This window comes from Mauremys reevesii, unplaced genomic scaffold (genome assembly GCF_016161935.1).
Source record: "Mauremys reevesii isolate NIE-2019 unplaced genomic scaffold, ASM1616193v1 Contig78, whole genome shotgun sequence".
Taxonomy (NCBI): Eukaryota; Metazoa; Chordata; order Testudines; family Geoemydidae; genus Mauremys; species Mauremys reevesii.
In genome coordinates, this window is record NW_024100893.1 from 96,411 (window position 1) to 238,736 (window position 142,326).

A 142,326-nucleotide genomic window follows, 5' to 3' on the forward strand; every position below is an offset into this window, starting at 1 on the left:
AAATTTTGGTGGGGCCCAGAACCCGCCCCCAACTCCGCCCCCCCCAACTCCGCCCCCACCTGCCTAAGGCTCTGGGAGGGGGCTCGGCGGGGGAGGTCTGGAGTGCAGATCCTGGGCTGGGGATTAGGGTGCAGGAAGGGTGCTGGGTGCAGGCTCTGGGCTGGGGCAGGGGGTGGGTGTGCAGGAGGAGGTGAAGGGTGCAGGCTTTGGGATGGGTTTTGGGTGTGGGATGGGGTGTGGGGGATGGGGGAGGGAGTTTGGGGAGAGGAGGGAGTGCAGGGTGAGGACTGTGGGGCTGTGGAGGTGGGGTACATGTTGCTGGTGGGGGCTCAGGGCTAGGTAAGTGGGTGGGGGTGTGGGTGAGGGCTGTGGATGAGGGGTTCATGATGTGGGGGCACTCAGGGCTGGGGCAGAGGATTAGGGTGCAGGGGGATGAGGGGTTCATGATGTGGGGGCGCTCAGGGCTGGGGCAGAGGATTAGGGTGTGGGGGGATGAGGGCTCTGGCTGGGGCTGAGGATTAGGGTGCAGGGGGTTGAGGGCTCTGGCTGGGGCTGAGGATTTGGGTGCTGGGGTATGAGGGGTTCATGATGTGGGGTGCTCAGGGCTGGGGCTGAGGATTAGGGTGCAGGGAATGAGGGCTCTGGCTGGGGCTGAGGGTTTGGGGTTGAGAGGCTCAGGGTAAGGGCAGCCTGCCTTGACAGTACTGGCAGAGGGCAGGCACTAGGACCCTGCGGCAGCAGACAGCAAATCTGCTGGGAGCCCTCCCGGCAGCAGCACGCTGCGTTCTGTCAGGCAGGGACGCAACACAACGCGGCGGAGGGGGGGGGAACACGCGGAGGGGGGGTGGCAGGCGGGGGCTGGGACCTGCTCCAGGCAGGGTCGCGGCGGCGGGGGGAGACCGGGAAGAGACCCAGCTCCAACTATTGCTGGAGCAGGGCGCCCAGCCCTGAATATTGGTGGGGCCCGAGCCCCACACAAATATATAACCTGCCGCCCATGCCCGCTTACCACAGACCTTTCTGCCCCACACACAGTGCAGCAGCGAGAGGGGAACTCGCCGGAAGCCCTCACACAGCGTCACCCGTTCAGTGCCAGGGGAGCAGCAGTGGCAAGGTCAGTGCAGCAGGCGGATAACCAGAGGCAGGGGGTGATTAGGGTCACTGTGGAGAAGGGGTTGCTCAGCCATTCCAAACACCATGTCAGTAAATACCCACCACCACCTCCAAGAGTCATGGGCGGCAGGTTTGCATAATTTTTGGTGAGGCCCAAGTGGATCCGTTCCATCCATAGGACAGACCAGGGCAACCACCCTGGGCCCCGCACTTTGGGAGGGCCCCCTGCTTCGGGGGATGGGGGCTCTGGGGTGGCCTGGGGGGGTTAGCAGGGTGCCTGGCCCCAACAGCAGTAAGCACCCCTGCTCCACCCCACCTCTTCCCACACATCCCCCCCTCCACCTCTTCCCCAAAGCTCCCGCCCCTGAGCAATGCCAGGAGCTGGCGAGGTGAAGCAGAGGGGGCTGGGGCCAGGTCCCGCACTAACTGCCCAGGCCCCCTGAAGTACAAGGCAGAGGTAGGCACCACTATGTTGTGTGACAAATACTTGACAAAATTACACGACTTAGTGATGGACATCGGGAGCGGGGGATATTATGTCATTCAATCATTCAACCCATAAAATAGCACACATTTTTCCACACGGGGGGGGGGGGGGGAACAACAGTAACTTAACTAATACAAAAAATTCAACTCATAATTAATGAAAAGTGTGTATACTGCATATGAGATGATATGAGAAATGAAAACGAGCTTGCTTTGGAATTTTACAAGGCACTTCTATCATTTAAACACATTTGGTACCTTGAGTAACGATAAGACTTCTTGCAAATCACAAATAGGGAATTCATGGTCCCCTTCACGCCCCCCATTACAAAGGCACAGGGGTTATTGCTGGCTGCCCTAGGGCTGCAGAAAACCCTATGGGCAAAACATACGGAAAGAAGGGGATCAATTTATACACAGGGCTAAAGGGGACTCCCATAGTGCATTAATTAACACTTAAAAAAATATCAAAATTAAATACTGTAGGGAGGCACCCTGGCTCCCTGCCGTGCCTGAGAAGGACAAGCCAGACCAGGCGCCGGAGTGGGTGGACCCACCATCGCCTGTCCCCGCCCCCCAGAAATAAAGGGGCGGGACAGAAAGTATAAAAGCCCGGCCCCAGCCCTGAGTTTGGTGGAGGCTGCTGGAGAGTACAGGTGCTGGTGCTTGAGCGCCTGCCGGGGCCAGCCTTCCCGGGCCCGGAATCCAGAGGAGTCACCTGAGCTCCCCTCCGCTCGGTAGCCAGAGGAGCCCGTGGTCTGGGACCCAGCAGATGACGCCGGCGAGGGACAGGTACCTAGGGAAGGGGGAGACTGGAAGTGGCCCGGGGATAGCTGACCCTAGTCAGGCTGCAGATATACCTGAGCCTCTGTCAGTGTATTGCGGCCAGGATCCCCACTGACAGCAGTGAGTCTTTGCCACTGCTAGGGCCCCGGGCTGGGACACAGTGGAGCGGGAGGGCCTGCGTCCCCCCTGCCACCCTTCCCAGGGTGGCAGATTCCCCCTCCCCCTGGCCTGAGGAGGCCTTTGCTATTGTTTAGTTCCCTGCTCAGCCCCTGCCTGAGGGTCTGAGCCCTACCCCTGTTTGTTGCCCCGCCCTGAGCCAGGGCTTGGGCTATCTAGACTGCTACTGTTCCGCTCACTGCACCGCCACGGCCTGAAGGGCCTGGGCGTAGGCTACTGTGTGTGCTCAGCTCCTGCCTGGGGGTCTGAGCCCCAATTGACTCTCTGTGTGTGCTCAGCCCTGCTGAAAGGCCTGAGCCTGAACTAACATGTTGCCCCACCTGCTTCAGGGCCGGGCGTATAGATACTGGGTTTACTCGGGCCCTGCTAAAGGGCCGGGACTCTGCCGTGTGTAGAGACTATTGGTTTGTTCAGCCCTTGCGGAGGGGTCTGAGCCCGAGACGGACTGCTGCCTGTAGGGAGGCGCCCTGGCTCCCCACCGCGCCTGAGAAGGACAAGCCCCTTACCCGACCCTTACACATGGTACCAGAAGTGGGGTTACGCCCAGGATGTGGGCGTGATCCCTTGACTCTGGTGAGAGCGGGGCTGCAGGGGAGAGACCTCCCTCCCGAGAGATGGATCTGTCGCAGCTCTTTGCCCTCCTGACAGAGGATCAGGAACAGCAGTGGGCGACTCAGTCGCGGCAGCAACAAGAGCAGCAGGCTGCCCAGTTCCAGCAGCAAGAACAGCTCATCGAGCAGTTAGGGACTCAACAGCGTCAGCTGATTCAAGACCTGGTCAAACAGCATCAGGAGTTCCAGCAGCAATGCATCCAGCAGCTGGCGGCGGTGCAGGCCCCACGGGGGGAGGCCCAGGCGGGAAGCACCGACGGAAGCCCGCGCCCCAGCCCCCGGCTGACAAAGATGAGGCCCGGCGATGACCCTGAGGCCTTCCTCGTCACCTTCGAGCGGGTGGCGGTCGTCGCGGGGTGGAGCCCTGACCAATGGGCCTCCATACTGGCCCCGTACCTGACAGGGACGGCTCAGGCGGTCTATCGAGGCCTGTCGGCCGAAGCCGCCCAGGATTATAGTCAGGTGAAGTCCGTTATCCTGGACACCGTAGATGTGAGTTCGGAGACGTTCCGCCAGCGGTTCAGAAGCCTGACCTACCCCACAGGGGCCTGGCCTCGTATGGTGGCCCAAGAGCTCTGGGAGACCTGCCAGCGGTGGCTGCAGCCCGAGCATCGAACGTCGGAGGAGTTAGCGGAACAGGTGATCCTGGAGCAGTTCACCCACCTGTCGGAGGGAAGAGCCTGGGTCCTCCGCCATCAGCCTGCAACACTGACCACCGCCGTCACTCTGATGGAGGACTTCCTAGCCGCGGAAGCACCGGCAGGCCCGGCTGATCAAGCAGCCCCACCAGGGACGAGACGCCCAAACCACGAGGAGAAGGTGACCTGCATCCGGGCCGCAGCACCACCCGGGCGACCGGCTCGAGTCCCAATTCCGGCACCGCGGACGGTGCCCCGGAGCCCTCCTAGGGACCACCCCGGGGCCTGGCCACGATCGGGACGAGCCGACCTGGGACCCTGTTTTTCCTGCGGAGAGAGAGGCCATCTCCAGCGGGACTGCCCCAGATGGGAATACACTTTTGGCCAGGTCTGCTCCGGGGAGGGTCGTGCCCACCGTCCACAGACAGCCAAGATTACTGTACCTGTGGTTGTTGAGGGGTACCCGACGGTGGCCCTCCTTGACTCAGGCTGTGGGCAGACATTGATCCGGAAACACTTAGGCCCCCAGGCTGATGCACACCTGGGTGAGCTCCGCCTGCAGTGCATCCACGGCAACGTACGGCCTTACCCCAGCACCCGAGCCCAACTGACGATAGACAGGGTTATCCGATGGATGGTAGTGGGTCTCACGCCCAGGCTGGCATATTCAGTGATCCTGGGCCGGGACTGGCCTGAGTTTCCGGCCGTCCTACGCCAACATGCTGGAGGCGGCCCGGGCCCCGTACCAGCCTCGGAGGGGAAGACCCCGGGTACTGAGGGAGACGAGAGGGAGGCCCCCAAAACTGAGGGGGACAAGCGGGAGGACCCTGACACCCCCCCCCCCGTCAAGATAAGGGAGCAGGAAGATGTTTCTCCGGGAGGGGCGGAAGATCCCTCGACCCCCGCCGCCTTCTGCTGGGATCAAAGGTCCAACCCCACCCTCAGCCGGGCTTATGAGCAGCTGGCCGCAGTGGACGGGACCATCCTCGATCCCGGTCGGGCAGCCCAGTGGCCGCACTTTGAATTGCGACAAGAGCGCCTATATCAGGTCGAGTGGGACGCGCACACCAGGGAGCCCCGGACTCAACTCCTAGTGCCCCGATGTCATCGAGGGACGGTCATGAAGCTGGCCCACGACGTCCCAGCTGCCGGGCACCTGGGTCCTGAGAAGACCCTAACCAGGATACTGGGACGCTTCTTTTGGCCAGGTATACACCAGGACGTAAAAGACTATTGCAGCTCCTGCCCCGATTGCCAGTTGGCTGCCCTAGCAAGAACCCCCAATGTGCCGCTGGTCCCGATGCCGTTAATCGAGACCCCCTTTGAGCGTGTGGCCATGGATCTGGTGGGGCCCCTGCCCAAGAGCGTTGCAGGATTCCAGTATACCCTAGTGATGCTGGACTATGCCACCCGGTTCCCCAAAGCGATTCCTCTTCGTAACGTCACTGCCCGCACCATCGCAGGCGAACTGGTAAAGGTCTTTCCCGCGTCACCTTGTGCCGGGAGATCCTCAGGGACCAGGGGACCAATTTTACCTCACGACTGTTACAGCAGGCGTGTGAACTCCTGGGGATTAAGCAGCTGCGGACATCAGTGTATTACCCCCAGACTGATGGATTGGTTGAAAGGTTCAATCGAACCCTGAAGGACATGTTACGGAAGTTCCCCCCGGAGGACCTCTGCCGATGGGACCAGTTACTCCCGCCCTTGCTCCTGGCGGTTCGAGAGGTCCCCCAGTCATCAACTAAGTTCTCACCTTTTGAACTCCTGTACAGCCGCCGACCCCGGGGCCTCTTGGACCTGATGCGGGAAACCTGGGAGCAAACCCCGTCACCCACCCAGGGTCTTCTAAAATATGTGCTCCAACTCCAGGAGCGTCTTAAACAGGCTGGGACCCTGGCGCAAGCCAACTTGAAAGCCGCCCAAGAAACGCAGGCCCAGGCTTACAACCGGGGCGCACAAACCCACGACTTTTAACCAGGAGATCGGGTCTTACTCCTCCTTCCCTCCAGTGAGTCCAAGATCCTGGCCCGGTGGCAAGGGGCGTATGAGGTCGTTCGAAAGGTGGGCCCTGTTACTTATGAGATCCATCAGCCTGACCGGCAGAAAAAGGTCCAGCGGTACCACGTCAACCTTCTCAAATCCTGGCAAGAACGAGAAGGTTTGTTGATCAATCCCTACCCCCCGGAACCTGAGCTTGGACCCCAGGTGAACCCTGCTGAAGACCCCGAGGGACCCCAGCTTGGGAGCCGCTGACAGAGGAACAGCTCAAACAAACCTGGTGCCTCCTTCAAGCGTTCTCCTGGACTTTTACAGCCCAACCGGGGTATACCTCCCTGGTATATCACCGAATTCAGACGGAGCTGGGGGTAGGGAGCCGGGGGGCGACCAGGCCGCTGCCGTATCACCAGAGGCGGATTGTTGATGAGGAAGTGAGGGCTATGCTAGACCTGGGCGTGATCAAGCCCTCGCAGAGCGAGTGGCGTAGCTCAGTCGTCCTAGGGCCAAAGCCCGATGGCTCCCAACGGTTTTGCATTAACTTTAGACGCATTAACGCTATCTCCAAGTTCGACGCCTATCCCATGCCCCAAATAGATGAGTTGTTGGCCCGATTAGGAGAGACCCGCTATATCACAGCCCTGGATTTAAGCAAGGGATATTGGCAGATCCCCCTGGATCCAGCCTCCAGGGAAAAGACCGCGTTCACCACTCCTACGGGTCTATACCAATTCACACAGATGCCTTTTGGCCTTCACGGGCACCCGCTACGTTTCAGCGTTTGATGGACCGCCTCCTCCAACCACATCAGGACTACGCGGCGGCCTACCTGGATGACATAGTCATCTACAGTCGCCAGTGGGTTGCGAGCAGCCGGGTTAATGGCCAACCCAAAGAAGTGCCGCATCGGCTGGCAAGAGACCACCTATTTGGGGTATACCATTGGAAACGGGCAAGTGAAACCCCTCGTGAACAAGGTTCAGGCCATCGCAGCCTGTTCGCCCCCGACCACGGAACACCAAGTCCACCAGTTTTGGGGGCTGGCGGGATATTATCGACGATTCATTCCCCTATTCGCGGCAATGGCCGCCCCCTTGACGGGGCTCCTCACCAAGGACAGCCCGTGACAGGTGCGCTGGACCCCCGAATGTGATGAGGCTTTCCGGTCGCTCAAGGCAAGCCTCTGTAGGGCGCCTGTCTTATTTAGCCCCGACTTCAATTGGCCGTTCATCCTACAGACGGATGCTTCGGAGGTGGGGCTCGAGGCTGTCCTCTCCCAGGAGGTGGAGTGGGAGGAGCATCCGGTCTTCTACATCAGCTGGAAGCTATTCCCCCGCAAGAAGAACTATGCTGTGGTTGAGAAGGAAGCCCTCGCAGCAAAGTGGGCGTGTGACGCCCTGCGATACTACCTCCTTGGGGCCCCATTCTCCTTGGTCACTGACCACACAGCCCTTCAGTGCTTGGCCCACATGAAGGACCACAATATGCAGCTCCAGCGGTGGTACTTGGCCCTGCAGTCCTATGCCCTTACTGTTCGCCATAGGGCTGGAAAGGACCACGCAAACACGGACTTCCTTCCCCGCCTCGGGGGTTTGGATGGGCCTGGCCCCGTTGTACGGCAGCCAGCCTTGGGGGGGGGAGGGGGCGTGTAGGGAGGCACCCTGGCCTGAGGACGAGCCAGACCAGGCGTCGGAGTGGGTGGCGCCACCGCTGCCTGTCCCTGCCCCCCGGAAGTCAAGGGGCGGGACAGGAAGTATAAAAGCCCGGCCCCAGCGCTCAGTTAGGCAGAGCTGCTGGAGAGGACAGATGCCGGTGCTCGAGCTCCCGCCGGGGCCAGCCTTCCCTCCGCCCGGTTATGCAGAGGAGCGCTGGCCTGACCTTCCCCTCTGCCCGGTATCCGGAGGAGTCGCCTGAGCTCCCCTCCGCCCGGTATCCGGAGGAGACCATGGTCTGGGACCCACCGGATGCCGGTGAGGAACAGGTACCTAGGGAGGGGGAGACGAAGTGGCCCGGGGGTAGCTGACCCCAGTCAGGCTGCAGATATACCTGAGCCTCTGTCAGTGTGTTGCGGCCAGGATCCCCACTGACAGCAGCGAGTCTTTGCCGCTGCTAGGGCCCCAGGCTGGGACACAGTGGAGCAGGAGGACCTGCGTCCCCCCTGCCACCCTTCCCAGCGTAGCAGACTCCCCCTCCCCCTGGCCTGAGGAGGCCTTTGCTATTGTTTAGTTCCCTGCTCAGCCCCTGCCTGAGGGTCTGAGCCCTACCTGTGTTTGTTGCCCCGCCCTGAACCAGGGCTTGGGCTATCTAGACTGCCACTGTTCAGCTCGCTGCTCCGCCCCGGCCTGAGCTCACAGGCTACTGTGTGTGCTCAGCCCCGCTGAAGGGTCTGTGCCTGAACTAACTTGTTGCCCTGCCCTGCTCCAGGGCCGGGCTTATAGACACTGGGTTTACTCGGGCCCTGCTAAAGGGCCGGGACTCTGCCGTGTGTGGAGACTATATTGGTTTGCTCAGCCCTCGCGGAGGGGTCTGAGTCCGAGACGGATCGCTGCCTGTAGGGAAGCGCCCTGGCTCCCTGCCGCGCCTGAGAAGGACGAGCCCCTTACCAGACCCTTACAAATCCATTACAGAGACAAGAACCTGTAATGACAGACTTTATTTCATGAGACGCACCAGAGAAGGACGACCTACAGGGAGTATCGGGAGAGGGAATCCTAGGGAGACCAAAGGGGCTGGTAGAGGGAGTGGACAGAGAACAAGGGTAGAGGCAGAGTCACTGCAGGGTTGACCCCGTCTTCTGCCTCTCCCCTGGGGGTGGAGACACTGATCACTGTCAATATAGGAGGGAACAGTAGAACGGAAAGCCCAGAAGAATGACTGACTTGAGGCCAGCTTCCTGAGGGACCCTAACCCTTGCAGAGCTTTTCTAGCGCCAACATTTACATTTTTACCCAGGGTGGTTTGGCCCACACAAATAAAAATCTGCACATCTTCCACATGCTTTTGGACCAATGGAAAAAAACAATTCAATTGACTTTAAGATTGCCTATGAAACGGAGTTAACAAAATAAATGAGCTTATGAACAACCAGAAAATATGCTTCTCAAGTGAAACAACCACAATTATGCAACCACAGGTTCAAAACGGTCACTCTGGCCACAATAATCCCAGTGCTAGACAGCGGGGACTGGTTTGCAGCCCTCGACCTCCAAGACGCATTACTTCCATATTACAATACATCCTGCCCACAGATGGTTCCTGAGCTTCACAGTAGAACCCAACCATTACCAATACTGGGTTCTTCCTTTTGGCTTATCCACTGTGCTCAGAGTATTCTCAAACACTCGCGGTAGTAGCAGCAGACTTACGATGCAAAGGAGTCAATTTTCCCCTATTTAGATGACGGTCTACTCAAGGGTGACAACCGACAAGAAACGGCATACATGGTGAATACCACAATAGACCTGTTTCACCAGCTAGGTCTACAGATAAATGGAAAGAAATCCACCCTAGAACCAACTCAGCACTTATGGAGTTTATCGAAGCCAACCTAGACTCCGTACAAGCCAAGGCAGTATTACCAAACCACAGATTTATTACATTGACCAATTTCATTTCCACAGTGACCATCAGCCCACAAACTTCAGTGAGGACATGCCTTCAGATTCTGGGGGTATGGCTACACTTGCAAATTTGCAGCGCTGCAGCAGGGTGTAAAAACACACCCTCTCCAGCGCTGCAAATTGCGGTGCTGCAAAGCGCCAGTGTGGTCAAAGCCCCAGCGCTGGGAGCGCGGCTCCCAGCGCTGTACGTTATTCCCCACAGGGAGGTGGAGTACGGACAGCACTGGGAGAGCTCTCTCCCACGCTGGCGCTTTGACTGCACTTAGCGCTTCAAAGCGCTGCCGCGGCAGCGCTTTGAAGTGCAAGTGTAGCCATAGCCTGGGACATATACCAGCTACGACTTTCGTAGTAAAGTATGCCAGGCTCCATATGTGCTGTCTGCAGTGTTGGTTGAGCACTGTCTATGCACCCAGCAAACACTCTCTCAACAGAAGAGTGACACTACCACCAAGGGTCATCCTCTCACTGCAATGGTGGACACAGATGTGGAAAGGGAATCCCTGAGCAGACATTCCCTAAGAACCCCCATCAGTGACTATCACAACAGATGCCTCCCTGATAGGCTGGGATGCCCACTTGGGTCACCACAATGTACAAGGCAACTGATCCGCAACAGAAACCCGACTACACATCAACCTCCTGGAACTTCGTGTTAGGGGGCTTATTCCTTCACCCTCTCACTTCCCTGGTCCTTCTCACATGAACTTGGCTTAGCTATACCTTAACCAATCATTTTACTGAAATTTAATTAAGCAATCCTAACATACTGTAACATGGTTATTTAACCAATTATATCCCACCACCTTCATTGGTTTACACCTAACAAAATTAATTATGCAGCAGACATAAACAATGACAGAACCAGACAGAGACCATGCAAATAAACATACAAAACAACACAGAAGTGAGGATTTCACAACTACATCTATACAGACATAAGGGTTTTCCAGCTGTGTCTATTGATAAGTGAGTTCTTGCCAGACAGGATGCTATCAAACTAAGTTTCCTTTTACATCTTCTAGGCTCTTCCCTTTCTCTGGAGGTGACAGGATGTCATGGGCCAGGTACAGCAGCTTGTGGCGAAACTTCTGGGGAACCACCAGCTGCCTCCTAATCCCCCATGCCTCCACCTCCCCGGGGGGAGCCCATTCCCGGTACAGGAACCCCTTCTCCCACAGGAACCTCTCCTTGCAACCTCTCCTCATGGTCTGTGCTGCGTTGAGGTCAGCCCGGTCCCTGGGCTTCTGCAAGGAGGGATCCTTCTGCACCTCGGCCTGGAACTCAGCAGCTGGGACAGGGATGGGGACCTGCTCTCTCTCACCGGCTGGGTCTGAGGCCGCAACCTCTCTGGGTCGTGTCTCTGGGCGTTCCCTCCCCGCCAGGCACTCGGGCAGAGTACCTTCCCTGTTGTCAGGGTGCAGAGCCCTGCGCCGACTCTGACTACGGGTCACGACCAGGGTACCCCGGGTATTGCTGGGCCAGGTCTCGAGGTCCCCCCCCATTAGCACCTCTGTGGGCAAATGGGGGTGCACTCCCACATCCTTGGGGCCCTCCTTGACCCCCCACTTCAGGTGCACCCTCGCCACAGGCACCTTGAATGGGGTCCCGCTCACGCCCATCAGGGACAGGTAGGTATCAGGCACCATCCGATTTCGGCCCACCACCTCGGGCCGGGCCAGCGTCACCTCTGCGCCGGTGTCCCAGTACCCAGTGACCTTCTTCCCATCCACCTCCAGGGGAACAAGGCACTCGCTCCGGAGGGGCAGCCCCGTGGCCACCCTGTCGCAGCCCCTTGGGACCGGAGCATCCAGCCCCCCAAAGGCGCTGACCGGGGGCCCTCCTCCCTCCTTCCCAGGTGGGACGCTGCCAGCCCCCCTCTCTTGGGCATGTTGCCCCTCCTCCGATTGGGTCTGTACCCAGTCAACCCTCTGCAGGTTGGGTCTGCTTGGTCTGTCTCTGAGCTTGGGGCACTGGGCCCGTATGTGGCCTTGCTGGCCACAGTGGAAGCAGCCCATGTCTCGTGGGTCCCCTCGCGGGGGTCGGGTGGACCTGACGCTGGACGTTCCCCTTTTGTGGGGGTTCTCCAAAGGGCCCCGTTGGGAGGTCCCGTGGTGACTCTCTCTCTGCGTTGAGGCAGGCCTGCTCCCTCGAGACTCCTCCCTGCCATCCCCCGCCCGACTGTCCATGTATTGGTCGGCCAGCCGGCCTGCATGCTGCGGGTTCTCCGGCTTCTGGTCCATCAGCCACTGCTTCAGGTTGGATGGGCACTGCTCATACAGGTGCTCCAGTACAACTAGGTCAAGCAGGTCCTCTCTAGTTTGGGTCCCAGCCGTCCACTTGCGGGCGTACCCCTGCGCCTGGTTGACCAGTTGCAGGTATGTGCCCTCCCGGGTCTTACGTTGACTCCGGAACCTCTTCCGGTACATCTCCGGGGTCAGCCCAAACTCGCGGAGCAGGGCCTCTTTGAACAGGTTGTAGTCCCGCGCCTCCTCCCCTCTCATTCGGCTGTACACCTCCACGGCGGTGGAGTCCAGTAAGGGGGTGAGGCGCCGGATCCTGTCTGCAGGGTCAACCTGGTGCAGCGCGCAGGCGTTCTCAAAGGCCGTCAGGAAGGTGTCTATGTCCTCCCCCTCCTTACGCGGGGCCAGGAAGTTCGTATCGAAGCTCTTTGTAGGCTTGGGCCCCCCCTCACTCACCGCAGCCGGGGCCTCCCTGCTTTTCAGCTGGGCCATGGCCAGCTCATGTTCACGCTGCTTCTCCTTCTCTCTCGCCTCGAATTCACGTTGCTTCTGCCGGTCCTCCATCTCCATCTCCCTCAGTTTGACCTCCCTCTCCAAGTCCAGCCGCCTGTGCTCCACGGAGGCCGAGCGTCGCCGGGACGATCCCCTGCTGGCCGGGGGGGTCACGGTGCCCTCCGTAGCTGGGCTCCTCCTCCCCCTCCCCCTAGGCCTAGGGGTGGGGGGTCTCGAGGAGCCCTCATCCGCCGACTGGCCACTCCCAGCGGGTACAGACACTGGTGCCTGCGCTGCATCTGCCCGGCTGCTTCCCTCAGAGACAGGGACCGGTTCATTCCTGCGATCTCTCTCCTCCAGCCGGGCAATCAGCTGGGCCTTGGTGAGCTTCCCATGGCGCAGCCCCCTCTGCTTGCACAGCTCCACCAGCTCACACTTGCGCTTCTGGGAATACATCTTCCTGCTGGCCGCTCGCAGGCCGGGGTGCTCGCCACTCCCCACGGGTTCCAGGGGGACCCCTAGTGTGCCAGTCCTTGAGGTCACCACCTCTCTGCCAGGGTCGAGCTGCAGACTCCTCCGCCCCTGGGATCGCTCGCTGTGATCCCCCGGGGGACCCTGTTACTGCAAAGTCCTGCTCTCTGGCCACACTCGCCCAGGGGTGAATCGCCCCTTCGTTTTACTGCTCCCCAGTCACTTACTGCAGGAAGCGTCGTCCACGGGGTGCCGCCGATCCCACCGCTGCCACCAGTTGTCACGGAGTGTGGGGGAGTCCGGCCCTGCACCCCTCTTCCTGAACTCACAGTGACTCTCAGCCAGCCAGTAAAACAGAAGGTTTATTGCACAACCGGAACACAGGATACAGCCCAGCTTGTGTGCAGAGCCAGGACGCCTCAATCTGGCCTTTCTGGGGGTTCAGGGTGCTTGGATCCCAGCCTAGGATCCCCTGAAACCCACCTCCCAGCTCCCAAAACCGAGGAATGCCTCCACTCCCCCGTTCCCTTTTGTCTACCTCCAGCCAGAGGTGAGACCTCCCCTCCCCCAGGCCAGGCTCATGTTACAGCTGCATACCTGTCTCTGCCTACCACGCACACAGACAGTCCCTGCTTCTTCACACAGGACTATCAGGACAGGATTGTATTCCTAACAGCCCAATAGCACCTTATTTCAATGGGACTAGTTTGGAATATGAGACTGTGACCATACACTTCCCAGCTTATGGCTGCCTCCGCTGCTTAGCCGAAGAACCAGGCCTCAGACTGTTACAGGTCTAGGAGTCCGTGCCACACAACCGCTGGCTTTCCGGACAGACCTCCTGTCTCAGAACAAGGGCCTAATGCTCCGTCCAACCCCAGCGAAGCTTCATCTCGAAGCGTGGCTGCTGGGTGGTTCCAACATGCAGAACTGATCTGCTCGGAGAAAGTAAAACAGGTATTACTCAATAGCCATTGCCTCACCACTAGAAATACCTACCACCACAACTGGAGAAGAGTCTCCCTTTGATGACAGGAAAAACAGTTGGACACAACCAAGGTGCCTCTATCTATGATCCTAGACTACCTGCTAGAACTGAAAGAAATGGGATTATCCATAAATTCTATCAGAGTACACCTGGCTGCCATCACGACCCTCCATGAGCAGATAGAAGGAGCTTCAATATTCGCTCATCCGATTACACGGCGCTTTCTCACTGGTATACAGAACATGTATCCAGAAATACGTCAACCTGCACCACCATAGGATCTCAATCATGTGCTCAAACGTCTCACAAGACCACCCTTTGAACCTCTAGCAACCTGCTCACTCTTATATAAATCAGTGAAGGTCCCATTTCTGGTGCAAATCACGTCTGCAAGACATGTCAGCAAAATAGGCATGTTAATGGCTGAACCCCCATACACTACTTCCGAGTTCACACAGCTGAGCTCTGCAGTAAAGAAGGAATGGAAGGGACGGCTAGGGGTGCATGTGCTACAGGAAGTGCTAACAGCTATATGGGACAGCCCCTGCACACACCCTTCCCCCAACCAAGTACTGCTGCGAAAAATCTCCAGCGCAGGGATGCACCAACACCTAGAGTGGAGCACCCACAGGGACACATCTCAAAGAACCATCGTTACCGCACAAGGTGAGTAACTTCGAGTAGTGTTCCTAGGGGTGCTCCACCGTAGGGGATTGTTGCGTCGCACGGCGGACCTGGACAAAGCTCAACAGTCAATTTGATTGGAAGCAGAGTCCTTTATTTCTCTCCAGCATACATCTTTATACTCTTGAAGCAGGCAAGCAAGCAGTTGCTAATTGGTTAACAAAATACACACAAGCACTGCTATAACTTCATAGGGTAACATCATCCTAGACAGCTTCTAATTTATTATCCTATTATGCCTGCTAGAGAGAAGTTAGCCAAGGCCAACTTCTCATAACAAAACTCACAACTTAATTAACCCGACCTGAAAACCAAAACATCTCAGGCTTCCCACACTACCACCTAAAAACCTAAACATCTTAGCTTCCCACACTACCACCTGCCAAGCTAGCAAAATATTTCCAACAGGGGATGCCCAAGCAGGGCCCCCCACTGGAGACTGGAGCTTCGGAGTCAAGTCTGTTATAGGTGATATCGCCATAGCACCAAATCTGGGATCTGCAGCCGAGTCTCCCAGGAAAGCAGAATGCTCTACAAAGGTGTGTGCAGATGCCCAGGTAGCTGCTCTGCAGCTTTCTGATACAGGGATACGTTTGGAGAAGGCGACGGAAGAGGAGACCGATCTCGTACAGTGTGTGTGCATTTAAGATGGGGGTGTTGCATGGTGAATCTGGTAACAGAGTTTGATACAGTTCGAAGACCCATTTAGTGAGTTTGAGCTGAAATCGCTGTGCCTTTTGACCTATCTGCAATGGAGAGGAAGAGTCTCAGAGATTTTCTAAATGCTCCTGTCCTGTCCAAACAGAAGGCCAAGGCTCCCCTCACAAAAGCGTGTGAGGGATGGCTTCCCTATTATCCTGATGAGGTTTGGAAGCTGAATAGGTTCATATGAAATGTGGAAGTCATCTTGGGAGTGAATTTCGTATGGGGTCTGAGTGTGACTTTGTCAGAGAACACTGTGACGGGGGTGATGTGCCATCAGAGCCACTATCTCCTCACCCTTCTTGCTAAGGTGATGGCGATCAGGAACACTGTCCTCATGGAGAGGTGAGTTTAAGGAACAAGTGGCCATGGGTTCAAATGGCGGGGGAGGCATTGGGATGCCCTGTGCCTTTAAGGACACAGCCCTGGAAAGTGAGTGCAGAGACCTACTGTCCTGAGGGAGGGGAAATAAGCAGATGTTACTGAGCATGCTCAGTCTGTGCGCGCTGGCTCAGCAGATGCCAAGCAGCAAATTCTGTCAGGAAGCTGTTTTTGACATTACACTCTAGAGGTGCCCAGGGATGTTTAATTTTCCCAGATTACTGGCTGGGGGCTCAAGCCGGTTCTGTTCTGTGTAGTTAAGGGGAACCACTAGATACTGAATCGCACCCTCGTTGCTACCAACACCACCTGGCAGAGGGGTTACATAATTACAGCCCAAATCCTTCCCCCAGAGCAAAATTTTCCCTCAAAAAAAGTTGGACATGTGTCAACCTGGACTTAAATATGCTGGAAAAACCCATTTCCCTCCAGTCCCAGCCTATGACCCATTTCGCACACAGCCACACCCCATGCCTGGCCGTAGGGCCCCTTGTGCCTCCAACAGCAGTTGGGAGCCCACCGGGGGATTGCAGGGCCTGCTGCACCCACTGCTTCTCAGCTCCACAGGGTCAGCACCCAACGGGCCCCTGCTGCCAGTCTCTCCCGCTCACCCTGCCCTGGTACTGACCCAGGTGGGCTCTAGGCCAGCTCAGCTCCCCTGGACTGTTCCCGTCAACACCCCTGACCCCCCCACCCGACCCCTCTCCTGCCCAGCCCCAACCTCCCACCAACCCCTCCTCCTGTACTGCCCCCTTGCCCATCCCCAATCCCCAGCTCTGCCCCCAGCCTCCTGCCCTTCTCTGACCCCCACCCCTCCTCCAGTCCTGGCCGACCTCCCACCTCAACCCCCCTTCCTGCCTGACTCCTCCCACAGCAGCCCCTTCTTCCCATTCTGTACTGTCCATCCTGTCCAACCCCCACTCCCATCACCACTCCTTGCACCCATCCTAGACACACCCAGCCTGGCCCTGGTCCCCTCCTCCTGTCCCATCCCACCTGACCTCCCCACTCCTGCCTGAACATCGCCACACACCAGCCCCCTCCACTGTGCCCATCCCAGACACACACACACATCCCGGGGCCTGGGCTCCTCTTCCCCCTGTTGGGCCCTTCCCAGACCCCATCTGATGCCGGGCTCTCCTCCCCTAGCCCTGTCCAGCCCAGCCCTCTCCTCCCTGTCCCCCTCTCCCCTCCCCCCGCACTTTATCTGGCCCAGACTCCCTCTTATCCCAGCCCCTCCCTCTCCCCACCCTGTCTGGCCCCATCCAACCCCAATGGTGACCAGATAGCAAGTGTGAAAATATTGGGATGCAGGGGTAGGGGAAAAGGTCCTATATAAGAGTCCCCCTCTCATCCCAGCCCCCACCTCCTCCTGCCCTTCCCAATCCCAACCCCTGCCCCCGCCAGCCCTGACCTCCCTCCCACCTCAGTTCCCCCTGCCCCATCTGGCCTTGACCCACCTCCCACCCCAGACCGCTTCTCCCATCCCATCAGGCCCCCATTCTCCACATAAACATGAGCGTTAGTGATACAGTTAACGCTGCGGTGTGCAGACAAGAACCACTGCTACCCCATCAACACAGGCACCACCTGGAGTTTGGTGTTTATTGCCTCATGGGGTTTAATAGTAAGTGGGCTCATGTCACAAGTAAAACTGTTTTATTTACTGCCTACCCTGAAAACTCCCCCAAGATCTGAGTCAAAGTGGCTTCTTCCCTGCTTGCATGCAAGGATGGGGCTGCAGGCTGAATTCTGCCTTCAGCAGCACCTCGGCAGCCCTCTGCTTGGAATAGTCTTGCAGAGATGTAACTGATTGGCCCTGCCATAAACAATGCTGTTGATACACAAGGAGGAGACTCCAGCTCACAGCTGGGATGTGTGCGCTTGTATAGGGAGCATAGGGCTGGAGGCAGCAAGGGAGGGTCTCTGGCAGTAAGAAGGCAGGTGGAGTGTGTGTAGGGAGCAGGGGAAATCAGGAGGAGTTTCCATTAGCAGCAGGTTTAAAGCCCCACCATTAAGGTGACAAACTATCCCTGATCCCTGGCGCACACACTGCCAATGCCACCCCTCCCCGTCCCTTAGACAAGCTGCTTTCCATGAGGCCAAGGGGACCAGCCAGTGTCCCCACGGAGAGAGAGACTTTTCATCTGCCAATACTGGAGCGCTGTGATCTGCCCCTTCACAATTCTTTACCTGAAAGACCCCAGGGGTTATTTGGAATGGAACTCACCCAATCCCTGACTGGTTCAGGGATGGGACCCACCAGCGATCACCCGAGACGAACACCATCTGCTGGAACGAGCTGGTCTCTGAACTGAACCTGAAGGGGGAGAGAAGAGATCCTCTAAAGAATCAATCGGCTACAGAGCCAGGACTTGGCTCAGTGTTTCAGTTCATTTGACTTAGAGGCGACTGAATACGAATGATACTTATCTGATAGGCCAGCGCTCAGGGAGAGTTCGTCCATATGCCCCAGGGACCTTCCTACAAAGGAAGTAACAGAATGTTACTAAACAAAACCATTCACAAAGTCTGTTGGAAGGAGACGGCCGGGGTGTTTCCGGATGTACCTAGTACGGATAAAGGGGTGTTGAGCACCAAGGTCCAGATCCGCAAATGGACTCAGGTGCCTAGAGTCCAGATTCAGGGTATGGCTACACTTACGGTTTGCAGCGCTGGTAGTTTGCAGCGCTGGTCATCCAGCTGTGTAGGAGCAGCGCTGGTGTGTGGCCACACTCACAGCTACCAGCGCTGGTGTGTGGCCACATTTGGAGCATTTGCAGCGCTGTTGGGAGTGCTGCATTATGGGCAGCTATCCCAGCATTCAAGTGCACCAACGTGCTTTTCAAAAGAGGGGGGTGGAGAGTGGTGTACTGTGACAGGGAGCGGGGAAGATAGAGAGAGTGGATTTTTGGAGCCAACACTGTGTGTTAGCTTCCTGGATTGGAAAAAATCACAAAATGTTCATGAGCCCTTAGTCTTAACTCTAATTGCAAACAGCCTGCCTCCAACACGGACTGCCCCCTGTTTCACTCACTCCCTGTGGTGTACTGTGACAGGGAGCGGGGAAGAGAGAGATTGGAAAAATCACAAAATGTTTGCGAACCCTAACAGCCTGCATCCAACACTGTTTCCCCTGCCTCTCATTTGATCGTTCACAGCCAGGTACAGATAGCTCCTGTTTGCTGTGATCAGTGTTTGTTTTTATAGATAAGCAGTTCAAACGGAGCTCCGATCGGCTCCATTCTGTTTCATTCACTCTGGGCTTGTCTACACTACAGGACTATTTCGAATCTACTTAAGTCGAATTTGTGGATTCGACCTTAATAAGTCGAATTTGTGTATCCACACTAAATACACAAATTCGAACTTCTGAGTCCACATTCACGGGGCAGCTTCGACTTTGGAAGCGGTGCACTGTGGGAAGCTATCCCACAGTTCCCGCACTCCCCGCTGCCCATTGGAATTGTGGGATTTCCCCCCAATGCATGCTGGGGGGAAAAATGTGTCGTCATTGAACCGTCAATCCCGCCCTCCCTGTCTTCCTTGAAAGCGCCGGCGGGAAATCTGCTCGCGCCCTTCTCTGGTCGGTTACAGCGCGGACGCCACAGCACTGCGAGCATGGAGCCCGCTGCGATCATCGCTGCACTTATGGCCGTTGTCAACTCCTCGCACGTTATCGTCCACCTCTTCCACAGTCAGATGCTGAGAAACCGGGCGAGGAGGCTCCGGCAGCACGGTGAGGAGAGTGGCGCAGACCTCTCACAAAGCACGGTACGCCGGGCAGTGGAGATCATAGTGGCAATGGGTCAAGTTCATGGTGTGGAACGGCGATTCTGGGCCCGGGAAACAAGCACAGACTGGTGGGACCGCATAGTGCTGCAGGTCTGGGATGACACAGAGTGGCTGCGAAACTTCAGGATGCATAAGGGCACTTTCCTTGAACTGTGTGACTTGCTGTCCCCTGCCCTGAAGCGCCAGGACACAAGGATGAGAGCAGCCCTGACTGTGCAGAAGCGAGTGGCCATAGCCCTCTGGAAACTTGCCACGCCAGACAGCTACCGGTCAGTAGCGAACCACTTTGGCGTGGGCAAATCTACCGTGGGGATTGCTGTCATTCAAGTAGCCCACGCAATCGTTCAGCAACTGCTCTCAAAGGTAGTGACTGTCGGAAATGTCCAGGTCATCATAGATGGCTTCGCCGCGATGGGATTCCCAAACTGCGGTGGGGCTATAGATGGGACTCACATCCCTATCCTGGCACCAGCCCACCAGGCCAGCGAGTACATTAACCGAAAGGGCTACTTTTCAATGGTGCTGCAAGCTGTGGTGGACCATAGGGGCGTTTACCAACATCAACGTCGGGTGGGCGGGCAAGGTTCATGACGCGCGTGTGTTCAGGAACTCTGGTCTGTTTAGACGCCTCCAGGCAGGCACTTTCTTCCCGGACCACAAAATAACGGTTGGGGATGTGCAGATGCCTACAGTGATCCTCGGGGACCCGGCCTACCCGCTAATGCCCTGGCTCATGAAGCCCTATACAGGCGCCTTGGACACTGAAAAGGAACTCTTCAACTACCGGCTGAGCAAGTGCAGAATGGTGGTGGAGTGTGCTTTGGACGTCTCAAGGGAGATGGCGGACCTTACTGACTCGCTCGGACATCAGCGAAAGAATATCCCCGTAGTTATTGCTGCTTGCTGTGTGCTCCACAATCTCTGTGAGAGCAAGGGCGAGACCTTTTTGGCGCTTGGGAGGTTGAGGCAAATCGCCTGGCTGCTGTTTGCGATCAGCCAGACACCCGTGCTGAGAGAATATCCCAGCGGGAAGCGATATGCATCAGGAGGCTTTGAAAGTGAGTTTCCTCAGAGCAGGGTAACCTGTGACTGTCCACTTGATTTTAAGAGAGCCTGATCATAAACCAAGTTTTCCCTCTTCCCAAGGACGTTTTAAAACTAAGGACATGTTTTAGTAATTAATAATAAATCTTTCGTTGACTTTGCATTTCTGTTTCTTCGTTGAAACATGGAAGCATTCTGTGCTGGTTAAGGTGTGCACTGATGGGTGGGTTTGCAGGAAGGGGCGAGGGGTGCTGTCCTTGGATAGGGGTTACCATGACGGCTGTGGGTTTGGGCGTTGGAAGGGGTGAGGGGTGTGGGGGAAGGGTGAGTATCTGCCCCTGGATGAGGTCTCTTTTTGGGGCTCGGGGCACCGGGGAGGATCGTGACTACGGTCCAAATGCATGTGAAGGGAAGCCTGCCTTTACATTCGGGGATGTCAGGCACCAGGACCCTACACATCAAGGAAAGACCCGGGGCAGCATACACCACACAGACTGTCCCTGGTGCCTAGTGACTGCAGTCTGTGTGTGCCCTGCAGTTGACCCTGCCCCCAAGTCTGTACCCTGGTAATGTGGGCTATGCACTGCAATTAAAATCCCAAAGTCTTCTGACACGAGAAACGTGACGGAAACAGAGAGTAACAGCAAACCGCTTTTAATAATGTTATACACAGTGGGGGGTTGAAACTTGGATTTGGGACTGGGTGATCCTGTAAGGGAAGAACTTCTACAAATTTACAGCGCGAGAGGTGTCTTGTACATTAGCGCTCTGCTGCGGTGCAGTGACAGTTCTCACGGCCCCTACCGCCCCTCCTTCTTGTCACTTTGGGTGAGGGGGGGACAGGACTTCTTGGCGTTGGAGGGTGGTTGCAGATGCACTGCAGGGGGGCTCTCTCCTCCTGCCTGCGGTCCTGCAGAACATCTACAAGGCGCCGGAGCGTGTCCGTTTGCTCCCTCGTTAGACCAAGCAGCGTTTGAGTCGCCTGCTGGTCTTCCTGCCGCCACCTATCCTCCCGTTCCAGGTGTGTGCGATGCTGCTGACACAGGCTCTCCCTCGACTGTCTCTGCTCTGCCGCCTCCGCTCTGGAGCTGGCCATCAGTTCCTGGAACATGTCGTCCCTTGTCTTTTTCTTTCGGCGTCTAATCTGAGCCAGCCTCTGCGAGGGGGATGGTGGGGCAGTCCGTGAAGGAGCCGAAGCTGTGTGATGCGAAAAAGTAGGTGATTTCCTTGAACAAATACATGTTTGCCAACAGTAAACACAGTCTAGTCATTTTCAGTTAAGACCACCAAACAGGGAACCAAGTCTCAGGAGATCTCGGAACTAGTCCGAGATTTCGGAATACGCTCTCATTGGCGGCGCGATTGCACTGGATAGCGCACAAGCGAGGAGAGACAGCTGCATCCCTCTTGCACAAAGTCCTGGTAAGCCTTACAGTACAGACTGCTTATCAGATAGTGCTTAGCTGTGCTCTCCTGCTGGAGGCAATGTGCAAAGCAGAAAAGATGAGCGTTATGCGGCATCTCCGCCAGTGACCGCGAAAGACCCTGTATGCTTTTCCTCTGAGGCCTGCAACACGTGGCTGTTAGCGAGGTCATTCTTATGCAAAGTAAAACTCTGTTAAGCGAGGTCATTCTTATGCAAAGTAAAACTCTGTTAGCGAGGGTCATTCTTATGCAAAGTAAAAGTCTACCATGCACAATAGTAACAGTACACTAATTCCACTAATTAGATGCAGCACTTCCACAACGACATCACCCTGAGGCGTGTCAGGCACACAGAGAGAGCGGATGTTAATAGAAGCCCTGCACAGACCAGGACCCTACGCTGCCATGCTCGTGAGGCGATGGTCCCCTCTACCTGAGGATGGCATGGCGCGGAAGAGTGTGCTTCAACGGAGCACCCAATAAAGCACCTCTCCCAAGAAACCTCTTGCTGAGGCTTTTCCAGCTGCTCTCTGAGAGCTTTTTGAAATATCCCCAGAGGACTATTGCTCCATTGCTGTTTGTGTAGACCTGCTGTTTGTTTAGTTTCATATTTAAAAATGTTTATATAGTATTTCTATTTTTATATAAATCCCTGTTTCTTAAAAAATAAATGTTTCCCTGTTTGTAGCACTTACCGCCTGATCCTTCCCTGATTCCGAGTCCTGGTTAACGGGCGGGGGCGGTTGGTAGGGGATCTCTGTGAGGGTGATGAAGAGATCCTGGCTGTCAGGGAAAGCGGAGTGGGTTCGATGTCGCCTCGCCGTCCTCTAAAGACCCTTCCTCATCTTCCCCATCGGCGAACAGGAGGGGAACTGTCCCGGTACACTATTCCGTCCTCGGAGTCCACCGTCACTGGTGGGGCACTGGTGGCAGACCCACCTAGAATGGCATGCAGTGCCTCGTAGAAGCGGCATGTCTGGGGCTGGGCTCCGGGCGTCCGTTTGCGCTCTGACTTTTTGATACCCTTGTCTTAGGTCCTTCACTTTCACGCGGCACTGCATCGCATCCCGGCTGTATCCTTTCTCTTTCATGGCTTTAGAGACCTTCTCTCGAAGGTCTTCGCGTTCCGCTTGTTGGAGCGCAGCTCCGAGAGCACAGACTCCTCGCCCCACACAGCGATCAGATCCTGGACTTCCCGGTCAGTCCATGCTGGGGACCTCTTTCTATTCTGGGATTGCCCGGACTCCTCTGCTGGAGAGCTCTGCATCGTTGCAGGTGCTGCGGAGCTCGCCCCGATGTGCAACCAGAACGTCAGATTCAAACCGCCCAGACAGGAAAATGAATTCAAATTTTCGCGGGTCATTTCCTGTGTGGCTGGCCAGAGAATCCAAGCTCGGACTGCTGTCCAGAGCGTCAACAGAGTGGTGCACTGTGGGATAGCTCCCGGAGCTGCTAAGTTCGATTAGCATCCACACCAAGCCTAATTCGAGCTAGCAAGTGCGAATTTAGCGTTACTCCACCTGCCGGGGTGGAGTACCAAATTCGAACTAAAGAGCCCTCTAGTTCGAATTAAATGGCTTCCTGGTGTGGACGGTTGAGCGGTTAGTTCGAATTAACGCTGATAAATTCGAATTAAAGTCCTAGTGTAGACCAGGCCTCTGCCTGTCTGCCTCTCATTTGATTGTTTACAGCCAGGTACAGAACGGAGCTCCGATCGGAGCTCGTTCACAACAAAACAAAGAGAGGCTGCATAACAAAACAAAGAGTAATTTATAAAAGCATTCTGGGATACACCTTATTCCCTGGAGGCCAATCACAGCGCTGGTGTGTGGCCACACTTGATGACCAGCGCTGCAGCACCAGTGCTGCAATCCTTATTCCCCATGCTGAGTGAGGTGTACGGCCAGCGCTGCAGCCAGGGAGTTGCAGCGCTGGAAGTGCCCTGCAGGTGTGGCCACTTACTAATTGCAGCGCTGGTGGAGGCTTTCCAGCGCTGCAAATCGCCAGTGTAGCCATAGCCTTAGGCACAACTGCAATCCAGAAACTCCCACTCGGCTGTCACCTCACCCTGTAGGCACCTACGCTCACTTGGTGCCTACACTGTCCCTGTCAATGTCCTCCAGCTGCTAAGTTCCTGCCTCTGATCATATTCCTTGCTGCCTTCCATGTGACTGTTATCCCAGGGGTTAGGGCACTCATCCAAGATGTGGAAAACCCAGGTTCAAGCCCCCCACCCCCGACCTGAGGAGAAGCAGGGCTCTGAACAGTGGATCCACACCTCTCAGGGGAGCGCTGTAACCACTGAGCTGGGGCTAGTCAGATGTGGGGGCTCCCTCGGCCTCTGATGAAGTTGTTCCATTTTCATTTAACAACACTCGAGCCAGAGAAAAAGTGAGATGTGCCCTACAGCCCAGTGGTTGGGGCACTCACCGGAGAGGTGGGGAACCCTTAGTCAACTCCCTTCTCCTCATGTGGTGGTGGTGGTGGGGGGGGGGACGTGAACCAGGTCTCACACTGCCTGGCTGAGTGCCTGCACCCTGGCACTACAAGTGAGGTGTCACCTCCTCCCCAGCTGCTGTGCGGAGCGAGGCAGGTGCCTGAACCATTCTCACAAGAAACGACCTGGGCAGCTAAGCAGCCTGACTCCGGGAAAGTCCCAGCTGTGACTCGCTAGACGCTCTAGCGCCGCCCTGCTGCCCAGACTTAGGTGCTGAATTCTGGGATGGATGGGAGGGGCTTTGGCCACACTCTCTTCACTGGCCTCTCCCATTGGCTCCCTTAGGCGGTTCCTCGCCTAGGTGTGCTGGCTTCTGTGGACCCCATTCTTAGGTGCCCTGCTCCCCCCAGTCCTTGTACAGGGACCTGGGCACCTGACTCAGGCTTGGTGGAGCCCAGTGATTTCCCGGGCACCTATTGCAACGTCTCAGTCCCTTTGTGGGGCTGGGGAATTTATCACGCAAATGACAAATTGTCTAGTTCAGAGAGGGAATATCAGGGCAAATCTCACCCATTGTTTTAATTCATGCTAATTCAAGGGCGGTGACATCCCCCCCGCCAATAGGGGCATGGGATTCTTACCATGCATTGGGGAACACTACAATTAAAAATACTACTACTAAAATAGTCATAACAATGCAAACAACCAGCAAACAATGGTTACATCAGTGACACACACATGCACATGCCTGGAGAGCTATGAACAATTTCCCCTCTGAGAATGGAGCTGCCCTGGCACGGACACTTTCCTTTAGTTACATTCACAGATTAAGGCCAGAAGGGACCAGCAGATCATCTTGTCTGACCTCCTGGATTCCTGCATCCAGCCCATAACTCCTGTTTGAAAAAGGAGGAATATTATCCTCATGTCACAGATGGGGACCTGAGCCCCAGGGAGAGTGAGTGACTCTCCCAAAAGTCACACACAAGGAGTCAGTGGCAGAGACTGGAAATGAACCCAGATCTACCGAGGCCCTGTTCAGAGCCTGGACTATCACCTGAACTTTTCTCTCTGGTAGAACCCAGGAGCCCAGCTCCCAAAGTTAACATATATTGTGTCTTATTTCCCCGAATCAGTGATGAATTCAGTTTTAGTGTCTCATAGATAACTTAAGCAGTTCACAGAGGGGCAAAGGGATTTGGTTTGAGGGTTGGTGACTCCTGTGATGTTATCCAGGATAAACATGGGTCATAAATGGGCAGAGGTAAACGAGTTAATGAAGTTCTATGAAACTGAAGACAGGGTTTAACTTACTTAAAAGAAGCCATTCAAGAGTTACTCGTTTAAAATAGCAAAGGTTCTTATAAACCAAACAACTCACTTAAAGAAAACGCCTTGAAACAGGCCAAAGGATGAAAATGAATTTTTTTTAAGATTAAATCTCACTTTTTGGTTTACAAGGATAACCTCTTAAATCTATAGGGTCAAAACAATTTGGTGTTTAACAAGAGAAGCTGTTTAGTACCTTAAAGTCATGTTTGTATTTCCTTAAAATCACTTAAAAACATAATTAAGTCTAATCCCTTGGTAGCATGTCTGCAAACTCCATCTCACCCATGACGGTGGACATCTGAGTGACATCATTACGTTGCAGAACCCAGGCAGCTTCCTTTAGAGGCTGCGACTTGGCTTTTTTGTTTTATAGGGTATTTTAGCTGTCTTGTTGCAGCCACCCTTTGCTTGGGTGAAATGAACCCCTGGGGCTGAGAGCTAGAGGAGGGGACTGAGCATTAGTATTGTAATCCAGTGAGATTTAGATTTGTTTTATTTGTATCTTTTCAAAAAATGTCACAAGTAACCAGAGCCTGGGCTGAATTAAAATAGAACCATCACCTCAGTCCTTTCACAACCATTAGTTGTGCTGATCAAACATCACAGCCTGGGACTTGAACTTCAGCTCAGGTCTGTACTGCAGTTGCCTTCATTCACCAGCTCCTCCTAAATCTGTCCCATAACACCCTGCCTGGCATCTGGCGCCTCTTTGGGGGCTTAGTTAAGTTTTGGAAAGTAAAAGTCACCTTAAGACATTGTAAGAAAAACTGGAACTACTGCTTGGTGGGAAGGGGCGATTATCTGTAGCCTGAGATCCTGTAGCGTGTTGCTGGGCAAGTCCTTATGGGCTGCATGGTGCCGCCTGGCTTCCACTGAGGAATGTATTACATGCCTTAAGTACAGCTTTTTATTTACATTGTGGTGGAGCGGCAAAAACGGGACAACCCAGGTAATTACAGACCTGTCAACCTGACATCACTCCTGGGCAAAATAATGGAGCAGTGGATACAGGACACAATTAATTAAGAGTTATAGGAGGGTAATAGTCATTAATTATATTTTTTCCTTTGCATCGTTAAGTAACAGTAACTCAAAATACATGGCTTTGGGCCCCACTGCAAGGAACATAGGGACTGCCAGACTGGATCACGCCCAAGGGCTCGCTGTCCAGTCTCCTGTCTCCGAGTCTCCAGGACCAGGTACTTCAGTAGGAAGGTGTCAGACCCCCTCAACAGATGTGGGATGATCTGCCCCCATTTTAGGTTTAATCCTGGACTCTACTAGTTAGAGATCAGTCTGATCCCTCAAGCAAGAAGTTTAATATCCCTGCCAAAAAAATTATGGTCATTAATGATAGCAAGCCTGGGTATTCTTGGTGTCCATAGAAACATCCAATCCCTTCTGGAATCTCGTTAAGTTCTTGGCGTTAATGACTTCCTGTGGCAAAGTGCTCCAAAGTCTGATCACACCTTACATGAAAATGTATTTCCTGTCATCAGTTTGGAATTTGCCGCCTTTTAACTTCATTGAATGTCCCCGCATTGTTATGGCTCAGGGAAGGCACGCTACCCATCCACCTTCTCTAAGCCAATCGTTATTTTAGAGACTTTTAGCACGTCCTTTTTTTAAAACTATCTCCTCTCTAAGGCCTGGTCTACACTCTAAATTGAGATCGACAAAGCTATGTTGTTAGGACGTGAACTAGTCACACTCCTGGGCATCGTAGCAATGCCAACCTGATCCCCAGAATTCTTCCACTGACCTACCTGCCACCTCTCAGCAAGATGCATTAACTACATCAATGGAAGAGCCCTTCCATCGCTGTAGGAAGCGTCTAGACTGGCACTACAGCAGCATAGGGAAGGCCCCATAGCTTTGTCCATGTTGCACCCATAAGATAGACATGCCCTAAACTAACAATGCCCATCTTTTCAATCTCTCTCCAGAGGAGAATCTTCCCAGGCCCTTGAACATTCCTATCACCCTTCTCTGAACCCCCTCTAGTGCTACAACATCCTTTTGGAGATGGGGTGACCAGAGTTGGACACTCCAGGTGAGGCTGCACCATGGATTTATATAACATATTTTCAGTGTTCTTCTCCATCCCGTTCCTTACGCTTCCCAACATCATCTTTGCTTTTTTGACCGCAGCCACTCACTGAGCATAATCAGCTGTCCATAATCACAGAACCATAGGGTTAGAAGGGACCATAAAGATCATCCAGTCTAACCCCCTGCCAAGGTGCAGAATTTGTTGTGTCTAAACCATCCAAGACAGGTGGCTACCCAGCCTCCTTTTGACAACCTCTAGTGAAGGAGCTTCCACAACCTCCCTGGGCGTCTGTTCCATTGTCCTACTGTTCTTACACTTAGGAAGTTTTTCTTGAGATTTAATCTAAATCTGCTACACTGTAGTTTGAATCCTGTAAGATGGGAGTAGTTTTACTGTTTCCCTCCAATGTCTGTAACTTTACATCTAGCAACACTGAATTTTATCTGCCATTGTGTTACCCATTCACCCAGCTTGTAGAAGTCTCTCTGAAGTGCCTCACAGTCCTCTATGGTCCTGACTAACTGAAATAACTTTGTGTCATCTGCAAATGTTGCTACCTCACCTCTTTTGCAGATCAATAAATATATAAGACAACACAAGACCCACTATGGAACCTTGATGGCTCCACCATTCACCCTTTGCCATGATAAAAATTGACCATTGAACCCTACTCTGCTTTCAGGCCAGATTTTGATCCATGACAATACTTTGCCCCTCAACCTGTGACCACTTAGCTTCTTTAGTAGTCTCTTGTGAGGGACCTTGCCACAGGCCTTTTGGAAATCTAAATAAATTATGTCAAGCTGGTTCTCCTTTATACACTACTTTATTGACACGTTCTAAGAATTCTGAAGATTAGTGAAATACGAGTTTCCTTTGCAAAAATCTCTGCTGGTTAGACCCTATCAGATCTTCCAGATGTGTTGTATTATAATTATGAATAAAATGACAACCAGTTTGCCAGGCACAGCTGTAAAGTTCACAGCTCTGCAGTTCCCTGCATCACCCCTAGAGTCTTTTTTAAATATAGCTAGAACATTTGGTACCTTCCATTCCTCTGGAACAATGGCTAGTTTTAATGAAAGATTACAAAGTTTTGTTAGCTGTTCAGCTACTTCATACCTGAGCTCTTTCAGAACTGGGCCTGGTGCCTTGTTATTCCGTTGAGCAGTTTGCTTCCACACCTCTCCTTGTGTCACCTCAGTCTCCGAAAAGACCTCTCCTTGGTTTCCAGAAAAGACCCCCACGTGTGGCCCCTGGACTCGGTTGTATTCCTTTGGATTAAGTGTGGGGGAGAACTTTACAGGCCATATTCAGCCCTGTGCTATATTAGTGATGGGAAGTCTGCATCAAGGCAAAGTATCCAAGCAAGTTTCTCTTCCAGGGGACTTGCAGCTGGTTAGTGCAGTCCAAACGTGGTCCGTAGTGGCCAGGGAAGATGCCCAGTTGATGACTACATATGCCATAGGTAGCCTCCATTGGCAGGTCAGCTGTAATGCCCTGGGCTTGCTTTCAGCTGGCAGAGAGAGAAGTGTCTCATCCATTTGCAGCCTGGATAAAGATGACAGGAGCATGTCCTGGTGCCAAGGCAGATGTCACAGTGAGGACACCGAGGGTCCTAAATTAACGCTGGGAATTCCAAAACGAGTCACCTGAAAGACTGACTTGGTAACATCAACACTAACTTCACAGGCCTGGGAAGAGAACAGAAGACAGAGGAGATGCAGATTAACAAATCCTTCTTTATTACTACTATTTCCTTTGGGATAGCCCCTAGGAGCCTCAGTCAAGAGCCAGGAACCCACTGAGACGCACACTGTACAAACACAGAACAAAAAGTGGCCCCTGCCCCAAGGGGCTGTCATTGTAAGGAACAGCACCACACTTCTAACTTCTGGTACCAAAGTACCTGTGACTAAAAGGGTCACAGCAGATGTGCCCTGCCAGCAGCATGAATAACTTGAGAATTGTGGATTCTGAGAACGTTAGGGTAGCTTCTGCGGTGACAGCCCATTTGGATCGATGGCCTCAATTTTAAACAGATGTGCTACAGACACATCAGCTGGAATAGCAGCAAAGAATCCTGTGGCATCTTATAGACTAACAGACGTTTTGCAGCATAAGCTTTCGTGGGTGAATACCCACTTCGTCGGATGCTGCTTTTACAGAACCAGACTAACACGGCTACCCCTCTGATACTTGACATCAGCTGGAATGTCCTTTCAGTCACAAGAGAGAAGTTTTAGGTGCTGCTGGACAAAATGTTAAGAGAAATGCACTACAGTGTCACAGCACAAATGCAAGAAAGATGCTAAGTGACAATGATTTACTGACCCTAATGGGGATTGCTTAGATGTTGCACTTCCCTTGCCTTCCACCCACTGATTCCCAGCTGTATCGACACCTATCAAGCTGCGCATCTGATCTAAAAAATATTCCACCTTCTTGTTGGAGGCTCTAAAACGTTACTGGGCTGTTTAAACACAAACACACACACACCCCAGGATTCCACAGCAACCCCTGTGAAACTGTTTCCTCACCCTCCTATGGTCACGGTGTGCACAGGAGAGTTACGTTATCCACACAGGAGTCATGCAGCATCCTCCTTACCTTGCTTTCTTTCAGGTGCAACCAAATAGTGCAATGCAGCCATAGCCATATCCCTATCACCACTGCTGCGGTCAGCAAAGTGATGCAACACCAAGTCCCCACCTGGGTGTCAGCATTACACCACATTCTAGCCCACTAGTGATCATAACCCCTCCCCCCCATCTCTTTACTAAGCTGAACAGCTGTAATCATTTTTCTCTCTCCTCCTACGAAAGCTGTTCCATACCCTTGATCATCTCTGTTGCCTTCTCTGAAGCTTTTCCAGTGATTAGAACAGGACACAGTATTCAACACATGGGTGCACCATGGATTTATAAAGTGGCATGATATTGTGTCTTATTTTGAAGCATCCAAAACAGAACTCCCAGTTAAATCAATCATAGAAAAGGAATTTCTTTGTCCCAAGCTCTGTATAAGAAGAGAGTACTGGGAAGTTAAGTCAGAAGTGGATCAAGTGATCACATTTGTAGTGCATGTATTCCTTTCTGTAGGGGGCTGCATTAATCTTTGATTATTTAATCTGATTAAATGAACCAGTTATCTGACATCTCACATCATTAAATCTGAACACACAACGCTATGACAACAATGCCTAGTGGCCTTACAATCTAGGATGGTTTAATGACTTCACTATTCATTGAGAGAAGTAGCCCATAAGGTAGGAGGTTCCTGCGGAGCCTTGAAAAAAGTCCTACTGTCAACAGGCTGGAGGAGAGGAGAGGCCTAATTCTGTGGTAAATTGCTGGGCATTTCCTCGGGATTATGGGGGAAATGCCACATGCATTAAGTATTGATTTTATTGGAGCAGGGAGACTATTAAAGATTTTTCTCTCTTTCTACAGTACAGCAATCAAATAAAAAACTGTAAACTGCATCCGGTCCCTGTTGCTGCCGCCCCATTCTGTGCCCCTTGGTCCCAGTTTTACTCCCTTCTTCCTAACTCCCTTGGATTAGTCTGAAGGATGAGCTCATGGGCAATACTGAGCCCACAGTTACCCGGCAGAAGGGGCTCACCTGGGATGACTGGTGGGGCACTGCAAGGTTTCTGCAACCCTGGCTCCACTCACAGGATCTATAGCGGGGCCAGCACAGCCCACCGGCCATATTGAAGGTTTACTCCTTATTTCCTCTCCAAATCGTTTTTCTTGCTGGTAAGGTACTAAAGTAATGGAGCAAATAACGTGTGGGTGTTTCTACTGACCTGCCCTCAGCCTTCTGCTGCAGTGTAGGTCAAGTATATTAATAGTGACTTAGCCACAGGCCAATGTGCAAAATATAAAAATACACAAATACAGATTAAAGAGAACATAAACTGATTAAACCATACTGAATCACCCCTACTGTAGCACAGTGGTTCTCAAACTTTTGTACTGGTGACCCCTTTCACACAGCAAGCCTTTGAGTGTGTGCCCCCACCCCTTAAAAATTAAAAACACTTTTAAATATGTTTAACACCATTCTAACAGGGCAGCCACTAGGATTATACATCATCGTCAATTCCTAACAAATGTTCTGTTTGCCGAGAGGCTGTTGCAATGTTGAGTCTCCACGATGTGTCAGCATTGCACAGCATTACATTGCACCTCCTTCATCAAGAACAGAATTATCTTGTTTGACACAACTTCATTTTAGTTCAATGGACTTTACAAACACTAATGGATTATTCCTGCTCTGCACGGAGCAGGGCGAACATAGAAATCATAGAATATAGGGTAGGAAGGGACCTCAGGAGGTATCTAGTCCAACCCCCTGCTCAAAGCAGGATCAATCCCCAGACAGATTTTTACCCCAGACCCCTAAACGGCCCCCTCAAGGATCCCTGAGGGTGAAATTAAGGTAGAAGTAATTATCACAGCTGGCTGAGATAACAGAAGCAGAACTGGGACTAGAACGTGGCATCCTGACTCCATGCTCTGCTTCAGCCACTGTACAATTATTCCTCTCAAAACAGGGCATAAAATGTGCTCTAACCATTAGCTCCCACTCCTCTTCCAGACCTGGGAATAGAAACCCACAGCCCTCTCTCTCACTCCTGAAAACCAACCCACTTTTAATCACCTGAAGTGAAACAGTAACTCTACCACAGCAACATACAGCCCAGAAATGACTTTAGTACAAGTCAAACTTAAATTTTGCTCTCCAAATCCAGATTGGTCCTTTGTCCCTCCCCTTCCCCAGGTGAAGAGGGTGAGATAAATACTGCTCCTTCCTGCTTAGCCCCACATGTCATCCCAAAAGAAATTAAATTTCAAAGCGATTCCCTCCCCCACAAAGGTTCAGTGCTGTGGGAAAAAGAGGATTCAGTAGGGACGTCTCTGCCATACTAAGAAGCAAGACAGACAAAGAGGTACAGCTCCAGATGACCTCCCTGCTTCAAAAAAACCAAACCAAACCCCACACTCCATGTTTTTAAACACCTCCTGCTTTCTTTACATCTTTGTGATGTGGACACAGCTTCCGTTAAAATTAAAGGCAGAGGAGTGCACAACAGGGCTGTTATCTCAGTTGGGTCATCTAGGCACTACTGCATACAGATAATTATGTATCTAAATCCCCTAGGTTGCTTTGAAAATCTCAACTCAGGCCCCCCCTCTTGGCTAATACACTGGCAACTGAACAGAGCCTGGATCTCCAGAGCCAACAGCATGAGCTGCTACAATTTAAGCTAAAAATCAACTTGTGGCTGTAACAGACTCACATATCCTCCTGATTGGCCCAGATGGTGACACTTGGCACACACTCGCTAGGGCTGGTTTGTTTACCTGACGCGTCCACAGGTTCGGGCTCCCACTGGCTGCGGTTCACCATCCTAGGCCAATGGGGGCGGCGGGAAGTGGCACAGGCCAAGCGATGTGCTGGCCGCTGCGTTCTGCCGCCTTCATTGGCCTGGAGCAGCAAACTGCTGCCAGTGGGAGCCGTGATCAGCTGAACCTGCGGACGCATCAGATAAACAAACCCGCCTGCTTACCCTGGCGAGCCACGTGCCAAAGGTTGCCAGTCCCTGCACTCGGGTGTTACACATGCAGGTTTTATGGACTCGGTGCTGGTCTGCCCACTGTGTTAACTGAAGGGAACTGCCTGCGGTTTGTGTTACTAGCTCTGATGCCTCCTTGTCCATGGTCCTGCTACTCTGGCAGAGGCCAAGAGGGTAGGGGCGTGTCTGCTGGTGGAATAGGGTTGCCATTGGTTGGAGGTATTCCTGGAGTTTTAATCACATGATGATCTTTAATAAATGATTAATCTTTAATTCCTGGAGATCTGGCAACTCTATGGTGGAAGGGCAGATAAGATGGTGGTTGTTTGTGAAAAGGCTGCAAGTTCTGTGCTGTGAATTTTTCTACTCGCCAGAGGGCAGCACAGAATCCATACCACCCGCCCACTCACAAAGAGAACCAGCAGCTATAGTGTCCTCTTGTGAGAATTTCACTTCAAGTAAAAAAAATAAAATTAAGTTTCTAGTCCCTGTGGATATAAAGCACTTGAAAATAAGACCTGTTTCCTCCCTAAAGGCTCAGAAACCAAACAGCAAAGAACACCTCTTGGCTGAATTCAATTTTCATTTTTTTTTATCATTTTAACAGAATATGGATGTTTATTTTTAAGCTTCTATATTTTTATCAATTTAAATTTTCACAGTTGCATGAAATTATGGGGTTTAAGCGTTTATTTTTTATCAATTTAAATGTTCAGTTATGGGAAACTCAGAGAGGAGGTCAGACAATTGTTTAAGGCCAGCAGACATTGATCGACATTCAGAAGGTTAAAACACAAACTGTGAACACCACATGTCCAAATGTACAAAGTCAATAGCCATAAATCAAACACTAGTAAGTTCTCTGGCAGCATTTTTCTTACTGTGCCTCTTTGTAAATATCAATGATCATTGCTGGAAATAGTTTCTCAGTTTGCTGTACAGAGAACCTGACATACACTGACAAAAATCAAATCCTTCCAAGCCCACTCGTAGACGGAGAAGGCGGGGGGGAAGTAGCCCCCCCCAGCATTAAAGCACAGGGCTATGCCTACATAAGGCTCAATTTAATAGGGTCAATTTTGGGTTAACACTCTCCCGCCCCGCACATGGTTTAATTCCAAGCCCTGATCTCTCCCCGCCTGGTGGTTTTTCCCCAAAAGAGGCGGGGTCGGGGCTGTCTACATCAGGAGGAAGCGCAGACAAGATAGTGGCGATTGTTTTGGGAAATTTGTCCCCCCCGACGCTGGGGGCTGGCTCCTCCCCAGCTGCTGCAGCATCGTAAGTAGCGCCGCCTGCCGGGATAGAGCCCGCGCAGCAGAAGCGCTGCCAGTCCCCAGCTAGTTCGGCCCTTGCGCTCCGGTGTGACCGCACATTTAGCAACCACCGGCCCCTGCAGGGCGCTGTTAGTTACTGTCCGTACCGAGCTCTCCGAAGCCCGCACCCCAGGGCCGGGCATCCCCCGCTCTGCCGCAGTGCTTTCAAATCCCAACCTTTTCCTCTGCAGCCCCCGAACCGCTACAACCCCCTTGGAAATCTCAGACCCAGTCTGCGACCCACAGCCCCCTCCCGTGGGTCTCTCCCCCCCCAGCTCCCTACACCTCCCCCACTCCCCACGATGGGTGTCTGCCAGTGCCGGCCCCCCATCCCCTCCCCTTCCCCCGGGTGTCTCTGGGGCTGAGGGTCTCCCTGCTCCCCCCGCCTCAATTCCCCCCGCCCCCGGGTGTCGCTGGGGCGGGGTCTCGCCCCTCAGACCCGCGCGCCCCTTTTCCCAGACACTCACCGGGACAGCAGAGCCGGAAACGCTGCACTGTACACGGACGCGCCAGCAAAAAAAGCATAAGTCAGTTTTGCTGGAATGTTCCACCGGGGGAGGTACCGCACCCCGCGCAGTCGCAGAGCAAAGAGAAGGTTGGGGAAGGAGACGCAGCTGGCGTGGTTCCAGGACACGTGTCAGCACCGTGTGACTCCGATTCTGAAGCCCTATGACTTCACTCCGGATGCTGTTTTTTTCATTTGTTGTGCCACTGTACTTAGTATCCCAGACCTGTGGATCCTCCCCTTAGGCTGGGGGCAGGTCCTTTAGCAGCTTCGCCCGCCCACTTCCTGGATACCAAATAGGACTCCAATTCCAAGGGTGGGGGGATAGAAACAGGGAGGGAGCCAGTTCCCGGCACTGCCTGTCCTCAGCCCATTGCACAGGGCTCAGGAAAGGGAGGACGGGGGCTAACCAAGCAGGGTCACCCAGAGGATTTAGGGGGCCTGGGGCAAAGCAATTTTGCGGGCCCCTGCTATAAAAAAGTTGCAATATTATAGGCTACTATATCCTCGTGGGGGCCCTGCGGGGCCTGGGTCAAATGGCCCCACTTGCCCTCCCAGGTGGCCCTGTAACTGAGTGCTTTTGGGAGCTGAGCCTCAGCCGGCTTGTTTGTTACACAAATGCCTCCCCAAGAGTCTGTACTCGCCCTGCGCTCTCTGATCCGCCCACAGCTGCTCTGGGTGTTTCTTGTGCTGCTTCCTACAACCACGTCCAACTTCTCCAGGCTGACCTGGCACACGGTGTTTTACCTGTGACATTACACTGTGTGTCGGCTTTCCTGACACACACAACTTCTACAGCCAAGGAGCGGGGCTGGCTCTGTCCGCAGGAGAACACTCCTGCTTGTTGAGATGAGTTCCTGTCTGCATCCTGTAAAACTTGCCCATACCGGTATTGCCCTGGCCTCTTCTTTTGTCATTCAGTGTTGAACGCATTCTAAACCAATATGCATTTCCTCACCTTTTGGGGGCGAAGCCAGACTTTAAGGCACCTGCTCCCCTACTTGGTGTAAACTTTGCTTGTGCCAATCAGAAACGAACACAAACAGGTTTTGGGCCCCGTCCCCTATGACACTTCTATGATGTCATAGTTGGTACTTTAGGCCTGCCTGCCATGTGCAGGCAGGGAGAGGAGAAAGAAAAATGAATCCTGTGTATCCTGTGTATACCCGTAACCGAGCCTGATCACCTCAAAGCCTCTCTCTCAGCTCACGTGTTTCAAACAGAGTTTCTACGTTTACTGGTCGTTATGCGTTGGTTTGTATATGTAAGTATCGGTTATTACTAAATGCTGCATCTTTGTTTATAAATATTGTTAGTAGATATTTTAGTCATTGTGTGTTTTAAGTTTCATTAACTCTATTAGCTAATCATACGCTCCTCCCTTACCCCTTGTAATTATCCCCAATAAAACTTTAAATTGATTAATTTTAGTGTGTGTGTGTGTGTCTGCAGTTTGCATCGTGACCCATACTCTCCTTGCATCCCTTACCAATATAGTCTGTTGCCACGTGCAGCCTGGTAAATAACAGGCCTGCATTTTCTTTCGCCCCTGCGAGTCCGTGGCAATCTACACTGCTAACAAACCACTGTTCACACCAGTGCTTGTCCTTGGCAAAACTTTTGTCTTGTGGGCAGGACCGGCACTTCCATTTGGGCACCAGGATTTGGGGGGGTGGCATTTTGCCGCCCTCAGCGGCAATTCGGCGGAGGGGGGGGTCCTTCCGTGCTCTGGGTCCTTGGTGGCAATTCTGCGGCAGGTCCTTCACTCGCTCCGGGACCCGCCGCCAAAGTGCCCCGAAGACCGGGAGTGCGCAGGGACCCCCCCACCGCAGAATTGCCGCCAATGACCGGGAGTGCGGAAGGACCCCTGCCTAGGGTGCCAAAAACCCTGGCGACGCTCCTGCTTGTGGGGGGTGTTTTTTTAACACCCGTGAAAGACAAAAGTTGTAACTTCCAATTGCCAGTGCAGACATAGCCGGTGTGAACAGCACTGCTGATAAAGCTAACCTCGCTTGGTGGGGATAGAAGTTTTTTGTGGGCAGGAGAGCTGACAAACAGCCGCTACGCTGTCGCTGCGTGACTTTTAATGGCATGGCTGTAGTGACGCAGCCATGTTACTAAAAGCTGTGTAGCGTAGACATAGCCTGAGTTACTGCAGCTTTGTGGTGGACGCTTTTCCTTCAGCTTAGACCTGGCTTATATGCTTGTGTCAGTAATTGTACAGCTCTCCCCTGGTGGGACTAGCTACACCAGTACAAAGACCTTTTATAGCGGTGTAACTGCATCCAGACTAGGGGGGTTGTATGGTTTTAGCTATACCAGGGTAGCTAAAGCATTCCATTTTTGTGTGTAGACAAGCCCTGAGGAAGTGCTAGTGTGGGTGCGGAAACTGAGGGGAGCAGAGCCGGCACTAGGCATAAGAAGCCTGAGCAATTGCTATGTTTCCTCCTATTGTCAACCAAGGATATTCTGTTGCTCATTCTGCTTCCTTCGAAGCAGAATGCCGAGCTCACATGCCATGGACCGTATTCTCCAGGTCATTAAGTCCAGCCCGGCAGCCTGTAGGTGCCACTTGATTCAATCCTTGTAGCAGAGTTTGGGGCAGCCGACATTCCTACTGCCTTTTTCAAATTTGCTGTACAGAACTCTCTTAGGCAGTTGATTGTTTTCCACACTGTTACATAGGGCATGGCTGACCCAGGTCATTCATCTCCGCACTAGCATGGCTTCCATGCTTGGCATGGCTGCCAGCCATAGCACTTCATTGGTAGTGATTTTGTCAGCTCATTTGATTCTCATTCTGCTGCACAAGTGGCGTTATAATATATGGAGAGATCCCTGTCTCCTAGAACTGGAAGGGACCCTGAAAGGTCATCAAGTCCAGCCCCCTGCCTTCACTAGCAGGAATAGGCGGCAGGTTATATACATTTGCGGTGCTCGGGCTCCAGGAATATTCAGGGCTGGGGGCCCTGCTCTAGCAATATTTGGAGCTGGGTCTCTCCCCCAGCTCTGCCTGGATCGGGCCCCGGCCCCCGTGGGCCTCCCACCCGCCGCGTCCCTGCCTGGAGCAGGTCCCAGCCCCCGCCTGCCACCCCTCCCCTGCGTGTCCCTCCCCACGCCGCGCAGCCTCTCTGCCTGACAAAAGCAAGGCTCGCCTCTCCCCTGCCTGCTCCAGAGCCGCTCCCGGCAGAACTGCTGGGTCCTAGTGCCCGTCCTCCACTAATGGCAAGGCAGGCTGCCCTTACCCTGAGCCTCTCCAATGCCCCAAACCCTCATCCCCAGCCAGAGCCCTCCTCCCCCCCCCACCCGCATCCACAGCCCCTGCCAGAGTCCGCATCCCCCCGCACCCTAATCCTCAACCCCAGCCAGAGCCCTCATCCCCCTGCACCCTAATCCTCAGCCCCAGCCAGAGCCCTCATCCCCCCACACCCTAATCCTCTGCCCCAGCCAGAGCCCTCATCCCCCTGCACCCTAATCCTCAGCCCCAGCCAGAGCCCTGAGTGCCCCTGCATCATGAACCCCTCATCCCCCCGCACCCTAATCCTCATCCCCAGCCCTGAGCACCCCTGCATCATGAACCCCTCATCCTCAGCCCCCCAGCCCTCACCCCACACCCCAACCCTCTGCCCTGAGCCCCTTCCTGCATCATGAACACCTCAGCACCAGCCAGAGCCCTCATTCCCCTGCACCCTAATCCTCAGCCCCAGCGCTGAGCCCCCTCCTGCATCATGAATCCCTCATCCTCAGCCCCACAGCCCTCACCCCTGCACTCCCTCCTATCCCCAAACTCCCTCCCAGAGCCTGCACCTCTCACCTCTTCCTATGCCCCCAGCCCAGAGCCTGCACCCAAACTCCGTCCCAAAGCCTGCACCCTAATCCCCAGCCCAGGATCTGTACCCCAGACCTCCCCCCCAAAACCCCTCCCAGAGCCTTAGGCAGGTGGGGGCAGAGTTTGGGGGGGCAGGTTCTGGGCACCACCAAAATTTCTACAAACTTGCCACCCATGGCATAGGCAGCAGGTTATATATTTGTGCAGTGCCCGGGCTCCAGGAATATTCAGGGCCGGGTGCCCTGCTCCAGCAATAGTTGGAGCTGGGTCTCTCCCCCAGCCCTGCCTGGATCGGGCCCCAGCCCCCACGGGTCCCCCCCCGCCCGCCGCAGCAGGTCCCAGCCCCGCCTGCCACCCCACGCGCCGGGCTCCCGGCAGAACTGCTGTCTGCTGCCGCAGGGTCCTTGTGCCTGCCCCCACCACTAATGGTAAGGCAGGCAGCCCTTACCCTGAACCTCTCCAACGCCCCAAACCCTCAGCCCCAGCCAGAGCCCTCATCCCCTCCGCACCCTAATCCTCATCCCCAGCCAGAGCCCTCATCCCCCCGCACCCTAATCCTCAGCCCCAACCCTCATCCCCCTGCACCCTAATCCTCTGCCCCAGTCCTGAGCCTCCCCCCCACAGCATGAACCCCTCATCCCCAGCCAGAACCCTCATCCTCTGCACCCTAATCCTCTGCTCCAGCCCTGAGCCCCCCCACATCATGAACCCCTCATCCTCAGCCCCACAGCCCTCACCCTGCACTCCCTCCTATCCCCAAACTCCCTCCCCAGAAGGTGCACCCCCTCCCCCTTCCCACACACCCCTTCCCAACCCCAAACTCCATCCCAAAGCCTGCACCCTTCACCCCCTCCTGCACACCCACCCCCTGCCCCTGCCCAGAACCTGCACCCAGGACCCAAACTCCATCCCAAAGCCTGCACCCTGCACCTCTCCTGCACCCTAATCCCCAGCCCAGGATCTGCACCCCAGACCTCCCCCGCCGAGCCCCCTCCCAGAGCCTTAGGCAGGTGGGGGCAGAGTTTGGGGGGGCGGAGTTGGGGGGCGGATTCTGGGCACCACCAACATTTTTACAAACTTGCCACCCATGTGCCCCAGCTGAGATCAGCGCCCCATTGTGCCCAATGCTGCAGACACACACCGCAAGAGACAGTCCCTGCCTCAGCTGAGATTAGGACCCCGTTGTGCTGGGCGCTGCACAGACACACAGTGAGGGCTTGGCTACACTTGCAAGTTGCAGTGCTGGGAGTTACAGCGCTGGGAGTTACAGCGCTGGTCGTGCAGCTGTGTAGGGACAGCGCTGGTGTGTGGCCACACTGACAGCTACCAGCGCTGCAGTGTGGTCACACTTGCAGCATTTCCAGCGCTGTATTGAGAGGTGCATTGTAGGCAGCTATCCCACAGAGTACCTCGTCCCATTTTGGCGCTCTGGGTTGTGGGAAGGGGACGGAAGGGTGCGGGTCTTTCCGCTTCCTGTCCCAACGCCCCGTGGTGCATCGCTTCACATCCCAGCATTCACAGTTTTTCCGGCCACGTTTGGCGCCATTGTGAGTCGCTTGCTGTGTTTTACTCTCTTTGGGAATCGCGATTTCTGTGGGAAATGGAGCCCGAGCTGCTGAGGACTGTGCTGATGAGTGTCGCCAGCACAACACGTTTGGCAGTTGAGCTCTTCCTTCAGCTCCAAAGTGACAGTGAGGAGTCCGACGATGATATCGAGTCACCTGCTGTGTGTGACACTACATTGCTTGTGGCATTCACGGAAATGCTCAGCACCGTGGAACGCCGCTTTTGGGCTCGGGAAACAAGCACTGAGTGGTGGGATCACATCGTCATGGAAGTCTGGGATGACGAGCAGTGGCTGCAGAACTTTCGGATGAGAAAAGCCACTTTCATGGGACTGTGTGCTGAGCCCGCCCCCACCCTGCGGCGCAAGGACACAAGATTAAGAGCTGCCCTGATGGTGGAAAAGCGGGTGGCTATTGCAATCTGGAAGCTGGCAACTCCAGACAGCTACCGGTCGGTCGGGAACCAGTTTGGAGTGGGAAAGTCAACCGTTGGAATCGTGTTGATGCAAGTTTGCAGGGCAATTAATCGCATCCTGCTAAGAAGGACCATGACTCTGGGGAACGTGCAGGACATTGTGGATGGCTTTGCACAAATGGGTTTCCCTAACTGTGGAGGGGCGATGGATGGGACGCATATTCCTATTCTGGCACCCCCGCACCTAGCATCAGAGTACGTTAATCGGAAGGGGTATTTCTCTATGGTTCTCCAGGCGCTTGTGGATCACTGTGGGCGTTTCATTGACATTTACACAGGCTGGCCTGGAAAGATGCATGACGCACGCTCTTTCGGAACAGTGGCCTGTTCAGGAAGATGCAGGCAGGGACTTATTTCCCAGACAGGAAGATCACAGTAGGGGACGTCAAAATGCCCATTGTGATCCTTGGAGAGCCCGCTTACCCGTTACTGCCTTGGCTAATGAAACCCTATACAGGGAAGCTTGACAGGAGCAAGGACCGGTTCAACTACAGGCTGAGCCGGTGCCGAATGACTGTGGAGTGTGCTTTTGGGCGTTTAAAAGCCCGCTGGAGGTCCCTGTATGGGAAGCTAGACTTGGGGAAAAGCAGCATCCCCGCGGTTATATCCGCATGCTGTACCCTCCATAACATTTGTGAAGGGAAGGGTGAAACATTCAGTCAGGCATGGACCACCGAGGTTCAAGTCCTGGAGGCTGAATTTGCACAGCCAGAGAGCAGGGCTACTAGAGAGGCCCAGCACAGGGCTACAAGGATTAGGGATGCCTTGAGGGAAGAATTTGAGGCTGAAAGCCAACAGTAATGTTTGCTGCCTTGCATGGGAGTGAAGTGCAGTGGTTACACTGTTAGGATTCTATTATCCCTAACATGATTTCCAGTGACTGTTTCTTTACTGGGATAAGGTATCTTTCACTATCTGCAATAATAAAGACTGTTTTCAAAGCCAAGATTTATTTTATTGAAAAGAAAAAAACTTCATTGACAGACACACAACATTTCAGGAACCTAAAACGTCAGGGGGGTGGGTTGGTGAACTGTACAGTCACAAGTTTGCATATGTCCTGTCTGCAGTGCTGTGCAATGGCTGCTGCACTTCAGGATGGCTGTACTGCATGGTGATGGGGGTTAAGTGCAGAGGGGAAGGGTCGTAGTTCTCAGGGCTGGTTGGTGAATGTACAGGTGTTGGAGGCAGCTGGTGGTGGTAAGAACCTGGATGCTGGGGAAGGGGATTTGGAGCTGACATTGGTGCAGAAGAGAAAAAAATTTGGGACAGGGGGGTGGGGGCTGTGGGGCAGCACGGGACTGCTCTGCTTGCATGGCTATGAGTTCCTAGAGAGAGTCCGCTTGGCGCGCCAGGATGCCTAGCAGCTGGTTTGTGCTTTTCCTCTTTGCCACAGCGTTTCTCCGCCAATGTCTCTGGCGGATCCTGCTTTCCCTTTCTCTCCACTCCTGCAGGTGTTTACTCTCTCTAGCAGAGTGATTAATAACTGTTTTCAGCATGTCTTCCTTGGTTTTTCGCAGCTTTTTCCTCAGATTCTGTAGTCTCTGTGCTGTGGTCAATCTGGGCAGTCCAGCAGTCAAGGTCACTTTTGGAAGGCAAAAATGGCAACAGTTAACAGGATAGCATTGTTAATTATCTCATCCAGACAGTAATTCCCACACACTGAAGGTGTTTACAGTCTTCACTTTAGCATTCTTTTCCCATAACAAATAATAGCACACATAACACAACAGGAGACAGGAAATGGTGAGTAAGGGGTACTGGGTGCTTCAGGGCTGTGCAGGGGTTTCTGTGCATTGGGGACAGCAAACAGCTGCAGGGGGGGATCTGCACTGAACAGTCTCCCAACATTTTCCACAGGAGTTACTCCTGGAAGATATCTCCCTGCTGCGGGTCACCAGGGAAGAGCGGGAAGGTCTTCTACAGCAATGCGGATTCTGCCCTGGCCCCTATGCAGCTTGCCTGCGTGCAGCAATGGTCCCCCCACCCCTCGCGGCACAGTGGCATGGATGCGTTAGCCTGATTGGGAGAAGGACCACAGTGGCTTTCCCTATAAACCTGCGCAGGCACATTGCCCACGCTCTGGCTGAAACTTTTGAGGAGATTACTGCAGCCGATTACCGCGACGTGATAGACCACATCAATGGGCTATTCCACATCTAGCCATGCATGCATGCAGCCCTAACCCCCCCTTCCTCTCCAGAAACATTTCCACCCTGAAAATAAAAGCCGCTTACCAGTAACCCGCTCCTCTGGTTGTCCTTCAGCAACTGCTGGCTGCTGCAGTTGGCTACATTCCTCCTGGCTTGAGAAGAGCTCCTGGCTGCATGCCTCCTGGGACTCTGGGGTGTCTTCCCCCATCCCAGTAGCTTCACTCGCTGTTTCCTTCCCCCCACCCGCCGCCTCCTCCTCCTCCTCCTCCTGCTGCTGCTCCTGTCCCCCACCCGGCTCAGAAGTGTCCATCGTGGTCCTCGGATTGGCAGTGGGGTCACCCCCAAGTATCGCGTCCATCTCCCTGTAAAAACGGCAGGTCATGGGGGCAGCGCCGGATCGGCGATTCCCCTTGCGGGCTTTGTAATAGGCACTCCGCAGCTCCTTCACTTTAACCCTGCATTGCAGCACGTCCCGATCATGGCCCCTCCAGCATGGACCTTGATACCTGCTCAAAGATATCATAATTCCTACGGCCGGAGCGCAGCTGGGACTGCACAGCTTCCTCCCCCCAAACACTAATGAGGTCCAGCAACTCGCCATTGCTCCATGCTGGGGCTCGTTTGCCACGTGGAGGCATGGTCACCTGGAAAGATTCACTGATTGCACTCCACACCTGGCTGAGCAAACAGGAAGGGGATTTTTAAAATTCCCGGGGCATTTAAAGGGCGGGTCACCTGAGGCCAGAGCAGTAGAGTGCAAACTGATGAGCAGAGTGGCTGAACAGGAATTCTGGGATATCTCCTTATTCCCTGGAGGCCAATTAAAGCACTGGTGTGTGTCCACACCTGATGAGCAGCGCTGGATCACCAGCGCTGCACTCCTTATACCCCAACCCAACCAGGTGCACAGCCAGCGCTGCAGCCAGGGAGTTGCAGCACTGGATGTGCCTTGCAAGTGTGGACGGAGAATAATTGCAGCGCTGGAAAGCCTCCACCAGCGCTGCAACTTGCAAGTGTAGCCAAGCCCTGAGAAACAATTCCTGTCCCAAAGAGCTCACAGCCTAAGTAGACAAGAGAGAGAGGGTGAGAAGCACAGCCATGTACCACAACACAAGAAGAGCCCACAGTGCAATGGTTTGTGATCATTTTCTTAGTGACACCTGCTTGTCTAATTTTTTTAATAAGTTTGGCGATTTTTTAATTTATTTTTCTTTCTTTCTTATTTCTACGAACAGTATATAGAGGGAAGTGGGGAAATGAAGAGGAGTGCAAATTCAGGCAGCTGCTGGGGGAGCAGTCAGTCACTTGTGAATTCAAACAGCCCTGAACTGACCAGCTCTGTAAACTATCTCATTTCCAGCAGCAAAGCAAACTATGTAAAGAAGGAAACTAACCCAACTACTGATGGGGTGGGGGCAGGGCAGCTGCATTTCTTGACACCCTATAGAAAATGTCTGAAGATTTCTGTAGCAGAGAAAGCAGTCCCAGCAACAAAGTGTGAATCAAACCAGGTGATATTTAGGAGGCGGCGGCTCTTTCAGGAAGCATTGGTTTCCAAATTATACTAGCAATTTGTCTGGTTCTACCGGTTTGCTGGATCCAATGACTGATGCAGCAACTACAATGGATTAAAGATCAGACCCAGTACCACAGAGTAAGGATGTGATGGGGATACTTGCTCAACACAAGCACCCCATCAATGGAGGGACTTGTTACCCCACCAGCTCTGTGTTCTTGGGGAACCAGGGCATAGCATCCAGCCTCTCTGACTCACCCCACCCCCAGCCTCTGCTTGAACCAAAACTGCTCAGAAGAAAGGCTTACAAAAAGCAATGAAAAGGCCGTGGGAGACACATCTAAGCCCCCCAGACAAGGGTGACAGGATTAAGGTCTCTTTCTATAAGTCTATAATATATAACTAAACTATTGTTGTATGTAAAGTAAATAAGGTTTTAAAAATGTTTAAGACGCTTCATTATAAATTAAATACAATGCAGAGCCTCCGTGACTGGTGGCCAGGATCCGGGCAGTGTGAGTGCCACTGAAAATCCGCTCACGTGCCGCCTTCGGCACCCGTGCTATAGGTTGCCTACCCCTGACCTAAGCTAAAGATCCCTGCAGTGCCCAAAAATCCTGTGGGGTTTGCTCATCAAGTGGGTTATTAGCTGAATGGTTGTGGCGTGAAAGTGGGTTAAGTGCTGAATCTGGGGGCATATGAGGGTGGCAGCTTAAAAAGTTCTGTTTAGCCCAGCCTGCTGAGTCCAAGGGCATATGAGGGTAACAGATTAAAATTGCTGTTCGATCCAGCCTGCTGAGTGCAGGGACATTTAATGGGTCAGCTTGTGAATGCTGATTACCCGGGCCTCTCAGATGTGCTCTGTTAGTGTGTGTGTGTGTGTGTGTGTGTGTGTGTGTGTGTGTGTGTGTGTGTGTGTGTGTGTGTGTACACACTCATCTGATTTGGGGGCTGGAAGAACCCAGCCCTGGGGAACCTAGATCCTGCAGGATAGCTCCACTGGGAGGAAACTGGCAGAAGGGAGAAGTAGAGCACAAGCAGCACATTAATAGAATTATTGACACCCCCACCCCGCAAAACTAACCCCAATAAATGAGCGTACCTCAAAGTAATGGGAAAATCTGGTAACAAGTGGAATATTTTCCCTCCACCATAGGAAGCCGAAGCAGCTCTGAACCAATCCAGCTGAGAGAAGGTCCTTCCTGTGCCGCTTCCTCTGCAGTCACTCAGGCTCACTGACTGCAATTCAGGGCCTCAGGGCAGAACAGTCAATGGGCCCTGTACAACGGGGTCCACCTGACATTTGACTCATCCAAATCCCCCGCAGCTCCTTGTCCCCTGACCACCCACTCCAGAGACCTCCCCCACCCTAAGTGCCCCCCCAGGACCCTCCAAGCTCCCTGTCCCCTGACTGCCCCCACCCCTTAACCAACCCCTCCCACCACAGATCCCTTACCATGACGCTTCTAACAGCATGTTCTGCTCCACGCAGAGCCAGACACGCTGCCTCGTGGGAGCGGGCAGCCCCACCTCTAAGAATGATGCGTGCACGGCGGCATGGCTCCGGATGAGCCGGGAGCGTGTCTGCCTCCCCACGGAGCCAAACACTGCACTGCAGGAGCACGCAACCCTGGCCCCCAGAGTGCTGCATGCGCGGCAGCATGGTTCCAGGTGAGGGGGGAAGGCGGGGAAGGGGCTGGCAGCTTGCTGCATTTGGCCGGGTGCTCCGGCCCGGGAGCATGGACCCCGCAGCTTGCCGTGCCAGGAGCACACCCGTCACACCCCGTGCGCACACCTGTGGATGGGGATACTGGTGCTGATAGCAATGCAGACAGAGGTGAAGGGAAGATTTTTGGAGGTAACAACCACATAGCAGAGGAATGGGCAAACTTTTTGGCCTGAGGGCCACATCGGGGTTCCGAAACTGTATGGAGGGCCAGGTAGGGAAGGCTCTGCCTCCCCAAACAGCCTGGCCCCTGCCCCCTCCCACTTCCCACCCCCTGACTGCCCTCCCCAGAACCCTGACCCATCCAACCCCCCCTGCTCCCTGTCCCCTGACGGCCCCCTCCTGGGACCCCCCACCCCAACCGCCCCCAGGACTCTTCCCCATCCAATCCCCTGTTCCTGTCCCTGACCCCCTCCCCGAACCTCTGCCCCTCCAACCGCCCCCCTGCTCCCTGTCCCTGACTGCCCCCCGGGACCTCCTGCCCCTTATCCAACCCCCCCGCTCCCATACCATGCCGCTCAGAGCCACAGGACTGGCAACCGCGCTGCCCGGCAGGACCTCCCCCTGGGACACTAGGAAGGTCCTTGTCCCCACTCCCAGACAAACAAATGGGCTCCATGCAGAGCAGGCTCAGGAGCGGGGGGAGAGAACACAGGAGGGAGAGATTGAGGAGTGGAGAGGAAGGAGGGAGAATTGAGAAAACCAGGGGATGAAAAAGGGGGAGCAGGAGAACACAACAAGGGGAGGGGGAGAGAAAGAATCAGGGTAGAAGGTGGGACTGGAGTAGGAAAAAGAGGGGAAAAACCCTGTCTTGCTGAGCCAGACACTCCCGTCTGCTCCAGCACAGACCCAGAGTCTGAACCACATGCCCCCAAAGCTGCAGGTTTAATTGAAAGCAAGTTACAGACGTGTTCCTGTTTTTAACACTCAGAGTTTTTAACAACTCCCAATGGGTCCAAACCCTAAATAAACCCGTTTTACTCTGTATAAAGCTTATACAGGGTAAACTCTTAGATTGTTCACCCTCTATAACACTGACAGAGAGAGATGCACAGCTGTTTGCCCCTCCCCCAGGTATTAATACCTATTCTGGGTTAATTAATAAGTAAAAAGTGATTTTATTAAATACAGAGAGTAGGATTGAAGTGGTTCCAAGCAGTAACAGACAGAACAAAGTGAATTACCAAGCAAAATAAAATAAAACACGCAAGTGTAGGTCCAGTACAGTAATACAACTGAATACAGATAAAAACCTCAACAGTTCCAGTAAGCTTTGTTTTACAGACTAGCCTCCTTCTAGTCTGGGTCCAGCAATCGCTCATACCCCAGTGGTTACTGTCCTTTGTTCCAGTTTCTTTCAAGTATCTTTAGGGGTGGAGAGGCTCTCTTTAGCCAGCTGAAGATAAAATGCAGGAGTCTCCCATGGGCTTGAATAGAATCTCCTTTGTGGGTGGAGACCTCCACTACTCTCCTATGCAAAGTCCAGCTCCAAGATGGAATTCTGGAGTCACCCGGGCAACTCACATGTACATGCAGAACTCAACAGTTTTTACCAGCCAAGCCACATTCCTGGGAAAGCTCAGATGTGGATTGGCATCTTCAAGTTCATTGTTGGCTTAAGTGGTTCTTGATTGGGCACTTAACTTTGCAAATTCCTTTCTAAAGAAGCTGACCAAATGCCTTACTAAGGTTATTTAAAATCAAGCCAGTACACAGCCAATATTCATAACTTCAAATACAAAAATGATACATGCATACAAATAGGATGAATAGATTCAGTAGATCATAACCTTTACAGAGATATGTTATATGACATATGTCACATAAAACATATTCCAGTTATGTCATATATACATTCATAAATATATTTCCATAAAGTCTTATGGGAGGCACTGTCACAGACTGCAGCCAGGAATCAGGGTGGGCAGAATAGGGCAGGGGTTGGGGTGAAACACTGACTGCACCCCAGGATCAGTGAGGTGGGGGGCAAGGCACCCCAGAGTGACTGCACCCTGGGATAAATGCAGGTCGGGGGGGGGGGGGCTAAGCTCCCTGTAATGACTGTGCTGTGGGATCATGGCACATGTGTGTGGGACTGTGCACCTCCACTGACTGTACTCCAGAAACAGTGCAAGGGGGGAGCAGTGCTGCACCCCACAGTGTGCCCCAAGGTCACTGTGTAACAAGACTGGTGCTTCTGAAATGTTGACATGCGCACTGGAGCACAGACTCTGACTACTGCAGCTGCTTCAAATTTCAGCCTGGATAGCACAGTGCAATGTGTGTGTGACTGATCTGTCTGCAATAACCACTAAGAGAGAGAGCTCTTAGCTCGCTGCCTGTCAGGATTTGGCGAAGCAGAACTCACTTAGCAGATGGACTGGGGAAAAAATTGCACACGGAGATCTGCTGATAAACATGAGTCTCTTAATGTCCTTAAAGATACATTTGGAACGGGGGAAATAAATGCATCCGCGGTCTCACTCTAGGCTGCCAGCCAACTAGTAATGATTCTATGAGGTTTGCGATTGGGTGAGGCAGTGATGTGAGGCGGCAGACTTGTTAGGGGCGCGCCCTGACTGGCCGAGAGACGGAGCAGAGAACCGCCCACCAGCCCGGGCGAAGCGTAAAAGCCCGGCACATGGGTTAGAGCGGAGCCAGTAACGCGCAGTGTTAGGAACAGCAGAAGCCCGTGGCCGCCGATGAAGGCTCCGATCCCCGTGATACGAGTCCGCGGGACGCTCGGGTAAGAGGTGCCGGTACGAGGCCGCCCCGGGCCGGAGGGACTGAAGGACCGAGCGGGGTAGAGAGTCCCGCAGTCCCGGGAAGCCGCCGTTAGACATGTCCTGGCGAAGGGGCGCGGTGCCTGGGGGCAGTCGGGTTCCCCCCGTATGTCGGGGTGACTGGGCAGTGAGAGACCCCCCGTCCTGCCCCTTCTCTGAGGCCCCGCCCTTGCTCCCGCTATTCCCCCTTCCTCCATCACTTGCTCATTTTCACCAGGCTGGGACAGTGGGGAGGGCTCTGGCTGTGGGTGCAGGCTCTGGGGTGGGGCTGTGACTGAGGGGTTTGGGTGCAGGGGGGGCGAGGGGTTCAGAATGTTGGAGGTGGCTCCAGGCTGGGGTAGGGGCAGAGGAGGGGGTTTGGGGTGCAGGCTACAGGTGGAGCAGACCTCAGGTGGCTCCCTGGGAAGTGGGGACGTGTCCCTCTGGCCATGGGTGGCAAGTTTGTAGAAATTTTTGGTGGTGCCCAGAACCCACCCCCCCCTGCAACTCTGCCCCCACCTGCCTAAGGCTCTGGGAGCGGGTTGGGGGGGGGGAAGTCTGGGTTGCAGGTCTTGGGCTGGGGATTAGGGTGCAGGAGGGGTGCAGGCTTTGGGATGGAGTTTGGGTGCAGGCTCTGGGCTGGGGGTGGGGTGTAGGAAGGGGTGAGGGTGCAGGCTCTGGGAGGGAGTTTGGGGATAGGAGGGAGTGCAGGGGTGAGGGCTGTGGGGCTGAGGATAAGGGATTCATGATGTGGGAGGGCAGAGGATTAGGGTGCAGGGGATGAGGGCTCTGGCTGGGGCTGAGGATTGGGGGGGGGGATGAGGGCTAGGGCAGGGTAAGGGCAGCCTGCCCTGCTGGTGGGGGTGGCAGCCTGCCCTGCCAGTAGGAGGAGGGGAGGCACTAGGACCCTGGGGCGCACTAGGACCCTGGGGCAGCAGACAGCAGTTCTGCTGGGAGCTGCTCTACTCTGGCAGGAGAAGCAGGCAGGGGAGAGGTGCATGCTGCTTTCTGTCAGGCAGGGACATGGCAGGGCAGGGTGGGGGCGGAGACCCGTGGGGGCTGGGAGAGAGACCCAGCTTCAAACATTGCTGGAGCAGGGCCCCCAGCCCTGAATATTCCTGGTGCTCAAGCACCGCAAACATATATAACCTACCGCCTATGCCTCTGGCTCCTAGGGGCAGCCAGGGAGGCTCTGTGCACTGCCCCTGTCTGCAGGTGCTGCCCCCATTGGCTGTGGTTCCTGGTCAATGTGAGCTGTGGGGTTGATGCTCGTGCTGCAGGTAGGGGCAGTGTGGGGAGCCTCCTGGCTGCCCCTGCGCCTAGGAGCCAGAGGAACATCTTGCTGTGGAGCTGGCTGCTGTGGCTAATTGGACTTTTGGTTGAAAACAAGGTGCCTGGCAACCATATCTCTTCTCTCCCCCCCCCCCTTCCTGATGGGTGGGGCCTGTAGCAGATCAGGTCTCTAAAGCCGTTTGGGGTGGAGGGGCTGATGGGGCTAAGGGGGTTTAATCACCATGGCACCACCTCTAGCAGGGAGTTGGGCTGCTGGGCAGGGAATGAGAAACCACAAATCACCCTGCTAGGTCTGTCTTGCTTGGTCTGTTTCAGCTTCCACATTAGCTGGAGAGTCCAGAACAGGGAGCGGGAGCCAGGGTCAGGATCCCTGCCCCAGCTTGGCCTCACTGCTGCCGCTGAATTGGACCCAGTCAGACAGAGGAGCTGATCCCAGCCCAGCATCTGCAGCAGCATCTGTAGCCTGAGTGTTGCCGAGAGAGACAATGGAGTCAGCAACTGGGGCTGCTGAGAGCGAAGTGCCGCTGCAGGAGTTGTGTGTTGGTGGCAATGGACACCTGGAGACTGTCGGGGAGCCAGGTAATGGGGTGTCACTGCCTGGGACCAGGCTGGAGAGAGACCCTGAGGCTGCCCCACATGGGGCCATGTTCTCAGTGGCAGCAGCCAGTGCCCAGCAACCCCCCGTCTGTGGGCAGCAGGGACTGGATCTCCCCCCAGGGCTCTCAGGGCACCGATCCTGGCTCACAGCTGCTGCCTGGCGCACACAGCGGTGGCCTTGGGGCTGGGCAGGGGCCTCCTGGGCTGGGTGTGTCAGACCCCCTGTGACAGCCCTGGCCCAGCTCTGCCTGGTTCGTTCTCCCCCCTTCTGCTGTGTGTGGCCAGTGCGAGACCCCAGTGTGCGGGGACAGGCGCACTCGGCAGTGTGGGCCCAGCCAGCGCTCGGCAGGGGGCACGGCGGGGGGAGGGGGGAAGGCAGCTTGAGCTCCTGCCACCAGAACATGCGGGTCCTTGTCTCTGTGCCCCTGAGCTCACCAGGCCCCGTGACAGCCTGGCTGGGGGTGCCGGGGGGGCACTGGGCTGAGGGGATGGAGGGACTGTTCTGCCAGCCCCAGCCTGCCTGAGCCTCCAGGCTCCTCTCCCAGAGCGTCTGACGGGAGGAACCATCGACAGAACGGGGCATGTTCTAAGGCAGCTCCAGCCCTGGTGCTGTCGGTGAGACGTGTTCTCGCAGCCCGGCCTGACGGGTCTTTGTGTTTCAGAACCTCGTCGTAACTGCAAGACACACAAAGCACGTACCATCATCGTAGCTGTCGTCCTCACCTTCGTGATCTTGGTTCTGATCGCTGCCATCGCTCATCTGGCAGGTGAATTTCCAATGCCCTTCCCCCCCTGCCCTTCCTCCCCCCGCCCTGTCTTTGCCTCCCTGGAGCTACTGTAGTCAGTCTCTCCTCATGGCCTGTCTAGCTTCAGCAGCTGGGCCAGAGGATTCCTGGAGGATGTTCCTTGCAGACCCTTCTCCCGCTCCCTCCCAGAGACCCGAATGTGAGGCCTCTCTCTGTGGGTTGGGATGAGCGGATCCATGTTAGCTCCCACCCGCAGAACTTGCAGCACTTTGGGCCCAGGTCCCCTTTGCCATGCCCCATGAGCAGTCACTTCCTGGGGGTGGTTGAGGGGACAAGATTCAGAGCAACAATGAGCCCTTTGCCTGCAGCATGTCACCCTGAGGTACCAGCCTGACCTTCCTGCATTGCTGGGTCATGCCCAGGGCCGGGCTGAAATGAGCCGCAGAATTCAGTGTCGACACCTCCATTATTGCAGCATTGAAACTCACCCCTTGAGGACTGTGGCAGTGAAGGGTCCCTTAGCTCATTCACTGCCCCGGTTTGCACAGACAGTGCATGTTAGTGCAGAGGGCGGCTGTTTGTGGTGAATGTGAACCCTGCTGTATCTGCCCAGTAGCCTGGGGAAGAGGGTGCTGTGACATGCTCCCAGCAGGGGATTTCTCTCTTTCCCTGGGATTGGATCACTGGATCCCAGGAGGGTTTAGCGCTGGCAGAGGGTTGAATCCAGGTCAGTCTGCATTAGGAATCCTCTGTGCTGATGTAATGTCAGTGGAGGTGAATTGGTACAAACTGCTAATGTAGACAAGCTAGTGCAGCCAGGGGCTTGCCGTGGTGCAGATCACAGCAGTAAGTTGCCGCATGGCTCGCTCTGGTTCCAGTGCATCTACACCAGGGGTGTGCACTGGTGTAACTATCTCACCCAGAGTGCACTGGAGCAAACTGTCCTGCTATCGGTAGGCCCGACTCCCAGCTCCCTGCTGTAATGACAGGCTGTTGGAATGGGCAGCATTGGCTCACACAGTGCAAGGCAGCACCTGTGAGTTTGGGGTTGCGCACTTACAGGTGCAGGGAGCACCCCAGAACCTGTAGCATTTTGCAATGGGGGCACAGGGTGAAGGGGGCACCAGTTAGAGGCCCCGGAACTGAAAGCTCCTTGCTGTATTGCTCTTGTGCAATATTTAAAGGGGCCTAGTAGGCCTGGCAGCCCCTCCCCTGGGGGCCTACACAGTCACATATCCAGCACTCTGCAGAGGCTGTGAAATTTGAAATTGTGCTGCTCTCAGCTGCAGCCACTCCCTAAAATGAGTGATACAAATTATACACTGAAGAGATGCCATAAAATGTCTTATGCATGGACTGCTCTGCTCCATTCTGTGCATATGAGTGCATGGCTCTGCACCATTATCTGTAGGGAAATACATGCCTTGTGCACATGCTGCTTGTTCTTGGATCACAAAGGCTTCAGCACCTAATGTTCTTCCAAACTTAGGGCCAGGTTGAGGTGAGGTAATACCTTTTACTGGACTGCCATGGGGGTCCACTCACCACAGAGGGTACCTCTTCCTGGTCACTCTGGGGATCAGCTCCTTCCAGGTGCTGGGCCTCCTACTGTTACTCACACCTTCTTGTCAACTGTTTGACATGAGCCGCCCTGATTACCACTACAAAAGTGACTTTTTGTCCTGTTAATAGCCCACTTTAATTGAATTGTCTCTACCACCCCCCACTTGATAAGGCAACTCCCATCTTCTCATGTACTGTTATATAGATCTTCCTACTGTATTTTCCACTCCATGCATCTGATGAAGTGGATTATAGCCCACAAAAGCTTATGCCCAAATGTATGCCTCGTTGTTTTTGTTCCTCCTTTGGTGGTCTCTCCACCCATTGTTCTCTCTCTCCAGGAGCTCCAGCTCCCTCTGCATGACCAGGCAATCTGTTCTCCAATGCCTGCCCAGTGCCACTTCCCCAGTGGCTGGTAGGGAACCTGGGCCTGCTTTGTACTCCAGGTTCCAGTTCAGGGACCCTAGCCAAGCTCTGCACTAATCTGGACCTTGCTGCTTATCACTGGAGCTTTGCCTTGCCTATATCTTTTTTCTTTTCTTCCTCTTTTTCCTTCCTTTTTCTTCTTTCTTTGCCAGCCCAAGCTCCCTCCTCCCAAGAGGTGACCACAGTCTATGTCCCTGCAGCCCCTTTCTGCTCTCAGCTCCTCTGCTTTATACAGGCCTCTTCTCTTCCCATCTGACTGTGCCTCATTTAATCAATCCCTGCTCCCTGGCTCTTCCTCCAGGTGCAGCCTGGTCAATTGGCCCATTTAACCAACTTAACCCCTCCCAACCTTGTGCGGGGCAGACACCCCATCACGTGGACCAACTTCTGCTGGTGCAAGGAACAAGCTTTTGGGCTACACAGATGCTCTTCAGGTCTGGCAAAAGTTCTCAGGGAGTCACAAGGTGGAACAGATTTAGAATAAGTAATTACTGTGCATTCTGAGGGACCATTCAAGGTGGAGTGGCTCATTAACACCTCTGCGGACATAAAACAAAACAAGGGGGCTAGTGGGTCACAGATTGTTATACTTAGCCATAAATCCCGTGTCTCAGTCCAGGATTCTTAGTGTCTAGCAAAGTTATGACTTTAAGCTTCCAGGCTTGTCTTTTGAAGGTGTTGGGCAGGTTTCCTTTGAGGATGAGTACTGAGAGGTCAGATATCAAGTGATTACTTTGTAACAAGTGTTCAACCATGAGTGATAGTGGGGGTTTTTGTTTTTTTTAATGTTCTGTGAGTTCATTCAAGAGTCATGATTGTCTGTCTGGTTTCACCCACATAGTAGTTGTTGGGGCATTTGATGCATTGGGTGAGGTTACCCCAGATATTGTATAGGCATGGGTGGGATCCATGGCTCTCGAAAGGTGTGTTGTGTTGATGATCATAGTTGTGGAGATACGACTGCAGACTTTGCATCTGTTGTCCTGGCAGAGTCTAGTGTCGCTTTGAGTGGTTGTGCCCTGATCTGTGGGGAATTTGCTTCTGATGAGGTTGGAGGGTTGTTTGAAGGCCAGAAGGGGGGGTTTAGGAAAGATTTCTTTCAGGCTGTGGTCCCCCCGGAGTATGTGTTGTAACGGTTTAATGATACCGCCCATGGGTTCCAGTGTGGGGTGATAACTCAGGGTGTGCGGTTGGGGGGGGGAGTCTTACTTTTGTGTTAAAGCAGGTTGTCTTGGGGTATTTGGGTTAGCAGCTCTTACCATAGTGACCCTAACAACTCTGTCTTTGGCTACTCATCCACTGCACTGGGCCTTTCACAGGTCTCCTTCATGGTGTACATGGGTGACCCTGCTGCTGCGCTCTTGGGGCATTGAAAGGGCTCCAGTGAGGGTTTCCAACGAGTTTCCTTCTTGCAGTGGTATGTGGGAGAAGAAATGGCTCTACATAAGAGATGAATCAAGTTAGGATGTTCCTGGTCTCTCAGTGTCACAGGCCCTCTCCCATTGCTTGAGGTCTGATGCCCCATAGTGGCCATTTTGTGTCCCTGACTGAAATTACTTCAAATCCCTCAGCTATTCACCTGCCTTTTATTCCTCAGAATGTGCAACTGTTGGTCTTGTGCCTGGGATGAAATGCTGTGAGCTGTGTGACACCCCTAGGCTGGGTGTGTCCCTTCCTGCCAGGCAAACATAACCTGGCAAACATCTCCATCGCCATAGGTCTGGCTGTGCTGGACGGGCCCGGGCAGCGGGTGTTCAGTCTGGTGAAGGGAAGGGAGTTTGTTCTCATCTTCATCTCAACCTGCCTCTCCTGGGGAGCCGAGTGCAGAGCAGGCACAGGGGAGAAGCAGCCCAGGCCCCAGGCTAGCAGGATTCTTCGGGGTAACAGACCTGCCAAATCATTTTGGATTTGATCTCTTATCTATTAATTATTGTCCACCCCCACCCCGATAACTGTCCCCTCCCTCTGCAGCTCCCTGCCCACCCCCTGCTCTAACACTGAGCTTGGGCCCAGCTCTGTGCTGGGTTTCATGGCATGAGCTCTCTGTCAGCTGCATCCCTATTGAATAGGAACCCAAGAGTGAGGCCAGGGTCAGATAACCCCCCTCTGGGGCTGGATTCCCAGTGTCCTCCTGGCTCCCTCCCAGCACCTGCCAGGGTTGGAGGTGTCTCAGAAGCCTGGGGCTCAGGGGCTCATCTCCCCGTGTTCTCCTCATGGCTGGGCGGCAGGTCCCACTCACACCACATGTTACTGTCTCATTCTCAGTGCTGAGACCGAAGCTTCAGTCAACTGATCTGGGGCCCCCTGCTGTGCCCTGGTGCCCGGACGGCTGGGTCGGGTACCGAGGGAAATGCTACTATTTCTCTGAGACTGAAGGGAACTGGAACTACAGCCGGAGCAACTGCTCCTCCCTCGGCGCCTCCCTGGCTGGGATCGACAGTGAGCAGGAATTGGTGAGCTACTCTCTCATTGCGATACACTGGCCTTGGCACAGCAGCTGCTGCAGTAGGAACTGGGGGCGAGGAGCAGCTCTGAGCCCTCTTGTGCTGGGAGGACGGAGCGAATGAACAACCAGCAGCTGAATCCCAGCCCTGGCTAGACCCAGGGCTCCCCTATGGTCACACCCAAACGCTAGAGATCACCCACTCTCAGCTGCCCCCACCCTTCCGTAGGAGACAGCCCCTCTCTAGGGCTGGGCTGGCTTGGGCATCTCCTGGGCTGTTGGCTGCCTGGAGTGGGATGGAGAACACAGGCAGTGCTCCTGTTCTGGGGGTGAGAAAGGAGCGGCCAGCTGAGGATTGGGGGCTGGGGGGGCTCCTCTCTCACTGGCTGAGGATGGAGAGCAGTGACTCAACCTTTCCAGACCACTGTACCCCTTTCAGGAGGCTGATGTATCTTGTGTACCCCCAGTTTCATCTCACTTGAACTTCTTGCTTACAAATACAGCCACTATTACTGACAAACTGCTGCCTTTCTCACTTCTACCATATAATTATATAATTAATTGGAATAGAAATATTGAAAATACTTGTCAGTGTACAGTACATAGACACTGACTTGTTTATACTGCTCTGTATGAAATGTTAGTTTGAACTGACTTCACTAGTGCTTTTCATGTAGCTTGTTGTAAAACTAGGCAAATCTCTAGATGAGTTGATGTGCCCCTGGAAGACCCCTGCGTACCCCCAGGGGTACACATACCTCTGGTTGAGAACCACTGATGCAGAGGGTCTTCTCACTTCCCCTTCTTGGCTGAGGATGGGGGTTTGGGGGCCTCCTCTTAGCATTGACCACTCCCTTTTCAGATTGACCCCTCCCCTCCCTTGACTCCCTCCCTCCTCCTACCTTGCTGTGGTGAGCGGCGGCTGCTCTGTGAGAAGAGACGTCTCTGCAGAGAGCTCAGACCCAGCAGCTGCCCCCAGGCTGGGGGAACTTGGGGTGCGGGTGACTGGGAGCACAGGGGCGGAGCTGCTGTGTTTGGTGGGAGGGTTAATACTGCCTGGGTGATCTTGTGCTTTGCACAAGAGGGGGAAATCCAGTGTCCTTCTGAAAATAAATTGAGCCCCTTCAATGTGTGACTGGGATTCTCTACAGCCCAGAGCCCTGGGGGGATGCGGGGGAGGGGGCACCAGAGCTGGGACTGATCCATAATGTCCCTTGGCTTTCTTTAAGATGTTCCTGCTGCACTATAAGGATGTCTGTGACCACTGGATCGGCCTCCGGAGGGAGCAGGGACAGCCCTGGAAATGGACCAACGGCACCAAATTCAGCCACCTGTGAGTCTGTCACCCCTGTGTACTAATTCCCTGGGCTTGGGGTTTCTGGTATCTGAGCTGTTTAAGTTCAGGTGGATCCACCATTCAGTGCAACTGGAACAACCAGACACGACCCTGGTCCAGTCACGTCCTGCATGTATCAGAGACTGATGGGAGCCGGCGTGTCCCGGAACTCTCGGCTCCTCCCTGCAGCGCAGTGCTGGGCCGGAGACAGAGCCCGCCATAGCCAGAGGTGCCCTCGCAGCGCGCTGGGATTTCAGCTGGGACACTTGCTGTCCTTCCCCAGCCCTCTTCAGCAAGGTCCCTGGGGTGTCTGACACCACCCCCACCCCTGGGAAAAGGAGGGAGCTGGTGGATTGCAGCCAGCAGGTTTGAGTGACTTGGTCGGTGAGGCCTCTGAATCTGCAACAAGGCACTGACGTTAAAATTTGCAATCAAATGGCCTGTCACAAAACAAATAGGGACCCAGGAGTTGATGCAGGTATGTATTCCCCAAACTGTCACAGGCCTCGGTTATTTAGGTGCCCAATATAAACCTAGGAACCTCACTCTATATGTCTAGAGAGCCCTGACCAAGGTCCAGGCATTATAGTCCATGTTTGGGGCCACTGATCCTGGAGTCATGTGATTGCAGTACAGTCACATAAATAAAAGTCTCTGTTCCTTGTGGTTGCTGGGAAATGTGACCTGAGTGTAACCAACATAGCAGCACCTGCCTGAGTCTGCAGAGAGCCTGAGCCAATAGCTCAGAAGGGGGAACTGCCCCATGCATCTCAATGGGATGTTAACTCTGAAACTTGCTGCCCTGAGGGGTTTCCCGAAGCCCATCCCAGTAGAGGACTCTTCATGGGGAGTCCTTGCTGCTGCCACCTCCTCAAGGCTTGACTGAGATAATGTCAATGGGGGATCCCACCCAGAGTCCTCTGCTCAGGTGGGAGGGTGGTCCCTTCTCTGGGATGGACCCAACCCACCTGGAGACAGACTGGGGGATGGGAGGCCCTAGTCTGCTCAAAGAGTGGTGCTGGGCCCCCCTGGCAGATGACTGTGGTGTATGTGACCTGTCACTAGCTGGGATGGGAACGTGGGGAGCCCCATGTTGGGGTTTGCCTTGATCCTGCCCTTCACCCAGGGCCAAAGTGCTGCCTCCAGCGCTAACGTGAGGCACTGCAAGAGCTGATGTCATCTCACAGTGCTGCTGGGTTTGTGCTGCAGTCCCTGTGCTGCTGCCATTTCGGTGCAGTCTGTCCTGAGAGGCCTCTGCCCTGACGGGACGATGAAAACTGTCCAGGGAGCCCATATCTGGCTCTTCCACCTGCTGGGTTACAGCTGCTCCCTGCCGTGCAGACGCCTCTGCAGTCTCTGCCCCGGGGCAGCCTGGCTGGGTTGTGCTGGGGAGTCTGGACCTGCAGGGGCCCGTCCTAACCCAGGCTGGGCGGGAGTGAGCCGGGAGTGGGATCAAAATATCCACCCATTTTCATGGTGACCAGTCCATCTTAGACCTGCCTGTGCAGTTGGGAGAATCCTGAATAGAGTCAGGTCAATATTTTTTTTCCCAGCAAATAGTAACTTTCCCAAAAAGTGCATTTTGGGGGCAGTGTAACTATTTGCAAATCATTTTCTCCCCCCAGCTACAACTAAGTTAAAAAAAAAAACGGTGAAATGCTTTGTTTTGGTCATTTCCAATCTAAACATTTTGACTTTTTTTGTTTTGAACTGTTTTTGAAATTTCATTTTTTGTTTTTTAAAGAAATAGCTAAAGTTGAAAAACACCCAACATTGAAATGAAAAACTTGGTTTTGGGTTAAATGAAATGTTTCGTTTGATGCAACACAATTTTTTTGTTTCATTTTGTTTTCAGGCGTCTTTTGAGCTGAAATGAAGAGTTTTCATTTCAGGGAGGGAGGGGGAAACAAATCAGTTTTGATTTGAACCAAACTATATTTCAGTTTGGCCCCTGAGCTGAACAATGAACGATTTGCTCCGCTCTGCTCCCGAGGGGCTGTGAGAGTAGCTGCTCTGCACTCAGGCCTGCACTGAGAACGGCTCCCCCGGCTGTGACGGGTGTGAAATGCCCGGGCTCTGCCTGACCCCAGCTCCCTGGCTTCTGTGTTGCAGGTTTCGGATAAGAGGAGGCAGTGACTGCGCGTATCTGAACGACAAGAAAGGGGTCAGCAGCTCACGGTGCTCCATGGAAAGACGGTGGATCTGTAGCAAACTGAGGTGTATGTGATGGGCAAAGGGACTGCACTGGAAGGGAGCTCAAAATAAGCCTCCTAGAAATGACACTGATACAACTCGTACCTACTTGAATGAGCCGTGTCCCCATTCATCAGCCTGGCCAAGATCTCAAAATCAGGCAGTGGGGCCCTCAAGCGATAAGTGTGTATGTGCCTTCTGCTTCTGAACCTTTACACTCAGACACATTGTCAAGCTTTTCTGTGCAGCTGAGAGGGCAAGATCTTATGAGAAGGAGTCTCAGCCACACGCTGGGGAAGTAAGGGAAGGGGAGGCCTTGTTAGCTTAGACTCCAGAACAGCGTTTCTCAAATGTGGCCACCAGCCGATTGTTTTGTAGCCACAAGAGCCTCCGAAGTGCCCCAACAATTGCTGAGATAAGCAGCTATTGGCAGTCATAGTTGGCAAGATCACTGTGTGGTGTTTGGGTAGGTTGCAATTGTTCCTGGCAGCAGGTGAAAGTTAAAAATGCAAATGGAGACCAAAATATTTCAGATAATCCCGTGCCAGAAAATGACCCTGAATGTGATGGACTGTCCCAGATGAGCCACCTGCTTCTAATAAAAGCAAAACAAGGGGATGGGGGAGGGGGGCAGAGAACACTTCAGCACTGGCGGAAAGGTAGTTTCTGGTATTTCTGAAGCAGTCAGATTCCGTTTCTGAGCAAAGTTGCAGAGTGCACTCTTTGTAAGAGAAATTCATCACATTGAAATGTAGGTAGTGCAGCGTCCCTATAGCACTCATGCAGGGGAAGTTGAACAAAATTATCACGGTGCCTTTCAAAGGCCCAAACTGTTAAATGATGCAAAAACTGAGCTCAAAAGTCAACAGCAACAGCTCAGATTTTGTTACTATTATTATTACTAGCTTGGATTAATTTTTGTCTGTGAAAGAAATTTTGGACCTTGGCAGATACGTTCTTTGATTATTATTTGGACTTCTCTTACATAAATATTTTTTTAATTTAGTTCAGAATGGTACAAACCATCCACCTTTTTACCAAAAAAGCAAAACAACAGAAAAGACCAGAATGTGCAAGGCACTTTTTTGTGTTTAGGCCCAGTAACAAATAGACACAACTGTACCTTATATTTATTATTGAATCTGCAAAAAACCCTATGTAAATATGCACAGGTGATTTATTTATGTTTGTCCTACGGTTAATTACTGTCAGAGCCACATTCTGAGGTTGCCAAAATTTTGTGAGATCCCTGGCTCTAGAAAGTGTTATGGTTTAGTTTTCTATGTAACTAAGGTGGCCAAATAGCAAGTGGGGGGTAATAGGAGCCTATATAAGAGAAAGATCCAAAAGTTGGGACTTTCCCTATAAAATCAGGACATCTGGTCACCCTATATGTAATCATTAATTTCCAGTATTTATTCACTCTCGCTTCTCTAATCTCTGATAAACTCATAAATCTACATATATATAGAAAACAAGACTAAGTGCTGTGATTTAAATAGTGTGGTTGCCCTGAATTGAATCTGACAAACTGCTGTGGACTGCAGCTGTGGGAAGAGGGAGTCAGTTCTGTGCATGCTCAGTGGAACGGGCTGAGCACTCCAGTAGGACACTCAGAGGCTTTGGGGGGGGGGGGGGGTGCTGGTCACTAACCTGTACAGAGAGTGAGGCCTATAGGGGCCTGGAAGTGTCAGGCTTGCGCTGCCAGGGGGAGGTGGTGTCAGAGAGCTGACCCATGGCAGGTATGGACAAGGCTCCCCCAAAGGTGCCCCATATGCCTGCTATGAATTGCTCAAACGGGCACCTGTACCCTGCTCCTCCCACCCCTGTGCCCCCAGGTATAACCCGCAGCAGGCATTCTACCGCCACGAGGAGAACAAGCACCCTCCTACCGGGGCCGGCTCTAACTTTTTTGCCGCCCCAAGCAAAAAAGAAGAGCACCGCCCTGCTGTACCCCCCCACCCATGAGTGCCGTGCTGCTGAAACCCCGCCCCTGAGCACCACATGCCTTGAAGCCCCGCCTCCGAGTGCCATGCTGCATGAAGCCCCACCCCCTCCAAGCTCCGCGCCTCTGCCTCCCCTCCGAACGCTGCACTGCCCCAAGCCCCGCCCCTCCGAGCCCCGCGCCAGCCCCCGCCCCCGAGCACCACAACTCCCGAAGCCCCGCCCCTGAGCACAACGCTGCCCAAAGTCCCGCCCCCTCCAAGCGCCGTGCTGCGCCCCCGCCCCCCTCCAAGCACCGCGCTGCCCCAAGCTCCCACCTCTCCTCTGAGCGCCGCGCCAAGCCCCTGCCCTGCTGAGTGCCACACGGCCCAGAGCCCCGCCCCCAAGCGCCGCAGCGCCAAAACAGAAAAAAAAACCCTCCAGTGCTGCCCCGACGAACCAAAACAAAAAAACCCCAAAAACCAAAACTCGATCGCCGCCCTGCCCCAAGGTGCCGCCCCAAGCACGTGCTTGGTCGGCTGGTGCCTGGAGCCGGCCCCGCCTCCTACCCTTGTGTTCTATTCCTGCTGCTTGCACAGAGCTAGGTTGCCTGCAATGGGTTTTCAGTGTTTGCTACTTTAAGTGGGTTTGGCGTGGGAGGGGAAAAGGGAGTCAGTTGTATCCCGTGGGTAGGCGTAGGAAGGCATCATCCTCCATAGTCACATGAAAGTAGGGTGACCAGATGTCCTGATTTTATAGGGACAGTCCTGTTTTTTGGATCTTTTTCTTATATAGGCTCTTATTACACCCCCCCTCCCCCCATCCCGATTTTTCACATTTGCTGTCTGGTCACCCTACATGAAAGCCATAGCAAATAAAGTATGTGAACTACCACACTGCACCACCCCACGTGTGTCCGCCTGCGACGCAAGGATGGGGGTGCACAAGATGTCTCTACTTTCCTTGTTATACCAATAAAATAAAAACCAGCAGGATCTTCTTAAAGGGGATAAGGCACAATGTCACGTTTATTGTGACTACAGAAGGATTCATAGTAAGCAGTCAGTCATAGCTATAACATACCGTTCAATTTCACATTCATTCATACACACACAGGTTCTTCAAGGTTGTTGTCATAGTTACCAGCCTTAGAGTTGCTCATGCCAAGCCTGTGGCCTGGACCAGGGCTGGCACCAGCGGAGGAAGCACATGCCTGGGTGGCACATGCTAAGGGGTGGCATTCCGGCCATTCTTGGGGTAGAACAGACCGAGCGGTTATTTTTTTTGCTTGGGGTGGCAAAAATGGTAGAGCCAGCCCTGGCCTGGGCACAAGGATGGAGCCGAGTCTTGTCAGATGCACATCCGATGCTCCTGGAGGGTGATTACAGTACCAGACTCAAAGTTCTCAGTCTTCAGAGTCTGCCTTTATAGGGATTCATCCTCATTCAAATCTATAGGGTTTGCTTTGTCATGCTGCTCTCACGTTGGAAGTGATAGTTCATTATGCAGCTGGCATTGTACATTTAAAATGAGACATTCTACAATGGGAGCTTTCCCAAGCATATAGCAAACACCAGGCAGCACTCAGTGTTTGATCTAAGCAGGAACCATCCATCCAGGTCCATTTCCCGTCTGGGGGGGGGGCTCACTTTAAGTCCAGTCCAGATCTTAATTGCACCTTGTACAACATCCTGTATGGAATCCTGTGAGGCGCAAAGCAGAGGGGGTGGGGTGAACAGGGCCGGCACTTCCATTTAGGCGACCTAGGCTAAGGTCGCCTAGGGCGCCAGGATTTGGGGGGGGTGGCAATTCGGCAGCGGGGGGTCCTTCCGCGGACTGGGTCCTTGGCGACAATTCTGCAGCGGGCCCTTCACTCGCTCCGGGACCTGCTGCTGAAGTGCACTGAAGACCGGGAGCATGGAAGGACCCCGCTGCCGCAGAATTGCCACCAACGACCGGGAGCGCGGAAGGACCCCCGCCTAGGGCGCCAAAAACCCTGGCGCCACTTCTGGGGGTGAATGTGCTGGAACAGGCTAGAGCTCCCTTAGAGCTCCTGTTTTAATACCTGCTCTTGGCTTTGGTAGCTCTGCCCATAATGTCACCTGGGGAACCCATCAGCACCTGAGGTAATTCACCCTCACCCCTGGGCGGGCAGAGTTCCAGCGCCGGGGCAGGGAAATGTGCCTCTCTCTATGCAGGTGTGGTAATGCCAGCACCAGTCCTTGGTGTCACAGGGTGAACTGGCCCTTTAAGGGAGTCCTGGGTTCAGCCTGACCTGGGACTAGGTGCCCCTGGACTGGGAGGTTCAGGTGAGGGAAGCAGGTGACCAGGATCCAGGCCTGGTAGGGCTACAAGGCAGGGCGAGATTTGATGGAGTAGGGGGGTTGTGTGAGTAGCTCTATGCAGAAGGGCTCTGCTGAGCTCCCAGACAGGGCTCAGGAGGGAAGAGCCTGCAGGAGCCAGCTGGGCAGTCTGGGGTGGGAACACTGTGGGGGTCTTTTTCCCACTGGAAAAGAGAGGGAGGATTTTTGCTTTTCTATTTCCTTCCAAGGACAGCAAACTTCCATTTCTTTTCACATTTTCCATAAAATAGGTTTACAGGATAGAACATCAGAACGGCCACACTGGGTCAGACCAATGGTCCATCTAGCCCAGTGTCCTGTCTCTGACAGCTCGGGAGAGCAGCTCTAGTTCTGAGTATTGCTGCAGTTCCCCCTACACCCATGTAAAGAGCCTTCAGACTCAAAATACTAGGGAGGGCTTTTCTCAGGGGTCGGCACCCAAACAGCCGGGTACGCCGTAGGTCAGGACTGCAGGGTGTTGGCAGTGATGGGAGTAGAGGTGCTGGATCTAGGGCTGCTGCAACACCCCCAGGCTTGAAGTGGTTTCCATTATATCCAGAGTTTACAGTTTGGTTCCATGGCTCTCAGCACCCCACTAGAAAAATTGTTCCAGCGCCTGTGGATGGGGGGCCAGAGAGGATAGAATTCACTTGAGGTCTTTACCTGGTGTTTCTGTCTTACTAAAGAGCTGTTCTAAGTCAGTCACAAGTTCTGGGCTCTGTGCAGGAGTCACTGGCTGGGAGTCTCTTGCTTGGACCTTGTCAGCTTTAAAAAGCTGAACAGAGACAGGCCCAGCCTGGACCCTCGTGGGAGCTGTCAATAGAAACTCACTATTGAAAGATTTCAGAGCAGCAGCCGTGTTAGTCTGTATCCGCAAAAAGAACAGGAGTACGTGTGGCACCTTAGGCCTGGTCTACACTACGTATTTAAACCTATTTTAGGAGTGTTAAACCGATTTAACGCCGCACCCGTCCACACTATGAGGCCCTTTATATTGATATAAAGGGCTCTTTAAATCGGTTTCTGTACTCCTCCCCAACGAGAGGAGTAGTGCTAATATCGGGATTAACATATCGGAATAGGGTTAGTGTGGCCGCAAATCGACGGTATTGGTCTCCGGGCGGTATCCCACAGTGCACCACTGTGACTGTTCTGGACAGCATTCTGAACTCTGATGCACTGGCCAGGTAGACAGGAAAAGCCCCGCAAACTTTTGAAAATCATTTCCTGCTTCCCCAGCGTGGAGAGCTCATCGGCACAGGTGACCACGCACAGCTCATCTGCACAGGTAACAATGCAGTCTCCTGAGAATCGAAAAAGAGCCCCGGCATGGACTGCACGGGAGGTACTGGATCTGATCGCTATATGGGGAGAGGATTCAGTGCTAACAGAACTGCGTTCCAAAAGACGAAATGAAAAAGTATTTGAAAGAATTTCTAAGGCTATGACGGCTAAAGGCCACAGCAGGGACTCCGTGCAGTGCAGAGTGAAAGTTAAGGAGCTCAGACAAGCCTACCAGAAAACCAAAGAAGCAAACGGAAGGTCCGGGGCAGGTCGAAAAACATGCCGCTTCTATGCTGAGCTGCATGCAATTTTAGGGGGCTGAGCCACAACTACCCCACCCCTGTCCATGGATTCTGAGGTGGGGGTTGTAATCTCAGCCATGGCTGAGGATTATGCGGACGGGGAAGATGACGATGAAGAAGGTGAGGAGGACGAGTTTGCAGAGAGCACACAGCACTCTGTTAGCCCCAACAGCCAGGAGCTTTTTCTGACCCAGACAGAATTGCCCTCCCAAGCCACTACCCCAGACAATGAAGCCATGGAAGGGACCTCTGGTGAGTCCACCTTTGTAAATATAAAACATGGTTTAAAAGCAAGCGTTTTCTAGTGATTGATTTGCCCTGAGGACATGGAATGCATTCGCGGCCAGTAAAGTTCTTTATCTCGCTGTGTTATCCTCAGCAGAGTGATATAGTTCAGGGTAACCTGGTTGAAAATCAGGAATTTAATTAAGGGGACAGAGATGCCCATTTTCCTACTGGGTTTGTGGCCTGCTGCTTAAAAGAAATCCTTCCTTGCACGTAGCCAAGCAGGGGGAGGAGAGGAGTGAAATAGCGATGAGCTTTTTCACGTTTGGCTAGCAGGGATCTTCCCAGCTACCAGCCACGCAGTGGGGGGCGGGAAGGGGGGTGATTAGCAGTGAGCTTTCATGATACCAGCCATGCGGTGGGGGGAGGGGTAAAGCACTGTATGCAAGCTAAATTCTGATGCCCTGACCTGCGTCTGTGAGATCTGTAACACCAGAGCCGCAGGCACTCAATATTAAGATGCAAAATGCGACCTTGTAGTGAAATCACATGTGCTATGTAAGGTGAATAGTGCTGTTCACTGTGAAAGAGTGTAACCATTGTTCTGTAAAATGTATCTTTTAAAATACTTCTCTCCCTTTTTTCCCTCCCTCATGCAGCTGAACATTTTTCAAGCATCCCTACTCCGTCCCGAAAGCTATCTCAGATAAGGCAGCAGAAAAAAAATATGCAAGAAGAAATGTTTTCCGAAATCATGGAAGTGACCCGCAATGAAAGAGCTCATCTGAATGAGTGGACGGACATGGTAGCAAAGTACAGGAAAGATGCCAGTGACCGTGAGGACAGGAGGGACCAACGTGAGGACAGGAGGGATGAACGTGAGGACAGGAGGGATGCTCGAGATGAGAGGTGGCAACAATCAGATCAGCGGTGGCGGGATGCAACTCTGGGGCTGCTGCGTGATCAAACTGACATGCTCCAGCATCTGGTGGAGCTTCAGGAACGACAGCAGGATCACAGAGTGCCACTGCAGCCCCTGTATAACCACCCTCACCCCTCACCATGTTCCACATCCTCCTCACCCAGACGCGTAAGAACGCGTGGGGGGAGGCTCCGTGCACCCGCCCACTCCACCCCCGAGGACAGCCCAACCAGAAGGCTGTCATTATTGTGAAATTTTTTTAGTGGGCTTTTCCATCCCTCCTATCCTCCTCCGAAACCACACCCAGGCTACCTTCTCAGTTCTCTCCCTCTTTTTATAATGAATTAATAAAGAATACATGATTTTTAAACGATAGTGACTTTATTTCCATAAGCAAGCTGTAATCGAAGGGGGAGGGTGGGTTGCTTACAGGGAATGAGTCAATCAAGGGTCGAGGGGGCATTCATCAAGGGGAAACAAACACAGCAGTCACACCCTGGCCAGTGATGAAGCTCGTTTTCAAAGCTTCTCTGATGCGCACCGCTTCCTGGTGTGCTCTTCTAATCTCCCTGGTGTCTGGCTGCGCGTAATCAGCGGCCAGGTGATTTGCCTCAGCCTCCCACCCCGCCATAAAGGTCTCCCCCTTACTCTCACAGAGATTGTGGAGAACACAGCAAGCAGCAATAACAAAGGGGACATTGGTTTGGCTGAGGTCTGAGCAAGTCAGTAATGTGCGCCAGCGAGCCTTTTAACGGCCAAATGCACATTCTACCACCATTCTGCACTTGCTCAGCCTGTAGTTGAACAACTCCTGACTACTGTCCAGGCTGCCTGTGTATGGCTTCATGAGCCATGGCATCAAGGGGTAGGCTGGGTCCTCCAGGATAATGACAGGCATTTCAACATCCCCAACTGTTATTTTCTGGTCTGGGAAGTAATTCCCTTGCTGCAGCCGTTTAAACAGAGTAGTGCTTCTGAAGACGCGAGCGTCATGAACCCTTCCCAGCCATCCCATGTGGATGTTGGTGAAATGTCCCTTGTGATCCACCAATGCTTGCAGCACCATTGAAAAATACCCCTTGCGGTTTACGTACTGGGTGCCCTGGTGCTCCAGTGCCAAGATACGGATATGGGTTCCATCTACAACCCCCCCACAGTTAGGGAATCCCATTGCAGCAAAGCCATCCACTATGGCCTGCACGTTTCCCAGAGTCACAACCTTTCGTAGCAGCAGCTTAGTGATTGCTTTGGCTACTTGCATCACAGCAGCCCCCACAGTAGATTTGCCCACTCCAAATTGATTCCTGACTGACCGGTAGCTGTCTGGCATTGCAAGCTTCCAGAGGGCTATTGCCACTCGCTTCTCCACTGTGAGGGCTGCTCTCATCTTTGTATCGGCACTTCAGGGCAGGGGAAAGCAAGTCACAAAGTTCCATGAAAGTGCCCTTACGCATGCAAAAGTTTCGCAGCCACTGGGAATAGTCCCACACCTGCAACACTATGCGGTCCCACCAGTCTGTGCTTGTTTCCCGGGCCCAAAAAATCGGCATTCAATGGCTAGAACCTGCCCCATTACCAGCAGGATCTCCAAAGCGCTGGGGCCTGTGGTTTGAGAGAATTCTGTGTCCATGTCCTCATCGCTCTCGTCGCTGCGCCGCCGTAGCTGCCTCCTCCTTACCTGGCTTTGCAGGTCCTGGTTCAGCACAGACTGCACGAGAATGCGCGAGGTGTTTACAATGTTCATGACTGCTGTCTTGAGCTGAGCAGGCTCCGTGCTGCACCGTTCACCCAGGAAAAAAGGTGCAAAATGTTTGTCTGCCGCTGCTTTCACGGAGGGAGGGGTGAGGTTGTACCCAGAACTACCAGCGACAATGTTTTTGCCCCATCAAGCACTGGGATCTCAACCCAGAATTCCAATGGGCGGGGGAGACTGCGGGAACTATGGGATAGCTACCCACAGTGCAACGCTCTGGAAATCGACGCTAGCCTCGGTACATGGATGGACACTGCTGAATTAATGTGCTTAGTGGGGCCGCGTGCACTCGACTTTATACAATCTGTTTTACTAAACCGATTTATGTAAAATCAGAATAATCCCTTAGTGTAGACCAGGGCCGGCTCTAACATTTCTGCCGCCCCAAGCAAAAAAGAAGAGCAGCGCCCCACCCCGCCCAAGTCACACACCCCCGAGCGGTGCCCCACCCCAGTTGCACCCCCCCGAGCGGCACCACGCCCCGCCCAAGTCTCCCCCCTCCCCCTTGAGCGGCGCGGTGCGGCTCCCCGCCCACTTGTCCCCGCCCCCCCCGAGCGGCGCCCCCCCCCAGTCGCCCCCCCCCGAGCAGCGCGGTGCGCCGCCCAAACCAAAAACAACAAAACCAAACCCAGATCGCCGCCCCCTCCCAAGGTGCCGCCCCAAGCACGTGCTTGGTAGGCTGGTGCCTGGAGCTGGCCCTGGTGTAGACGTACCCATAGTCTCCACACAGCAGCTGGCTGTGGTTAAATCAGCTTCCTCACTCTGGGCTGCAAATATAAAACAGTGAGTAACTGGATTCAGGCAGAGCCTGCAGCTTTTGCGTGTGAGCGGGACACCACATAGGAAGTAAAGACACGTGTCCCAGCAGGCAGCCTGCGAGCCAGACACGCCTCGTGGTGACCCCCTCGCTAAGCCACTAACCAACTGCTTCCCATCATCAACTCCATCTGCTCCAGAGAGGCTGCTTTGCACTGGGCGTTTCCCACACAGGTTCTCTAGCCAGAGCAGATCCCTTGTGCGCACGTGCAAAGTTTGAGCTCGACGGCTGTGACTTGCCCACGGTCACCCAGGGAGTCTGGGGCAGAGCTGGGAGCTGAGCCCACATCTGCTGAGTCCCAGCCCGGTGCTGTAACCCCAAGGCCAGGTGCTCTCTCTCGCTCTCTCTCTCTCTCTCGCTCATTGAATTTATCTTTGTAAATCCATCAGTCTCTCCACCCATTGGGTAACTGATTGTACAAGGTTCAAGGCAGGAGTGGATCATGCTGCTCGTTCTCACTTGATGATGCTGCACAGCCCTGCCCCTGCCCACATCTCCATCCCTAGCCCTGCCCCCGTTCCAGTTCTTGGGCTGCACTCCCAGGATCACAGAGCTTGCCAGACCGGGGGTCCCTCTACCCACTCTCCTGTCTGTGACACTGGCCAGCACCAGAGGAAGGAGCAAGACACCCACAGTTCTAGGATAACCTGTGCCCAGGGGAAGGTCCCTCCTGACCCCACTCCACCACCTCCTTCTTCCTTGGGTCTTCATCTTCTCCCCCGTGGGCCTACAGGGTTTTGTTCATGGAGCCCCCAGTGTCTGGATTGGCCTCTCTCTCCCAGGGCTTAAAGGAGCCTCTCAATCCACCTTCAGATCCCTCTTCAAACCCCATTCGCTGGGCCAGCTCCCATCACCGCCCTTTGCTCTGCTGCTACCTGCTCCTCCCCCGGGGCCCAACCTCAGTCTCGGGTTTCATGACCTGCCCTTTCATGCTACACAGCACTGGTCTGGCATCTTCCTGTCATTACCCTTCGCTCCTCCGCACCCCCATCCCCTGCAGCCCTGCCCATCTCAGCAGTGGGTGCGGCTGGTCTTTGGGACACAGGCAGAGCCCAGGGAGTGAGAAGAGAGAGCAGCAAATGGCAGCACCCAGCATGGACAGGAAGCGCTGATCTGAGCTAGCCCACAGGATCAGAGGATGCTGATGGTGTGAACAACCCCCCTGATGCTTCTTGACCAAAGACAATTTCCTGTGAGAGGCCGTGGGTCAGGCTCATGCACACTTGTTTGCTGAAGTGGCTACAATCAATTTCCAGCGAGCTCTCTGGCTGGCTGCAATCCTCCCTAGTTTCGAACTACCTGTGCTAATTCCAAAACCTTTCCATTGACCTGCCGGATTGTAGGCCACTGATGTATAAACACTCAGAGGGAAAATCCACACCCCACAAAACAACCTTAACTCTGCCCTCTTTGAGCCCTGCCTCAGGGTGCCACTAACACACATACCAGCACTCTGCCCTCACACGTGCTACAGGACACGCTGAGCACAAAGCCCATGAGCGCTGTAGGACAGAGAACTTTGAGGGTCATGGTGGATGATCAGATGAACACGAGCTGTGGCCTAACAGAGCCAGTGAGATCCTGGGACGTAGGAACAGGGGAATCTGGAGAAGGAGCCAGGAGGTTATTTTGCCTCTGGATTTGGCCCTGGTATGATCGCTGCTGGGATCCTGTGTCCAGTTCTGGTGCCCACAATCCAGGAAGGATGCTGATAAATTGGAGAGGGGTCAAAGAGGACCCAGGAGGATGATTAAAGGATTGGAAACACGTGCGTGTGAGCACAACAAGCACCAGCAGGAACTGAACCAGGCAGCTTCAGAGTGAAAAGCGTGAGCCTCTCTACAGTGTGAACAAGAGAGCCAGGGGCTGTACGTGGGGCTGTAACAGACCCACATCCTCTGCAGATCAGCACAGCCGGGGACACAAAACACGCCATGGCCAATGATTTATACAGGTCCATACACCCCCCCGCCACTGCTGCCCCTCAATGCCCTGGTGGGTTTGCTGAGTTTCCCAGAATGCACTGCCTCTGGGGGCTGGGCTGGGGCGTGTGGGATCGGTATCCAAGGACATCTCTGTGGAAACCATTTAGGAGCCCGCAAGTGCGGACTCAGGGCAAACTTGCATCAGTTTGACACCTGGTTCAGCAAAGCCAGCCGGGGGCCCTGACCCGCTTGTATTCAGAGCTGTTCTGTCCAACCAGTGCAGGTCTCCAGCACAGTCCAGGGGAGGTTGGAGGAGAGATGTAGCTCAGAGCACACATGCGCTTGGTACCTGCATTTCCTGTGTGGTTTCCCTTGAAGAACGGTCAATGCTGGTGGGAGCCCTGAGCTGCACAGACCGAGTCTGAGGGCCAGTTAATGGGGTGGGGGGGCTCCTTCCCCTCTCTGAGCACCTGCTGGGAAATCAAACCAGGGCCGCGCTTGGCCAATGGAGGATGAAGAGGGCTACACGGTATTAAACCTCCGTCCGAAGCAGAGACAACCAGGCCGCCCTCCGGGAGCTGGGCCCCAAGGTAAGTGACTGAGCATCCTCCCGGGGCGTCCACTTTCACAACACAGCGATTACAGGGTGCGGCTGGGGCTTCACAGAGACCCACAGGAGCTGAAATTTACTGGGAGTTGGCACCCAACTCCACTGGACGGCTCTGACAGTCCCAGCCTGGGCCTTTACACGCCGCATGTCAGTGAGGGGATGAGGGAAAGCGTCTCGGTGAAGCACAACTCCCTGCAGCAGAGAGTGAGTGAAGATACTCCCTGTATTTCCAATGTCACTGCTAAGGGCTTGATCTGGCTAATACTTACTTGTGGATGTAGGATTTCCTACTGAGAGTAGCATCATTGAGGTCTGGCATTTTCTTCAGCATTGCACAGCGAGAAAGTATCAAACCAACAAAGCACCCAGTAAATGTTAGGGCTCCGATAAATCCACTGGTGCGGTGCTTGACTGACCACCAGTAAGTGTATTTTCAGCGGACATTGAATGCAAACAATGGGATATGTTGACACTGCTGTGATAGACAATGGAAAATGCCCTGTAGCCTTATTATGAAATCTGAATGTGCATCATCATTCAGGGGGTTCCCACAGCCTAGGGTCTTGGTCTAAATGGAGACTGATGCCACATTTTCCATAAGGACGAGGTAGCCAGACAATGTTGCACCAATTTAATGTGAACGTCAGTGGTCCCAGACGTTATTCTTTCCTTCCTTTGCCAGCGAGGACCTGGGAAATACTGCAACGGATCTTCCCAGAGATTTGTTTGAATTTTGAGCTGCGTTTGGGCCCCTTTTGTGCTCACTTCCTGCAAATATCCTAACTTACAAGCTCCTGGGCAGGAATAATTGCTCAGGAAATTATTACATGCTTGGAAACAGGGAATTTTTAGGCAAATATTGGAGAAGTTCCCCAGCAAGGGGCATGGTGAGTTTCCAGTCTGCAGGGGAAGGAGATCTGTAGGGGGCAGGGGAGGAAGTGTGGCACAGCGCCATCAGGTGGTCACTGCAGGTATCTCTCCGGATGGGCAGTGGCAGGAGGGGGAGGCTAGAGAGACACCTGGGATAGGTCTACACAGCGGCTGGACACGTGTCTCCCAGCCCAGGTAGCCAGACACACTCTGCCACCTCCCAGCTGCAGGGCAGGCAGGTACCCTTAGAGCTGCAGTTCCAGGGGTCTCTGAGCGAGGGCTGATCGGCCCCAGGTTTGGTACCACGGCAACTATCAGTTTAGAAACAACACAGTGACACTGGTGCAAGTGCTGGGGAGGATCCGGTTAGAAAGGTGCCTTGTGCTGCTCTAGCTCATTCCCGTCCTCGTGGGTATTAAACTGTTCTTCAACTTTCCAATGCTGCATTCTGGGGGCACTGCCCGGAGGATGCTCCGCTGGGGCTGAGGGGGAGAACGACCCCCGGTGGGGGCTGCGCTGGCCCCAGAGGGGACCCCATCCCCGGGTGTGTTACTGTCCCTCCCGCTGGGGCTGACGGTGTGTTACCAAACACAACTCTTCCAGGTTCCCCTCGGTACCCGCGCTGGATCTGGGTGGCCCTAGGGCTGGCCGGGGCCGGGTGCCTCATCCTGCTGGGAGCGGTGGTAGCGCTGGCTGTCTGGGGTGAGTAACTCGAGGCCACTGAGGCATTTAACAGGCTCACGGACGTTATTTGTACTAGAGGGTCGCACACTTCGTAGCTTGTGTCGAGCTCACTGCACCGACCAGGGGCTCCTGGCAGCCCCTCCCCCCCACTGCAGGGACTCCCTGCAACCCATCCCCCTCCCTCATCCCTGGGGTTCATTGTCCCCCATTCTCCCCCATCTGCCAGGCGCTCTGTGTACCCCTCCCCCCATGCCAGGGGTTCTGCACATCTCTCCCATTCCTCCCTCCCCCCACACCAGGGTCACACATTGTCCCTCCCCCATGGCAGGGTCTAGGTGTCCCCCCCACTTCCGCCTCCCCATCTCCAGGTCCCCACTTTCCCCCCCTAGGTTTGCCCCCTGGCCAGGATTTCCCAGGATTGCCCCTTTGTTGAGGTCGCTGTCCTGGGAGATCTGCCCAGGTGCTCAGTGCACGCTGCCAGCTGTCCAGTTTTATGGGCTCAGGATCATCCTAGGTATTTGTACCGCAGAGGTGGCAACCTTCCCCTGCACCCCCATCTCCACTCCGGGTCTCTGCTTCCCCCCACCACCATCACTGCCCCATCCCTCTCATCCCCACTCCGCTTCCCCCTACTAACTGTGCCTGGCAGGCTCGTATTTCTGTTAGAGGTCAGGCTACAGACAGCGTCCACACGCAGCAAGTTAAGCTGTTCTCTGTGATCTGTGCAGGGGATGCCAGAGAGACTTTCTATTGGCAGCACCAGGCAGCCTGGGAGCCCTGATTTTCCCCTGAATCTGGCTTTCCTGGGGTTCCGATTTGCACCAGAATCAGTTGGATTCTGCCCATCAGTGCCTAGAACAGTCCCTGGAATGGCAGAATGGGTCGGATGCGGCGTTCCAAAGTTACCACGTTACAAACAGAGAAATGCTGCCACATTGGGGCCAGGCCCCCACCCCAGTGCAGCAGCACTGAGAGGCTCAGGCGAGATCGGGGCTGCACAAACATACCACGAGACAATCCCTGCTCCAAGGGGCTCAGAGTCCAGCTAAGCACCATGAATTCCCCCCTCCTTCCACAACCCCGCTGTGAGTCCAGCTCTGAGTCCAGTCCATGTGTGACACTTAATCGCCACCCCGCGGGTCAGATGTTATCCCAGCAGGTGCAGCTAGGAGCTTAGTACATGACATTCGTGTGAGCTGACTGGGACAGCGTCACTGTTACACTTCCCCTGTGTGTGTGACACACCCAGCCTATGTGTAACCCCTCTGCCAGGTGGTGTCACCAGCACCAAGGGCCGGGTTCAACATCTAGGGGTTCCTCTTAACAACACAAATCAGAACTGGCTTGAGCCCCCAGCCAGTAATCTGGGAAAACTTAACATCCTTGGGTGCTTCTAAGAGACAAAACTTCCCATGTGTACAACAAACAAAAACGTTTAGTTAAAGGGAACCCAGCATTAATTTGGGAAAACACCCCCACCATGATTGGTAAGTCCAAATACCCACCCCCCTGTACGCTGGGCAGTGTCCTTTGCTTCAGTTTCCCACCTTCCAATCTGAAAGTCAGATGAACAAACACGCCACTCCCCGCTCCCTCCACTGCACCCCACTCACAGCTGTCGTCCTTAGTCAGTGAAGATCCAGAGTTTAGAGGTGCAGTCACATGGGCTCCCCCTTCACTGTCCCTGCTTGTCGCTCAGTGCCGTCTGACGTCTAAGAGTCAGCCCCTAGACCTTCTCAGCAGTGATCTCAGCTCTAGGAACCACTGAACAGAAACAAGGACTCTCATTTGAGTCCAGTCAGCTCTCTTTAAACACTGGAGAAGGGAGGATGTGTCTACACTACAATTAAACACCTACAGCTGGCCTGGAGCAGCTGACTCAGGCTGTGGGTCTGTAAAATTGCTGTGTAAACATTTGGGTTTAGGTTACAACCTAGGCTCTAGGACTCTCCCCACACCAGCAGATTCCCAGCACCCAGTTTCCAGCCTAAGCCTACATACGTACATTACAATTCTAAAATCCTGCAGCTCAAACCCAAGGCAACTAACACCAGCCAACCACAGATATTTAACTACAGTGGAGACATAACTTAACACTACAGGCAGACACCACAGACAATCATAACTCTATTTTACCCATACACCAATCCTTAATGAGAGTTGGCATCCCTACCCCGTGCTTAGCAAAGTGGGGTTAAGGTTAGGGTGACCCCCTCAATCAGGTCAGGCAAAGCACAGTTCTGCTGCCCTTGACCTGTACAATCAGTAGAACAACATTTCATTACCCTGCATTCAATTTGTAACCCATCACCAGCCAAAACTGATCATTTTGACAAAGCGGGTCTGTCTGCTGAATGCCTAGCCAGAGTAGGCGTGTCTATGCAAATACATTCTGCTCCTGAGACCTTCCCCCAATTCATCACTAGATATCAGGGGAGACCTCATCAGACCCTGCTTACAGGTTTAATGAATGAGTTTGTCTCTCTGCCCCTGGCCTAGCTGCGATGGAACCTTGATTTTACACCCTCTACAGGCTGGTTTTTAATCCCTAAATAGTTGCCTTAGAAGTGACTGTGATGATGTTTTGAAGTTTCCCAATTGCCTGTCTTGTGTGCAGGACAGACCAGAGGAGCTACAAACGCATCAGAGAATGATGGTGCCAGAATCTTCAGTAGCACTGAATGCAGCTCCTGCCTGGAGGATTTCCAGTCTCGCTTGAAATCAATTCTGTGTGAACCCCACAATGGCAGCTTGGCAGGTAACCCCGGCTCCTACTGTCCCAGAACCAGGAGTCACTCTCCCTGGAAGAGTTTGCAGACTCCCTGTGACTGAAAACCCAGTCACCGTGTTAAAGGGACACTGTCAGCTTGAAATACCATGGGCTAGATTCTCATTCGCACCAAGGTCCCTTTATTTACACTACTCCAGCACTGCCATCTCCTACTGCTCAAAAACCATTAGTCAGGCCCTCAAAAATCATAAGATTTTAGAAAAATAATACTTTTGTGGTTGGGTTTTTTTTTCTTACTCACTTTCTGGTTTCTGAGCTTCTAGGTTGCACTAAAGTCACATTTTCAAACTTATCTTTTTTTAAAAAAAGTGAAATTCTCACAATCCCCTGACTCCAAGAGCTGGGGCTCAAAGGAAAAACCACCAAATATAATTAAACTTGTGATTAAATGTGAGAGTTGGCAACACTGCCGCTTGGGCAGTGAAAAGGAGGCTAAATGTAGGAGGAAATTTACAGTTTCCAGGGGAACACGTTTATTTTAACCAAAAACTGAAAAATTTCAACTGAAACATTTTCTGCGGTGATTTTCATTCTGAAAGAAAAAGGCAATTTTTTGGGTCAAGAAAAGTGGACAGAAAATTTTCTATCAATTCTGCTCATAACTATGGCAGGAGAACAATGTTCAGCCAGCAGGGTGATGTTTAAGTTGATGGGGGTGCGGAATGGGACGACCTTTTAATATGCTTGAATGCTTTGGGTGTCATGTTGTGCTATACACCCTAAGCGCCTCTGTCTTTTTTCACTTCATCCATCCCAGTGGGTGGGTGCAAGACACATGCTGTGGCTGCCTTTGTCTGTACCAATATGGCTGGGTTACTCTCCCTTGTTGGCTGCAGTGGTGCTGTGGCAGGGTTGGTCCCAGAAAGTTAGCGAGACAAGACCATGGGCCAACTTCTGATGGTGAAAGGTACAAACTTTGGAGCTCCACAGAGCTCTTCTTCGGGTTTCCTCTGATTTCCTCCCCCAGCCCCAAAGAAGAGCTCTGTGTAGCTCCGCGTTTGTATCTTCCACCAACAGAAGTTAGTCCAGGAACAGGAATTACCCAGCTTGTCTCTCTCTTTCCTTGTTGCCGTCGTCCTCTTTATCTCCACCTGTTTCATATCAGATGTCTAGGCTGGGAGCGCTTTGTGGCAGAGATTGTCTTACTCTGTGTGTGCAGTAGGGTGACCAGATGTCCCGATTTTATAGGGACAGTCCTGATTTTTGGGACTTTTTCTTATATAGGCTCCTATTACCTCCCATCCCGTCCCGATTTTTCACACTTGCTGTCTGGTCACCCTAGTGTGCAGCATCCCTGGCCCAACCCCAAACCCGATCCGGGGCAGGAACCTCTCAGCTCTACTGTATTTCTTTGTATTGCAGTCCTGCCTCGGGGATCGAGGACCCCTTGTGCCAGATGCCATAAAAAACACGTCCCCAAAAGACAATCCCTTCCCCAGGGAGTGAACAGTCTAAGCACAATAAACAAGGCTCAGCCCTTTGTGCAGAGGAGCAGCAGTGACATCTAGTGGGCAGAATAATTCCCATTGCTAGAGCACAGACAATCTTAACAAAAGTGTAATAAATAATTCAACTGCTCGAGAGGCGGGATCCCAAAGTGCTTTACAAACCACATAGTACTTATGGGAATCATTTCCCCCACCACTGACATGCAGCCACCTCTGGGGTGAAACTCAACAGCTGTTCAGCAGCACACAACACTGGCAGACGATCTCTTAGGGGAATGGTTGAAGCAGAATCCACTCCCCTACTGGAATTGCCCAGGGCATTTGCGGGAGGCAAATTGTAGTCCCCCAAACTGTAATTTGAACCGACTCAGACCTCCACCATTAAAGAAGAGCCATAGGATTTGTAATGACAATAATGGGACCTTGCTTTTAACTCTCAGCTGAATTGTGACACCAGCAGAGGTGCAGCGCCCCCAGCTTGGGTCTCTGGGTTCAGTTCTGCCTTAGTCAGGGGTGTCCCTCCTTCTCAGTCACCCCTATTATTTGTTTCAACACTGAGTTTCCCTTGAGGTCTCCCATCAGGGCCCAGCCTGAGTCCATCTCTGTTCAGCTTTTATAAGCTGACATAGTCAACCCCCAAGGAATTACATTTGAATGCACCAAGCCAGTGATTCCTCCCAGCCGCTGATTGCTGCATCGAGCCCAGAACTTGTGACTGAGTCAGAGCAGATCTTTAGTAAGAAACCAACTTTGTGTAACGACTTGAAGCGAATTCTCTCCTCTCTGGCCTCCCAGCACCTTGCTGACCTGGCCTCCAGCGGTGCCCAGCTGTTCGAGTGCTGGCCCTGAGGAAAGCCCTCGCTAGTACATTGAGAGCAAAGGCTCTTTACCTGCCTGTAGGGGAAACTCAGCAATATCTAGAACTAGAGCTGGTACATTTGTAAACCTATTTTATGGAAAATGTGAAAAGAAATGGAAGTTTGCTGTCCTTTGAAGGAAGTAAAAAGCAAAACTGATCTCTCTCATTTCCAGTGGGGAAAATGTTAAGGGTAAGTGGTTTTTAACTCATGAAAACTAAATGAAATCCTGCCCCTGGGAAAAAATCTGTATTTCCATTTTGTATTTACACACACGCACAGAGTCAAAAAAATGAACAATTTCAACTAAAATAAACACTTTCCTTTTGGTCAAAATGGCAATTCCCATTTAAAAAGAACTTGAACAAGCATTTTCAGCCAGCTGCAGTTTGAATTTTCAGAATGAATGACACCTCTGTTCCCATCTCCCGTTCCAGGGGGCTCCGGATGCAAACTCTGCCCCAGGAACTGGCTGCTGCGTGGGGACAAGTGCTACTGGCTGTCTAAAGAGAGTAAAGACTGGACTGGGAGCCGTGACGACTGCTCGGGGAAGAGCTCTCGCATGCTCGTGATCCGGAACCGGGAGGAGATGGTAACAAAATACAGGCTCATCAGACTCCAGCTGGAGAGAGACGTGTGTCACTAGTTACAGTCCCTGAGCAGCAGGTTTATCCAGCCTGGCTCTACCCCTCTGCCCCATTTCTCCTTTTCCTCCAGTCTGGGGCATCTGGCTGATTAACATACAGTTCAGAACAAGACCCCCACAGCGTTCCCACCCCAGACTGCCCAGCTGGCTCCTGCAGGCTCTTCCCCCCTGAGCCCTGTCTGGGAGCTCAGCAGAGTCAGTCTGCATAGAGCTACTCACACAACCCCCCTACGCCACCAAATCTCGCCCTGCCCAGACTGACCTCGGGCTGCCCTTGTAGCCCCACCAGGCCTGGCTCCTGGTCACCTGCTTCCCTCACCTGAACCTCTCAGCCCAGGGGCACCTAGTCACAGGTGAGGCTGAACCCAGGACTCCCTTAAAGGGCCAGCTCACCAAGGACTGGTGCTGGTTTTACCATATCTTCATAGAGAGACTCTGCCCACCCAGGGGCGAGGGTGAATTAGCTCAGGGGCTGATGGGTTCTCCTGTTGGCATTGTGGGTGGAGCCACTGAAGCCAAAAGCAGGTATTAAACAGGAGCACTAAGGGAATTCTTCTAGCCTGTTATGGCATATTCACCCCTCCCCATCTGCTTTGCGCCTCACAGGATTTCATACAGGATGTTACACAAGGTTCAAGCTACGTGTGGATTGGACTTACGGTGACACCCGCAGGGGGGAAATGGACCTGGGTGGACGGTTCCCCGTTAGATCCAATGCTGTAAGTGCTGCCTGACATTTCCTGTTTGAGATGTTTGGGAAAAGCTCCCATTGTATAACTTGCTGATGTTAACTACATCGGTTAAGGGTATTTTTGCTGTGCCTCCAAAGGCCCTAGTGTAGCTGCAGTTATACAAATGTGCCTGTGCTTATTGCAGTGTAGCTTATGCTGATCGGGGGCACTGGCATAAGCTGTAGTGGAAGAAGCCCTTAGATATGGATATAGCTGTGTCCACACTACAGGGCTTCCAGTATAACTGCACCAGAAACCCCCACTAGCGTAGTCAATGGCGAAGGTGCTGATCTGGCCCCTATTACCATAGTATCTGAATAAACAGAACAGGGCAATTATGGGGTGATCCATTCCATCGGCTACACTAAGCTTCTGGCAGTCAAAGGTTTAGGGTTGCCCCATACACAAGGTTGCATCCCTCATCATCTCGGCTAATAACCGTTGATGAACCTACCCTCCATGAACTTACCCAGTACTTTTTTGAACCCAGTTATACCACCTGCACAAGAGGCACAGCGCTTATGTCGATGTAGTAGGGCAACCCAGTGCCCACATAGATGTTGCGTCACTTACATTGCCTGTTGGCTGTCACTCCTGTCAATTTCACCCTCTGCTCTGTAGCCTGGGGCTCACAGCTGGAGCCATGAAATTGACAAGAAAGATTGGTTGGCTCCCTGCTGTGAAATTGAGCCCCGTGCCACACTTACAGCTGAGACTGTTACCCCAGGGTGGTTGAGGGGCTCCAGCTGTGAGCCCCACGGAGCTGTCAGTGCCCCACTTCAGTCCGTGTGAGAGCACCTGTTAAGGACATGCATCACCAGCAGGAGGAGGATAGTGTGGAGACTAACAGCTGATTGAATTACTTTGGTGGCTGTATGTTGAACTAAATTAAGTCAACCTAATTTTGTAGCGTAGACAAGCCCTCAGACTTTGTTTTTAAAGGAAAACCGAGATGCAGGAGCTCATGGTGGCCACTTCCAACAAAAAAGCACCAGGTCACTGACCCATGAGTTTCAGCCTAGTTCATTCCTTGCCAGAGACCCCCTAACTCAGCTCACCTCCTGGGCTGCCTTCTCACCTGAAGCTCTGTAGGAAAGTTACAAAGATGAAGGACAACACCAGAACCAAGCTTCCCATTAGAGAGAGGTGTTATCTTTCTTCCCCCTATGGGCCTTTCCTTGTTAAAGGGAACCACCATGACATTGACTCTCTTTAATTCTGCAGCTTCCAAGTCTCAGGCTCTGCTGAAGGGAACAGCTGTGGCTGGATAAGAGGCAGCCGGATTCAGTCTGAGACATGTGGTGCTGAGTTCAAATGGATCTGCCAGAAAGAAGCTGCCGTGATATAAACAGTCGGGTCTGAGGATCCACATTTGTGTCTCTGTAATGCGCAGCATCCTGGCTTTAGTCTCACGGGGCAGGATTGTGGCTTTAGGCAGAGCTCTAAGCCGGGGGCAGAGCAGAGGCCTGGTAGGTGCTGGGACTCAGGTGCCCCTCGCAGTCACAGTCCCTCCCCTTGGTCCTTCTCACTGGGCTGGGGCTTTGGGGTATAATTTATAACTGCCCCAAACCTGCAGGAAGTTACTCCCTGAGCTGCTTCCCGGGGTACCCAGGGCTCGCCACCACCTGCCCTTTGCCTGAAGGAGCCTGGTCTGTGCCTGCCAGGGGTCAGCTCCTCAATCCCACTGGCCACACACACACACGCTGGCTGCTGGGCCTGCAGTCACTGCAGTTAGCAATAGGCCCACTCTGCCCTCAAGCCCTCTGAGCATCTGCCTAGAGCATCTGTCCCCAGACACTGGCAGTAGTCAGAGATGCTGCTTCCAGAGAACCAGTAACACTCCCTGCCCCTCCCACCTTCACACACACTTACCAGTTCCAATTCAGATCACTGCTCCGCTTAACACACAGCGCTGACCTATGCTCAGAGTGAAATCACGCCTCAGTTCGACAAAGCCGAGAGTCAAGTAGAAGCGTTGGAAACAAAAATAAAGTCATAACGTGTTCTAGAGCCTGGACTTATTTACCAAGCGAGTCTCCTGTCTAACCAAGTCCTGGTCACCTGAAATCCTTGCAGCGCTTTACAGCCAGGCAGGCTGTGATCCTTCTTTCACGAGACCTGTGTGCTGTCAGTTTGTCTCAGAGGGGAAGGATCCAGTGTGTGTCTGTACCCCGGGATAGACCAGACCAGTCCTTTGTCTTTATTGTTAAATAGGACGGACACACCCACCCACCCTTCCCCACTGTTTGTTTCTGCCTGTGGATTTTGCAATCTCTCACTTTGCACCTGGCTCAGTACACAAATACCATCCAATACACAGATGGTCAGACAAGGAGATAACCTCAGTTATCGCCTGCCTGACAAGAACATCTCTGAGGCGCATCACCTCCTGGTGACCTGCCTTAACTGCAAGACCTTAAGGGAAACGTTTTCGATACAGATACACAGCTCCTTACATAGTATCCACGCAGACATCTCACAGTGACTATGATGACCAGTGAGCTACTGGCTCTTGGTACAGACCTCATATGCCCCCTTCGGTGAACTATTATGTAGAGATCAGCCCCGAGGGATCCCTGTAAACCCTCTGCCAGTTGGCACCAAGGGGTCCCTGGGTCACATACACCTGGCCCCCAAACCCCCTCTCTGGGCTGGCTCAGCTCCTCTGTCCCATAAGGAGGGAACTCAAGTCAAGGCCCTGCTATCATGCTGTCTGCAGTGTGCTGAGAGGGCACGTGCCAATTTCACAGCAGACTGCTGGGAACCAGGGCAGAAACCCCAAACTGGCTGAGAGTTCTAGACTTATTCACCAACCAAACATCCAGTGTAAACTTCTCCTGCACCGTAACAGCCTAACAGAGTCACAGACAGGCCCCTGGGGGACTCCAGTCTGTCTCGCCACCCAGCTGAGCCTGCCTGTGTGATAGAAGGTCCTTTACACCTAGAATCACAGCAATATTCAGGTTACTCCCACATCCAAAGGTCTAGTCACTTACCCCAGGTCAACTGCTCCTTAGATCTCATACCAAGACAGCCCTTGTAGCCAATATTATATGACAATTCATTAAAAAGGAAAGCTGTTATTTATAAAGATAAAGCAGTTAAGCATGTAAACACAAATAGGTTAAAAATCTTAATTTTCAAAAGGGAACAGAAGCACCTAGAGCAGTGATACTTGGAGCTCAGTCATTTAGGAGCCAAATTAGCGATCAACATTACCCCAAAGAGCCACAGGAGTGTGAATCTATTGTTTAATTTGCTATAGTGCAATCCCTATTTAAACAGTGTGACAGGGGAAATATTTACTTATATATATAAATTATTCCCAAAGCAGATAAGTTAACATAGTGAAAGTTGGTAAGTTAACCCTTAACATAGTAAAAGCATCCTGATTGGTTAATAATTAAATCATCCAGTGTTTTAATATCATGTGCTATAAAGACACAGGAGACACACAAAGGGCCATTTGTGAGCTGCAGTCTGAGTATCCCTGGTCTATACTAAGCTCTGTGTCCTTTAGGGCGAACCCAGGCTCAGCAGCTGAGGATCTCTTGCATATACTCCGAAAGCCTTGCCCGCCAGCGTCCAAGCAGCACCAAGATTGATACAGTCCCTTGTTGTATCCCACCTCCTCCTTTGTGCTCCGAGCAGTTGGGAGTTCAGCACTTGGCACTAGTTAATTCACTCTCCTGTCTGGTGATTTTCAGAGTCACAGAGGCTCCCAACACAAATGCTCCAATATCACCTTACGATGTGGGATGCGACTGTAAAACTTGCCCATACCGGTATTGCCCTGGCCTCTTCTTTTGTCATTCAGTGTTGAACGCATTCTAAAACAATATGCATTGCCTCACCTTTTGGGGGTGAAGCCAGACTTTAAGGCACCTGCTCCCCTACATGGTGTAAACTTTGCTTGTGCCAATCAGAAACGAACACAAACAGGTTTTGGGCCCCGTCCCCTATGACACTTCTATGATGTCATAGTTGGTACTTTAGGCCTGCCTGCCATGTGCAGGCAGGGAGAGGAGAAAGAAAAACGAATCCTGTGTATCCTGTGTACACCCGTAACCGAGCCTGATCACCTCGAAGCCTCTCTCTCAGCTCACGAGTTTCAAACAGAGCTTCTACGTTTGCCGGTCGTTATGCGTTGGTTTGTATTTGTAAGTGTCAGTTATTACTAAATGCTGCATCTTTGTTTATAAATATTGTTAGTAGATATTTTAGTCATTGTGTGTTTTAAGTTTCATTAACTCTATTAGCTAATCATACGCCGCTCCCTTACCCCTTGTAATTATCCCCAATAAAACTTTACATTAATTTTAGTTGTGTGTGTGTGTGTGTGTGTGTGTGTGTGTGTGTGTGTGTGTCTGCAGTTTGCATCATGACCCACACTCTCCTTGCATCCCTTACCAATATAGTCTGTTGCCACGTGCAGCCTGGTAAATAACAGGCCTGCATTTTCTTTCGCCCCTGCGAGTCCATGGCAATCCACATGGCGTCACAAACAGGATGCAAGGGAGTTGGGCCATGCCCGTGGCACGCTGCAGACCGCGCAGATAATGAAACTGAACAGTTCCAACATTTGCAGTTTCACCTTTTTACTAGCCAAAATTCGACCAATCCAAAAATAGAATGGATCTGTTCCCTTGGCTCGGGCAAAACTCTAAAAGGCTATACTGTGCCTTTAACCCTGGCAGATACTCTGAGGATGTTTCCACCGTCCTGTTTAGCATGATATGCAAGGCCCTTGATCTGTGCTCTGTCCTCCACGGGGGCACAATGTTTGCAGCTAAACAGGCAGCCCCAGGCTCTCCTAAAGATGATAATGAGGAGAAGACAGAAAAGGTAGAGCCCATCACTATCCCCCCAAAGTCCCTCTCAGAAAATTTTGCCACCCCCATATGAAGCTCCTAAAACTCCTCTGTATCCAGCTCTGCCAACAGCCCCAGAATTTACTGAATCTAAAACTGTAGCAGAAGCTTTGCCTATTGCGATAACTAACCTCGATGGAGTTAATCTTTCTTGGCTCAGGTCTCCCTACCTTCCTAGGTTGCTCTTCACCCTCCCTTCCCTCTCTCCGCCTCTCCTCACTTCGGCTCTCTCTTTTTGTTTTAAAAATTAAAAGTTATAGTTTTTACAGAAACCTCCAAAAAATAAAGCAATTGAAAACAGAACAAAACAAGAAACAAAAAGAAAACAAGGTAAAAACTTTAAATCCAGTAAATTAATTATTTTAACCCTTCAGGAATGCAACAGCTGGAATTATTCCTAACTTTCTTGAAGATATGGTTGCCAAGCAACAGAAGTGCACTCTCTGCTTCTTATCCTAACCACTAACTAATATTTGTAACATGGGCTTTTCTTATTTCCATATAGCAGAGTTTTAAAATAATGTTAAATATAAAGTAATGCAAAATTCCTTGTTACCAAATTAATACAATACATTTGGCAAATACTAATATATTTTTATCAAATTTATGCTACAAGTTTTAAATAAGGTAATAATTTGTTTATTCAAATGTTTAACCCTTTTATTTTTTATTTTTGGTTGTGTTATTTTGTATAGATATGAATAGGATTTTGGTGCCATTTGTTTTTAATTGTAAGTTTGTCCTGTATGTCGTGTGTGTTGTGTCTATGTTGTGTGTGTCACGTGACTTTTTTTTTTTTTTCAAAAAATTATTTTTATTTTGTTGCAACAAAAGTCAATTTTATACCCTTTTAAAATATATATATATAAGATGTGGTACCACACTATTTTAAAATCATGGTTGGGGTGTAATCATAGTATATTAACACCAATTTTTTGTGCAAAGTTCAAAAAGGTTTCAGTTACAAATATATGTACATATATTTCTGCCTCAACAAATAATGCAATTGCAAACAAAGGAATTCTCTTATCAATCACAGTTTTGTTTTTTAAGTTTTTTTTTTAATTTGTTATTAAAAAAATGTAATTGTTTTTTTAAAACATTTTGGTTATGACATTCTTATAACTATAATTAAAAGTGCAAACAAGAAATTGACATTTGTTAATATTATCTTTACCTTATGGTTGAGGTTTCCCCTTACATTTTTTTTTTTGGAATAACAAATTAAAAAAAAAAAAAACTCTAAAAGGCTATACTGTGCCATTAACCCTGGCAGATACTCTGAGGATGTTTCCACCGTCCTGTTTAGCATGATATGCAAGGCCCTCGATCTGTGCTCTGTCCTCCACGGGGGCACAATGTTCGCAGCTAAACATTTTTTATCAATCACAGTTTTGTTTTTTAAGTTTTTTTTTTTAATTTGTTATTCCAAAAAAAAAATGTAAGGGGAAACCTCAACCATAAGGTAAAGATAATATTAACAAATGTCAATTTCTTGTTTGCACTTTTAATTATAGTTATAAGAATGTCATAACCAAAATGTTTTAAAAAAACAATTACAAGAAGAGGCCAGGGCAATACCGGTATGGGCAAGTTTTACAGGATGCAGACAGGAACTCATCTCAACAAGAGGCTCCCAACACAAATGCTCCAATATCACCTTACGATTTGGGATGCGACTGTCAGAAGCAGGATTAATGCTGCAGCAGCTCACAAGCATTCACTAAAGTCTAAGCACATGCTTATAATGCTAATACCTATTTTAACACACAGGTGAGCCAGCCTGACCCCAGCTGGGGATTTCTCAGGTTCCATTGAGACACGGGAACTTTGGCATGAGCTGGTACCTGGTCTGTCAATGTCACACCTACTAACTCCCTGCCCCTTCCAACCCACTGGACTCCAGGTAGTGAGTGAACAGGAAATTTAACCCCAGTTCCAGGGCTAATTTTTTATAATACTCTTGTTATGAGCCCCCTTCCACTGCAGCCTCCTTCGCCTTTGTAAACGCATCAGGTTTGCTGCAGATCCAGTGTCTCTTGCTGGTGCATCGCAAGCTGCTGACCCTATTCTCGTCATTCAGATACGCGCAGTCACCATCTGCTGTTATCGGAAACCTGCAAGACAGAAGCCAGGAGCTGGTGTCAGGCAGGAGTTGGGTGTTTCCCGTCAGTCACAGACAGGGGGAGACACTCGCACAGTGCAGGGAACTGCTGCACCTCGCAGCCCCTCACAATTCCCCCTCCTGCACCAGCCACAGGCCCCCACGATTCCCCCTCCTGCACCAGCCACAGGCCCCACCCCCAGCAGGGAGCAGTGGGTAGCAGGGCCAGGAGAGGTTCTAAGATCAACTGGCCTCCATGGAGCATTTATGCCGAGGGCGGGGATATTTTAACCCCATTTCCTGCTCCCTCCACCCCCAGCTGGGTTTGGATGGGCCCCAGCAGGCCCAACCCACCCAAACTGCCCCAGAGGGAGATTCCAGGTGAGCAGCAGCATAAGGAGCGGCAGTAACACCGCACAGAAGAGCTGGGTCAAAAAGACTCACAGGTTGTTGAATTCGGTGCCGTTGACCCATTTCCAGGGCTGGCCCAGCTCCTGCTCCCTCCGGAGGCCGATCCAGTGGTGGAGTTTGCCTTTATAGCGCAGCAGGAAATCCTAAAAACAGCAAAGGGAGAGGTGGTGTCAGAGTCCGACCCTGCTGCTCCCCCAGGCTCTGGGCAGGGAATCCCAGGTGGACACGGAAGGGCTCTGAGTGTTTCCAGGGGGTGGCTGGGGATTTTCACCTCCCTCTTGCCCAGCTCTGGGTAATTCAGTATTAACCCTCCCACCCCAAACCCAGCTCCCCTCACCCCAATCTGTCCTGGGCTGGGGCAGCTCTTGGGTGCTGCTGGGTCTAAGCCGCATGGCGGGCTGGGGGGAGCAAGGCCACGTTCTGTGTCAAAGCCTCTCCATACAGAGCAGCTGAGATCCCCTCACCATCGCAGGGGAAGAGGAAAGAAAGAGCCCAGCTGATCTCAATAAGGGATGCTGGGAGGGGCCAGGGATGAGAGAAGAGCCCCCCGCCCCCCAGTCAGAAGGGGCCAGGGCTAACAGGAGCCTCCCCCATCCTCAGCTGGCTGCCCTGGAGCACTGGCTCTTCAAGTTGAGCTGGGATCTCGACCCTGTCTCCAGTCCCATGCAGCCCAGCAGACACCTGAGCCAGCCCAGCCCTAGAGAGGGACAGTCTCCTACTGGGAAGGCTGACAGGGGATGATCCCCACAGTCACAGACTGACACTAGAGCCAGAGGTCCAGCCAGGCCTGGCATTCAGCAGCTGGAAATCCAGTCCCTCTGGCCTCCCAGCACGAGAGGGCTCAGAGCTGCTCCTCGCCCCACAGGGCACAGTCCAGGTCCTGCAGCAGCTGCCACTGAGCCAAGGCCAGGCCATTGCAATGAGAGTCTCTCACCAGGTCCTGCAGGGTGTCGATCGCAGCCAGGGAGGCACCGAGGGAGGAGCAGTTGCTCTGGCTGTTGTTCCAGTTCTCTTCGGCCTCAGAGAAATAGTAGCATTTCCCTCCGTACCCAACCCAGCCGTCTGGGCAGCAGGGGCCCAGGGCAGCTGGAGGACACCTAAACAGCAACACTGAAAATGGGAACATAACAGATGTTGTAAGAGGGGGCCTGCCCGTCTGTGGGGAGAGATGAGCCCCAGCACCCCAGGCTTCTGACACTCCCCTGGCAGTGGCTGGGAGGGAAGGATGCTGGGAATCCAGCCCCCGAAGGGGGTTACTTGACCCCCATCTCACTGGGCTGCTGTCTCGGGTTCACGTTCAACAGGGATGCAACTGACAAACAGCTCCTGCTTCGAAGCACCAGAGAACCAGGCCCAAGGGGAGTGTTAGAGCAGGGGGTGGGCAGGGAGCTGCAGATGGATGGAACAGTTATCGGGCCAGCGGCAGGGAGAAGAGTGATGTGGGAATATGTTGCTAACTTGGAGTTAGGGAGTGTGAGAAACTGACATGCAAGTTTCTAGGATGAGGCTAGTTCTTATCTGCTGGTAGGCAGTAAACAGGATAATAAATTAGAAAGTGGGATGGGATGACAATTACCCTATGAAGTCACAGCTGTGCTTGTTTGTACCTTGTTAACCAATTAGCAATTGCTTGATTGCTTGACCTTAATTGTATATAAGAGCATGCTGGAGAGAAATAAAGGACTTTGCTGCCAATCACACAGATTGTTGAGCTTTGTTCATATACGCCTGCGATGCAACAAATGGTGACCCCGACGTGATTCGTATCGAATGAAAGTGTCAGTGGCCTGACCCAGGCGGAGAAGCCTGAGCCCAGAGGCGAACGGCCAGGAGCCTGAGCCCAGAGGCGGGGAGTGCTTATCCGACGTGACTCGTATCGAGTGATGATAGTGTCGGGAGCCTGAGCCCAGAGGCGAACGGCCAGGAGCCTGAGCCCAGAGGCGGGCGGCTGGGAGCCGCGGCGGGGAGTGCTTGAGAAGCCCCCGGACCCCGATGTGACTCATATCGAATGATGATAGTGTCGGGAGCCTGAGCCCAGAGGCGAGCGGAGGAGCTGCGGCGGGGAGTGCTGGAGAAGCCCCCGGGCGTCCGAAAAGAGAGGCGCACCTGAGCCCTGAGGAGAGCGGCTATAAGCCGCAGTGGAGAAGGGCAGAGCAGCTAACGTGAGTACCGCTGTATCAGCTGAAGAAAAGATAACACAGAAGCTTTATTTGCACATTATGAACCGACAGGGGGAAAAGATTTCCCCTGCTGCACTGATTCACTTATTAAGAAGAGAGGGAGAGAAGCTCCCCTCTGATATGTTGTCCCGTCTGCTGCGGTGGGGACAGAGAAGGGAACCTTTTGTTAAGCCGAGTACAATTTTTAATAAAACTGTGTGGGAGCGGCTAGGCTCCAAGCTTTGGAAGTCGGTGGCTCAGGGCGATAAGGAAGCCTTTTCCCTGAGTCCAGTATGGAATAAGACAAAGAAGATAGTACAAACTTTCGTGGCCGAAGCAGGAGTGCAGGCGGCCCTTTTTAAGCTTTTCCGCCCAACGCCCGAAATGCCTTCTGTGTTGTCGGTTGGAGCCAGGGAGTTTTTCGGTGGCAAGGACACGGTGATACCTTTGGCTTCTGACCTGGATAATGTTGCCCCTGTTATGGTTCCACTACCCTCCAATACGCCCGAGCCTATGAAAACAGCTTTGCCGTATGCACCCCCTCCCAAGCCATGCCGTGTCCACGGGACCTGGGGGTGTCACGAATGCGGGGAAATAAAGGAGGCTCGGGTGAGACACGTGCCATCACAAGTCTATCCCAATTTGACTACGCCTATTCAGTTTACCCAGTTTAATGTCTTTTATAAGAAAATGGAGCGCCAGGGTCAACAGCTGCAGGCCATTTATAATAAGTTAAATCAAATGCAAGGTCTTCCAGCTGGATCATTGTGGAAAGAGGGGGAGCAGGCAGAGGCTCGTGAGGAGGTGCTCTGCTGGAAGCGAGCCCTGGACGGGAAAGTTTTGGAGTGCATGGCACAGGCAGAGGCTCGTGAGCAGGCAGAGGCACGTGAGGAGGTGCTCCGCTGCAAGCGAGCCCTGGACGGGAAAACTTTGGAGTGCATGGCGCAGGCAGAGGCTCGTGCCGTGGCCCCGGAGGTCGTTTGGACCTACAAGCAAGCAAGTTGTTTTGGCAGCAGCCCAGAGAAGGCGTCCCACGCTGGCTGGTTTGAGCCGGGGACAGTGCCGGGAAAACCGTTATGCTTCTCCGGTATGAGCAGCAACAGCTGGGTGTTCTGACACAGGATTTACAGTTTAAAAGAAGCCAAGCAGGAAAAAAGGACAAGGTAACGTGCTGGCTAATCTTTCCCTTGTCCGCTGCAGCCCCCACGTCCTGATTATTTCCCCCGTAGAAGCTGAACCACGACGGTGGTGGAAAAGAAGAAAAAACACGCACGTTGTTGACATTGCCAAAGACCAGAAATTCCTGACTAAAAAGACATTGAGAACTGACCCTGGTGAAGAAACGAAGAATTGTACACTAGCAGGAAGAAATTTGGGACTCCTGCTAAAAAATGTGGTATTGATTGGATTTTGGGGTTTATTCTACAGGCTGCGCCCTGTGTTTTGGATAAAATTTTAGCATGTATTGCCCCCCCCAACTGGATTGTAAATGATATTACCCCCCCCCCCCGTTACTAACCCCCATTGTTAGTGCCGACTGGTTGTTTTGTTTTTAGAGTTTGAGAAAACTCGGCCAAAAGGTTTGTTGAGTATTCTCAAAGGGGGGAGTTGTGGGTTATTTAGGCATAAATTTAGGTAATTTGGGAGAATGGCTTTGAATTTATGTAACCCGAAGTATTTTTATGTAAAGTGCTTTTGTTAGCCTTATTAGGTTTTGTTAATTTGTGTTATGTGCTGATTATTGGCTGTTGTAGATTGCTTGATACTAGATGTAGCCTATATTTAAAATAGATAGGCTGATTGCAGATGTTGTATTAAAGTTATATGCATAAAATGTAGCCCCCACGGTGGGAAAGTATAGATAATTGCTCGCAGTAGAGATTAGAAGGGTGGGGGCTAGTTAAGAAGTACACTCTCCTAGCTAAATTGATAGTGAAATAAGTTGGTGTTTATGTAAGGAACGGTTTAGCAAGAGGAAAAAAGGATCGGGCCCAGGCGGGTAGGCAACAAACAGAGAATCTGAAAAGGAAAAAAGGATCGGGCCCAGGCGGGTAGGCAACAAACAGAGAATCTGAAAAGGAAAAAAGGATCGGGCCCAGGCGGGTAGGCAACAGACAGAGAATCTGAAGAGGAAAAAAAAGGATCGGGCCCAGGCGGGTAGGCAACAGACAGAGAATCTGAAGAGGAAAAAAGGATCGGGCCCAGGCGGCCAGGCTACAGACAAAAGCTTGGGAATTTCAAATATTCAGGGGGATACTTGGAATGGTGATTTAAGTTGAGAAAGGTTGTTGTTAAAGTACAAGCAAGTAATTTAAGGCAGAGTAAAAGGTTAATTTTGTGGTTGCTGAAGGGAATACTAGCTGAATTTTGTAAAATGCTAAAAGAAAAGTTTTTGGTGTTTTTAAATGTTTGTAATGAATTTAGGCAAAGAAATTAGTTTGCAATTGTTTGGCCATAAATAATTTGGTTGCATTAGCTGAAGAATGTATATAGTGCTATGTAATTGAAATTGTATTAGGCTTAAGGGCATATAAGTGGTGATGTTTTTTGTTTGTGTTTAAAAGTAGAAGTTAATAGTAAGAATTTTTAAGCTGTGATTAGCTTTGGATTTTAGAAGCAAGCCAGGAAGCAATTGTATTAATGTAATAATTTAATTGATGAAGTAATTCCCCTGTTTTGCCTAAAATTGATAAGAGTATTTGTATATTTTAAGTAATGATTGATTGCCCAGTAGGGGTAGATTTGTTTTTGTTTTTTAGATATTTAGAGAATTGATGTTAGCTGTATAGTATTTAATGTACCATGCATTTATTTATAGAGTTTACATTTATGTTTTATGTTTGTTTGTGATGTGTGTTTTCTGGCCAGAATTGCTGTGGTGTTGTTAAAATGTTTGTGGTTTATGTTGTGTTTTTTTTAGGACCCCCCCCCCCTCCCTCAGTGTCAGTTTGATCACCTGACATATGAGGGATGATTGGTAATAGAAATTTGTCACAAGATGGTGTGCAATAGAGTATGGGGGAACCCTGCAGATTTTACACCATTTATTTGTTTTATTTTTGTTGATTTATGTTTGTTTTGTTTGATGTTGTTGGTGTTGTATGTTATGAATTGCATGGTTATAGGTGAGCCCTGTAGCATAAGATATATTATTATTTTTTTGTTGTTGTTTTGTTTTGCATGCCTTTTGCTATACAGTTTGGAGTAGTTTTTTGGATGTTTTTAATTTTTTTTTTGTTTAAGAATAGGGGGGAGATGTTCGGTTGCATCTTCCCTATGCTGCCTTGATGGAAAATTACAGCAGCGTGGTTACAAGAATAGAGGGATGAGATAAAGTTGTTATGAGAAAATAGGGGAATGCCAGGTGGCCTAGCTGAGATTGTTTTCAAGGTCCCAGGTGGATTCCGGCGAAGTGGGTCCGGCCTTGGCTGCGTCCTCGGGCGCGACAGCAGGCAGAACCCTCCTGGCCCCTTGGGCCACTTGCGTTACCTGGAGGAGGGATGTATAGGTAAAAGTAGGGCATTGCGGAAGATTTTGTTACGGTTTAGTTAGGCAGCTGGTGTTTAGATTTGCTTTTTAGTTTTGTTTTGTATAGATTGTAGTAATGTGATGCTATGAGCTGAGAATGTTTTGCTGTGCCTTCCTTTTTTTTATTATTATGAGTGAAGGGGGGAGGTGTGGGGATATGTTGCTAACTTGGCGTTAGGGAGTGTGAGAAACTGACATGCAAGTTTCTAGGATGAGGCTAGTTCTTATCTGCTGATAGGCAGTAAACAGGATAATAAATTAGAAAGTGGGACGGGATGACAATTACCCTATGAAGTCACAGCTGTGCTTGTTTGTACCTTGTTAACCAATTAGCAATTGCTTGATTGCTTGACCTTAATTGTATATAACAGCATGCTGGAGAGAAATAAAGGACTTTGCTGCCAATCACACAGATTGTTGAGCTTTGTTCATATACGCCTGCGATGCAACAGAGTGACACTGGATGAGAGATCAAGTTCAACCTGATTTGCCAGGTCTGTTACCCCGAGGAATCCTGCTAGCCTGGGCCGCTGCCCCCCTCCCCCTGCTCTGCGCTCGGCTCCCCAGGAGAGGCAGGTTGAGATGAAGATGGGAACAAACTCCCTTCCCTTCACCAGACTGAACACCTGCTGCCCAGGCCCGTCCAGCACAGCCAGACGCAGGGCGATGGAGACGCTTGTTGTGATAAGTCTGCCTGGCAGGAAGGATTCCAGAGACACTCCCAGCCTAGGGGAACTAACACAGCTCAGAGCTTCTCATCCCAGGCACAAGACCAGGGCCGGCTCTAGGTTTTTTGCTGCCCCAAGCATTAAAAAATTTGGCTGCCCCCCATCCCAGCCCTGGGCTCCCCCCGTACCCTCCTGCTGCCCCAATCCTGGGCTCTCCCCCCACTAACCCACACCCCCTGCTGCCCCAGCGCTGGGCCCCTTCCTCCCCACCAGTGCCCTCCCTCCACCCTGCTGCTGCCCCAGCCCTGGGCTCCCCCGCCCCCCATCAGTGCCTCCCCCACACACACACACCTCCTGCCTCCCCAGCCCCGGGTCACTGGTAACTCGCTCCCAGGGCAGGTCATTCAGCAGGAATTTTAGATGTGCACAAAACACAGACAGGATTGGTTCCCATATGATTACAGAGCTGCAGTAAAGTGGAACAATTTTCAGCTTGTGTGATTGGAGGATATCTGGATGCATATTATAAGACTGTCCTCCATAAATGAGGAAAAGTTGAGGTGCCTTTATTATTCTTTTGTTCCACTCTTTCTTTCTATGGGGAATTTGCCAGTGCAATATCACTGTCTTCCTTTTAAACAAACAAAAAGGCAATGGCTGTTGAAAAGAGCAATTCCAGTGCTAATAAGCATTTCTTGCTCAATTTTATCCTGCTTTTTCTACAGCAAGTTACAGTGGATCAGTATATTTGATTTGGGAGAAATGAAGTAACAGCTGTCCAAACTGAGCTTGAGCACTCCTGAAATTGGAGGTGTTCAAATCTGGAAGGCAGGTGCTCGGCGGGGGGGTCTGTGGGCTCCACAGGGGAGCATGGCAGCAATATGTCTGGAGCTGCATGGAGCCAGACATGCTGGTCTGAGTGGCACGGTAAGGGGGCTGGGGGTTGGAGAAGGGTAGGGGTTCCAGGGGCAGTCAAGGGACAAGGAGCAGGCGGGGTTGGATGGGGCAGAGGTTCAGGGGGCAGTCTGGGCACAGGCAGCAGTAGGATAGGCACAGGAGTCCCAGGGGTTTATCAGGGGACAGGTAGAGGGTGGGGTCCTGGGGGTCTCAGAAGGGGGCAGTTGGGGACAAGAAGAAGGGAGGCTTAGATAGGGGCTGGGGTCCCAAGGGGCAGTTGGAGCAGGGGTCTTGGGAGGGGGCAATCAGGGGACAAGTAGCAGCAGCATTTAGATAGGGGGTGGGTGTCCTGGGGGGCAGTTGGGGCAGATGTCTAGGGCAGGGGCAAACAGCGGCTGCGTGCTGGGATTCAAACGGCTCTGGGCTGCCTGCAGCTGCGGGGAGCCCTGAGCCCTTTAAAAAATCTCTGCGGGCAGGCCAGAACCCTCTGACTCCCAGCCGCGGCTGGGATTCAAAGGCAGGGCCACCCCAAGCAGCGCGCCGAATTGCCGCCCTCGGCTGGGGGAAGGGGGCAGTCCGTGTGCCCTTAGGGCAGCAGGCGCGTTTCCGCGGCAGCGGCAATTCGGCAGCAGCTTCTATGTTTAGCTGAAGCCGCCCTGGACAGCTAAACATAGAAGCTGCCGCCGAATTGCAGCTACCGCGGAAACGCGCCTGCTGCCTTAAGGGCACACAGACTGCCCCCCCGCCCGTGGCGGCAATTCGGCGCGCTGCTTGGGGGCAAAACAAGGGGGACTGCCGCCCCTTGCAGAATGCCGCCCCAAGCACCAGCTTGGAATGCTGGTGCCTGGAGCCGGCCCTGCACAAGACCAACACCCGCACAATCAACAGAGCAATAAAAGGCAGGTGAGAAGGAAGGACACAAAATGCCACAAGGTGGCGCCAGAGCTCCAGTCACAGGAAATGGCCAGTAACACTGACTGGCCAATTGCACCCTGATGCACTTCTCACCTACAGACATTTCTCCTCCCTAATACAGCAGCTAGTACCCAGCTGCTCCGCCTGCAGTGTAACCCTTTCAGTGCCAGAGAGAGCAGCAGCAGCAGGGCCACCCATAACTGACACCAAGGAGCTATTGGCAAGGTCAGCGCAGTAGGTGAATAACCAGAGGCAGGGTTATTAGGGTCACTATGGGAAGAGTTGCTAACCCAGTCCAAACACCATGTCAGTCTGCCCACCCCCACACCTCCCGCCCCCAATCACCCCTGTTCACTCTTAGCCTCAGGGGAATTTTGTGTTGACTCCTTTTTGGGGTGGGGAGGAGTTGGACTCAAACCCCTCCAGCCATTTTTGTGCATGTCACTTTTTTCGTACCTCATTTTGCACCACAATAATTCCGTAGCTAGTGTAAGCCTTCCCCTGGGGCTGGGACACACAAGTTTAGGAGAACATTAGCAGCCAGGACAGTGGTGATCAAACAACGAGCAGGTCATGCACCAGGCATGTATTTCCCTGGAGATTTCATGGTGCAGTGTGCTGTGCGCACCAGTGCTCACGCACGAACGGAGCAGGGCAGTCAGTGCATACGATGCTTTACAGTCCTGCTCAGTGTGTGATTTGTGTCACTCATTTCAGGGAGCTGCTGCAGCTGTGGTGCACAGTTTCACATTTCACACCCTGTACAGAGCTGCATATGGGAATACACAGGCCCCAGGAGAAAGGCTGCCAGGCCTGTGGGCCCTTCCAGTGCTGCCTAGAATGCACAGGGCACAGCAAGGAGCCCCAGTCTGGTGCCATCTCCACCATCTGACCCCACTGTGTCCTGGGGGCTCCCTGTACCTGCAGGGGTGGAACCCCAACCTCACAGATCTCACCTTATCCTGTGTGAGCCAGTGCTGCCCATTCCAATAGCCGGCCAGTGCAGCAGCAGGGAGCTGGGACTCACAGCCCACTTGTAGCAGGGCAGCTGGCACTGGTGTAAGGATGGGGAGGAAGTGACATTACTGCAAACTCCTTGCACAGATGTGCCAGAGCAGCATGTTCTGCTCTGGTAACTTACTACAGCCAATTGCACCACGGCAAGCCCCTTTCTGCACCACTGCAGCCCATCTACATTAGCAATTTGCACCAATTCAATTGCACTAATGTTGTTACTGTGGTACAGAGGATTCCTAATGCAGATAGACCTGGATTCAACCACCTCTGCCAGCTGCTAAACCCTCCAGGGCCCCTGAGCAGATCCCAGGGCAATAGATAAATCCCACCCCATACAGTCTCACCGCACTCCCTTCCCCAGACTATTGGCAGATACAGCTGGGCTCATGTTAGTATCATAGAATATCAGGGTTGGAAGGGACCTCAGGAGTTCATCTAGTCCAACCCCCTGCTCAAAGCAGGACCAGTCCCCAGACAGATTTTTACCCCAGTTCCCTAAATGGCCCCCTCAAGGATTGAATTCACAACCCTAGGTTTAGCAGGCCAATGCTGAAACCATTGAGCTATCCCACCCCCCAGGCTGCATCCCTCGATCTGCTGGCAATGCCCCTACCTATACAGCCCAAAATGCCCTTAGCCTTTTTGGCAACAAGGGCACACTATTGACTCATATCCAGCTTCTCGTCCACTGTAACCCCTAGGTCCTTTTCTGCAGAACTGCTTCTTAGCCATTCAGTCCCTAGTCTGTACCAGTGCATGAGATTCTTCCATCCTAAGTGCAGGACTCTGCACTTGTTCTTGTTGAACCTCATCAGATTTCTTTTGGCCCAATCCTGTAATTTGTCTAGGTCCTTCTGTATCCTATCCTTACCTTCCAGCGTATCTACCACTCCTCCCAATTTAGTGTTCACCACAAACAGCTGCCCTTTGAACTAGCACTTGCTGTCTGTGCAGGCAGGGAAGTCAATAGCACTACAGGACCCTGCACTGCTGAGGTCACTAATTGGTGGGTTTCAAATGTAGATAATTTTCTGATAATTTTCTGATAATTTTCTTCATATAACCGTGTACTGGGTCTATCCACGTGTGACCTGTTTTCATGAAACTTTGTATCAAAGCCTCATGTAGAAACTTTGCATTGCCCTTGGTATAATATTATAGCCCCTAAGGATAGAATAAGATAGCAAAAAGACATTTTTTTCCTAGCAGTAGAACAAGATCTCCCCTCCCACACACACATACTCTTAATCAATTGCCCTGTTGAATAAATGAGGTGTGGATGAGCAAGGCGTGGAAAGCAGCACCTCCAGACAGCCTCAGCCCTTGGAAAGGGGCTGGGAGCTAGACCCAAGGACAATAAAACATGTCAAGTGGGCTCATTAAAGACAAGCAGACATACTGACAGCGTCTGGGGTTAGAAGCCAGCACCTTCTTTTGGAAAGTATCAGAGGGGTAGCCATGTTAGTCTGGTTCTGTAGAAGCAGCAAAGAATCCTGTGGCAACTTATAGACCTTATAGTCTATAAGGTGCCACAGGATTCTTTGCTGCTTCTTTTGGAAACACTCTTTATGCAGCATTGGGACAACACCCTGAGGGAAGCAGCACAAAAGGACCAATGGACACAGACACAGATTTTGAATCTGGTACAGATTTGCATGAGAGGGAAGCTGCTATAAACGTGAGGTGTCTTGCAGAGGACCCCGGGTCTCATCTTGGCAACACAGGAGCATCAATCTGGATCGGCAGAAGCCCGGCTCCACCCCTCCCCCATCTAACTCACCTGGCCAGTGCAGTTAGGGGAAGCAACTAGTTGGTAACAACAAGACAGAGTGTGCTCGTGTGTGAGTGTACGGCCTTCTGGCTGGGAAAGCATTATCTAAATTATATCTATCACATGCATATTAGACAGTGTTAATTAATACATGTATTACTAATAAATGTGGCGTTTTGCCTTATTCCCCCTGAAAAGATCCTGTGCAGGACTTTAAGTACAACATTTTGGTGGAGAATTGTGAAAGGTACCATGAGCATTTATTAAGTAATGAAATATTGAGTAATGGAAAAGTATTGAGAAGTATGAAAAAGTGATCACAAATCTTGAAAAGTGTTAATAAGTAATCGATTATTAAGGCGTGCACACCCTGGTGGTAGAAGCCTGGATAAAGAGAGAAGGAGAAGTAGCTTTCTCACTCCCCTGGTCCATAGAGTCCCCGGCATTAGAAAGAAGGGAGAAGTAGCTTTCTCGCTCCAGGAAAAGAGGTATTGGTAAATAAGAGTAAAGAGAAGCATTGCTGTGTTAAATCCCACTGGGAGGTTGGGCATACTAAAAAAGTTTAAATGAAAGAGTATTTTAAGAAGGGTCCCAGAGAGGAGACTGAGAAATTGGCATTTGTAAAAGATGTTATCCCTTTTAAACACATCTTGCAAAAATTCAGACACAGCCCTTGGTCTGATCAAGTGTTAGCGGATGTCCATATAATTTCAGACCTAGACGATAAATTGGCTCAATACATATTGATATATAAACCCTCAACTCAAATAAAAATGGAAGCAGCTGCAGTTTGGCTTCTATGGAGAACCTGTAACGTGCTATTCCTTCAATTGGCTGAATGTAAAAATGAAAACAAGAAACTGCACCAAGATTTACAAGCCTCTGCTGCAGAAGCAGAGAAATGGAAATGTATTTCCATTAGTACCCAAACCCAGCTAGATGCCCTTAAGGATGGGTACAGAAAGTTAAAACAGCACTCTCAAATCCTACAGGCGCATACAAAAGAGAAGAAAATTGAAAAAGAAATTTCATGAGGTACTACAGGGAATGGTCAAAAAGTTAACTTTAGAACAAGGCAGAGCCCTCGCTGACCATAACCACTGTAAATCCCTCATTAAACAACTGGAATAAAAATTGGAATTTGCAAATAAACAAATTGTGGCTGTAACTTCAAGAGAAGGGACATTTGAGACCTCAGAAGGGGGAGACTTTTGGGCCCCCTCTGGAGGTGGGGAAGGGGATATTTGGGTAGATTCCTCCTCCCAGGGCCAAATGTTATTGCAGCAGTAACAAAAAGAACAGTCACCACCATGAGGGAGGGTGGTGAGAGTGAAACAGTTAACAACAGTCCCTGCTTCTGCCTCAGATCTCCAGGCCATGGCAAAATGGCTGGAGATTGTAAAACAGGAACATTTTTCTAGATGGAGCGTTAATGCCTTTTTACTGGAAGAAAGGGAGGATTTACACTCACAAGAAATGCAACACTTACTAAGCATTTGTGCAGCCCCAAGTACCGAACACACTGTGGCAGAGACTGAGCCGGGTCTGCCATGGGAGCACTGTGCTAATTTGTTTCTAAGCTTCTCTCTTTCAGCCTCTGAACTGGAACATCAGAAGAGCTGGTACCAGTTAAAGAGTCACAAATATACCATGGTTCTAGTGTCACGACAAAGTCTGTGTTCAGTGTTCTGTGTTGCATGTTCATGTTCTGTGTCTGTCTCTAGTGGTGTCCTGTGCTAGCACTGGGTCCAGAAAAAGAGGATACTACACTAGACAGGGCAAATGTCTTTTCCTCTCTCTACTTCCCCCATGTCCATCCAACTTATCAATCGCCACTTGTGTCCAAGACTTTGGTCCCCAGTGCATCAGGTTTATTTTTTGTTAAGTTCTCTAAAAGTCATTTTGTTGTTAATTTTTCTTATTGTTAGTTACATTTGTTTGTATTGTTAATTCCACACTTTCCTCTATGCACTCTGGTTCTACTTCCCCAAGCCCTGAAGGGAAGTTCTTGGGCCCCCATAACCTGTAAAACCTTGGCCCATGATTACAGGGCCCCATCTTTCAGGTCCCCAGAAACCTCTTGAGAACTATCAGAGGGGGAGCCGTGTTAGTCTGGATCTGTAAAAGCAGCAAAGAATCCTGTGGCACCGTATAGACTAACTGATGTTTTGCAGCATGAGCTTTCGTGGGTGAATACCCATTTATCTGAAGAAGTGGGTATTCACCCACGAAAGCTCATGCTGCAAAATGTCAGTTAGTCTATAAGGTGCCACAGGATTCTTTGCTGCTCTTGAGAACTGTTAGGAATGGGGGATTCTGCAACATTTTTAGCAACTGAATATTAGTTTAAGTCCAAATCAGCTTAACCTTGCATGACAACTGTGGTACTCCTACAAAAATCTCATTTGTTGTGTGTGCTTAAGGAGGTCCTCACCTCAGTGACTTTTATTGTTTGATGGCCATTGGAGCATCAAACTTGGGCCTCATTTTGTTTGTCAATTTACCCAATTATTGTGATGGTTTTATTGTATTTCCAATTATTATGATTATGCTTGTTTGCATTTGTGTTTATGTCATATCTGGTGTTTAGTCAATTGCAATGGTTTTAGTTATATTTACCTGGTTATATTGTTTGGTTTGTTTGCAACAGATACAGAAGATTTATATGGTGACCACCACGGCCAGCTCCAGGGGTTTTTCCGCCCCAAGCAGCCAAAAAAAGAAAAAAAAAAGCCGTGATCGCAATCTGCGGCAATTCAGCAGGAGGTCCTTCGCTCCGAGCAGAAGTGAGGGACCCTCCGCCGAATTGCCGCCGAATACTTGAAAGTGCCGTCTTGCTCCGGAGTGGCTGCCCCAAGCACCTGCTTGATAAGCTAGTGCCTGGAGCTGGCTCTGGTGACCACTCAAGAATTGTTCTTGAGAGGTTAAAAGGGGGACAATGTAGATAAATCTCTGATAATTTTCTTCATATAACCTTGCAGTGGGTCTACCCACTTTTTCATGAAACCTTGTATCAAAGCCTCATATAGAAATCTTGTATTGATGAGCCTTGGTATATGGGAACTTTGTATCAAAGCCTCATGTAGAAACTTTGCATTGCCCTTGGTATAATATTATAGCCCCTAAGGATAGAATAAGATAGCAAAAAGACATTTTTTTCCTAGCAGTAGAACAAGATTCCCCCCACACACACACTCTTAATCAATTGCCCTGTTGAATAAATGAGATGTGGATGAGCAAGGCGTGGAAAGCAGCACCTCCAGACAGCCACAACACTTGGAAAGGGGCTGGGAGCCAGACCCAAGGACAATAAAACGTGTCAAGTGAGCTCATTAAAGACAAGCAGACATACTGACAGCCTCTGGGGTTAGAAGCCAGCACCTTCTTTTGGAAACACTCTCTATGCAGCATTGGGACAACACCCAGAAGAAAGCAGGACAAAGGACCAATGGACACAGACACAAATTTTGAATCTGGTACAAATTTGCATGAGAGGGAAGCTGCTATAAATGTGAAGTGTCTTGCAGAGGACCTCGGGTCTCGTCTTGTCAACATCGGAGCATCGATCCAGATCTGCAGAAGCCCAGCTCCACCCCCTCCCCCACCTAACTCACCTGGCCAGTGCAGTTAGGGGGAGCAACTAGTTGGTAACAACAATAAGACAGAGTGTGCGTGTACGTACTAGGGCCTTCTGGCTAGAGAGGTGAAAATATTATCTACTTTTTTTATATATTTAAAATCATATGCATATGATACAGTGTTAATTAATACGTGTTACTAATAAAGTGGCATTTTGCCTTATTCCTCCTGAAAAGATCCTGTACAGTATTTTAAGTACAACACATACGATGTTAATGGCAGTGTCTGTGCTGAGTTCTGCAGCTCATTTCAGTAGCGCTGCAGCATCTGCCAGCCTGGCCCTGGGCATGACCCGTGGATGCAGGCAGGCCAGGCTGGTACCTCAGGGTGACACGCTGCAGGCAGAGGGCCCAGCTCATCGCTGCCCTGCACCTTCTCCTGTCAATCACCCCCACTCTGCACGGGGGTACCAGTGACTGTGCCTGGGGCCCGGCAATAGTGACTTGGGCGCAAAGTGCTCAGAGCTGGGCTGGGGGGAATGAATCTCAGTCAGATCGTCCGACACAGAGAGTGCCCAGGTGCAGGGATCTGGGGGGAGCAGGAGGAGGGTCGTGGAGAAACATCCCTCAGGAATCCTCTGCCCCAGGGGCAGAAGCCAGACAGGCCGGGAGGAGAGACAGTGACTGTGGTGGCTCCAGGGGGAATGGGATGCAGAGAGGGGGATGGGAGGGCTGAGAACTCACCTGCCAGGACAATAACAGCGATGATGAGACCCAAGAACACAACTGCGAGGGTGACTGTGAGGGTGACTGTGCAGTTACAGCGAGGTTCTGAAACACAAAGACCCGTCAGGCCGGGCCGCGAGGACACGTCTCACCGACAGCACCAGGGCTGAAGCTGCCCTAGAACATGCCCCGTTCTGTCGATGGCTCCTCCCGTCAGACGCTCTGGGAGAGGCCCCCGGAGGGTCAGGCAGGCTGGGGCTGGCAGAACAGTCCCTCCTTCCCCTCAGCCCAGAGCCCTCCCTGGCACCCCCAGCCAGGCTGTCACGGGGCCTGGTGAGCTCAGGGGCACAGAGACAAGGACCCGCATGTTCTGGTGGCAGGAGCTCAAGCTGCCTCCTGCCTCCCCCCGCCATGCCCCCTGCTGAGCGCTGGCTGGACCCACACTGCCGAGTGCGCCTGTCCCCGCACACTGGGGTCTCACACTGGCCACACACAGCAGAAGGGGGGAGAAGGAACCAGGCAGAGATGGACCAGGGCTGTCACAGGTCTGACACACCCAGCCCAGAAGGCCCCTATCAGGGCCGGCTCCAGGATTTTTGCCGTCCCAAGCAAAAAAAATCTTGGCTGCCCCCTTTTTTGTGCCCTCCCTAACTCCACCCCTTCCCCAAATCCCTGGCCCCGCCTCCTCCCCGGGGTGTGCCACATTTCCCCTGCCCCATTGCTTCCTGCGGCCCCCCTGCAACCCTGTGGCCCCCCTGCAAGCTCACCTCCGCTCCACCTGCTCCCTGAACGCGCCGCCGCTCGGCTTCTCACCCCCTCTGCCAGGCTTGCCAGGTGCAAAGGAAGCGGAGCGGTGGCAGCGCGCTCAGGGGAGCAGGCAGAGGCGAGCTGGGGCAGAGGGGGCACATTTCTAGGGGCAGCATGGCCAGCGCTGGAATGCCACCCCTAGAAATGTGCCGCTCAAAGCACCTGCTTGTTTTGCTGGTGCCTAGAGCTGGCCCTGTCCCCTGCCCAGCCCCACGGCCACAGCTGTGTGCGCCAGACAGCAGCCGTGAGCCAGGATCGGTACCCTGAGAGCCCCTGGCAGAGATCCAGTCCCTGCTGCCCACGGACACGGGGTTGCTGGGCACTGGCTGCTGCCACTGAGAACATGGGCCCACATGGGGCAGCCTCAGGGTCTCTCTCCAGCCTGGTCCCAGGCAGCGACGCCCCCTTACCTGGCTCCTTGCCGGTCTCCTGGTGTCCATCGCCAGCAACACGCAACCCCTGCAGCGGCACTTCGCTCTCAGCAGCCCCAGTTGTAGGCCCCATTGTCTCTCAGCGACACTCAGGCTAGAGACGCTGGGCTGGGGTCGGCTCCTCTCGGTTTGACTGGGTCTGATTCAGCAGTAGCAAAGCCGAGCCGGGCGGGTGGGTCCTGGTCCTGGCCCCCCTCCCTGCTCTGACTCTCCAGCCGATCTGGAAGCCGAGAGGGACCCAGCAGGGCGGGTCAGGGTCAGGGTCACGGTCACTGGTGGGGGCGATTTGTGGTTTCTCGTTCCCTGCCCAGCAGCCCAACCCCTGCCAGAGGCGGTGCCATGGTGATTAAACCCCCTTAGCCCCCACCAGCCCCTCCGCCCCCCAAGGGTTCAGAGACCTGATCTGCTACGGCCCCCCTCCGCCGGGCTCTACCCACGTGTGACAGGCACCCACGGGGCAGGGCCGAGCCCCCCCGGCAACAGGCGCGCGCACAGACCTGCAGGGGGCAGTGGCCAGTGCCGAAGGGACCGGCGATGCCCCGCCCCCCCCGGGGGGGTTAAACCCCCGAACACGGGGGTGGGTGGGGCAGGCGGCTCATTTGCATAGAGCGCGCACGTCCCGGTCACTAACTGCGCATGTGCAACATATCCCCGGTTTGCGATGGGGGCGCGCATCTGACAATCCAATCCGACCTGTTGTCTCCAGCCCCGCCCGGCGGGGAACCTCCGCCTCCTCCGACCGAGCCTCTCCGACTCGGTCCTTCGCCCCGTAAGTTAACGGGGGGGAAACTTTCTCCCCAGCCCCGTCATCCGGCTTCCGCGCGCGGGCGCCACACACACACACACACACACGGTCCGTGTCTGTCTCTCCCCCGCCGCACCCCGCTCGGTCCTTCGGCCTCCCCGGGCGGCGGCGGCGCCTCTTACCCGAGCGTCCCGCGGGCTCCGGGCGGGCGGCACCTGCGGGGCCGGGCCTGGATCGCGGGGCCCGGACACGGGGAGAAACGAGCCGCGCCCCCGGCCAGACTCCGGGGCTAGTTCTCGGCGCGGCGGAGCATCTCTGTGCACTGGGAGGGGTCTGCTACTCAGCGCCGCCCACCCCCCCGAGCCGCTCCGCCACTCAGCGCCGCGCAACGCTCAGCCCCGGCCCGCCCCTGGGCAAAGCTCCTCCCGCTCAGGGCAGGATCACGCGGCCCCTGTTACCCAGCTCGGCACGGCCGCTACCCGGGCCAGGCAGCTGGAGTTAGAGAACACGCCCCTCCCCGAGACCGAGCACCCGCTGCCCGGCCCGCCCGGCGCAGCCAGACTCAGGGCGAGGGAGGCGGTCGCTGTGATACGTTTGCAGCCCGCCCTTAGCCTGACCCGCACGGGCCAGAGCCGCCTGCCCCGGGCCAGCCGCGAGTGTCTGACCGCCCGTGCCCGGGGCGGCCAGGAACGTTGTAACTTGAGTCACCGCTTAGCACAGACCTTTCTGCCCCCCCCCCCCCCCCCCGGTACAGCAGCGAGAGGGGAACTCGCCGGAAGCCCTCACACAGCGTCACCCGTTCAGTGCCAGGGAGCAGCAGTGGCAAGGTCAGCGCAGCAGGCGGATAACCAGAGGCAGGGGGATTAGGGTCACCATGGGGAAGGGGTTGCTCAGCCATTCCACACAGCATGTCAGTGAGTGCCCCCCACCACCTCCAAGAGTCATGGGCAGCAAGTTTGTATAATTTTTGGTGGTGCCCAAGTGGATCCATCCCATCCATAGGACAGACCAGGGCAACCACCCTGGGCCCCGCACTTTGGGAGGGCCCCATGTTTTGGGGGATGGGGGCTCCAGAGTGGCCTGGGGGGGGTTAGCAGGGTGCCTGGCACCAACAGCAGTAAGCACCCCTGCTCCACCCCACCTTTTCCTACGCAGTCCCCCCTCCACCTCTTCCCCAAAGCTCCCACCCCTGAGCAATGCCAGGAGCCGGCAAGGTGAAGCAGAGTGGGCTGGGGTCAGGTCCCCCACTAACTCCCCAGGTCCCCTGAAGCACAAGGCAGAGGTAGGCACCACTATGTTGTGTGACAAATACTTGACAAAATTACAAGACTTAGTGATGGACATCGGGAGCGGGGGATATTATGTCATTCAATCATTGAACCCATAAAATAGCACACATTTTTCCACACAGGGAAAAAAAAACAACAGTAACTTTAATAACAACAACAACAATAAATTCATCTCATAATTAAGGAAAAGTGTATACTGCATATGAGAGATGAGAAATGAAAACGAGCTTCCTTTGGGATTTTACAAGGCACTTCTATCATTTAAACACATTTGGTACCTTGAGTAATGATAACACTTCTTGCAAATCACAAATAGGGAATTCATGGTTCCCTTCACCCCCCCCCCCCCAACTACAAAGGCACAGGGGTTATTGCTGGCTGCCCTAGGGCTGCAGAAAACCCTATGGGCAAAACATATGGAAAGAAGGGGATCAATTTATACAGAGGGCTGAAGGGGGGGACTCTCATAGTGCATTAACACTTAATAAATACATCAAAATTGAATACATTACAGAGACAAGAACCTGTAATGACAGACTTTACTTCATGAGAGGCTCCAGAGAAGGACGACCTACAGGGAGTAATGGGAGAGAGAATCTTAGGGAGACCAAAGGGGCTGGTAGAGGGAGTGGACAGAACAAGGGTAGAGGCAGAGTCACTGCAGGGTTGACCCCGTCTTCTGCCTCTCCCCTGGGGGTGTAGACACTGATCACTGTCACTATAGGGGAACAGTAGAACTGAAAGCCCAGAAGAATGACTGACTTGAGGACAACTTCCTGAGGGACCCTAACCCTTGCAGAGCTTTTCTAGCGCCAACATTTACATTTTTACCCAGGGTGGTTTGGCCCACACAAATAAAAATCTGCACATCTTCCACATGCTTTTGGAGCAATGGAAAAAGACAAATACAATTCAAGTGACTTTAAAATTGCCTACGAAACGGAGTTAACAAAATAAATGAGCTTATGAACAACCAGAAAAGATGCTTCTCAAGTGAAACTGGACTTCTTGGCAAAGACGTAAATTTTCTTACAGAAAAAGCCATGAACTGTCTGGAAAGGAAGAGCAGACTGAATTACTTGCCCCAGTGAAATTAAATATCCAGAGAACTGCTGGGCCTGTGATGATGATGACCAGGGCTTGCTCACCTGTGGCTCCCCCTCCCTGTGCTGTGGAGGCACAACCAGGCAGGTCTGCATCTGCAAGCAGGCACCTGCCTCAGGTGCAGCTCCCACTGGCCATGCTGGCCAATAGACAGGGAGCCTCCTGGCCAATGGGCTCGGGGAGGCAAAGGTGGAGACTAGGGAGCTCTGGAGCAGGGGAGGCAGTGGGTGAGGGGAGTTGTCTGGCACAAAGGGGGGGCTCTCTGGAGAGGGGTGATGGGCACAGAGGTCGTTGGGGGATCTCTCAGGGAGGGCAGAGGGTTGTATGGGTCTCTGTGGGGCGGCGGGAGTGATGGATGGAGCCAGCCGCAGCCCAGGTCTGCTCTGCATGTGTGTGTGTGGGGGGGGGGGTTTGCTATAGCCCCCTCAGGAAGCCCCCTCCGTACTGTGTATTTTATGCCATCTCTGGGGTGCCCAGCGCTGCTCCTTTCCCTGCCCCCAGCTCCATCTGTCTGTCCCCACAACTCACCAGCTGTGTCTGTCTGACAGTGACAGACTCCTGCTGCTCACTCTCTGCAAGCTGCCGGTGGCTCCCTCCCCATCTCTGTTGTGGAGATGTAGCCAGGCAGCTCTGGCCTTGGCCCCTGCAGCTGGGAGCTGGGTCAGCACTGGGGCCTCTCCACAGCACGCAGCAACTCCGGGGACAGGGGGAGCTGCCCCCAAGGTGAGAGCCCCACATTGCCAACCCGTGGCACAGGGGCCCCAAAGCACAGGGCCTGGGGCCCAAATACTGGTGGAGCTGGGCCCATGTTCATGAATATTGGTGGAGCCTGGGCACCACAAGCCCATATCACTCGCTGCCTATGCCAAGAGTCACTCCTGCTCACTCTCATCAGCAGGGGGCATGGAGGTTTTTTTTTTTGGGGAGAAGAGGAGTCCAACTCAAACCCCTCCAGCTAGTGCTGTGCAAGTCACTTTTTTTTTTGCTCCTCATGTTGCACCGATAACTCCACAGCTGCTTTTTAAGCCTTCCTCTCAGGCTGGGATACAAGTAAGTGTGAGAGCCATTAGCAGATGAGGCAGCAGTGATCAAAGAAAGAGCAGGTCATGCACCAGGCCTGTATTTCCCTGGAGATATCATGGTGCAGTGTGCTGTACACCCACGTGTGAGCACTAGTAACAGAGCAGGGCAGCCAGTGCATATGATGTTTTCTAGTGCTGTGTGTGATTTGTGTCACTCGTCTCAGGAAGCTGGGCAGGCACAATTTTACGTTTCACAGCCTGTACAGAGCTGGATATGGGAATACATAGGCCCCTTGGAGAAAGGCTGCCAGGCTGCTGTCCCCTTTCCAATACTGCCTAGGATGGACAGGGTACAGCAAGGAGCCTTTCAGTTTAAATGTCCCCATCCCTTGCCGTCAGTGTCCTGCCGTGGTCCCTGAAGCTGCCACATTGGTACAGTCTTTAGAACGGTTCCTGTCCGAACAGGATGAATGAGCCGGGGAGGGAGTCGGATGAATGCAGTGGGGAGTAAGAGTCAAGCTACAGATATCAGCGGAGGACACAGCCGGCCTGTATATTCTTCGAGTGGCGTCCCTGTGGGTGGTCCATTCTAGGTGTCGGTGCGTCCCTGCACCGGAGATTTTTTGCAGCAGTAGTCAGTCGAGGGATGGGCACGTGCAGGACCTGTCTCGTGCAGCTGTTGGTGCCTTTTGTAGCGTGCACCCCCAACCGTCCCTTCAGTTCCTTCTCAACTGTCCTCGGCTGCGGACGGAGCTCCGCGGCAGTGCTCTCCTTGATACTTTTGGGGGGGGGGGCGGGGTGGAGGGAGAGAGTTACATAATACCTTAGCATTAGGCTACACATAGTTTAGTTAGTTCCATTTAGAGGCTTTTTTTCTTTTTAAACAAAAAAACAAAACAATTCTTTACTTAGTTCTCTGTTTAGGAATAGCTCTACGGTTTACCACTTCATTTAGCTTCCCGCACTCATCTATTGGGCACGGGGGGAAGAGACTTAACCAAAGTCATGCTGGGCTCAACAGGGTTTAAAAAGTGTGACTTGTGCCATGAACCGATGCCAGTATCTGACGACCGCACATCCTGCATCTGCTGCCTGGGAGAAACTCGTATCTCCCAGAAACGCATACACTGCAGCAACTTGACGTCGAGAACAAGCCGTAATAGGGATCTCCGTTTGAAAATGCTTCTGACGGAGAAATCCCTCCAACCTTTGCAAGAGATGTCCTCTGTGGAGTCTCAAAGCCAGATCCCTGAGCAGTGATAAGGCTCAGACTTCTAAAACTGCCAGGAAGCGAGCCTCAACCTCTCCAACACGGGACTCTCACACAAAGAGAGCTTCCCCAACAAGGTCTTTACCCTCAGTGCCCACCTCATCCACAGAGAGCACTTATGAGGCACCAGGCTCCTCCAGCACCATCCCTCAGTGGACCTCTGCCGAGCCCCAATGCACGGCACTGGAGTCAAGACGTCAAGTCTCCTCCACAGCACCAACAACCCCAGTGCGGAGTGCGGCATAGGCATCGGCACTGCAATCAATGCTGCCACCACCAGCACTGACTCAGGACTTGATGCCGGCTAACAAGCCGAACCCGGCATTGGTCAGTGCTCCAAGGGTCGACCGCAGAGCCAAGGTGGGACCAGCACAACTCCTAGACCGCAGTGATATAGCGGTGTCCTCCACACCACAGTCACCGCTACTCAGCACCAAACACTCCCCAAGCTACATAACACAGCACTATCCTTCATCTCCTGCACTGATCTCCATGCATAGCAGCGAGGAATGAGACATGCAGGACAGCCACTTCTCCTCCCAACACTCATCACCATTACAGACGAGTCCTACATGGAAGGCTACAAAGCCTAGGCCTCATCTCTCTGAGCACTCACACCCCTGGTATGCACAACACTGGTCTTACCTATTACCGCCTTACCCCATGCAATGGCCACATTGGGGTCCTTGGGCCACATACCACAACCCATACTCTGGCCCCCTTCCCCAGCCAGAAGGGGATTCAGAGTACCTCCATCCTTACCACACAGTTCCAAGAACTCTTCAGAAGAATAGCAAACAACCAAGAGATCACCTTACATGAGGTGCAGGAGAAACAACATAAGTTGTTAAAAATCTTACAGCCTTCATCATGGGTTAAAGATCACCCTCCCCATAGATGAGGCTATGATGGAACTCGCAGAGGCCACATGGCAAACACCAGCATTGGCACCACCTACCAACAAAAGGGCCAACAAGAAATACTTTGTTCCAGCCAAAGGCAGGGACTTTCTGTTCTCACATGCTCCAGCCAGCTCTCTGGTAGTAGAGGCTGCCAATCAGTGCAGGAAGCAACCCCATTTCCGCTCCACACCACAAGATAAGGAAACACAAGAGACTGGACCTCTTTGGGCATAAAGTTTACTCATCAGCCATGCTTCAGTTCAGAGTTGCCAACTATTCTGCTCTACTAGCAAATTACGTCTACTCTAATTATAGTAAAATACAAGAGCTCGGGGAGGTCCTCAACTCAACACAAACGTCCTCATCTCAACGCCCTTATTAATGAGGGGCAGATAATAGCCCGCACAGCGCTGCAACCCTCAATGGATGTAGCGGACACAGCTGCCCAAACAACCGAAACAACTGTAGTCATGAGAAGGGCATCGTGGCTGCAAGCTTCAGGGATTCCCGAAGAATTTCAGCTAAAAGTGGAGGCCCTTCCCTTCTATAGGGATAAACTATTCTCATCTCAAACAGACAACATGCTCCATACCAGGAAGGACTCCCGAGTGACACTGCGCATGCTAGGCATACACCCACCGCCTAATAAACACCCACAGTTTAAACCATACCAGAGGTCACAAGACCCCTCGTTTAACCATCAGCAACCATGGTACTTCGTTCAGAACAGAACTAAACAATGGGCTCAGAGACAACATGCTCCGCAGAACCAGGCCTTGTCCATCTAAGCCACAATTCTGAAGTATTGGTCAATGGTATGCACGACTTCCCCACACCTCTAGCGCCCATTTTACCATGTCTGGGCTGCTATAACAGACCAATGGCTATTGGAGATCATAAAATCTGGCTACACCACCCCTTTCACAACCATCTCTCCCCCGCTTCCCCGTCCTTCCTCAAGGACCGCTCTCACAAGCACCTTCTACAACAGGAAGTAGACCACTTCCTACTGCTTGGTGCCGTAGAACCAGTGCCACATCAATATAGAGGGAAGGCTTTTTACTCCAAATATTTCCTGACAGAGAAGAAAGGAGGAGGATGGAGACCAATCTTAGATCTCTGAAAACTTAACAGGTTCGTATGCAACCACAGGTTCAAAATGGTCACTCTGGCCACAATAATCCCAGTGCTAGACAACGGGGACTGGTTTGCAGCCCTCGACCTCCAAGACACATTACTTCCATATTACAATACATCCTGCCCACAGACGGCTCCTGAGCTTCACAATAGGACCCAACCATTACCAATACTGGGTTCTTCCTTTCGGCTTATCCACTGTGCCCTGAGTATTCTCAAACACTCGCGGTAGTAGCAGCAGATTTATGATGCAAAGGAGTCAATTTTCCCCTATTTAGACGACTGTCTACTCAAGGGTGACAACCGACAAGAAACGGCATACATGGTGAAGACCACAATAGACCTGTTTCACCAGCTAGGTCTACAGATAAATGGAAAGAAATCCACCCTAGAACCAACTCAGCACTTAGAGTTTATCGAAGCCAACCTAGACTCCATACAAGCCAAGGCAGTATTACCAAACCACAGATTTACTACATTGACCAATCTCATTTCCACAGTGACCATCAGCCCACAAACTTCAGTGAAGACATGCCTTCAGATTCTGGGACATATACCAGCTATGACTTTCGTAGTAAAGTATGCCAGGCTCCATATGTGCTGTCTGCAGTGTTGGTTGAGCACTGTCTATGCACCCAGCAAACACTCTCTCAACAGAAGAGTTGAGGGTCATCCTCTCACTGCAATGGTGGACACAGCCAAGGAATGTCTGCTCAAGGATTCCCTTTCCACAAGAACCCCCATCAGTGACTATCACAACCGACGCCTCCCTGATAGGCTGGGATGCCCTCTTGGGTCACCACAATGTACAAGGCAACTGGTCCACAACAGAAACCCGACTATACATCAACCTCCTGGAACTTCGTGTTAGGGGGCTTATTCCTTCACCCTCTCACTTCCCTGGTCCTTCTCGCATGAACAGAGAGCAACAACACCCGAAGTCCGAAGGTGCAAACAATTCGATGTTTATTGGGGTGAACTTCCAGCAAGCATGATTCCAGTTTCCTTCCTCAGTGTCCCCCTTCCCAGCTCTGACACCACAGAGCCTTGCCTGTGTCCCTGTTTGTTCCCATCCCCTGTTCCCATTCCCTCCCTTAGCAAAACATGATCCCAGTTCCCACATCCCCAGTCCCTGTTTCCAAACCCCCCCCTTTACTTCCTGATTGACTGCAGACTATATAGTAAAACCTGAGTTTGGCTTAGCTATACCTTAACCAATCATTTTACTGAAATTTAACTAACCAATCCTAACATATTGTAACATGGTTATTTAACCAATTATGTCCCACCACCTTCATTGGTTTACACCTAAGAAAATTAATTATGCAGCAGACAAACTATGACAGAGCCAGACAGAGACCATGCAAATAAACATACAAAACAATACAGAAGTGAGGATTTCACAACTACATCTATACAGACATAAGGGTTCTCCAGCTGTGTCTATTGATAAGTGAGTTCTTGCCAGACAGGATGCGATCAAACTAAGTTTCCTTTTACATCTTCTAGGCTCCTCCCTTTTGTGACAGGACTATCAGGACAGGATTGTATTCCTAACAGCCCAGTAGCACCTTATTTTAATGTGATTAGTTTGGAATATGAGGCTGTGACCATACACTTCCCAGCTTATGGCTGCCTCTGCTGCTTAGCCGAAGGCCTTAGCCTAAGAACCAGGCCTCAGACTGTCACTGTGAGAGAAGGCCATTACACAGACAGACAGTGATTTTGATTCTCTCTTTTACACTTCTATAACTAGCTAAGTGATAAGAATACACCTAAATTCTTAAAATATAGGCCTTTGCAGACAGGCCTGAATATCAATATCCTAACACTCCGCGTGGTTCACAACGCATGCCACTACTTCCTCCCACTTATACGACACACCTCAGTCTCTATTCTCACCGACAACGTGGCATGCATGTTTTACATCAGTCGCCAAGGGGGAGCCCAGTTTCACTCGCTAGGTGTAGAAGCCAAGAACTTATGGAACTTGTGCATCTGCAATGATATAAACATCAGTGTCATACCAACTGGGATGCCAAAACACTACAGCCAACAAGTTCAACAGGCACTTCTCACAGGAACATGAGTGGGAAATCCATGACGCTGTTCTCAGCACAATATTCTGAAAATGGGGTCACCCAGTAATCGACCTGTTCGCCTCAGCAACAAATCGCAAATGTCCACTCTTTCGCTCCAGGGCAAGCCTGGCACTGGGATCATTAGGTGATGCCTTCCTCATCCCCACACGTACACCTTCCCGCCGATATCGCTGATCCCACGGGTCATCCGCAAGATACAACTCAGAGCATACATCATTCTCATTGTCCCCACGTGGCCCAGACAGACTTGGTTTTCTTATCTGTCACGTCTAGGAGTCTGTGCCACACAACCGCTGGCTTTCCAGACAGACCTCCTGTCTCAGAACAAGACCTAATGCTCCGTCCAACCCCAGCGAAGCTTCATCTCAAAGCGTGGCTGCTGGGTGGTTCTAACATGCAGAATTGAACTGCTCAGAGAAAGTAAAACAGGTATTACTCAATAGCCATTGCCTCACCATTAGAAATACCTACCACCACAAATGGAGAAGAGTCTCCCTTTGATGACAGGAAAAACAGTTGGACGCGACCAAGGCGCCTCTACCTATGATCCTAGACTACCTACTAGAACTGAAAGAAATAGAATTTATGGCTAATCCCATCAGAGTACACCTGGCTGCCATCACGACCCTCCATGAGCAGATAGAAGGAGCTTCAATATTCGCTCATCCGATTACACGGCGCTTTCTCACTGGTATACAGAACATGTATCCAGAAATACGTCAACCTGCACCACCATAAGATCTCAATCATGTGCTCAAACGTCTCACAAGACCACCTTTTGAACCTCTAGCAACCTGCTCACTCTTACATAAATCAGTGAAGGTCCCATTCCTGGTGCAAATCACGTCTGCAAGACATTCAGCAAAATAGGCATGTTAATGGCTGAACCCCCATACACTACTTCCGAGTTCACACAGCTGAGCTCTGCAGTAAAGAAGGAATGGAAGGGACGGCTAGGGATGCATATGCTACAGGAAGTGCTAACAGCTATATGGGACAGCCCCTGCACACACCCTTCCCCCAACCGAGTACTGCTGCGAAAAATCTCCAGCGCAGGGATGTACCGACACCTAGAGTGGAGCACCCACAGGGACACATCTCAAAGAACCATCGTTACCGCGCAAGGTGAGTAACTTTGAGTAGTGTTCCTATGGGTGCTCCACCGTAGGTGATGCCCAAGCAGGGCCCCCCACTGGAGGCTGGAGCTTCGGAGTCAAGTCTGTTATAGGTGATATCACCATAGCGCCAAATCTGGGATCTGCAGCCGAGTCTCCCAGGAAAGCAGAATGCTCTACAAAGGTGTGTGCAGATGCCCAGGTAGCTGCTCTGCAGCTTTCTGATACAGGGATACATTTGGAGAAGGCGACGGAAGAGGAGACCAATCTCGTACAGTGTGTGCGCATTTAAGATGGGGGTGTTACATGGTGAATCTGGTAACAGAGTTTGATACAGTTCGAAGACCCATTTGGTGAGTCTGAGCTGAAATCGTTGTGCCTTTTGACCTATCTGCAATGGAGAGGAAGTGTCTCAGATTTTCTAAATGCTCCTGTCCTGTCCAAATAGAAGGCCAAGGCTCCCCTCACAAAAGCGTGTGAGGGATGGCTTCCCTATTATCCTGATGAGGTTTGGAATAAAAAGGTTGGAAGCTGAATAGGTTCATATGAAATGTGGAAGTCATCTTGGGAGTGAATTTCGTATGGGGTCTGAGTGTGACTTTGTCAGAGAACAACACTGTGACAGTGGCTCTGATGGCACATCACCCCCATCTCCTCACCCTTCTTGCTGAGGTGATGGCGATCAGGAACACTGTCCTCATGGAGAGGTGAGTTTAAGGAACAAGTGGCCATGGGTTCAAATGGCAGGGGAGGCATTGGGATGCCCTGTGCCTTTAAGGACACAGCCCTGGAAAGTGAGTGCAGAGACCTACTGTCCTGTGGGAGGGGAAATAAGCAGATGTTACTGAACATGCTCAGTCTGTGTGCGCTGGCTCAGCAGACGCCAAGCTGCAAATTCTATCAGGAAGCTGTTTTTGACATTCCACTCTAGAGGTGCCCAGGGGTGTTTAATTTTCCCAGATTAGTGGCTGGGGGCTCAAGCCGGTTCTGTTCTGTGTCGTTAAGGGGAACCACTAGATACTGAATCGCACCCTCGTTGCTACCAACACCACCTGGCAGAGAGGTTACATAATTACAGCCCAAATCCTTCCCCCGGAGCAAAATTTTCCCTCAAAAAGGTTGGTGGACATGTGTCAACCTGGACTTAAATATGCCGGGAAAACCCATTTCCCTCCAGTCCCAGCCCACCACCCATTTCGCACACAGCCACACCCCATGCCTGGCCATAGGGCCCCTTGTGCCTCCAACAGCAGCTGGGAGCCCACTGGGGGATTGCAGGGCCTGCTGCACCCACTGCTTCTCAGCTCCTCAGGGTCAGCACCCAACGAGCCCCCTGCTGCCAGTCTCTCCCGCTCACCCTGCCCTGGTACTGACCCAGGTGGGCTCTAGGCTAGCTCAGCTCCCCTGGACTGTTCCCGTCAACACCCCTGACCCCCCACCCCACCCCTCCTGCCCATCCCCAACCTCCCACCAACCTCTCCTCCTGTACTGCCCCCTGCCCATCCCCAATCCCAGCTCTGCCCCCCTCCTCCTGCCCTTCTGAGCCCCCCACCCCCTCCTCCAGTCCTGCCCGACCCCCACATCAACTCCCCCTTCCTGTCTGACTCCTCCCACAGCACCCCCTCTTCCCATTCTGTACTGTCCAACCTGTCCAACCCCCACTCCCAACGCCACTCCTTGCACCCAACCAAGACACACCCAGCCTGGCCCTGGTCCCTTCCTCCTGTCCCATCCCACCTGACCTCCCCACTCCTGCCTGAACATCGCCACACACCAGCCCCCTCCACTGTGCCCATCCCAGACACACACACACATCCAGGGGCCTGGGCTCCTCTTCCCCCTATTGGGCCCTTCCCAGACCCCATCTGATGCCGGGCTCTCCTCCCCTAGCCCTGTCCAGCCCAGCCCTCTCCTCCCTGGCCCCCTCTCCCCCCCACTTTATCTGGCCCTGACCCCCTCTTATCCCAGCCCCTTCCTCTCCCCACCCTGTCTGGCCCCATCCAACCCCAATGGTGACCAGATAGAAAGTCTGAAAATATTGGGATGCAGGGGTAGGGGAAAAGGTCTTATATAAAAGAGCCCCCTCTCACCCCAGCCCCCACCTCCTCCTGCCCTTCCCAATCCCAATCTCAGCCCCTGCTCCCTCCAGCCCTGACCTCCCTCCCACCGCCCCATCTGGCCTTGACCCACCTCCCACCCCAGACCCCTTCTCCCATCCCATCAGGCCCCCATTCTCCACATAAACATGAGAGTTAGTGACACAGTCAACGCTGCGGTGTGCAGACAAGAACCACTGCTACCCCATCCACACAGTCACAGGCACCACCTGGAGCTCGGCGTTTATTGCCTCATGGGGTTTCATAGTAAGTGGGCTCATTTTATGAGTAAAACTGTTTTATTTACTGCCTACCCTGCAAACTCCCCTAAGAGCTGAGTCAAAGTGGTTTCTTCCCTGCTTGCATGCAAGGATGGGGCTGCAGGCTGAATTCTGCCTTCAGCAGCACCTCGGCAGCCCTCTGCTTGGAATAGTCTTGCAGAGATGTAACTGATTGGCCCTGCCATAAACAATGCTGTTGATACACAAGGAGCAGACTCCAGCTCACAGCTGGGATGTGTGCGGTTGTATAGGGAGCACAGGGCTGGGGGCAGCAAGGGAGGATCTCTGGCAGTAAGAAGGCAGGTGGAGTGTGTGTAGAGAATAGGGGAAATCAGGAGGAGTTTCCATTAGCAGCAGGTTTAAAGCCCCACCACTAAGGTGACAAACTATCCCTGATCCCTGGTGCACACCCCACCAATGCCACCCCTCCCCATCCCTTAGACAAGCTGCTTTCCATGGGGCCAGGGGGACCAGCCAGAGTCCCCACGGAGAGAATCTTTTCCTTTCATCTGCCAATACTGGAGCGCTGTGATCTGCCCCTTCACAATTCTTTACCTGAAAGACCCCAGGGGTTATTTGGAATGGAACTCACCTTATTCCTGACTGGTTCAGGGATGGGACCCACCAGTGGTCACCCGAGCCAAATATCTGCTGGAACGAGCTGGTCTCTGAGCTGAACCTGAGGGGGAGAGAAGAGATCCTCTAAAGAATCAATAGGATACAGAGCCGGGACTTGGCTCAGTGTTTCAGTTCATTTGACTTAGAGGCGACTGAATACGAATGATACTTATCTGATAAGCCAGCGCTCAGGGAGAGTTCGTCCATAGGCCCCAGGGACCTTCCTACAAAGGAAGTAACAGAATGTTACTAAACAAAACCATTCACAAAGTCCGTTGGAAGGAGACGGCCGGGGTGTTTCCGGATGTACCTAGTAGGGATAAAGGGAACTTGAGCACCAAGGACCAGATCTGCAAATGGACTTAGGTGTCTAAAGTCCAGATTTAGGCACAACTGTGATCCAGAAACTCCGGCTCGGCTGTCACCTCACCCTGTAGGCACCTATGCTCACTTGGTGCCTACATTGTCCCTGTCAATGTCCTCCAGCTGCTAAGTTCCTGCCTTTGAGCATGTGCCCTGCTCCTTTCCATATGACTGTTATCCCAGGGGTTAGGGCACTGACCCAGGATGTGGGAGACCCAGGTTTAAGCCCCCCCTCACCGCCTGAGGAGAAGCAGGGCTCTGAACAGTGGATCCACACCTCTCAGGGGAGTGCTGTAACCACTGAGCTGGGGCTAGTCAGATGTGGGGGCTCCCTTGGCCTCCGCTGAAGTTGTTCCATTTTCATTTAACGGCAATCGAGCCAGAGAAAAAGTGAGATGCGCCCTACAGCCCAGTGGTTGGGGCACTCACCGGAGAGGTGGGGAACCCTTAGTCAACTCCCTTCTCCTCATGCGGGGGGGGACGACACACGACGTGAACCAGGTCTCACACTGCCTGGCTGAGTGCTCACACCCTGGCACTACAAGTGAAGTGTCACCCCCTCCCCAGCTGCTCTGTGTGGAGCGAGGCAGGTGCCTGAACCATTCTCACAAGAAATGACCTGGGCAGCTAAGCAGCCTGACTCCAGGAAAGTCCCAGCTGTGACTCGCTAGACGCTCTAGTGCCGCCCTGCTGCCCAGACTTAGGTGCTGAATTCTGGGATGGATGGGAGGGGCTTTGGCCACACTCTCTTCACTGGCCTCTCCCATTGGCTCCCTTAGCCAGCTCCTCGCCTAGGTGTGCTGGCTTCTGTGGACCCCATTCTTAGGTGCCCTGCTCCCCCCAGTCCTTGTACAGGGACCTGGGCACCTGACTCAGGCTTGGTGGAGCCCAGTGATTTCCCAGGCACCTATTGCAACATCTCAGTCCCTTTGTGGGGCTGGGGAATTTATCGTGCAAATGACAAATTGTCTAGTTCAGAGAGGGAATATCAGAGCAAATCTCACCCATTGTTTTAATTCATGCTAATTCAAGGGCGATGACATCCCCTCCCCCCGCCAATAGGGGCATGGGATTCTTACCATGCATTGGGGAACACTACAATTAAAAACACTACTACTAAAATGGTCATAACAATGCACACAATGGTTACTTCGGTTACACACACGTGCACATGCCTGGAGAGCTATGAACAATTTCCCCTCTGAGAATGGAGCTGCCCTGGCACGGACACTTTCCTTTAGTTACATTCACAGATTAAGGCCAGAAGGGACCAGCAGATCATCTTGTCTGACCTCCTGGATTCCTGCATCCAGCCCATAACTCCTGTTTGAAAAAAGGAGGAATATTATCCTCATGTCACAGATGGGGACCTGAGCCCCAAAAGTCACACACAAGGAGTCAGTGGCAGAGACTGGAAATGAACCCGGATCTACCGAGGCCCTGTTCAGAGCCTGGACTATCACCTGAACTTTTCTCTCTGGTAGAACCCAGGAGCCCAGCTCCCAAAGTTAACATATATTGTGTCTTATTTCCCCGAATCAGTGATGAATTCAGTTTTAGGGTATGGCTACACTTACGGTTTGCAGCGCTGGTGGTTTGCAGCGCTGGTTATCCAGCTGTGTAGGAGCAGCGCTGGTGTGTGGCCACACTCACAGCTACCAGCGCTGGTGTGTGGCCACATTTGCAGCATTAGCAGCGCTGTTGGGAGTGATGCATTATGGGCAGCTATCCCAGCATTCAAGTGGCCGCAACGTGCTTTTCAAAAGAGGGGGGTGGAGTGGGGTCTAGTGTGACAGGGAGCAGGGGGAGATAGAGAGGGGATTTTTGGAGCCAACACTGTGTGTTTAGCTTCCTGCCTTGAAAAATCAGAACATTTTTCCGACCCCTTAGTCTTAACTCTTAATTGCAAACAGCCTGCAGCCAACACGACTCCCCGCTGTTTCATTCGCTCCCTGCCTGCCTCTCATTTGATTGTTTACAGCCAGGTACAGATGATCACAGCAAACAGGAGCTCTGTTTGTTTTTTAGATAAGCAGCAAGGGCAACGGCTCGTTCACAACAAAACAAAGAGAGGCTGCATAACAAAACAAAGAGAGTAATTTATAAAAACATTCTGGGATACACCTTATTCCCTGGAGGCCAATCACAGCGCTGGTGTGTGGCCACACTTGATGACCAGCGCTGCAGCACCAGCGCTGGAATCCTTATTCCCCATGCCGAGTGAGGTGTACGGCCAGCGCTGCAGCCAGGGAGTTGCAGCGCTGGAAGTGCCCTGCAGGTGTGGCCACTTACTAATTGCAGCGCTGGTGGAGGCTTTCCAGCGCTGCAAATTGCCAGTGTAGCCATACCCTTAGTGTCTCAGATAACTTAAGCAGTTCACAGAGGGGCAAAGGGATTTGGTTTGAGGGTTGGTGACTCCTGTGATGTTATCCAGGATAAACATGGGTCATAAATGGGCAGAGGTAAACGAGTTAATGAAGTTCTATGAAACTGAAGACAGGGTTTAACTTACTTAAAAGAAGCCATTCAAGAGTTACTCGTTTAAAATAGCAAAGGTTCTTATAAACCAAACAACTCACTTAAAGAAAACGCCTTGAAACAAGCCAAAGGATGAAAATGATTTTTTTTTAAGATTAAATCTCACTTTTTGGTTTACAAGGATAACCTCTTAAATCTATAGGGTCAAAACAATTTGGTGTTTAACAAGAGAAGCTGTTTAGTACCTTAAAGTCATGTTTGTATTTCCTTAAAATCACTTAAAAACATAATTAAGTCTAATCCCTTGGTAGCATGTCTGCAAACTCCATCTCACCCATGACAGTGGACATCTGAGTGACATCATTACGTTGCAGAACCCAGGCAGCTTCCTTTAGAGGCTGCGACTTGGCTTTTTTTGTTTTATAGGGTATTTTAGCTGTCTTCTTGCAGCCGCCCTTTGCTTGGATGAAATGAACCCCTGGGGCTGAGAGCTAGAGGAGGGGGCTGAGCATTAGTATTGTAATCCAGTGAGATTTAGATTTGTTTTATTTGTATCTTTTCAAAAAATGTCACAAGTAACCAGAGCCTGGGCTGAATTAAAATAGAACCATCACCTCAGTCCTTTCACAACCATTAGTTGTGCTGATCAAACATCACAGCCTGGGACTTGAACTTCAGCTCAGGTCTGTACTGCAGTTGCCTTCATTCACCAGCTCCTCCTAAGTCTGTCCCATAACACCCTGCCTGGCATCTGGTGCCTCTTTGGGGGCTTAGTTAAGTTTTGGAAAGTAAAAGTCACCTTAAGACTTTGTAAGAAAAACTGGAACTACTGCTTGGTGGGAAGGGGCGATTATCTGCCTGAGATCCTGTAGCGTGTTGCTGGGCAAGTCCTTATGGGCTGCATGGTGCCGCCTGGCTTCCACTGAGGAATGTGTTACATGCCTTAAGTACAGCTTTTTATTTACATTGTGGTGGAGCGGCATAAACGGGACAACCCAGGTAATTACAGACCTGTCAACCTGACATCACTCCTGGGCAAAATAATGGAGCAGTGGATACAGGACACAATTAATTAAGAGTTATAGGAGGGTAATAGGCATTAATTATATTTTTTCCTTTGCATCGTTAAGTAACAGTAACTCAAAATACACGGCTTTGGGCCCCACTGCAAGGAACATAGGGACTGCCAGACTGGATCACGCCCAAGGGCTCGCTGTCCAGTCTCCTGTCTCTGAGTCTCCAGGACCAGGTATTTCAGAGGAAGGTGTCAGACCCCCTCAACAGATGTGGGATGATCTGCCCCCACTTTAGGTTTAATCCTGGGCTCTACTAGTTAGAGATCTGTCTGATCCCTCAAGCAGGAGGTTTAATATCCCTGCCAAAAAAAACTATGGTTATTAATGATAGCAAGCCTGGATATTCTTGGTGTCCATAGAAACATCCAATCCCTTCTGGAATCTCATTAAGTTCTTGGCATTAATGACTTCCTGTGGCAAAGTGCTCCAAAGTCTGATCACACCTTACATGAAAATGTATTTCCTGTCATCAGTTTGGAATTTGCCGCCTTTTAACTTCATTGAATGTCCCCGCATTGTTATGGCTCAGGGATAGCACTCTACCCATCCACCTTCTCTAAGCCAATCATTATTTTAGAGACTTTTAGCACGTCCTTTTTTTAAAATTATCTCCTCTCTAAGGCATGGTCTACACTCTAAATTGAGATTGACAAAGCTATGTTGTTAGGACGTGAACTAGTCACACTCCTGGGCATCGTAGCAATGCCAACCTGACCCCCAGAATTCTTCCACTGATCTACCTGCCACCTCTCAGCAAGATGCATTAACTACATCAATGGAAGAGCCCTTCCATCGCTGTAGGAAGCGTCTAGACTGGCACTACAGCAACATAGGGAAGGCCCCATAGCTTTGTCCATGTTGCACCCACAAAATAGACATGCCCTAAACTAACAATGCCCATCTTTTCAATCTCTCTCCAGAGGAGAATCTTCCCAGGCCCTTGAACATTCCTATTACCCTTCTCTGAACCCCCTCTAGTGCTGCAACATCCTTTTGGAGATGGGGTGACCAGAGTTGGACATTCCAGGTGAGGCTGAACCATGGATTATAGAACATTATATTTTCAGTGTTCTTCTCCATCCCATTCCTTACGCTTCCCAACATCATCTTTGCTTTTCTGACCGCAGCCACTCACTGAGCATAATCAGCTGTCCATAATCATAGGGTTAGAAGGGACCATAAAGATCATCCAGTCTAACCCCCTGCCAAGGTGCAGAATTTGTTGTGTCTAAACCATCCAAGACAGGTGGCTACCCAGCCTCCTTTTGACAACCTCTAGTGAAGGAGCTTCCACCACCTCCCTGGGCGTCTGTTCCATTGTCCTACTGTTCTTACAGTTAGGAAGTTTTTCTTGAGATTTAATCTAAATCTGCTACGCTGTAGTTTGAATCCTGTAAGGTGGGAGTAGTTTTACTGTTTCCCTCCAATGTCTGTAACTTTACATCTAGCAACACTGAATTTTATCTGCCATTGTGTTGCCCATTCACCCAGCTTGTAGAAGTCTCTCTGAAGTGCCTCACAGTCCTCTATGGTCCTGACTAACTGAAATAACTTTGTGTCATCTGCAAATGTTGCTACCTCACTTCTTTTGCAGATCAATACATATATAAAACAACACAAGACCCACTATGGAACCTTGATGACTCCACCATTCACCCTTTGCCATGATAAAAGTTGACCATTTAACCCTACTCTGCTTTCAGGCCAGATTTTGATCCATGACAATACTTTGCCCCTCACCCTGTGACCACTTAGCTTCTTTAGTAGTCTCTTGTGAGGGACCTTGTCAAAGGCCTTTTGGAAATCTAAATAAATTATGTCAAGCTGGTTCTCCTTTATACACTACTTTATTGACACGTTCTAAGAATTCTGAAGATTAGTGAAATACGAGTTTCCTTTGCAAAAATCTCTGCTGGTTAGACCCTATCAGATCATGATTTTCCAGATGTGTTGTCATTTTATTCGTAATTATTAATACAACCAGTTTGCCAGGCACAGCTCCCTGCATCACCCCTAGAGTCTTTTTTAAATATAGCTAGAACATTTGGTACATTCCATTCCTCTGGAACAATGGCTGGTTTTAATGAAAGATTACAAAGTTTTGTTAGCTGTTCAGCTACTTCATACCTGAGCTCCTTCAGAACTCTTGGATGGACCATCTGGGCCTGGAGCCTTGTTATTCCGATGAGCAGTTTGCTTCCGCACCTCTCCTTCTGTCACCTCAGTCTCCGAAAAGACCTCTCCTTGGTTTCCAGAAAAGACCCCCACGTGTGGCCCCTGGACTCAGTTGTAATCCTTTGGATTAAGTGTGGGGGAGAACTTTACAGGCCATATTCAGCCCGGTGCTATATTAGTGATGGGAAGTCTGCATCAAGGCAAGGTATCCAAGCAAGTTTCTCTTCCAGGGGACTTGTAGCTGGTCAGTGCAGTCCAAACGTGGTCAGTAGTGGCCAGGGAAGATGTCCAGTTGATGACTACATATCCCAGAGGTAGCCTCCATTGGCAGGTCAGCTGTAATGCCCTGGACTTGCTTTCAGGTTGCAGGGACAGAAGTATCTCATCCATTTGCAAGCCTGGATAAAGATGACAGGACCATGTCCTGGTGCCAAGGCAGATGTCACAGTGAGGACACCGAGGATCCTAAATTAACGCTGGGAATTCCAAAACAAGTCACCTGAAAGACTGACTTGGTAACAGCAACACTATCTTCACAGGCCTGGGAAGAGAACAGAAGACAGAGGAGATGCAGATGTAATAAAGAAGGATTTGTTATACTATGTCCTTTGGGGTAGCCCCTAGGAGCCCTAGTCAAGGACCAGGACCCCACTGAGATGCACACTGTACAAACACAGAACGAGAAGTGGCCCCTGCCCCAAGGAGCTGTCATTCTAAGGAACAGCACCACACTTCTAACTTCTGGTACCAAAGTACCTGTGACTAAAAGGGTCACAGCAGATGTGCCCTGCCAGCAGCATGAATAACTTGAGAATTGTGGATTCTCAGAACGTTAGGGTAGCTTCTGCAGTGATAGCCCATTTGGATCGATGGCCTCAATTTTAAACAGATGTGCTAGAGACACATCAGCTGGAAGGGCCTTTCAGCCACAAGAGAGAAGTTTGAGCTGCTGCGGGACAAAATGTTAAGAGTAACGTACTACAGTGACACAGCACAAATGCAAGAAAGATGCTAAGTGACTATGATTTACTGACCCTAATGGGGATTGCTTAGATGTTGCACTTCCCTTTCCTTCCACCCACTGATTCCCAGCTGTATCGACACCTATCAAGCTGCACATCTGATCTACAAAATATTCCACCTTCTTGTTGGAGGCTCTAAAACATTACTGGGCTGTTTAAACACAAACACATACACACCAGGATTCCACAGCAACCCCTGTGAAACTGTTTCCTCACCCTCCTATGGTCACGGTGTGCACAGGAGAGTTACGCTATCCACACAGGAGTCATGCAGCATTCTCCATACCTTGCTTTCTTTCAGGTGCAACCAAATAGTGCAATGCAGCCATAGCCATATCCCTATCACCACTGCTGCGGTCAGCAAAGTGATGCAACAGCAAGTCCCCACTGGGTGTCAGCATTACACCACATTCTAGCCCACTAGTGATCATAACACCCCCCCCCATCTCTTTACTAAGCTGAACAGCTGTAATCATTTTTATCTCTCCTCCTACGAAAGCTGTTCCATACCCTTGATCATCTCTGTTGCCTTCTCTGAAGCTTTTCCAGTGATTAGAACAGGACACAGTATTCAACACATGGGTGCACCATGGATTTATAAAATGGCATGATATTGTGTCTTATTTTGAAGCATCCAAAATAGAACTCCCAGTTAAATCAATCATAGAAAAGGAATTTCTTTGTCCCAAGCTCCGTATAAGAAAAGAGTACTGGGAAGTCAAGTCAGAAGTGGATCAAGCTGCTCTCACTTCAAGTGATCACATTTGTAATGCATGTATTTCTTTCTGTATGGGGCTGCATTAATCTTTGATTATTTAATCTGATTAAATAAAGTCCAAATGAACCAGTTATCTGACATCTCACATCAGTAAATCTGAACACACAACACTATGACAACAATGCCTAGTGGCCTTACAATCTAGGATGGTTTAATGTCTTCGCTAATCATTGAGAGAAGTAGCCCATAGGGTAGGAGGTTCCTGCAGAGCCTTGAAAAAAGTCCTACTGCCAACAGGCTGGAGGAGAGGAGTGGCCTAATTCTGTGGTAAATTGCTGGGCATTTCCTCGGGATTATGGGGGAAATGCCACATGCATTAAGTATTGATTTTATTGGAGCAGGGAGACTATTAAAGATTTTTTTCTCTTCATACAGTACAGCAATCAAATAAAAAACTGTAAACTGCATCTGGTTCCTGTTGCTGCCGTCCCATTCTGTGCCCCTTGGTCCCAGTTTTACTCCTTTCTTCCTAACTCCCTTGGATTAGTCTGAAGGATGAGCTCTTGGGCAATACTGAGCCCACAGTTACCCGGCAGAAGGGGCTCACCTGGGATGACTGGTGGGGCACTGCAAGGTTTCTGCAACCCCAGCTCCAATCACAGAGTCTATAGTGGGGCCAGCACAGCCCACCGGCCATATTGAAGGTTTACTCCTTATTTCCTCTTCAAATCGTTTTTCTTGCTGGTAAGGTACTAAAGTAATGGAGCAAGTAACGTGTGGGTGTTTCTACTGACCTGCCATCAGCCTTCTGCTGCAATGTAGGTCAAGTATATTAATAGTGACTTAGCCATAGACCAATGTGCAAAATATAAAAATACACATAAATACAGATTAAAGAGAACATAAACTGATTAAACCATACTGAATCACCGTACTGGAGCACAGTGGTTCTCAAACTTTTGTACTGGTGACCCCTTTCACACAGCAAGCCTTTGAGTGTGTCCCCCCCCCCACCCTTAAAAATTAAAAACACTTTTAAATATGTTTAACACCATTCTAACAGGGCAGCCACTAGGATTATACATCATCGTCAATTCCTAACAAATGTTCTATGAGAGGCTGTTGCAATGTTGAGTCTCCACAAGGTGTCAGCATTGCACAGCATTACATTGCACCTCCTTCATCAAGAACAGAATTATCTTGTTTGACACAACTTCATTTTAGGAGTTCAATGGATTTTACAAACACTAATGGATTATTCCTGCTCTGCACTGAGCAGGGCGAACATAGAACCATAGAATATCAGGGTAGGAAGGGACCTCAGGAGGTATCTAGTCCAACCCCCTGCTCAAAGCAGGGCCAATCCCCAGACAAATTTTTACACCAGTTCCCTAAATGGCCCCCTCAAGGATCTCTGAGGGTGAAATTAAGGTAGAAGTAATAACCAACAGCCAGCTGTGATAACAGAAGCAGAACTGGGACTAGAACCTGGCATCCTGACTCCATGCTCTGCTTGAGCCACTGTACAATTATTCCTCTCAAAACAGGGCATAAAATGTGCTCTAACCATTAGCTCCCACTCCTCTTCCAGACCTGGGAATGGAACCCCACAGCCCTCTCTCTCACTCCTGAAAACCAACCCACTTTTAATCATCTGAAGTGAAACAGTAACTCTACCAAAGCAACATACAGCCCAGAAATGACTTTAGTACAAGTCAAACTTAAATTTTGCTCTCCAAATTCAGATTGGTCCTTTGTCCCTCCCCTTCCCCAGGTGAAGAGGGTGAGATAAATACTGCTCCTTCCTGCTTATTACCACATGTCATCCCAAAAGAAATTAAATTTCAAAGTGATTCCCTCCCCCACAAAGGTTCAGTGCTGTGGGAAAAAGAGGATTCAGTAGGGACGTCTTTGCCATACTAAGAAGCAGGACAGAGAAAGAGGTACAGCTCCAGATGTCCTCCCCACTTCAAAAAACCAAACCAAACCCCACACTCCACGTTTTTAAACACCTCCTGCTTTCTTTACATCTTTGTGATGTGGACACAGCTTCCGTTAAAATTAAAGGAAGAGGAGTGCACAACAGGGCTGTTATCTCAGTTGCGTCATCTAGGCACTACTGCATACAGATAATTATGTATCTAAATCCCCTAGGTTGCTTTGAAAATCTCAACTCACCCCCCCCCCCCTTGGCTAATACACTGGCAACTGAACGGGGCCTGGATCTCCAGAGCCAACAGCATGAGCTGCTACAATTTAAACTAAAAATCAACTTGTGGCTGTAACAGACTCACATATCCTCCTGATTGGCCCAGATGGTGACACTTGGCAAACACTCACTAGGGCAGGTTTGTTTACCTGCCGCGTCCACAGGTTCAGGCTCCCACTGGCTGCAGTTCGCCGTCCTAAGCCAATGGGGACAGCGGGAAGTGGCGCAGGCTGAGGGATGTGCTGGCCGCTGCTTTCCGCCACCTTCATTGGCCTGGAGCAATAAACTGCGGCCAGTGGGAGCCGTGATCAGCCGAACCTGCGAATGCATCAGATAAACAAACCGGCCCGGCCCGCCAGGTGCTTACCCTGGTGAGCCACGTGCCAAAGGTTGCCGATCCCTGCACTCGGGTGTTACACATGCAGGTTTTATGGACTCGGTGCTGGTCTGCCCACTGTGTTAATTGAAGGGAACTGCCTGCGGTTTACGTTACTAGCTCTGATGCCTCTTTGTCCATGGTCCTGCTACTCTGGCAGAGGCCAAGAGGGTAGGGGCGTGTCTGCTGGTGGAATAGGGTTGCCATTGGTTGGAGGTATTCCTGGAGAATACCAGCAGCTATAGTGTCCTCTTGTGAGAATTTCACTTCAATTTAAAAAAATAAAATTAAGTTTCTAGTCCCTGTGGATTCAAAGCACTTGAAAATAAGACCTATTTCCTCCCTAAAGACTCAGAAACCAAACAGGCAAGAACACTCTTTGCTGAATTCAATTTTCATTTATTTTTTTATAATTTTGACAGAATACAGATGTTTATATTTAAGTTTCTATATTTTTATCAATTTAAATGTTCAGTTATGGGAAATTCAGGGGGGAGGTCAGACAATTGTTTAAGGCCAGTAGACACTGATCGACATTCAGACGGTTAAAACACAAACTGTAAACACCACATGTCCAAATGTACAAAGTCAATAGCCTTAAATCAAACACTAGTAAGTTCTCTGGCAGCATTTTTCTTACTGTGCCGCTCTGTAAATATCAATGATCATTGCTGGAAATAGTTTCTCAGTTTGCTGGGGTACAGAGAACCTGACATACACTGATATCAAATCCTTCCAAGCCCACTCGTAGACGGAGAAGGCTGGGGGGGGAGGGTAGGGGGGGAAGTAGCCCCCCACCCAGCATTAAAGCACAGGGCTATGTCTCCATAAGGCTCAATTTCATAGGGTCAATTTTTGGTTAACATTCTCCCGCCCCGCACATGGTTCAATTCCAAGCCCTGATCTCTCCCCGCCTGATGGTTTTTCCCCAAAAAGGCGGGGTCGGGGGTGTCTACATCAGGGGGAAGCGCAGACAAGCTGGTGGCGATGGTTTGGGAAATGCCCCCCGCCCCCACCCCCTGAGGCTGGGCGCTGGCTCCTCCCCAGCTGCTGCAGCATCGTAAGTGCGGAGCAGCCCTGCAGCGCCCCCTGCCGGGCTAGAGCCCGCACAGGAGACAGAGCAGCCGCAGCGCCGCCAGTCCCCAGCTAGCTCCGCCCCTGCAGGGCGCTGTTAGTCACGATCGGTACCGAGCTCTCAGCAACCCGCCCCGCAGAGCCGGGCACCCCGCCCGCCCCCGCTCTACCGCAGCGCTTTCAAAGTCCAACCTTTTCCTTTGCAGCCCCCTGCCCGCTACTAACCCCTTTGGAAATCTCAGCCCCAGTCTGCGACCCACAGCCCCCTCCCATGTGTCTCCCCCCCAGCTCCCTACACCTCCCCCAGGCCCCATTTCCCCTACACCCCACGATGGGTCTCTGCCAGTGCCGGCCCCCCAGCCCCGTACCGCCCCCCCCCCGGGTGTCTCTGGGGCTGAGGGTCTCCCTGCCCCCGCCCTCACGCCCCCCCTGCTCCTGGGTGTCGCTGCGCCTCTACCAGCCCCCCCGGGTGTCGCTGGGGCGGGGTCTCCCCCCTCAGACCCGCGCCCCCCTTTTACCAGACACTCACCGGGACGGCAGAGCAAGAAACGCTGAACCGCACACGGACTTGCCACCAAAAAGCACCTAAAGCCCAGAGCCGGTTTGTTAGATCACGGGTAGGGCGAGTCAGCGCCCCTGAACACAAAGGGGCCGGGCGGGCGGGCGGGCGAGCGAGCGAATTGGTGCGAGGAGACGTGTACATGTGACTCCGATTCCGGGGGGGTGGGGGGGGGAATAGAAACAGGGAGGGAGTCAGTTCCCGGCACTGGCTGGCCCTCAGCCAATTGCACAGGGCTGGGGGCGGGTAACCAAGCGGGTTTTGGGAGCTGCGCCTCAGCCGGCTTGTTTGTGAGTTACACAAATGCCTCCCCAAGAGTCTGTACCCGCCCTGTGCTCTGATCCGCCCGGAGCTGCTCGGGTTGTTTCTTGTGCTGCTTCCTGCACCCACAGTCCAACTTCTCCAGGCCTGGTCGGCACACAGCGTTTTACCTGTGACATTACACTGTGTGTCGGCTTTCCTGACACACACAACTTCTACCCTCAAGGAGCGGGGCTGGCTCTGTCCACACGGGACCGCTCCTGCTAACAAAGCACTGTTCACACCAGTGCTTGTCCTTAGCAAAACTTCTGTCTTGCGGGTGGTGCTTTTTTAACACCTGTGAAAAATAAAAGTTGTATCTTCCAGTTGCCAGTGTAGACACAGCTGGTGTGAACAGCGCTGCTGCCAAAGCTAACCCCACTCCTTGGGGGTAGAAGTTTTTTTGTGGGCAGGAGAGCCGACAAATAGCAGCTACCTTGCGTGACTTTTAATGGCATGTCTGTAGTGACGCAGCCGTGTCGCTAAAAGCTGTGTAGCGTAGACATAGCCTGAGTTACTGCAGCTTTGTGGTGGACGCTCTTCCTTCAGCTTAGACCTGGCTTATATGCTTGTCAGTAACTGTACAGCTCTCCCCTGGTGGGCCTAGCTACACCAGTACAAAGACATTTTATAGTGATGCAACTGCATCCAGACATGAGGGGGGGGGGGTTGTATGGTTTTAGCGATACCAGGGTAGCTAAAGCGTTTGATTTGTGTGTGCAGACAAGCCCTGAGGAAGTGGTAGTGGGGGTGCAGGAACTGAGGGGAGCAGAGCCAGCACTAGGCATAAGAAGCCTGAACAATTGCTATGTTCCCTCTTTTTGTCAGCCAAGGATATTCTGTTGCTCATTTTACTTCCTCTGAAGCAGAGTGTCAAGCTCACTTGTCATGGGTCGTATCCTCCAGGTTATTGAATCCAGCCCAGCAGCCTGTATGTGCCGCTTGATGCAGTCCTTGTAGTGGAGTTTGGGGCGGCCGACCACCCTACTAACTTTTTCAAATTTGCAGTACAGAACTCTCTTAGGCAGTCGATTGTTATCCACACTGTTACGTACAGCGTGGCTAACTCAGGTCATTTGCCTCCACACTGGCATAGCTTCCATGCTTGGCATGGCTGCCAGCCGTAGCACTTCATTGGTGGTGATTTTGTCAGACCATTTGATTCCCATTCTGCTGCGCAGGTGGCGTTGTCGGTTGTCACAGGCAGTTGAGTTTTTGGATTTGGCGACGATAGAGGGGGCAGGTCTCTAATGGGTGTAGAAGACAAGGGAGCAGAGCAGCTCTGTAAACTTGGTGTTTTGTGGATGCTTTGACACCCCCATCCCCCCATCTTTACCATAGTCTTTTTTATAGACTTTTGCTTCTTCCTATTAATAGTAATCATGATGATAATAATAATAATAATAATAATAATAATATCAGGAGGAGGGATGCTGTAGAGATGCTAAGAAAACAGTCCCTTATTTTTTAAATATTCTGTTGGCAAAGCAGAGTAATGGGCAGTTCTCTTTAAGCTGAGTCAATTGCTGTCTGAAAAGAACAACTTTCAACTGTGCCTTGCACTAAACTAATAAACAGGAGGAGCCTGACAGCTGGGATCAGACAACAAAGCCCTGAGCAGCTCCTGGGCTGCTGATTTAGCAGAAGTGGGCGGGTTGTGGTTATTTTCCAGCACAACTGCCTGGACTTTGTAACGCTGGGGAGCGCTGCCAAGGGAGAAGGCACAGCAAATTGAAGGCAGAGCTGTATTTGCATTTCTCTTACCGTACTGAGTTCAGTGGAAGTATTGGGTGCACACACACAGAAATGCAGAATTGGGACCAACATTAGCACTTAAGCATTTGTGGAAACTGCCTACAATTGTAAAATCATCTAGTTAATGATACATTCTGTGATCAATATCAGATTTGTGCTGGTAAAACTGCAGTATAATTATTAAGGTTTTATTCATCAACTATGAAATTATAATGGTATTTTATCTCATGGATCAGCTGTTTTTTTCTCAAGTGATAAATGAGAGCATATTGAAAAATGCATCTTATGTATTCAAGTCCATCTTCCTAATAAAAACATTTTCTCTTTAAAAAAAAAAAAGAACTAGGCCTGATTTCCCGCTCCCTGTGCACAATGGTAGTGTCCCCCAGCTATGTACATGTGTGAGGGACAACACAAGGTACCGGGCGGAAGGGGAGAATGAGGCCCATGGAGCATCAGGAACAAACAGGGGCGGCTCTAGACATTTTGCCACCCCAAGCACAGCTGCATGCTGCAGGGGGTGCTCTTCCGGTCGCCAGGAGGGCAGCAGCAGAGAGGTCCACCAGAGCCATCTGCCGCCTGACCGGCAGAGCGCCCCCCTGGCATGCCGCCCCAAGCAAGTGCTTGGCATGCTGGGGCCTGGAGCCGCCCCTGGGAACAAACAGGGCCTTTCGCTTCAGTGGGGACCCACTGACACTTCCATTGGGGTCAGCGTTATGCTCCTGCTGCTGAGCTGTCGGAACTGGCCAAGATGGCGGGGTCAAATGTAGGTCACAGAGACCTGAATCTCTCCCCTATCCCTCCAATTCCCCCTCCCCCCCGCCACACACACACACACACACACCTCTGCCTCCCTGGGTGGCTACAGGGCTGGTCACTTTCTCCAACTCTCTCACCAAGGCCCTATGTCACAGACCCTCAGGGGTATCTAGGCACCTAATGCCCCCAGTTTGGAAGTAGGGTGACCAGATGTCCCGATTTTATAGGGACAGTCCCGATTTTTGGGTCTTTTTCTTATATAGGCTCCTATTACCCCCCATCCCATCCCAATTTTTCACATTTGCTGTCTGGTCACCTTATTTGGAAGTGAGGCACCTAAATACCTTTGGGGATTGGGGCCTGAGGGCTTATGGTGCTTGCAAGAGCCAAGCTTTATTCTGGGTCTGAGGCCTGGCCGTGTGGAGCCATGAGAGCTGCCCAGTGCCCTGCCCAGATTCTCTGTCTGGGAAGCTCAGCCCTTAAAGGCGTAGTCCTCAATGCCACAAGAGGAACGGGGAGAGATCTCTGCTCCACAGCTCTGTGCCAGTGACTCAGTAATTGCAATGAGGCTCCGACCTTTTCCCCTGCTCTGGGCACTGTGTCAATGATGTTGCTTGTGAAATATTTTTTTCTCCTCAACTGCAGGAAGCCAAAGCAGCTTGGTACTAACCCTCCTGGAAGTGAGTCCTTCCTGTGCTGCTCACTCTACAGTCACCCCACGTGCAGCTCATTTACCGCTGGGTTATTATCACTTCACTGTTCCTGGGGGCATGAGAGGGGAACCCAAGCTGGGTGGGAGGTTCTTCTACATGAGGTGCAGGGAGAGATCTGGAAGGGGAGAGGGAGGGAGGCTTCTCCATTGTGTGTGCATGGGGGTGTGTGGATTTTTGCAACATGCTGTAGCTGGGAAGGAACATGAAAGTCCCCCCAGGCCAGACCCCTAAGCTCACCAGGAAAAAGGAGCCCCTGAGCCCCTGGAACCTTCAAGCCCCTCCCAGGACTGCGACCAGGCTACTCTTGAGGGGGACCCACTCCCTGCATATCTATAGGCTGAATCTCTCCTCTCAGTCCCTTGTCTCTCTGTGTCCCAAATCACCTGCCCTGTGGGTGTCTATAGGGCTGAATCCTTCTTTTAACTCCTTCCCCCACATCTTGCCTCTCCTCACCTTTTCCCCCTGAGTGTCTATAAAGCCAGGTCTCTACTTTCTCCAGGCAGGGGGAGAAAATCTGTCCTCACTTCTAAATCCCTGGTTTAGAACTGAGCTAGGGTAATGGGTGAGCTGCCTGCAAACCACCCACACCTGCTCCTGCTGCCCACACAGACACCCACAGGGAGAGAGAGACGAGCAGAGCAACATCTATCCCCTGCTAGTCTGGGAGGGGAGTGGGCATAGAGTGGTTAGAGCAGGGGGACCCATTAGGATCTATGTGAAGGACAGAGCCTCCTTTGTAGCTGGCTGGTGAGGTGGAGGCAGGGAGACACAGACATATAACGTTATGGCTACTTTGTGCACTAAAGTGACTTAGAGTGAGGAGCTGCTGCTGGCACAGAGGGCAGTTGCTCTCTCAGGGAGAGGTCACATGACATCTTTCTTTGTTTTCTGTTCCTCTTCTTATCAACTAAATCGCCTACAGCTGGTGGTGCAGGCTCTGCTGTTTCTGTAACATGATATGTTAGAGGGGGGAAAGCCTTGAGTCATTTGTGGCATTCAGCCAGCCCCATCTGAACTGACTGTGTGCAGAACAAACTAAAAAGTCCAGCTAAAAATAGACTGGCATTTCCAATTGTTGGGTATTTGGCTGTTGTGGTAATAGAATCTTGTGTAGCTATGGCAACTGAGTTAGATTATTAGGGGATAGCCCAGCCAGTTTTAGCTGGTTTTTGTCTAGTTCAGTGCGTGGCAATAAATGGCTGCTTCAAGGTTTACAGCTCTCTGTGTCTCCAGTGATTTCTTCCTAAAACTGTTGCCCCTAAGGATATACACTAACGGCCTGTAGCAAACCTCTGAAGACTCTTGTAGCAAAGGGACCATCAGCAGCAACAAACCCTGATCCAGAGAAGATAAAATGTAACCCTGTCCCAAGGCATGAACCAGCCAGAGCAGTGACTCTGGGCAGCTCAGTGTCCGGTTTATCCCTCAGCCACCATGAGCTGCAGCCTGGCCCCACTGGGGAGAATATTTCTAACCCGCCCTGATCTGCTCTATGCAAACAGTCTCCTATTGGCAGCCAAGGTGCCACAGCAATATTCTGATCATTCTGCTTCCTTCGAAGCAGGGTGCCAAGCTTGCCTGCCAAGGGCCGTATTCTCCCAGGTCATTAAGTCCAGCCCAGCAGCCTGTATGTGCCGCTTGATGCAATCCTTGTAGCGGCGTTTGGGGCAGCCGACCTTCCTACTGACTTTTTCAAATTCGCCGTACAGAACTCTCTTAGGCAGTCAATTGTTATCCATACCGGTACGTAGGGCGTGGCTGACCCAGGTCATTTGCCTCCGCGCTAGCATAGCTTCCATGCTGGCATGGCTGCCAGCCGTAGCACTGCATTGGTGGTGATTTTGTCAAACTATTTGATTCCCATTCTGCTGCGCAGGTGGTGGTGTCGCAGGTAGTTACGTATTTGGATTTGGCGACGATAGAGGGGGCAGGTCTCTAATGGGTGTAGAAGACAAGGGAGCAGAGCAGCTCTGTAAACTTGGTGTTTTGTGGACACTTTGGCCCCCATCTTGACCATAAGAGGGGTGCAGTGAGGGTGCTAAGAAAACTTATTTTTTAAACACAAAGTTGGCGACCCTGCTGCAGAACAACGGGCAGTTCTCTTTAATCAGAGCCCACTGCTGTGTGAACTAAGGGAGCTACTTTGTACTGAGCCTTGTGCTAAAGTAATAAACAGGAAGAGTCTGACAGCTGAGATCATACCACAAAGCCCTGAGCAGCTTCTGAGCTGCTTTAGCAGATGTGTGGGCGGGTTGTAGTTATTTTCCACTTCCAACTGCCTGGACTTTGTAACGCTAGGGAGCGCTGCCAAGGGACAGCATGTTCCCTCCTACTGTGGCATGACAATGTTAGTGAAGGCAGAGCTGGATTTGAATTTCTCTGAGCATGTAAGAACCGGGGCCTGTGTGCCATGGCAGTGTCCTGTCTGCTATGTACAGAGTTGTAACAAGGGTGAGGCGACTGAGGCACTTGCCTCGGGCTCACAAAGCCGAGCGGCGCAGCTCTACTGCGATTGGCGGCGCTTCGGTGCCAGCTCTACCGCCGCTGCTTCTTTGGTGGCAATTCAACGGCGGGTTCCCGAGTCCCTCTTGGAGGGAAGGACCTGCCGCCGAATTCCCGCCACTGCTTCATTCCTTCTTCGGCGGCAATTCAACGGCGGGTTCCCGAGTCCCTCTTGGAGGGAAGGACCTGCCGCTGAATTCCCGCCACTGCTTCATTCCTTCTTCGGCGGCAATTCAACGGCGGGTTCCCGAGTCCCTCTTGGAGGGAAGGACCTGCCGCCGAATTCCCGCCACTGCTTCATTCATTCTTCAGCAGGAATTCAGCAGCAGGTCCTTCCCTCCGAGAGGGACTCAGGGACCCGCCGCTGAATTGCCAGACGAAGAGCCTGGAGCTGGCCCTTGCCTCGAGCACAAAAATTCCTTGTCACGGCTCTGGCTATGTACACGTGTAAGGGACAACACAAGGTGCAGGGAGGGTGACCATATTTCCCCAAAGGGAAAACAGGACACCGCCTGGGGCTAGTCTGAGCTCCCCTTGTGCCCTCCTCCCCCACCCGGGGCTGGCAGCAGCTGCTGCTCTGAGCCCATCCCATGCAGGACCGGCCCACTCCACTCACTCCCCACCAGGATCCTGCTGCTCACTTGAGCCTTCCCTCCCCCCATGGGGGCTGGTATCACCCCTCCTGTCCCACTGAACATTCATCCACACCCTGCTAGGGGTTGCTTTGCACCCAACTTTTTTGGCAAAAGTGGGTATTTGTCCCATTTGCTTTGCCAAAAAAAAGTCAGGACAGCTGGGACAGGGCTTAAAAAGGGACTGTCCTGGCCAAAACAGGAATACGGTCACCCTAGGTGCAGGGCAGTGGGGGAGAGCTGGGCCCATGGATCATCAGTAACAAACGGGGCCTTTCGCTTCAGTGGGGACCCACTGACACTTCCATTTGTAACAACAAGGAGTGTGTTAGTCTCTAAGGTGCCACAGGACTCGCTGTTCTTTTGGCTGATACAGACTAACACGGCTGCCCCTCTGAAACCAATTTCATTTTTGTCAGCATTACACTCCTGCTGCTGAAAAGCAGCTGTCAGATCGGGGGCAAACCAAAGTCAAATGTGGACCACGGAGGCCTGACTCTCTCCCCTCTCCCTCCACTTCCAGCCTCAGGCCTCTGCCTCGCTGGGTGGCTACAGGGCTGGTCACTTTCTCCAACTGCCTCATCAAATCTCTCTCCCTCAGGCCCTGTCTGGACTATGCCCCAGCTTTTGAACAGTCACTTGCAGGAACCCCGTGAGTGGGCCAGGCCTCCAGAGGGGCTCAATCTCCCTGCTGGGTAGGCTCCTGCATTCGGGGTCCAGGGGGGATCTGGGCAGGGGACAAGCTCCACCATCGCAGGGTTCAGGAGATCAGTGTGCGGGGAGGCGCCTCCATTAGTGGTGTTCAGGGGGAATCCGTGCATCCTACACACTTTGGGGGCCTCCCCAATGTCATCCCCTTCCCGCCACCCCAGCATGGAGCCCCAAGAGAATGGCTCTGCACTGGGCAGGGCACTGCCGGGTGCTGTGTGCCCCAGAGGCGGGACAGGGATCGCTCCCTGCAGTGAGAGGGGAGCTGTGGTGGTCAGTGATCCTGCTGGCCCAGATTATCAGAGGTTCTAGGCACCTAACACCCCCATTTTGGAAGTGAGGCACCTAAATACCTTTGGGGATCTGGGCCTCGGGGCTTAAGCTACTTGCAAAAACAAGGCTTTATTCTGTGTCTGAGGCCTAGTTGTGCAGAGCCACCAGAGCTGCCCAGCGCCCTGCCCAGATTCTCTGTCTGGGAAGCTCAGCCCTTAAAGGCATAGTCTTCAATGCCACAGGAGGAACGGGGAAGGAGGATCTCTGCTCCACAGCTCTGCGCCAGCGAGGTCTCAGTGACTGCAGTGAGGCTCCTTTTCCCCTGCTCTTCTGGGCACCCTGCCAATGATTTTTGCTTGAGTCACAACGTGGAATATTTTTCCTCCATAACACCAGGAAATCAATTCCACAGAGAGCGGGTCTTTGCTGTGGCTGTTTGCTCTGTGGTCACCCCACGTGCAGCTCATTTACCACTGGGGTATTATCGCTTCATTGTTCCTGGGGGCATCATGGGGGGGGAGTTCCTTTACTTGGGGTGCAGGGGGAGATCTGGAGAGTGGGGGAAGGAGGCTCCCCCACCGTGTGTGTGGGGGGGAATTACTGCAACACACTGTAGCTGGGAAGGAACATGAAAGTCCCCCAGGACAGTCCAGACCCCTCAGCTCCCCAGGAAAATGGAGCCCATCAGTCCTGCTGCTACAGTCCCTGCAATGACTCCCCTTGAGGGGCTAGAACCAGGCTATTCTTAGGAGGTCCCTTTCCCTGGGTATCTCTAGGGCTAAATCTCTCCTCTCAACCCCTCCTCTCTCTGTACCCCAAATCCCCTGCCCTGGGGTGTCTCTAGGGCTGTGTCCTCCTATTAAGTCCTTCACCCCCAGCTCTCCTCTCCTCACCTTTGCCCCCCAAGTGTCTATGGGACCAGGTCTCTCCTCTCCCCCAGGCAGGGGGAGAAATTCTGTCCTTGCCTCTAAAACCCTGGTTTGGAACTGAGCTAGGGTAATGGGTGATCCCTACAAACCACTCACACCTGCTCTTCCTGCCCACACAGACACTAACAGGGAGAGAGACACAAGCAACATCTACCCCCTGCCCAAGGAGGGAAGTAGGGTCTAGTGGTTAGAGCAGGTAGGGCGGGGAACCAGGACTCCTGGGTTCTAGCCCCAGCCCTGGGAGAGGAGTGATGCCTGCTTGTTAAAGCAGGGGGACCCATTATGATCTGTGTGAAGGAGGGAGCCTCCTTTGTAGTTGGCTGGTGGAGTGGAGGCAGGGAGACACAGACCTACCCTATGGCTGCTTTGTGCACTAAAAGCAGCAAAGAATCCTGTGGCACCTTATAGACTAACAGACGTTTTGCAGCATGAGCTTTCGTGGGTGAGTCTGGAGCTGCTGCTGGCACAAAGGGCAGTCGCTCTCTGATCTCTCAGAGAACTCACATTGCATCTTACTTTGTTTCCTGTTCCCCTTCCTCTCAACTCAATCGTCTAGAGCTAGTGGTGCAGGCTCTGCTCTTTCTGTAACATGATGAGTTGTGGGGGGAAAGTCTTGAGTAATTTTCTGGCATTCAGCCAGCCCTGAACTGAATGTATCTGTCACAGCAAGGCCCCATCTGGAGTGTCTCCAGCTGTATCCACAACCGAGCCAAGGCTGTAACTGGCTCATTTTGGAGCAAGGCGGGTGCGTGAACAAAGTGACTCATATTGGCTGCTGGGAGTCTGGGCTTTAGTGACTGAATGGGGAACAACAGGGCCAAACGCTGTGTAGGGGAGTTGAACTTGCCTGTAGCAGAGAATCCAGCAGCCACAAACCCTGATCCAGGAAGGACAAAATATAAACAATGACAAGGCCAGAGAGGCGGCTCAGAGCCTCATTGAGCCCTTTAAAGCTCAGTATGGGGACAGCCTCCATATCAAACTTCACGGGGACAGATCTTTAGTGGTGCAAATTGGCATAGTTCCAGTAACTCCAGGCAGTGAGGGCACTCCTGATTGATACTGGGTGAGTGAGAGGAGACGCAGGCTGAGTGAGCATGTGAGGATACAGACTGACGTTGGACTCACTCCCTGGTTATCAGTAGAGTTAGAGTAGCACCTACAGACCCCAGTCAGGACCAGGACCACATTGTGCCGGGCGCTGCACAGACACACAGCGAGAGACAGTCCCTGCCCCAGCTGCGATCAGGGCCCCATTGTGCTGGGCGCTGCACAGACACACAGTGAGAAACAATTCCTGTCCCAAAGAGTTCACAGCCTAAGTAGACGAGAGAGAGAGAGGGTGGGAGGCACAGCCATGTAGCACAACACAAGCAGAGCGCACAATGCAATGGTTTGTGATCATTTTCTTAGTGACACCTACTTGCCTAATTTTTTAAATAACTTTGGTGATTTTTTTAATTTATTTTTTCTTTCTTATTTCTACAAACAGTATATAGAGGGAAGTGGGGAAATGAAGGGGAGGGCAAATTCAGGCAGCTGCTGGGGGAGCAGTCAGTCACTTGTGAATTCAAACAGCCCTGAACTGACCAGCTCTGTAACTAGGACACTTCTCATTTCCAGCAGCTAAGCAAACTGTAAAGAAGGAAACTAACCCAACTGCTGACGGGGTGGGGGCAGGGCAGCTGCATTTCCTGACAACCTGTAGAAAATGTCTGAAGATTTCTGTAGCAGAGAAAGCAGTCCCAGCAACAAAGCGTGAATCAAACCAGGGGATTTTTAGGAGGAGGCAGCTCTTTCAGGAAGCATTGGTTTCCAAATTATACTAGCAATTGGTCTGGTTCTACCGGTTTGCTGGATCCAATGACTGATGCAGCGGCTACAATGGATTAAAGATCAGACCCAGTACCACAGAGTAAGGATGTGATGGGGATACTTGCTCAACACAAACACCCCATCAATGGAGGGATTTGTTACCCCACCAGCTCTGTGTTCTTGGGGAACCAGGGCATAGTATCCAGCCTCTCTGACTCACCCCACCCCCAGCCTCTGCTTGAACCAAAACTGCTCAGAAGAAAGGCTTACAAAAAGCAATGAAAAGGCCGTGGGAGACACATCTAAGCCCCCCAGACAAGGGTGACAGGATTAAGGAAACTCCCCTAGCCTCATTTGCATCAAATATGGGACAAGGAGGCATCTCTATTAGCATACAGAACGGAGAACAGAAATTCCAACCCAAGAACTGCACTGAACTATGGGACCAGGAAAGCAGGGAAGCATTGGCTGATGGGAAATCTCTGCTCCAGATGCTAATGAACCCACACCTGCATGTACCCAGACCAATAATTATCAGACCAATTAATAAATCCTCTGTTAGTATGCAAATTACTGAAACTGCCTAATTCATTTTGAGCTCCCTCTAAGGGCTTGGCTACACTTGCAAATTTGCAGCGCTGCAGCAGGGTGTGAAAACACACCCTCTGCAGCGCTGCAAAAGCGCCAGTGTAGTCCCAGCGCTGTCCGTTATTGACAGCGCTGGGAGAGTTTTCTCCCAGCGCTGGGGCTTTGACTACACTTAGCGCTTCAAAGCGCTGCCGCGGGAGCGCTGCTGCGGCAGCGCTTTGAAATGCAAGTGTAGCCAAAGCCTAAGGAACACCACCCATAGCCAGAAACGATCAGTTCCTATTGTCTAGCATGAACAAAACAACATTGGGATACTCCCTTAAAGCATCAGTTTATGCATAAACAAACCTATGTTCTCCCTTGAACCATTGTATTTTCTCTACAAAACCCCCCATACTCCCACTCCAGTAAGTGTTCTGATGCTTGGATCCAAATTCTGCATCAGTCCCTTGGGAACTTCATCTTTTTCCTCACTGATCATGCTAGGGGCTCTACCTGGCTCCAGCACTCTGGTCCCTCAGCTACCAGCACCACCTGGGAACCCCGATCCATTCCAGCTTCACGGAGTGGTGAGATCTCTCTCTCTCTCGGTGTAGCCCACTGACTCTGCCTAATGTGATCAGTTATGGTTTGCTAGCTCTAACATTTGTAATCAAATTTAAGTTAGATTTAATATTGAAATTGTTTTGTTTGTTTGGTGCCCCTTGTATGGCTACTACCTGGAAATAAATAACTTTCATGATTAAGCTGGTTGCTTCTCTCTCTCCCTTCCTCCCCCATGGGTGTTTTTGGCTTCCCCATTCACTCTGCAGCAATGCCCCTCGTACCTAAGCCAGGGGTTGGCAACCTTTCAGAAGTGCTGTGCTGAGTCTTCATTCATTCACTCTAATTTAAAGTTTCGCGTGCCAGTTATACATTTTAACATTCTTAGAAGGTCTCTTTCTGTAAGTCTATAATATATAACTAAATTATTGTTGTATGTAAAGTAAATAAGGTTTTTAAAATGTTTAAGAAGCTTAATTATAAATTAAATTAAAATGCAGAGCCCCCCAGACCGGTGGCCAGGACCTGGGCAGTGTGAGTGCCACTGAAAATCAGCTCGCGTGCCGCCTTCGGCACCCGTGCCAGAGGTTGCCTATCCCTGACCTAAGCTAAAGATCCCTGCAGTGCCCAAAAATCCTGTGGGGTTTGCTCAGGGCCGGCCAGAGGGGGCAGGCTGCGCTTTGGTGGCGGGTCCCGCCGGGGTATTCGCGGCGGGGGGGCCCGCCGCCGAGCTGGGCACCCGGCGGCCGCGCGGGTCCGCCCCCACCCCGCCCCCGCCGGACCCCGGAATCCTCTGGGCGGCCCTGGGTTTGCTCATCAAGTGGGTTACTAGCGGAATGGTTGTGGCGTGAAAGTGGGTTAAGTGCTGAATCTGAGTGCATATGAGAGTGGCAGCTTAAAAAGTTCTGTTTAGCCCAGCCTGCTGAGTCCAAGGGCATATGAGGGTAACAGATTAAAATTGCTGTTCGACCCAGCCTGCTGAGTGCAGGGACATTTAAGGGGGCAGCTTGGGAGTGCTGATTACCTGGTCCTCTCAGATGTGCTCTGTTAGTGTGTGTGCGCGCGTGTGTGTGTGTGTGCGCACGCACACACACTCATCTGATTTGGGGGCTGGAAGAACCCAGCCCTGGGGAGCCTAGATCCTGCAGGGTAGCTCCACTGGGAGGAAACTGGCAGAAGGGAGAAGTAAAGCTATGTATAAGAACACAAGCAGTACATTAATAGAATTATTGACACCCTCACCCCCAAAAATTAACCCCAATAAATGAGCGTACCCCAAAGTAATGGGCAAATCTGGTAACAAGTGGATTATTTTCCCTCCAGCACAGGAAGCCAAAGCAGCTCTGAAATCAATCCAGGTGGGAGCAGGTCCCTCCTGTGCCGCTCCCTCTGCAGTCACTCAGGCTCACTGACTGCAATTCTGGGCCTCAGGGCAGAACAGTCAATGGGCCCTGTACGACACAGTCCACCTGACATTTGGGCGGTGCTGCACCTGTGCTACTGGTGCCCAGTGAGCTGCTGCCGGCTGCACTGCTGGCATGTTCCCTCTATTTTTTTCCCATCCAGT

At 52.0% G+C, this 142,326-nt stretch overlaps 3 protein-coding genes across 3 annotated transcripts; 2 read left to right on the forward strand and 1 right to left on the reverse strand.

The window, feature by feature from the left end:
* Positions 1–50,679: 50,679 nt before the first annotated feature.
* Positions 50,680–59,664, forward strand: LOC120394793 (C-type lectin domain family 2 member D-like). The gene is made up of 5 exons (XM_039518945.1): positions 50,680–50,773; positions 51,454–51,558; positions 55,792–55,979; positions 57,199–57,302; positions 59,418–59,664. The coding sequence occupies exons 1-5, from the start codon at positions 50,680–50,682 to the stop codon at positions 59,530–59,532; spliced, it is 606 nt and encodes a 201-aa protein (XP_039374879.1). The 3' UTR covers positions 59,533–59,664.
* Positions 59,665–71,496: 11,832 nt separating this feature from the next.
* On the forward strand, positions 71,497–80,976 carry LOC120394788 (killer cell lectin-like receptor subfamily F member 1). The gene is made up of 6 exons (XM_039518940.1): positions 71,497–71,581; positions 73,075–73,173; positions 75,746–75,913; positions 78,689–78,843; positions 79,504–79,616; positions 80,853–80,976. The coding sequence occupies exons 1-6, from the start codon at positions 71,497–71,499 to the stop codon at positions 80,974–80,976; spliced, it is 744 nt and encodes a 247-aa protein (XP_039374874.1).
* Positions 80,977–86,094: 5,118 nt separating this feature from the next.
* Positions 86,095–103,584, reverse strand: LOC120394789 (C-type lectin domain family 2 member D-like). Its single transcript, XM_039518941.1, has 5 exons — positions 103,491–103,584; positions 102,292–102,378; positions 87,949–88,124; positions 87,048–87,157; positions 86,095–86,616 (listed from the first exon to the last, which is right to left on the reverse strand). The coding sequence occupies exons 1-5, from the start codon at positions 103,582–103,584 to the stop codon at positions 86,466–86,468; spliced, it is 618 nt and encodes a 205-aa protein (XP_039374875.1). The 3' UTR covers positions 86,095–86,465.
* Between the last annotated feature and the right edge of the window lie 38,742 nt (positions 103,585–142,326).

Coding starts and splice junctions, on each gene's coding strand:
- LOC120394793 (XM_039518945.1), top strand. CDS start 50,680: ATGGAGTCAGCAACTGGGGCTGCTGAGAGCGAAGTGCCGCTGCAGGAG. Junction 55,980..57,198: donor TCGACAGTGAGCAGGAATTG/GTGAGCTACTCT, acceptor GCTTTCTTTAAG/ATGTTCCTGCTGCACTATAA. Junction 57,303..59,417: donor GGCACCAAATTCAGCCACCT/GTGAGTCTGTCA, acceptor TCTGTGTTGCAG/GTTTCGGATAAGAGGAGGCA.
- LOC120394788 (XM_039518940.1), top strand. CDS start 71,497: ATGGAGGATGAAGAGGGCTACACGGTATTAAACCTCCGTCCGAAGCAG. Junction 71,582..73,074: donor TCCGGGAGCTGGGCCCCAAG/GTAAGTGACTGA, acceptor CAACTCTTCCAG/GTTCCCCTCGGTACCCGCGC. Junction 73,174..75,745: donor GGTAGCGCTGGCTGTCTGGG/GTGAGTAACTCG, acceptor GATGTTTTGAAG/TTTCCCAATTGCCTGTCTTG.
- LOC120394789 (XM_039518941.1), bottom strand. CDS start 103,584: ATGGGGCCTACAACTGGGGCTGCTGAGAGCGAAGTGCCGCTGCAGGGG. Junction 102,379..103,490: donor GGAGACCGGCAAGGAGCCAG/GTAAGGGGGCGT, acceptor TTTGTGTTTCAG/AACCTCGCTGTAACTGCACA. Junction 88,125..102,291: donor CGCTGTTATTGTCCTGGCAG/GTGAGTTCTCAG, acceptor TCCCATTTTCAG/TGTTGCTGTTTAGGTGTCCT.